This window comes from Heterodontus francisci, chromosome 33 (assembly GCF_036365525.1).
Source record: "Heterodontus francisci isolate sHetFra1 chromosome 33, sHetFra1.hap1, whole genome shotgun sequence".
In the NCBI taxonomy this organism is placed as follows: domain Eukaryota; kingdom Metazoa; phylum Chordata; class Chondrichthyes; order Heterodontiformes; family Heterodontidae; genus Heterodontus; species Heterodontus francisci.
In genome coordinates this window covers 18,602,844-18,747,022 of record NC_090403.1, presented here as the reverse complement: position 1 = coordinate 18,747,022, position 144,179 = coordinate 18,602,844, and the positions used below count along the sequence as shown (strand labels likewise).

The following is a 144,179-nucleotide window of genomic DNA, read 5'->3' as shown; positions in this document are numbered from 1 at the left end:
GAGACCAGTGGGACTATAAACAGTGTGAATCAGAGAGACCAGTGGGACGACAAACAGTGTGAATCAGAGAGACCAGTGGGACTATAAACAGAGTGAATCAGAGAGACCAGTGGGACGACAAACAGTGTGAATCAGAGAGACCAGTGGGACGACAAACAGTGTGAATCAGAGAGACCAGTGGGACTATAAACAGAGTGAATCAGAGAGACCAGTGGGACGACAAACAGTGTGAATCAGAGAGACCAGTGGGAGTATAAACAGAGTGAATCAGAGAGACCAGTGGGACTATAAACAGTGTGAATCAGAGAGACCAGTGGGACGACAAACAGTGTGAATCAGAGAGACCAGTGGGACTATAAACAGAGTGAATCAGAGAGACCAGTGGGACGACAAACAGTGTGAATCAGAGAGACCAGTGGGACGACAAACAGTGTGAATCAGAGAGACCAGTGGGACTATAAACAGAGTGAATCAGAGAGACCAGTGGGACGACAAACAGTGTGAATCAGAGAGACCAGTGGGAGTATAAACAGTGTGAATCAGAGAGACCAGTGGGACGATAAACAGAGTGAATCAGAGAGACCAGTGGGACGACAAACAGTGTGAATCAGAGAGACCAGTGGGACTATAAACAGTGTGAATCAGAGAGACCAGCGGGACGATAAACAGTGTGAATCAGAGAGACCAGTGGGACGATAAACAGAGTGAATCAGAGAGACCAGTGGGAGTATAAACAGAGTGAATCAGAGAGACCAGTGGGACGATAAACAGAGTGAATCAGAGAGACCAGTGGGACTATAAACAGTGTGAATCAGAGAGACCAGTGGGACGACAAACAGTGTGAATCAGAGAGACCAGTGGGACTATAAACAGAGTGAATCAGAGAGACCAGTGGGACGACAAACAGTGTGAATCAGAGAGACCAGTGGGACGACAAACAGTGTGAATCAGAGAGACCAGTGGGACTATAAACAGAGTGAATCAGAGAGACCAGTGGGACGACAAACAGTGTGAATCAGAGAGACCAGTGGGAGTATAAACAGAGTGAATCAGAGAGACCAGTGGGACGATAAACAGAGTGAATCAGAGAGACCAGTGGGACTATAAACAGAGTGAATCAGAGAGAAGAGTGGGACGATAAACAGTGTGAATCAGAGAGACCAGTGGGACGATAAACAGAGTGAATCAGAGAGACCAGTGGGACGATGAACAGAGTGAATCAGAGAGACCAGTGGGACGATAAACAGTGTGAATCAGAGAGAAGAGTGGGACGATAAACAGTGTGAATCAGAGAGACCAGTGGGACTATAAACAGTGTGAATCAGAGAGACCAGTGGGACTATAAACAGTGTGAATCAGAGAGACCAGTGGGACTATAAACAGAGTGAATCAGAGAGAAGAGTGGGACGATAAACAGAGTGAATCAGAGAGACCAGTGGGACTATAAACAGAGTGAATCAGAGAGAAGAGTGGGACGATAAACAGTGTGAATCAGAGAGACCAGTGGGACTATAAACAGTGTGAATCAGAGAGAAGAGTGGGACGATAAACAGTGTGAATCAGAGAGACCAGTGGGACTATAAACAGTGTGAATCAGAGAGTCCAGTGGGACTATAAACAGTGTGAATCAGAGAGACCAGTGGGACGATAAACAGAGTGAATCAGAGAGAAGAGTGGGACGATAAACAGTGTGAATCAGAGAGACCAGTGGGACGATAAACAGTGTGAATCAGAGAGAAGAGTGGGACGATAAACAGTGTGAATCAGAGAGACCAGTGGGACTATAAACAGAGTGAATCAGAGAGAAGAGTGGGACGATAAACAGTGTGAATCAGAGAGACCAGTGGGACTATAAACAGTGTGAATCAGAGAGACCAGTGGGACTATAAACAGAGTGAATCAGAGAGAAGAGTGGGACGATAAACAGTGTGAATCAGAGAGACCAGTGGGACGATAAACAGTGTGAATCAGAGAGACCAGTGGGACGATGAACAGAGTGAATCAGAGAGACCAGTGGGACGATAAACAGTGTGAATCAGAGAGACCAGTGGGACTATAAACAGTGTGAATCAGAGAGACCAGTGGGACTATAAACAGAGTGAATCAGAGAGACCAGCGGGACTATAAACAGTGTGAATCAGAGAGACCAGTGGGACTATAAACAGAGTGAATCAGAGAGACCAGCGGGACTATAAACAGTGTGAATCAGAGAGACCAGTGGGACGATAAACAGTGTGAATCAGAGAGACCAGTGGGACTATAAACAGAGTGAATCAGAGAGACCAGTGGGACTATAAACAGTGTGAATCAGAGAGACCGGTGGGACGATAAACAGTGTGAATCAGAGAGACCAGTGGGACTATAAACAGTGTGAATCAGAGAGACCAGTGGGACTATAAACAGAGTGAATCAGAGAGACCAGTGGGACGATAAACAGTGTGAATCAGAGAGACCAGTGGGACTATAAACAGAGTGAATCAGAGAGACCAGTGGGACGATAAACAGTGTGAATCAGAGAGACCAGTGGGACGATAAACAGTGTGAATCAGAGAGACCAGTGGGACTGTAAACAGTGTGAATCAGAGAGACCAGTGGGACTGTAAACAGTGTGAATCAGAGAGACCAGTGGGACGATAAACAGTGTGAATCAGAGAGACCAGTGGGACTATAAACAGTGTGAATCAGAGAGACCAGTGGGACGATAAACAGTGTGAATCAGAGAGACCAGTGGGACTATAAACAGTGTGAATCAGAGAGACCAGTGGGACGATAAACAGTGTGAATCAGAGAGACCAGTGGGACTGTAAACAGTGTGAATCAGAGAGACCAGTGGGACGATAAACAGTGTGAATCAGAGAGACCAGTGGGACGATAAACAGAGTGAATCAGAGAGACCAGTGGGACGATAAACAGTGTGAATCAGAGAGACCAGTGGGACTATAAACAGTGTGAATCAGAGAGACCAGTGGGACTATAAACAGAGTGAATCAGAGAGACCAGTGGGACGATAAACAGTGTGAATCAGAGAGACCAGTGGGACTATAAACAGAGTGAATCAGAGAGACCAGTGGGACGATAAACAGTGTGAATCAGAGAGACCAGTGGGACTGTAAACAGTGTGAATCAGAGAGACCAGTGGGACGATAAACAGTGTGAATCAGAGAGACCAGTGGGACGATAAACAGTGTGAATCAGAGAGACCAGTGGGACGATAAACAGTGTGAATCAGAGAGACCAGTGGGACTATAAACAGTGTGAATCAGAGAGACCAGCGGGACTGTAAACAGTGTGAATCAGAGAGACCAGTGGGACGATAAACAGAGTGAATCAGAGAGACCAGTGGGACTATAAACAGTGTGAATCAGAGAGACCAGCGGGACTGTAAACAGTGTGAATCAGAGAGACCAGTGGGACGATAAACAGTGTGAATCAGAGAGACCAGTGGGACGATAAACAGAGTGAATCAGAGAGACCAGTGGGACTATAAACAGTGTGAATCAGAGAGACCAGCGGGACTGTAAACAGTGTGAATCAGAGAGACCAGTGGGACGATAAACAGTGTGAATCAGAGAGACCAGTGGGACGATAAACAGAGTGAATCAGAGAGACCAGTGGGACGATAAACAGAGTGAATCAGAGAGACCAGTGGGACTATAAACAGTGTGAATCAGAGAGACCAGCGGGACTGTAAACAGTGTGAATCAGAGAGACCAGTGGGACGATAAACAGAGTGAATCAGAGAGACCAGTGGGACTATAAACAGAGTGAATCAGAGAGACCAGTGGGACGATAAACAGTGTGAATCAGAGAGACCAGTGGGACGATAAACAGAGTGAATCAGAGAGACCAGTGGGACGATAAACAGAGTGAATCAGAGAGACCAGTGGGACTATAAACAGAGTGAATCAGAGAGACCAGTGGGAATATAAACAGTGTGAATCAGAGAGACCAGTGGGACGATAAACAGAGTGAATCAGAGAGACCAGTGGGAATATAAACAGTGTGAATCAGAGAGACCAGTGGGACGATAAACAGTGTGAATCAGAGAGACCAGTGGGACGATAAACAGAGTGAATCAGAGAGACCAGTGGGACTATAAACAGTGTGAATCAGAGAGACCAGCGGGACTGTAAACAGTGTGAATCAGAGAGACCAGTGGGACTATAAACAGAGTGAATCAGAGAGACCAGTGGGACGATAAACAGAGTGAATCAGAGAGACCAGTGGGACTATAAACAGAGTGAATCAGAGAGACCAGTGGGAATATAAACAGTGTGAATCAGAGAGACCAGTGGGACGATAAACAGAGTGAATCAGAGAGACCAGTGGGAATATAAACAGTGTGAATCAGAGAGACCAGTGGGACGATAAACAGAGTGAATCAGAGAGACCAGTGGGAATATAAACAGTGTGAATCAGAGAGACCAGTGGGACTATAAACAGTGTGAATCAGAGAGACCAGCGGGACTGTAAACAGTGTGAATCAGAGAGACCAGTGGGACGATAAACAGAGTGAATCAGAGAGACCAGTGGGACGATAAACAGTGTGAATCAGAGAGACCAGTGGGACGATAAACAGAGTGAATCAGAGAGACCAGTGGGACGATAAACAGTGTGAATCAGAGAGACCAGTGGGACGATAAACAGAGTGAATCAGAGAGACCAGTGGGACTATAAACAGAGTGAATCAGAGAGACCAGTGGGACGATAAACAGTGTGAATCAGAGAGACCAGTGGGACGATAAACAGTGTGAATCAGAGAGACCAGTGGGACTATAAACAGAGTGAATCAGAGAGACCAGTGGGACGATAAACAGAGTGAATCAGAGAGACCAGTGGGACGATAAACAGTGTGAATCAGAGAGACCAGTGGGACGATGAACAGAGTGAATCAGAGAGACCAGTGGGACTATAAACAGAGTGAATCAGAGAGACCAGTGGGACGATAAACAGAGTGAATCAGAGAGACCAGTGGAACTATAAACAGTGTGAATCAGAGAGACCAGTGGGACGATAAACAGTGTGAATCAGAGAGACCAGTGGGACGATAAACAGAGTGAATCAGAGAGACCAGTGGAACTATAAACAGTGTGAATCAGAGAGACCAGTGGGACGATAAACAGAGTGAATCAGAGAGACCAGTGGGACTATAAACAGTGTGAATCAGAGAGACCAGTGGGACGATAAACAGTGTGAATCAGTGAGACAAGCGGGAGTATAAACAGTGTGAATCAGCGAGACCAGAAGGAATATAAACAGTGTGAATCAGCGAGACCAGAAGGAATATAAACAGTGTGAATCAGAGAGACCAGTGGGACGATAAACAGTGTGAATCAGCGAGACCAGAAGGAATATAAACAGGGTGAATCAGTGAGACAAGCGGGAGTATAAACAGTGTGAATCAGAGAGACCAGTGGGACGATAAACAGAGTGAATCAGAGAGACCAGTGGGACTATAAAAAGTGTGAATCAGAGAGACCAGCGGGACTATAAACAGTGTGAATCAGAGAGACCAGTGGGACAATAAACAGTGTGAATCAGCGAGACCAGAAGGAATATAAACAGGGTGAATCAGTGAGACCAGCGGGACTATAAACAGTGTGAATCAGAGAGACCAGTGGGACAATAAACAGTGTGAATCAGTGAGACAAGCGGGAGTATAAACAGTGTGAATCAGCGAGACCAGAAGGAATATAAACAGTGTGAATCAGCGAGACCAGAAGGAATATAAACAGTGTGAATCAGAGAGACCAGTGGGACGATAAACAGTGTGAATCAGTGAGACAAGCGGGAGTATAAACAGTGTGAATCAGCGAGACCAGAAGGAATATAAACAGTGTGAATCAGCGAGACCAGAAGGAATATAAACAGTGTGAATCAGAGAGACCAGTGGGACGATAAACAGAGTGAATCAGAGAGACCAGTGGGACTATAAACAGTGTGAATCAGAGAGACCAGCGGGACTATAAACAGTGTGAATCAGAGAGACCAGTGGGACAATAAACAGTGTGAATCAGCGAGACCAGAAGGAATATAAACAGGGTGAATCAGTGAGACCAGCGGGACTATAAACAGTGTGAATCAGAGAGACCAGTGGGGCGATAAACAGTGTGAATCAGAGAGACAAGCGGGAGTATAAACAGTGTGAATCAGAGAGACCAGTGGGACAATAAACAGTGTGAATCAGCGAGACAAGCGGGAGTATAAACAGTGTGAATCAGAGAGACCAGTGGGACAATAAACAGTGTGAATCAGCGAGACCAGAAGGAATATAAACAGGGTGAATCAGAGAGACCAGTGGGACAATAAACAGTGTGAATCAGCGAGACCAGTGGGACAATAAACAGTGTGAATCAGCGAGACCAGAAGGAATATAAACAGGGTGAATCAGTGAGACCAGCGGGACTATAAACAGTGTGAATCAGAGAGACCAGTGGGACAATAAACAGTGTGAATCAGAGAGACCAGTGGGACAATAAACAGTGTGAATCAGCGAGACCAGAAGGAATATAAACAGGGTGAATCAGTGAGACCAGCGGGACTATAAACAGTGTGAATCAGAGAGACCAGTGGGACAATAAACAGTGTGAATCAGCGAGACCAGAAGGAATATAAACAGGGTGAATCAGTGAGACCAGCGGGACTATAAACAGTGTGAATCAGAGAGACCAGCGGGACGATAAACAGTGTGAATCAGTGAGACAAGCGGGAGTATAAACAGGGTGAATCAGCGAGACCAGAAGGAATATAAACAGTGTGAATCATCGAGACCAGAAGGAATATAAACAGTGTGAATCAGAGAGACCAGTGGGACGATGAACAGTGTGAATCAGAGAGACCAGTGGGACGATAAACAGTGTGAATCAGAGAGACAAGCGGGAGTATAAACAGAGTGAATCAGAGAGACCAGTGGGACTATAAACAGTGTGAATCAGAGAGACCAGCGGGACGATGAACAGTGTGAATCAGAGAGACCAGTGGGACGACAAACAGTGTGAATCAGAGAGACCAGTGGGACGACAAACAGTGTGAATCAGAGAGACCAGTGGGACTATAAACAGAGTGAATCAGAGAGACCAGTGGGACGACAAACAGTGTGAATCAGAGAGACCAGTGGGACGACAAACAGTGTGAATCAGAGAGACCAGTGGGACTATAAACAGAGTGAATCAGAGAGACCAGTGGGACGATAAACAGTGTGAATCAGAGAGAAGAGTGGGACGATAAACAGTGTGAATCAGAGAGACCAGTGGGACTATAAACAGTGTGAATCAGAGAGACCAGTGGGACTATAAACAGTGTGAATCAGAGAGACCAGTGGGACTATAAACAGAGTGAATCAGAGAGAAGAGTGGGACGATAAACAGTGTGAATCAGAGAGACCAGTGGGACCAAAAACAGAGTGAATCAGAGAGAAGAGTGGGACGATAAACAGTGTGAATCAGAGAGACCAGTGGGACGATAAACAGTGTGAATCAGAGAGACCAGTGGGACGATGAACAGAGTGAATCAGAGAGACCAGTGGGACGACAAACAGTGTGAATCAGAGAGACCAGTGGGACGACAAACAGTGTGAATCAGAGAGACCAGTGGGACTATAAACAGAGTGAATCAGAGAGACCAGTGGGACGACAAACAGTGTGAATCAGAGAGACCAGTGGGACGACAAACAGTGTGAATCAGAGAGACCAGTGGGACTATAAACAGAGTGAATCAGAGAGACCAGTGGGACGACAAACAGTGTGAATCAGAGAGACCAGTGGGAGTATAAACAGAGTGAATCAGAGAGACCAGTGGGACGATAAACAGAGTGAATCAGAGAGACCAGTGGGACGATAAACAGTGTGAATCAGAGAGAAGAGTGGGACGATAAACAGTGTGAATCAGAGAGACCAGTGGGACTATAAACAGTGTGAATCAGAGAGACCAGTGGGACTATAAACAGTGTGAATCAGAGAGACCAGTGGGACTATAAACAGAGTGAATCAGAGAGAAGAGTGGGACGATAAACAGTGTGAATCAGAGAGACCAGTGGGACGATAAACAGTGTGAATCAGAGAGACCAGTGGGACGATAAACAGTGTGAATCAGAGAGACCAGTGGGACGATGAACAGAGTGAATCAGAGAGACCAGTGGGACGATAAACAGTGTGAATCAGAGAGACCAGTGGGACGATAAACAGTGTGAATCAGAGAGACCAGTGGGACTATAAACAGAGTGAATCAGAGAGACCAGTGGGACTATAAACAGAGTGAATCAGAGAGACCAGTGGGACGATAAACAGTGTGAATCAGAGAGACCAGTGGGACGATAAACAGAGTGAATCAGAGAGACCAGTGGGACTATAAACAGAGTGAATCAGAGAGACCAGTGGGACTATAAACAGTGTGAATCAGAGAGACCAGTGGGACGATGAACAGAGTGAATCAGAGAGACCAGTGGGACGATAAACAGTGTGAATCAGAGAGACCAGTGGGACGATAAACAGTGTGAATCAGAGAGACCAGTGGGACGATAAACAGTGTGAATCAGAGAGACCAGTGGGACGATAAACAGTGTGAATCAGAGAGACCAGTGGGACTATAAACAGTGTGAATCAGAGAGACCAGTGGGACTATAAACAGAGTGAATCAGAGAGACCAGTGGGACGATAAACAGTGTGAATCAGAGAGACCAGTGGGACGATAAACAGTGTGAATCAGAGAGACCAGTGGGACTATAAACAGTGTGAATCAGAGAGACCAGCGGGACTGTAAACAGTGTGAATCAGAGAGACCAGTGGGACGATAAACAGTGTGAATCAGAGAGACCAGTGGGACGATAAACAGAGTGAATCAGAGAGACCAGTGGGACGATAAACAGTGTGAATCAGAGAGACCAGTGGGACGATAAACAGTGTGAATCAGAGAGACCAGTGGGACTATAAACAGTGTGAATCAGAGAGACCAGCGGGACTGTAAACAGTGTGAATCAGAGAGACCAGTGGGACGATAAACAGTGTGAATCAGAGAGACCAGTGGGACTATAAACAGAGTGAATCAGAGAGACCAGTGGGACGATAAACAGAGTGAATCAGAGAGACCAGTGGGACGATAAACAGAGTGAATCAGAGAGACCAGTGGGACGATGAACAGTGTGAATCAGAGAGACCAGTGGGACGAAGACCAGTGGGACGATAAACAGAGTGAATCAGAGAGACCAGTGGGACTATAAACAGAGTGAATCAGAGAGACCAGTGGGACGATAAACAGTGTGAATCAGAGAGACCAGTGGGACGATAAACAGAGTGAATCAGAGAGACCAGTGGGACGATAAACAGTGTGAATCAGAGAGACCAGTGGGACGATAAACAGAGTGAATCAGAGAGACCAGTGGGACTATAAACAGAGTGAATCAGAGAGACCAGTGGGACGATAAACAGTGTGAATCAGAGAGACCAGTGGGACGATAAACAGAGTGAATCAGAGAGACCAGTGGGACGATAAACAGAGTGAATCAGAGAGACCAGTGGGACGATGAACAGTGTGAATCAGAGAGACCAGTGGGACGATGAACAGAGTGAATCAGAGAGACCAGTGGGACGATGAACAGAGTGAATCAGAGAGACCAGTGGGACGATAAACAGTGTGAATCAGAGAGACCAGTGGGACGATAAACAGAGTGAATCAGAGAGACCAGTGGGACGATAAACAGAGTGAATCAGAGAGACCAGTGGGACGATGAACAGTGTGAATCAGAGAGACCAGTGGGACGATGAACAGAGTGAATCAGAGAGACCAGTGGGACTATAAACAGAGTGAATCAGAGAGACCAGTGGGACGATAAACAGTGTGAATCAGAGAGACCAGTGGGACGATAAACAGTGTGAATCAGCGAGACCAGAAGGAATATAAACAGGGTGAATCAGTGAGACAAGCGGGAGTATAAACAGTGTGAATCAGTGAGACCAGTGGGACGATGAACAGTGTGAATCAGAGAGACCAGTGGGACGATAAACAGAGTGAATCAGAGAGACCAGTGGGACGATAAACAGAGTGAATCAGAGAGACCAGTGGGACGATAAACAGTGTGAATCAGAGAGACCAGTGGGACGATAAACAGAGTGAATCAGAGAGACCAGTGGGACGATGAACAGTGTGAATCAGAGAGACCAGTGGGACGATGAACAGAGTGAATCAGAGAGACCAGTGGGACGATGAACAGAGTGAATCAGAGAGACCAGTGGGACGATAAACAGTGTGAATCAGAGAGACCAGTGGGACGATAAACAGAGTGAATCAGAGAGACCAGTGGGACGATAAACAGTGTGAATCAGAGAGACCAGTGGGACGATGAACAGAGTGAATCAGAGAGACCAGTGGGACTATAAACAGAGTGAATCAGAGAGACCAGTGGGACGATAAACAGTGTGAATCAGAGAGACCAGTGGGACGATGAACAGTGTGAATCAGAGAGACCAGTGGGACGATAAACAGAGTGAATCAGAGAGACCAGTGGGACGATAAACAGTGTGAATCAGAGAGACCAGTGGGACGATGAACAGTGTGAATCAGAGAGACCAGTGGGACGATAAACAGTGTGAATCAGCGAGACCAGAAGGAATATAAACAGGGTGAATCAGTGAGACAAGCGGGAGTATAAACAGTGTGAATCAGTGAGACCAGTGGGACGATGAACAGTGTGAATCAGAGAGACCAGTGGGACGATAAACAGAGTGAATCAGAGAGACCAGTGGGACGATAAACAGTGTGAATCAGTGAGACCAGTGGGACGATAAACAGTGTGAATCAGAGAGACCAGTGGGACGATAAACAGTGTGAATCAGAGAGACCAGTGGGACGATGAACAGTGTGAATCAGAGAGACCAGTGGGACGATAAACAGAGTGAATCAGAGAGACCAGTGGGACGATAAACAGTGTGAATCAGTGAGACCAGTGGGACGATAAACAGTGTGAATCAGAGAGACCAGTGGGACGATAAACAGTGTGAATCAGAGAGACCAGTGGGACGATAAACAGTGTGAATCAGAGAGACCAGCGGGACTATAAACAGTGTGAATCAGTGAGACCAGTGGGACGATAAACAGTGTGAATCAGAGAGACCAGTGGGACGATAAACAGTGTGAATCAGAGAGACCAGTGGGACGATAAACAGTGTGAATCAGAGAGACCAGTGGGACGACAAACAGTGTGAATCAGAGAGACCAGTGGGACGATAAACAGAGTGAATCAGAGAGACCAGTGGGACGATAAACACTGTGAATCAGCGAGACCAGCGGGACTATAAACAGTGTGAATCAGAGAGACCAGTGGGACGATAAACACTGTGAATCAGCGAGACCAGCGGGACTATAAACAGTGTGAATCAGAGAGACCAGTGGGACGATAAACACTGTGAATCAGCGAGACCAGCGGGACTATAAACAGTGTGAATCAGAGAGACCAGTGGGACGATAAACAGAGTGAATCAGAGAGACCAGTGGGACGATAAACACTGTGAATCAGCGAGACCAGCGGGACTGTAAACAGTGTGAATCAGAGAGACCAGTGGGACGATAAACAGTGTGAATCAGAGAGACCAGTGGGACGATAAACAGTGTGAATCAGAGAGACCAGTGGGACGATAAACAGAGTGAATCAGAGAGACCAGTGGGACGATAAACAGAGTGAATCAGAGAGACCAGTGGGACGACAAACAGTGTGAATCAGAGAGACCAGTGGGACTATAAACAGTGTGAATCAGAGAGACCAGCGGGACGATAAACAGTGTGAATCAGAGAGACCAGTGGGACGATAAACAGAGTGAATCAGAGAGACCAGTGGGAGTATAAACAGAGTGAATCAGAGAGACCAGTGGGACGATAAACAGAGTGAATCAGAGAGACCAGTGGGACTATAAACAGTGTGAATCAGAGAGACCAGTGGGACGACAAACAGTGTGAATCAGAGAGACCAGTGGGACTATAAACAGAGTGAATCAGAGAGACCAGTGGGACGACAAACAGTGTGAATCAGAGAGACCAGTGGGACGACAAACAGTGTGAATCAGAGAGACCAGTGGGACTATAAACAGAGTGAATCAGAGAGACCAGTGGGACGACAAACAGTGTGAATCAGAGAGACCAGTGGGAGTATAAACAGAGTGAATCAGAGAGACCAGTGGGACTATAAACAGTGTGAATCAGAGAGACCAGTGGGACGACAAACAGTGTGAATCAGAGAGACCAGTGGGACTATAAACAGAGTGAATCAGAGAGACCAGTGGGACGACAAACAGTGTGAATCAGAGAGACCAGTGGGACGACAAACAGTGTGAATCAGAGAGACCAGTGGGACTATAAACAGAGTGAATCAGAGAGACCAGTGGGACGACAAACAGTGTGAATCAGAGAGACCAGTGGGAGTATAAACAGTGTGAATCAGAGAGACCAGTGGGACGATAAACAGAGTGAATCAGAGAGACCAGTGGGACGACAAACAGTGTGAATCAGAGAGACCAGTGGGACTATAAACAGTGTGAATCAGAGAGACCAGCGGGACGATAAACAGTGTGAATCAGAGAGACCAGTGGGACGATAAACAGAGTGAATCAGAGAGACCAGTGGGAGTATAAACAGAGTGAATCAGAGAGACCAGTGGGACGATAAACAGAGTGAATCAGAGAGACCAGTGGGACTATAAACAGTGTGAATCAGAGAGACCAGTGGGACGACAAACAGTGTGAATCAGAGAGACCAGTGGGACTATAAACAGAGTGAATCAGAGAGACCAGTGGGACGACAAACAGTGTGAATCAGAGAGACCAGTGGGACGACAAACAGTGTGAATCAGAGAGACCAGTGGGACTATAAACAGAGTGAATCAGAGAGACCAGTGGGACGACAAACAGTGTGAATCAGAGAGACCAGTGGGAGTATAAACAGAGTGAATCAGAGAGACCAGTGGGACGATAAACAGAGTGAATCAGAGAGACCAGTGGGACTATAAACAGAGTGAATCAGAGAGAAGAGTGGGACGATAAACAGTGTGAATCAGAGAGACCAGTGGGACGATAAACAGAGTGAATCAGAGAGACCAGTGGGACGATGAACAGAGTGAATCAGAGAGACCAGTGGGACGATAAACAGTGTGAATCAGAGAGAAGAGTGGGACGATAAACAGTGTGAATCAGAGAGACCAGTGGGACTATAAACAGTGTGAATCAGAGAGACCAGTGGGACTATAAACAGTGTGAATCAGAGAGACCAGTGGGACGATAAACAGAGTGAATCAGAGAGACCAGTGGGACTATAAACAGAGTGAATCAGAGAGAAGAGTGGGACGATAAACAGTGTGAATCAGAGAGACCAGTGGGACTATAAACAGTGTGAATCAGAGAGAAGAGTGGGACGATAAACAGTGTGAATCAGAGAGACCAGTGGGACTATAAACAGTGTGAATCAGAGAGACCAGTGGGACTATAAACAGTGTGAATCAGAGAGACCAGTGGGACGATAAACAGAGTGAATCAGAGAGAAGAGTGGGACGATAAACAGTGTGAATCAGAGAGACCAGTGGGACGATAAACAGTGTGAATCAGAGAGAAGAGTGGGACGATAAACAGTGTGAATCAGAGAGACCAGTGGGACTATAAACAGAGTGAATCAGAGAGAAGAGTGGGACGATAAACAGTGTGAATCAGAGAGACCAGTGGGACTATAAACAGTGTGAATCAGAGAGACCAGTGGGACTATAAACAGAGTGAATCAGAGAGAAGAGTGGGACGATAAACAGTGTGAATCAGAGAGACCAGTGGGACGATAAACAGTGTGAATCAGAGAGACCAGTGGGACGATGAACAGAGTGAATCAGAGAGACCAGTGGGACGATAAACAGTGTGAATCAGAGAGACCAGTGGGACTATAAACAGAGTGAATCAGAGAGACCAGTGGGACTATAAACAGAGTGAATCAGAGAGACCAGTGGGACTATAAACAGTGTGAATCAGAGAGACCAGTGGGACGATAAACAGTGTGAATCAGAGAGACCAGTGGGACGATAAACAGTGTGAATCAGAGAGACCAGTGGGACGATAAACAGTGTGAATCAGAGAGACCAGTGGGACGATAAACAGTGTGAATCAGAGAGACCAGCGGGACTATAAACAGTGTGAATCAGAGAGACCAGTGGGACGATAAACAGTGTGAATCAGAGAGACCAGTGGGACTATAAACAGAGTGAATCAGAGAGACCAGTGGGACTATAAACAGAGTGAATCAGAGAGACCAGTGGGACGATGAACAGTGTGAATCAGAGAGACCAGTGGGACGATAAACAGAGTGAATCAGAGAGACCGGTGGGACGATAAACAGTGTGAATCAGAGAGACCAGTGGGACGATAAACAGAGTGAATCAGAGAGACCAGTGGGACGATAAACAGTGTGAATCAGAGAGACCAGTGGGACGATAAACAGAGTGAATCAGAGAGACCAGTGGGACGATAAACAGTGTGAATCAGAGAGACCAGTGGGACTGTAAACAGTGTGAATCAGAGAGACCAGTGGGACGATAAACAGAGTGAATCAGAGAGACCAGTGGGACGATAAACAGTGTGAATCAGAGAGACCAGTGGGACGATAAACAGAGTGAATCAGAGAGACCAGTGGACGATAAACAGAGTGAATCAGAGAGACCAGTGGGACGATAAACAGTGTGAATCAGAGAGACCAGTGGGACGATAAACAGAGTGAATCAGAGAGACCAGTGGGACGATAAACAGTGTGAATCAGAGAGACCAGTGGGACGATAAACAGTGTGAATCAGAGAGACCAGTGGGACGATAAACAGAGTGAATCAGAGAGACCAGTGGGACGATAAACAGAGTGAATCAGAGAGACCAGTGGGACGATAAACAGTGTGAATCAGAGAGACCAGTGGGACTGTAAACAGTGTGAATCAGAGAGACCAGTGGGACGATAAACAGTGTGAATCAGAGAGACCAGTGGGACTATAAACAGAGTGAATCAGAGAGACCAGTGGGACGATAAACAGTGTGAATCAGAGAGACCAGTGGGACTATAAACAGAGTGAATCAGAGGGACCAGTGGGACGATAAACAGTGTGAATCAGAGAGACCAGTGGGACTGTAAACAGTGTGAATCAGAGAGACCAGTGGGACGATAAACAGTGTGAATCAGAGAGACCAGTGGGACGATAAACAGAGTGAATCAGAGAGACCAGTGGGACGATAAACAGAGTGAATCAGAGAGACCAGTGGGACGATAAACAGTGTGAATCAGAGAGACCAGTGGGACTATAAACAGTGTGAATCAGAGAGACCAGTGGGACTATAAACAGAGTGAATCAGAGAGACCAGTGGGACGATAAACAGTGTGAATCAGAGAGACCAGTGGGACTATAAACAGAGTGAATCAGAGAGACCAGTGGGACGATAAACAGTGTGAATCAGAGAGACCAGTGGGACTGTAAACAGTGTGAATCAGAGAGACCAGTGGGACGATAAACAGTGTGAATCAGAGAGACCAGTGGGACGATAAACAGTGTGAATCAGAGAGACCAGTGGGACGATAAACAGTGTGAATCAGAGAGACCAGTGGGACTATAAACAGTGTGAATCAGAGAGACCAGCGGGACTGTAAACAGTGTGAATCAGAGAGACCAGTGGGACGATAAACAGAGTGAATCAGAGAGACCAGTGGGACTATAAACAGTGTGAATCAGAGAGACCAGTGGGACGATAAACAGTGTGAATCAGAGAGACCAGTGGGACGATAAACAGAGTGAATCAGAGAGACCAGTGGGACTATAAACAGTGTGAATCAGAGAGACCAGCGGGACTGTAAACAGTGTGAATCAGAGAGACCAGTGGGACGATAAACAGTGTGAATCAGAGAGACCAGTGGGACGATAAACAGAGTGAATCAGAGAGACCAGTGGGACGATAAACAGAGTGAATCAGAGAGACCAGTGGGACTATAAACAGTGTGAATCAGAGAGACCAGCGGGACGATAAACAGTGTGAATCAGTGAGACCAGTGGGACGATAAACAGTGTGAATCAGAGAGACCAGTGGGACGATAAACAGAGTGAATCAGAGAGACCAGTGGGACGATAAACAGAGTGAATCAGAGAGACCAGTGGGACTATAAACAGAGTGAATCAGAGAGACCAGTGGGAATATAAACAGTGTGAATCAGAGAGACCAGTGGGACGATAAACAGAGTGAATCAGAGAGACCAGTGGGAATATAAACAGTGTGAATCAGAGAGACCAGTGGGACGATAAACAGTGTGAATCAGAGAGACCAGTGGGACGATAAACAGAGTGAATCAGAGAGACCAGTGGGACTATAAACAGTGTGAATCAGAGAGACCAGCGGGACTGTAAACAGTGTGAATCAGAGAGACCAGTGGGACGATAAACAGTGTGAATCAGAGAGACCAGTGGGACTATAAACAGAGTGAATCAGAGAGACCAGTGGGACGATAAACAGAGTGAATCAGAGAGACCAGTGGGACTATAAACAGAGTGAATCAGAGAGACCAGTGGGACTATAAACAGAGTGAATCAGAGAGACCAGTGGGAATATAAACAGTGTGAATCAGAGAGACCAGTGGGACGATAAACAGAGTGAATCAGAGAGACCAGTGGGAATATAAACAGTGTGAATCAGAGAGACCAGTGGGACGATAAACAGTGTGAATCAGAGAGACCAGTGGGACGATAAACAGAGTGAATCAGAGAGACCAGTGGGACTATAAACAGTGTGAATCAGAGAGACCAGCGGGACTGTAAACAGTGTGAATCAGAGAGACCAGTGGGACGATAAACAGAGTGAATCAGAGAGACCAGTGGGACGATAAACAGTGTGAATCAGAGAGACCAGTGGGACGATAAACAGAGTGAATCAGAGAGACCAGTGGGACGATAAACAGTGTGAATCAGAGAGACCAGTGGGACGATAAACAGAGTGAATCAGAGAGACCAGTGGGACTATAAACAGAGTGAATCAGAGAGACCAGTGGGACTATAAACAGTGTGAATCAGAGAGACCAGTGGGACGATAAACAGAGTGAATCAGAGAGACCAGTGGGACTATAAACAGAGTGAATCAGAGAGACCAGTGGAACTATAAACAGTGTGAATCAGAGAGACCAGTGGGACGATAAACAGAGTGAATCAGAGAGACCAGTGGGACGATAAACAGTGTGAATCAGAGAGACCAGTGGGACGATGAACAGAGTGAATCAGAGAGACCAGTGGGACTATAAACAGAGTGAATCAGAGAGACCAGTGGGACTATAAACAGAGTGAATCAGAGAGACCAGTGGAACTATAAACAGTGTGAATCAGAGAGACCAGTGGGACGATAAACAGAGTGAATCAGAGAGACCAGTGGGACGATAAACAGAGTGAATCAGAGAGACCAGTGGAACTATAAACAGTGTGAATCAGAGAGACCAGTGGGACGATAAACAGAGTGAATCAGAGAGACCAGTGGGACTATAAACAGTGTGAATCAGAGAGACCAGTGGGACGATAAACAGTGTGAATCAGTGAGACAAGCGGGAGTATAAACAGTGTGAATCAGCGAGACCAGAAGGAATATAAACAGTGTGAATCAGCGAGACCAGAAGGAATATAAACAGTGTGAATCAGAGAGACCAGTGGGACGATAAACAGTGTGAATCAGCGAGACCAGAAGGAATATAAACAGGGTGAATCAGTGAGACAAGCGGGAGTATAAACAGTGTGAATCAGAGAGACCAGTGGGACGATAAACAGAGTGAATCAGAGAGACCAGTGGGACTATAAACAGTGTGAATCAGAGAGACCAGCGGGACTATAAACAGTGTGAATCAGAGAGACCAGTGGGACAATAAACAGTGTGAATCAGCGAGACCAGAAGGAATATAAACAGGGTGAATCAGTGAGACCAGCGGGACTATAAACAGTGTGAATCAGAGAGACCAGTGGGACAATAAACAGTGTGAATCAGCGAGACCAGAAGGAATATAAACAGGGTGAATCAGTGAGACCAGTGGGACTATAAACAGAGTGAATCAGAGAGACCAGTGGGACTATAAACAGTGTGAATCAGAGAGACCAGTGGGACGATAAACAGAGTGAATCAGAGAGACCAGTGGGACTATAAACAGAGTGAATCAGAGAGACCAGTGGAACTATAAACAGTGTGAATCAGAGAGACCAGTGGGACGATAAACAGAGTGAATCAGAGAGACCAGTGGGACGATAAACAGTGTGAATCAGAGAGACCAGTGGGACGATGAACAGAGTGAATCAGAGAGACCAGTGGGACTATAAACAGAGTGAATCAGAGAGACCAGTGGGACTATAAACAGAGTGAATCAGAGAGACCAGTGGAACTATAAACAGTGTGAATCAGAGAGACCAGTGGGACGATAAACAGAGTGAATCAGAGAGACCAGTGGGACGATAAACAGAGTGAATCAGAGAGACCAGTGGAACTATAAACAGTGTGAATCAGAGAGACCAGTGGGACGATAAACAGAGTGAATCAGAGAGACCAGTGGGACTATAAACAGTGTGAATCAGAGAGACCAGTGGGACGATAAACAGTGTGAATCAGTGAGACAAGCGGGAGTATAAACAGTGTGAATCAGCGAGACCAGAAGGAATATAAACAGTGTGAATCAGCGAGACCAGAAGGAATATAAACAGTGTGAATCAGAGAGACCAGTGGGACGATAAACAGTGTGAATCAGCGAGACCAGAAGGAATATAAACAGGGTGAATCAGTGAGACAAGCGGGAGTATAAACAGTGTGAATCAGTGAGACCAGTGGGACTATAAACAGTGTGAATCAGAGAGACCAGCGGGACGATAAACAGAGTGAATCAGAGAGACCAGTGGGACTATAAACAGTGTGAATCAGAGAGACCAGCGGGACTATAAACAGTGTGAATCAGAGAGACCAGTGGGACAATAAACAGTGTGAATCAGCGAGACCAGAAGGAATATAAACAGGGTGAATCAGTGAGACCAGCGGGACTATAAACAGTGTGAATCAGAGAGACCAGTGGGACAATAAACAGTGTGAATCAGCGAGACCAGAAGGAATATAAACAGGGTGAATCAGTGAGACCAGCGGGACTATAAACAGTGTGAATCAGAGAGACCAGTGGGACAATAAACAGTGTGAATCAGCGAGACCAGAAGGAATATAAACAGGGTGAATCAGTGAGACCAGCGGGACTATAAACAGTGTGAATCAGAGAGACCAGTGGGACGATAAACAGAGTGAATCAGAGAGACCAGTGGGACTATAAACAGTGTGAATCAGAGAGACCAGCGGGACTATAAACAGTGTGAATCAGAGAGACCAGTGGGACAATAAACAGTGTGAATCAGCGAGACCAGAAGGAATATAAACAGGGTGAATCAGTGAGACCAGCGGGACTATAAACAGTGTGAATCAGAGAGACCAGTGGGACAATAAACAGTGTGAATCAGTGAGACAAGCGGGAGTCTAAACAGTGTGAATCAGCGAGACCAGAAGGAATATAAACAGTGTGAATCAGCGAGACCAGAAGGAATATAAACAGTGTGAATCAGAGAGACCAGTGGGACGATAAACAGTGTGAATCAGTGAGACAAGCGGGAGTATAAACAGTGTGAATCAGCGAGACCAGAAGGAATATAAACAGTGTGAATCAGCGAGACCAGAAGGAATATAAACAGTGTGAATCAGAGAGACCAGCGGGACTATAAACAGTGTGAATCAGAGAGACCAGTGGGACGATAAACAGAGTGAATCAGAGAGACCAGTGGGACTATAAACAGTGTGAATCAGAGAGACCAGCGGGACTATAAACAGTGTGAATCAGAGAGACCAGTGGGACAATAAACAGTGTGAATCAGCGAGACCAGAAGGAATATAAACAGGGTGAATCAGTGAGACCAGCGGGACTATAAACAGTGTGAATCAGAGAGACCAGTGGGGCGATAAACAGTGTGAATCAGAGAGACAAGCGGGAGTATAAACAGTGTGAATCAGAGAGACCAGTGGGACAATAAACAGTGTGAATCAGCGAGACAAGCGGGAGTATAAACAGTGTGAATCAGAGAGACCAGTGGGACAATAAACAGTGTGAATCAGCGAGACCAGAAGGAATATAAACAGGGTGAATCAGAGAGACCAGTGGGACAATAAACAGTGTGAATCAGCGAGACCAGTGGGACAATAAACAGTGTGAATCAGCGAGACCAGAAGGAATATAAACAGGGTGAATCAGTGAGACCAGCGGGACTATAAACAGTGTGAATCAGAGAGACCAGTGGGACAATAAACAGTGTGAATCAGAGAGACCAGTGGGACAATAAACAGTGTGAATCAGCGAGACCAGAAGGAATATAAACAGGGTGAATCAGTGAGACCAGCTGGACTATAAACAGTGTGAATCAGAGAGACCAGTGGGACAATAAACAGTGTGAATCAGCGAGACCAGAAGGAATATAAACAGGGTGAATCAGTGAGACCAGCGGGACTATAAACAGTGTGAATCAGAGAGACCAGCGGGACGATAAACAGTGTGAATCAGTGAGACAAGCGGGAGTATAAACAGGGTGAATCAGCGAGACCAGAAGGAATATAAACAGTGTGAATCATCGAGACCAGAAGGAATATAAACAGTGTGAATCAGAGAGACCAGTGGGACGATGAACAGTGTGAATCAGAGAGACCAGTGGGACGATAAACAGTGTGAATCAGAGAGACAAGCGGGAGTATAAACAGAGTGAATCAGAGAGACCAGTGGGACTATAAACAGTGTGAATCAGAGAGACCAGCGGGACGATGAACAGTGTGAATCAGAGAGACCAGTGGGACGACAAACAGTGTGAATCAGTGAGACAAGCGGGAGTATAAACAGTGTGAATCAGCGAGACCAGAAGGAATATAAACAGTGTGAATCAGAGAGACCAGTGGGACGATAAACAGTGTGAATCAGCGAGACCAGAAGGAATATAAACAGGGTGAATCAGTGAGACAAGCGGGAGTATAAACAGAGTGAATCAGAGAGACCAGTGGGACGATAAACAGTGTGAATCAGAGAGACCAGTGGGACGATAAACAGTGTGAATCAGCGAGACCAGAAGGAATATAAACAGAGTGAATCAGAGAGACCAGTGGGACTATAAACAGTGTGAATCAGAGAGACCAGTGGGACGATAAACAGTGTGAATCAGTGAGACAAGCGGGAGTATAAACAGTGTGAATCAGCGAGACCAGAAGGAATATAAACAGTGTGAATCAGCGAGACCAGAAGGAATATAACAGTGTGAATCAGCGAGACCAGAAGGAATATAAACAGTGTGAATCAGAGAGACCAGTGGGACGATAAACAGAGTGAATCAAAGAGACCAGTGGGACGATAAACAGTGTGAATCAGAGAGACCAGAAGGAATATAAACAGGGTGAATCAGTGAGACCAGAAGGAATATAAACAGTGTGAATCAGAGAGACCAGCGGGACGATAAACACTGTGAATCAAAGAGACCAGTGGGACGATAAACAGTGTGAATCAGAGAGACCAGAAGGAATATAAACAGGGTGAATCAGTGAGACCAGAAGGAATATAAACAGTGTGAATCAGCGAGACCAGAAGGAATATAAACAGGGTGAATCAGTGAGACCAGCGGGACTATAAACAGTGTGAATCAGAGAGACCAGCGGGACGATAAACAGTGTGAATCAGAGAGACCAGTGGGAACATAAACAGTGTGAATCAGAGAGACCAGCGGGACGATGAACAGTGTGAATCAGAGAGACCAGCGGGACGATAAACAGTGTGAATCAGAGAGACCAGCGGGACTATAAACAGGGTGAATCAGAGAGACCAGCGGGACGATGAACAGTGTGAATCAGAGAGACCAGTGGGACGATGAACAGTGTGAATCAGAGAGACCAGCGGGAACATAAACAGTGTGAATCAGAGAGACCAGCGGGACGATAAACAGTGTGAATCAGAGAGACCAGCGGGACGATGAACAGTGTGAATCAGAGAGACCAGCGGGAACATAAACAGTGTGAATCAGAGAGACCAGTGGGACGATGAACAGTGTGAATCAGAGAGACCAGTGGGACGATGAACAGTGTGAATCAGAGAGACCAGTGGGACGACAAACAGTGTTAATCAGCGAGGCCAGAAGGAATAGATACATGGTGAATCAGCGAGATCAGAAGGAATATAAACAGTGCGAATCAGTGAGACCAGCGTGACTGTAAACAGTATAAATCAGTGAGACCAGTGGGACTATAAACAGTGTGAATCAGTTTGACCAGCGGGACTATAAACAGTGTGAAACAGTGAGTCCAGCAGGACTGTAAACAGTGTGAATCAGTGAGACCAGCGGGATTTTAAACAGTGTCAATCAGTGAGACCAGCAGGACTATAAACAGTGTGAAAAACTGAGACCAGCAGGACGGTAATCAGTGTGAATCAGAGAGACCTGCGGGACGGTAAACAGCATGAATCAGTGAGACCAGCGGGATTTTAAACAGTGTGAATCACAGAGACCTGCGGGACGGTAAACAGTGTGAATCAGTGAGACCAGCGGGATTTTAAACAGTGTGAATCACTGAGTCCAGCGGGACTCCAAACAGTGTGAATCAGTGAGACCAGCGGGACTCCAAACAGTGTGAATTAGTGAGACCAGCGGTATTTTAAACAGTGTGAATCAGAGAGACCTGCGGGACTGTAAACAGTGTGAATCAGTGAGACCAGTGGAACTATAAATAGTGTCAGTCAGTGAGACCAGTTCGACGATAAACAGGGTGAATCAGTGAGACCATCGGGACTGCAAACAGTGTGAATCAGTGAGACAAGCGGGACTGTAAACAGCATGAATCAGTGAGACCAGAAGGAAAATAAACAGGGTGAATCAGTGAGACCAGAAGGAATCTAAACAGGGTGAATCAGTGAGACCAGAAGGAATCTAAACAGGGTGAATCAGTGAGACCAGAAGGAATATAAACAGTGTGAATCAGTGAGACCAGAAGGAAAATAAACAGGGTGAGTCAGTGAGACCAGAAGGAATATAAACAGGGTGAATCAGTGAGACTAGAAGGAATATAAACAGGGTGAATCAGTGAGACAAGAAGGAATATAAACAGGGTGAATCAGTGAGACCAGAAGGAATATAAACAGGGTGAATCAGTGAGACCAGAAGGAATATAAACAGGGTGAATCAGTGAGACCAGAAGGAAAATAAACAGGGTGAATCAGTGAGACCAGAAGGAAAATAAACAGGGTGAGTCAGTGAGACCAGAAGGAAAATAAACAGGGTGAATCAGTGAGACCAGAAGGAATATAAACAGGGTGAATCAGTGAGACCAGAAGGAAAATAAACAGGGTGAGTCAGTGAGACCAGAAGGAATATAAACAGGGTGAATCAGTGAGACCAGCGGGACGATAAACAGTGTGAATCAGTGAGACCAGAAGGAATATAAACAGGGTGAATTAGTGAGACCAGAAGGAATATAAACAGGGTGAATCAGTGAGACCAGCGGGACTATAAACAGTGTGAATCAGTGAGACCAGAAGGAATATAAACAGGGTGAATTAGTGAGACCAGAAGGAATATAAACAGGGTGAATCAGTGAGACCAGAAGGAATATAAACAGGGTGAATCAGTGAGACCAGAAGGAATATAAACAGGGTGAATCAGTGAGACCAGCGGGACGATAAACAGTGTGAATCAGTGAGACCAGAAGGAATATAAACAGGGTGAATCAGTGAGACCAGCGGGACTATAAACAGGGTGAATCAGTGAGACTAGAAGGAATATAAAAAGGGTGAATCAGTGAGACCAGCGGGACGATAAACAGTGTGAATCAGTGAGACCAGCGGGACTATAAACAGGGTGAATCAGTGAGACTAGAAGGAATATAAAAAGGGTGAATCAGTGAGACCAGCGGGACGATAAACAGTGTGAATCAGTGAGACCAGCGGGACTATAAACAGTGTGAATCAGTGAGACCAGCGGGACTATAAACAGTGTGAATCAGTGAGACCAGAAGGAATATAAACAGGGTGAATCAGTGAGACCAGAAGGAATATAAACAGGGTGAATCAGTGAGACCAGCAGGACTATAAACAGTGTGAATCAGTGAGACCTGAAGGAATAGAAACAGGGTGAATCAGTGAGACCAGAAGGAATATAAACAGGGTGAATCAGTGAGACCAGAAGGAATATAAACAGGGTGAATCAGTGAGACCAGAAGGAAAATAAACAGGGTGAATCAGTGAGACCAGAAGGAATATAAACAGTGTGAATCAGTGAGACCAGAAGGAATATAAACAGGGTGAATCAGTGAGACCAGAAGGAATATAAACAGGGTGAATCAGTGAGACCAGAAGGAAAATAAACAGGGTGAATCAGTGAGATCAGAAGGAATATAAACTGGGTGAATCAGTGAGACCAGAAGGAATATAAACAGGGTGAATCAGTGAGACCAGAAGGAATATAAACAGGGTGAATCAGTGAGACCAGAAGGAATATAAACAGGGTGAATCAGTGAGACCAGAAGGAATATAAACAGGGTGAATCAGTGAGAACAGAAGGAATATAAACAGGGTGAATCAGTGAGACCAGAAGGAATATAAACAGTGTGAATCAGTGAGACCAGAAGGAATATAAACAGGGTAAATCAGTGAGACCAGAAGGAATATAAACAGTGTGAATCAGTGAGACCAGAAGGAATATAAACAGGGTGAATCAGTGAGACCAGAAGGAATATAAACAGGGTGAATCAGTGAGACCAGAAGGAATATAAACAGGGTGAATCAGTGAGACCAGAAGGAATATAAACAGTGTGAATCAGTGAGACCAGAAGGAATATAAACAGGGTGAATCAGCGAGACCAGAAGGAATATAAACAGTGTGAATCAGAGAGACCAGTGGGACGATAAACAGTGTGAATCAGAGAGACCAGCGGGACGATGAACAGTGTGAATCAGAGAGACCAGTGGGACGATAAACACTGTGAATCAAAGAGACCAGTGGGACGATAAACAGTGTGAATCAGAGAGACAAGCGGGAGTATAAACAGTGTGAATCAGAGAGACCAGAAGGAATATAAACAGGGTGAATCAGTGAGACCAGAAGGAATATAAACAGTGTGAATCAGCGAGACCAGAAGGAATATAAACAGGGTGAATCAGTGAGACCAGCGGGACGATGAACAGTGTGAATCAGAGAGACCAGCGGGACGATAAACAGTGTGAATCAGAGAGACCAGCGGGACTATAAACAGGGTGAATCAGAGAGACCAGCGGGACGATGAACAGTGTGAATCACAGAGACCAGCGGGACTATAAACAGGGTGAATCAGAGAGACCAGCGGGACGATGAACAGTGTGAATCAGAGAGACCAGTGGGACGATGAACAGTGTGAATCAGAGAGACCAGCGGGAACATAAACAGTGTGAATCAGAGAGACCAGTGGGACGATGAACAGTGTGAATCAGAGAGACCAGCGGGAACATAAACAGTGTGAATCAGAGAGACCAGCGGGACGATAAACAGTGTGAATCAGAGAGACCAGCGGGACGATGAACAGTGTGAATCAGAGAGACCAGCGGGAACATAAACAGTGTGAATCAGAGAGACCAGTGGGACGATGAACAGTGTGAATCAGAGAGACCAGTGGGACGATGAACAGTGTGAATCAGAGAGACCAGTGGGACGACAAACAGTGTGAATCAGCGAGACCAGAAGGAATATAAACAGGGTGAATCAGAGAGACCCGCGGGACAATAAACAGTGTGAATCAGAGAGACCAGTGGGACGACAAACAGTGTTAATCAGCGAGGCCAGAAGGAATAGAAACATGGTGAATCAGCGAGATCAGAAGGAATATAAACAGTGTGAATCAGTGAGACCAGCGTGACTGTAAACAGTATAAATCAGTGAGACCAGCGGGACTGTAAACAGTGTGAATCTGTGAGACAAGCTGGACTATAAACAGTGTGATTCAACGAGACCAGTGGGACTATAAACAGTGTGAATCAGTTTGACCAGCGGGACTATAAACAGTGTGAAACAGTGAGTCCAGCAGGACTGTAAACAGTGTGAATCAGTGAGTCCAGCAGGACTATAAACAGTGTGAATCAGTGAGACCAGCGGGATTTTAAACAGTGTCAATCAGTGAGACCAGCAGGACTATAAACAGTGTGAAAAACTGAGACCAGCAGGACGGTAATCAGTGTGAATCAGTGAGACCAGCGGGACTCTAAACAGTGTGAATCAGAGAGACCTGCGGGACGGTAAACAGTGTGAATCAGTGAGACCAGCGGGATTTTAAACAGTGTGAATCAGTGAGACCAGCGGGATTTTAAACAGTGTGAATCAGTGAGACCAGTGGAACTATAAATAGTGTCAGTCAGTGAGACCAGTTCGACGATAAACAGGGTGAATCAGTGAGACCATCGGGACTGCAAACAGTGTGAATCACAGAGACCTGCGGGACGGTAAACAGTGAGAATCAGTGAGACCAGCGGGATTTTAAACAGTGTGAATCAGAGAGACCTGCGGGACTGTAAACAGTGTGAATCAGTGAGACCAGTGGAACTATAAATAGTGTCAGTCAGTGAGACCAGTTCGACGATAAACAGGGTGAATCAGTGAGACCATCGGGACTGCAAACAGTGTGAATCAGTGAGACAGGCGGGACTGTAAAGAGTGTGAATCAGTGAGACAAGCGGGACTGTAAACAGCATGAATCAGTGAGACCAGCGGGATTGTAAACACTGTGAATCAGTGAGACCAGAAGGAAAATAAACAGGGTGAATCAGTGAGACCAGAAGGAATCTAAACAGGGTGAATCAGTGAGACCAGAAGGAATATAAACAGTGTGAATCAGTGAGACCAGAAGGAAAATAAACAGGGTGAGTCAGTGAGACCAGAAGGAATATAAACAGGGTGAATCAGTGAGACTAGAAGGAATATAAACAGGGTGAATCAGTGAGACAAGAAGGAATATAAACAGGGTGAATCAGTGAGACCAGAAGGAATATAAACAGGGTGAATCAGTGAGACCAGAAGGAAAATAAACAGGGTGAATCAGTGAGACCAGAAGGAAAATAAACAGGGTGAATCAGTGAGACCAGAAGGAATATAAACAGGGTGCATCAGTGAGACCAGAAGGAATATAAACAGGGTGAATCAGTGAGACCAGAAGGAATATAAACAGGGTGAATCAGTGAGACCAGAAGGAATATAAACAGGGTGAATCAGTGAGACCAGAAGGAAAATAAACAGGGTGAATCAGTGAGACCAGAAGGAAAATAAACAGGGTGAGTCAGTGAGACAAGAAGGAATATAAACAGGGTGAATCAGTGAGACCAGAAGGAATATAAACAGGGGGAATCAGTGAGACCAGAAGGAATATAAACAGGGTGAATCAGTGAGACCAGAAGGAAAATAAACAGGGTGAATCAGTGAGACCAGAAGGAAAATAAACAGGGTGAGTCAGTGAGACCAGAAGGAATCTAAACAGGGTGAATCAGTGAGACCAGAAGGAAAATAAACAGGGTGAATCAGTGAGACCAGAAGGAAAATAAACAGGGTGAATCAGTGAGACCAGAAGGAATCGAAACAGGGTGAATCAGTGAGACCAGAAGGAATATAAACAGTGTGAATCAGTGAGACCAGAAGGAAAATAAACAGGGTGAGTCAGTGAGACCAGAAGGAATATAAACAGGGTGAATCAGTGAGACGAGAAGGAATATAAACAGGGTGAATCAGTGAGACAAGAAGGAATATAAACAGGGTGAATCAGTGAGACCAGAAGGAATATAAACAGGGTGAATCAGTGAGACTAGAAGGAATATAAACAGGGTGAATCAGTGAGACAAGAAGGAATATAAACAGGGTGAATCAGTGAGACCAGAAGGAATATAAACAGGGTGAATCAGTGAGACCAGAAGGAATATAAACAGGGTGAATCAGTGAGACCAGAAGGAAAATAAACAGGGTGAATCAGTGAGACCAGAAGGAAAATAAACAGGGTGAGTCAGTGAGACCAGAAGGAAAATAAACAGGGTGAATCAGTGAGACCAGAAGGAATATAAACAGGGTGAATCAGTGAGACCAGAAGGAAAATAAACAGGGTGAATCAGTGAGACCAGAAGGAAAATAAACAGGGTGAGTCAGTGAGACCAGAAGGAATATAAACAGGGTGAATCAGTGAGACCAGCGGGACGATAAACAGTGTGAATCAGTGAGACCAGAAGGAATATAAACAGGGTGAATTAGTGAGACCAGAAGGAATATAAACAGGGTGAATCAGTGAGACCAGCGGGACTATAAACAGTGTGAATCAGTGAGACCAGAAGGAATATAAACAGGGTGAATTAGTGAGACCAGAAGGAATATAAACAGGGTGAATCAGTGAGACCAGAAGGAATATAAACAGGGTGAATCAGTGAGACCAGAAGGAATATAAACAGGGTGAATCAGTGAGACCAGCGGGACGATAAACAGTGTGAATCAGTGAGACCAGAAGGAATATAAACAGGGTGAATCAGTGAGACCAGCGGGACTATAAACAGGGTGAATCAGTGAGACTAGAAGGAATATAAAAAGGGTGAATCAGTGAGACCAGCGGGACGATAAACAGTGTGAATCAGTGAGACCAGCGGGACTATAAACAGGGTGAATCAGTGAGACTAGAAGGAATATAAAAAGGGTGAATCAGTGAGACCAGCGGGACGATAAACAGTGTGAATCAGTGAGACCAGCGGGACTATAAACAGGGTGAATCAGTGAGACCAGAAGGAATATAAACAGGGTGAATCAGTGAGACCAGCGGGACTATAAACAGTGTGAATCAGTGAGACCAGAAGGAATATAAACAGGGTGAATCAGTGAGACCAGAAGGAATATAAACAGGGTGAATCAGTGAGACCAGCGGGACTATAAACAGTGTGAATCAGTGAGACCAGAAGGAATATAAACAGGGTGAATCAGTGAGACCAGAAGGAATATAAACAGGGTGAATCAGTGAGACCAGAAGGAATATAAACAGGGTGAATCAGTGAGACCAGAAGGAATATAAACAGGGTGAATCAGTGAGACCAGAAGGAATATAAACAGGGTGAATCAGTGAGACTAGAAGGAATATAAACAGGGTGAATCAGTGAGACCAGAAGGAATATAAACAGTGTGAATCAGTGAGACCAGAAGGAATATAAACAGGGTGAATCAGTGAGACCAGAAGGAATATAAACAGGGTGAATCAGTGAGACCAGAAGGAAAATAAACAGGGTGAATCAGTGAGATCAGAAGGAATATAAACTGGGTGAATCAGTGAGACCAGAAGGAATATAAACAGGGTGAATCAGTGAGACCAGAAGGAATATAAACAGGGTGAATCAGTGAGACCAGAAGGAATATAAACAGGGTGAATCAGTGAGACCAGAAGGAATATAAACAGGGTGAATCAGTGAGAACAGAAGGAATATAAACAGGGTGAATCAGTGAGACCAGAAGGAATATAAACAGTGTGAATCAGTGAGACCAGAAGGAATATAAACAGGGTGAATCAGTGAGACCAGAAGGAATATAAACAGGGTGAATCAGTGAGACCAGAAGGAATATAAACAGGGTGAATCAGTGAGACCAGAAGGAATATAAACAGGGTGAATCAGTGAGACCAGAAGGAATATAAACAGGGTGAATCAGTGAGACCAGAAGGAATATAAACAGTGTGAATCAGTGAGACCAGAAGGAATATAAACAGGGTGAATCAGTGAGACCAGAAGGAATATAAACAGGGTGAATCAGTGAGACCAGAAGGAATATAAACAGGGTGAATCAGTGAGACCAGCGGGAAAATAAACAGGGTGAATCAGTGAGACCAGAAGGAATATAAACAGGGTGAATCAGTGAGACCAGAAGGAATCTAAACAGGGTGAATCAGTGAGACCAGAAGGAATATAAACAAGGTGAATCAGTGAGACCAGCGGGACGATAAACAGTGTGAATCAGTGAGACCAGAGGGAAAATAAACAGGGTGAATCAGTGAGACCTGAAGGAATCTAAACAGGGTGAATCAGTGAGACCAGAAGGAATATAAACAGGGTGAATCAGTGAGACCAGAAGGAATATAAACAGGGTGAATCAGTGAGACCAGAGGGAAAATAAACAGGGTGAATCAGTGAGACCTGAAGGAATCTAAACAGGGTGAATCAATGAGACCAGAAGAAAAATAAACAGGGTGAATCAGTGAGAGCAGCGGGACTCCAAACACTGTAAATTTGTAAGACCAGCGGGACTGTAAACAGTGTGAATCAGTGAGACCAGCGGGACTGTAAACAGTGTGAATCAGCGAGACCAGAGGGACTGTAAACAGTGTGAATTAGTGAGACCAGCGGGACTGTAAACAGCGTGAATCAGTGAGACCAACGGGACTCCAAACACTGTAAATCAGTAAGACCAGCGGGACTATAAACAGTGTGAATCAGTGATGTGAGAAACGTAGCCCACTTGATAATAATTTACACCAAGTCAAACTCTGAAGAAGTAAGTTTATTTAACGTTCTTGCAAGATCGGGTGTCCTACAAGCAGGCACACCGATCAACATATTCAGTTCATGTTTATACAATACAAATTCTTTTGTCCACGCCTTTATTTTACATTATTGGTTATAACGTATTATGACACTAACCTATCCTATGGTTGCTACAGTCTCCTCCTCTGTTTACTTCTCCCCCTACTCTAACTTTCTAGCCCCTAACTCTTGTTTTTGTTTTACCTTATTTGGCTCTCCATTATGTGTTTTAACTTGCAGCTGTCAGCCTTTATCTTAGTGGGGCAGTTTCTTATTCACTACATCCGTTGTTCTAACTCTTGCTGTTTCTCTGTTATCTGCCTAAGCACAATTTTTAAGTGATGTACTGTCCCAAGGTCTCCACTTACATACCCTTATCAATTCTCTTTGTCAGTGATGTACTGTCTTAAGGTCTCCACTGACATATCCTTATCAGTTCTCTTTTTCAGTGATTTCATTATGTTGTGCACAAATGACTTCTTGGTAACTTTCCACAAGCTGTAGAAACAACATTTCAGTATTTCTTATTCTCACAGTGAGACCAGCGGGACTGTAAACAGTGTGAATCAGCGAGACCAGAGGGCCTGTAAACAGTGAGAATCAGTGAGACCAGCGGGACTCTAAACAGTGTAAATCAGTGAGACCATCGGGACTGTAAACACTGTGAATCAGTGAGACCATCGGGTCTGTAAACACTGTGAATCAGTGAGACCATCGGGTCTGTAAACACTGTGAATCAGTGAGACCAGCGGGACTGCAAACAATGTGAATCAGTGAGACCAGCGGGACTATAAACAGTGTGAATCAGCGAGACCAGCCGGACTATAAACAGTGTGAATCAAAGAGACCATCAGGACTATAAACAGTGTGATTCAGTGAGACCAGCGGGAGTATTAACAGTGTGAATCAGTGAGACCAGCGCAACTATAAACAGGGTGAATCAGTGTGACCAGCGGGACTATAAACAGTGTGAATCAGTGAGAACAGTGGGACTATAAGCAGGGTGAATTAGCGAGACCAGCGGGACTATAAACTGTATGAATCAGTTTGACCAGCGGGGCTATAAACAGTATGAATCAGTTTGACCAGCGGGACTATAAACTGTGTGAATCAGTGAGACCAGTGGGACGATAAACAGGGTGAATCAGTGAGACCAGCGGGACTATAAACAGTGTGAATCAGTGAGACCAGCGGGACTATAAACAGTGTGAATCAGTGAGACCAGCGGGACTATAAACAGTGTGAATCAGTGAGACCAGCGGGACTATAAACAGGGTGAATCAGTGAGACCAGCGGGACGATAAACAGTGTGAATCAGTGAGACCAGTGGGACGATAAACAGTGTGAATCAGTGAGACCAGCGGGACTATAAACAGGGTGAATCAGTGAGACCAGCGGGACTATAAACAGTGTGAATCAGTGAGACCAGCGGGACTATAAACAGTGTGAATCAGTGAGACCAGCGGGACTATAAACAGTGTGAATCAGTGAGACCAGCGGGACTATAAACAGGGTGAATCAGTGAGACCAGCGGGACTATAAACAGTGTGAATCAGAGAGACCAGCGGGACTATAAACAGTGTGAATCAGTGAGACCAGCGGGACGATAAACAGTGTGAATCAGTGAGACCAGCGGGACTATAAACAGTGTGAATCAGTGAGACCAGCGGGACTATAAACAGTGTGAATCAGTGAGACCAGCGGGACTATAAACAGGGTGAATCAGTGAGACCAGCGGGACTATAAACAGGGTGAATCAGTGAGACCAGCGGGACTATAAACAGTGTGAATCAGTGAGACCAGCGGGACTATAAACAGGGTGAATCAGTGAGACCAGCGGGACTATAAACAGTGTGAATCAGTGAGACCAGCGGGACGATAAACAGTGTGAATCAGTGAGACCAGCGGGACTATAAACAGTGTGAATCAGTGAGACCAGCGGGACTATAAACAGGGTGAATCAGTGAGACCAGCGGGACTATAAACAGTGTGAATCAGAGAGACCAGCGGGACTATAAACAGTGTGAATCAGTGAGACCAGCGGGACGATAAACAGTGTGAATCAGTGAGACCAGCGGGACTATAAACAGTGTGAATCAGTGAGACCAGCGGGACTATAAACAGTGTGAATCAGTGAGACCAGCGGGACTATAAACAGGGTGAATCAGTGAGACCAGCGGGACGATAAACAGTGTGAATCAGTGAGACCAGCGGGACTATAAACAGTGTGAATCAGTGAGACCAGCGGGACTATAAACAGGGTGAATCAGTGAGACCAGCGGGACTATAAACAGTGTGAATCAGAGAGACCAGCGGGACTATAAACAGTGTGAATCAGTGAGACCAGCGGGACTATAAACAGTGTGAATCAGTGAGACCAGTGGGACGATAAACACTGTGAATCAGCGAGACCAGCGGGACTATAAACAGTGTGAATCAGTGAGACCAGTGGGACGATAAACAGTGTGAATCAGTGAGACCAGCGGGACTATAAACAGTGTGAATCAGTGAGACCAGTGGGACGATAAACAGGGTGAATCAGTGAGACCAGTGGGACGATAAACAGGGTGAATCAGCGAGACCAGCGGGACTATAAACAGTGTGAATCAGTGAGACCAGTGGGACGATAAACAGTGTGAATCAGTGAGACCAGTGGGACGATAAACACTGTGAATCAGCGAGACCAGCGGGACTATAAACAGTGTGAATCAGTGAGACCAGTGGGACGATAAACAGTGTGAATCAGTGAGACCAGCGGGACTATAAACAGTGTGAATCAGTGAGACCAGTGGGACGATAAACAGGGTGAATCAGTGAGACCAGTGGGACGATAAACAGGGTGAATCAGCGAGACCAGCGGGACTATAAACAGTGTGAATCAGTGAGACCAGTGGGACGATAAACAGTGTGAATCAGTGAGACCAGTGGGACGATAAACAGTGTGAATCAGTGAGACCAGTGGGACGATAAACAGTGTGAATCAGTGAGACCAGCGGGACTATAAACAGTGTGAATCAGTGAGACCAGTGGGACGATAAACAGTGTGAATCAGTGAGACCAGCGGGACTATAAACAGTGTGAATCAGTGAGACCAGTGGGACGATAAACAGTGTGAATCAGTGAGACCAGTGGGACGATAAACAGGGTGAATCAGCGAGACCAGCGGGACTATAAACAGTGTGAATCAGTTTGACCAGCGGGACGATAAACAGTGTGAATCAGTGAGACCAGTGGGACGATAAACAGGGTGAATCAGCGAGACCAGTGGGACTATAAACAGTGTGAATCAGTTTGACCAGCGGGGCTATAAACAGTGTGAATCAGTTTGACCAGCGGGGCTATAAACAGTGTGAATCAGTGAGACCAGTGGGACGATAAACAGTGTGAATCAGTGAGACCAGTGGGACGATAAACAGGGTGAATCAGCGAGACCAGTGGGACTATAAACAGTGTGAATCAGTTTGACCAGCGGGGCTATAAACAGTGTGAATCAGTGAGACCAGCGGGACTATAAACAGTGTGAATCAGTGAGACCAGCGGGACTGTAAACAGTGTGAATCAGTTTGACCAGCGGGACTGTAAACAGTGTGAATCAGTTTGACCAGCGGGGCTATAAACAGTGTGAATCAGTGAGACCAGCGGGACTATAAACAGTGTGAATCAGAGAGACCAGCGGGACTATAAACAGTGTGAATCAGTGAGACCAGTGGGACTATAAACAGTGTGAATCAGTTTGACCAGCGGGGCTATAAACAGTGTGAATCAGTGAGACCAGTGGGACGATAAACAGGGTGAATCAGTGAGACCAGTGGGACGATAAACAGGGTGAATCAGCGAGACCAGCGGGACTATAAACAGTGTGAATCAGTGAGACCAGTGGGACGATAAACACTGTGAATCAGCGAGACCAGCGGGACTATAAACAGTGTGAATCAGTGAGACCAGTGGGACGATAAACAGTGTGAATCAGTGAGACCAGCGGGACTATAAACAGTGTGAATCAGTGAGACCAGTGGGACGATAAACAGGGTGAATCAGTGAGACCAGTGGGACGATAAACAGGGTGAATCAGCGAGACCAGCGGGACTATAAACAGTGTGAATCAGTGAGACCAGTGGGACGATAAACAGTGTGAATCAGTGAGACCAGTGGGACGATAAACAGTGTGAATCAGTGAGACCAGTGGGACGATAAACAGTGTGAATCAGTGAGACCAGCGGGACTATAAACAGTGTGAATCAGTGAGACCAGTGGGACGATAAACAGTGTGAATCAGTGAGACCAGCGGGACTATAAACAGTGTGAATCAGTGAGACCAGTGGGACGATAAACAGTGTGAATCAGTGAGACCAGTGGGACGATAAACAGTGTGAATCAGTGAGACCAGCGGGACTATAAACAGTGTGAATCAGTGAGACCAGTGGGACGATAAACAGTGTGAATCAGTGAGACCAGTGGGACGATAAACAGTGTGAATCAGTGAGACCAGTGGGACGATAAACAGGGTGAATCAGCGAGACCAGCGGGACTATAAACAGTGTGAATCAGTGAGACCAGTGGGACGATAAACAGTGTGAATCAGTGAGACCAGTGGGACGATAAACAGGGTGAATCAGCGAGACCAGTGGGACTATAAACAGTGTGAATCAGTTTGACCAGCGGGGCTATAAACAGTGTGAATCAATTTGACCAGCGGGGCTATAAACAGTGTGAATCAGTGAGACCAGTGGGACGATAAACAGTGTGAATCAGTGAGACCAGTGGGACGATAAACAGGGTGAATCAGCGAGACCAGTGGGACTATAAACAGTGTGAATCAGTTTGACCAGCGGGGCTATAAACAGTGTGAATCAGTGAGACCAGCGGGACTATAAACAGTGTGAATCAGAGAGACCAGCGGGACTATAAACAGTGTGAATCAGTGAGACCAGCGGGACTATAAACAGTGTGAATCAGTGAGACCAGCGGGACTGTAAACAGTGTGAATCAGTTTGACCAGCGGGACTGTAAACAGTGTGAATCAGTTTGACCAGCGGGGCTATAAACAGTGTGAATCAGTGAGACCAGCGGGACTATAAACAGTGTGAATCAGAGAGACCAGCGGGACTATAAACAGTGTGAATCAGTGAGACCAGTGGGACTATAAACAGTGTGAATCAGTTTGACCAGCGGGGCTATAAACAGTGTGAATCAGTGAGACCAGCGGGACTATAAACAGTGTGAATCAGAGAGACCAGCGGGACTATAAACAGTGTGAATCAGTGAGACCAGCGGGACTATAAACAGTGTGAATCAGTGAGACCAGCGGGACTATAAACAGTGTGAATCAGTTTGACCAGTGGGACGATAAACAGTGTGAATCAGTGAGACCAGCGGGACTATAAACAGTGTGAATCAGAGAGACCAGCGGGACTATAAACAGTGTGAATCAGTGAGACCAGCGGGACTATAAACACTGTGAATCAGCGAGACCAGCGGGACTATAAACAGTGTGAATCAGTGAGACCAGCGGGACTATAAACAGTGTGAATCAGAGAGTACAGTGGGACGATAAATAGTGTGAATCAGAGAGACCAGTGGGACGATAAACAGTGTGAATCAGTGAGACCAGCGGGACTATAAACAGTGTGAATCAGAGAGTACAGTGGGACGATAAATAGTGTGAATCAGAGAGACCAGTGGGACGATTAACAGTGTGAATCAGCGAGACCAGCGGGACTATAAACAGTGTGAATCAGTGAGACCAGCGGGACTATAAACACTGTGAATCAGCGAGACCAGCGGGACTATAAACAGTGTGAATCAGTGAGACCAGCGGGACTATAAACACTGTGAATCAGCGAGACCAGCGGGACTATAAACAGTGTGAATCAGTTTGACCAGTGGGACGATAAACAGTGTGAATCAGTGAGACCAGCGGGACTATAAACAGTGTGAATCAGAGAGTACAGTGGGACGATAAATAGTGTGAATCAGAGAGACCAGTGGGACGATAAACAGTGTGAATCAGTGAGACCAGCGGGACTATAAACAGTGTGAATCAGAGAGTACAGTGGGACGATAAACAGTGTGAATCAGCGAGACCAGTGGGACTATAAACAGTGTGAATCAGTGAGAGCAGTGGGACGATAAACAGTGTGAATCAGCGAGACCAGTGGGACTATAGACAGTGTGAATCAGTGAGAGCAGTGGGACGATAAACAGTGTGAATCAGCGAGACCAGTGGGACGATAAACAGTGTGAATCAGTGAGAGCAGTGGGACGATAAACAGTGTGAATCAGCGAGACCAGTGGGACGATAAACAGAGTGAATCAGAGAGACCAGTGGGACGATAAACAGTGTGAATCAGAGAGACCAGTGGGACTATAAACAGTGTGAATCAGAGAGACCAGTGGGACTATAAACAGTGTGAATCAGCGAGACCAGTGGGACGATAAACAGTGTGAATCAGTGAGAGCAGTGGGACGATAAACAGAGTGAATCAGAGAGACCAGTGGGACGATAAACAGTGTGAATCAGAGAGACCAGTGGGACTATAAACAGTGTGAATCAGCGAGACCAGTGGGACGATAAACAGTGTGAATCAGTGAGAGCAGTGGGACGATAAACAGTGTGAATCAGTGAGACCAGTGGGACGATAAACAGTGTGAATCAGCGAGACCAGTGGGACGATAAACAGTGTGAATCAGTGAGAGCAGTGGGACGATAAACAGTGTGAATCAGTGAGACCAGTGGGACGATTAACAGTGTGAATCAGTGAGAGCAGTGGGACGATAAACAGTGTGAATCAGTGAGACCAGTGGGACGATAAACAGTGTGAATCAGCGAGACCAGCGGGACTATAAACAGTGTGAATCAGTGAGACCAGTGGGACGATTAACAGTGTGAATCAGTTTGACCAGCGGGAATATATTCAGTATGAATCAGTGAGACCAGCGGGACTATAAACCGTGTGATTCAAGGATTCTCTGTGCTGGGATGAGGGAGCAGTACCACAGGACATGCGCGATACCAATATCATCACCCTCTTTCAGAGCAAGGGTGACCGCGGTGACTGCAACAACTACCGTGGAATCTCCCTGCTCAGCATGGTGGGGCAAGTCTTTGCTCGAGTTGCTTTAAACAGGCTCACCAAAGCCTTTGACCTCGTCAGCAGACGTGGTCTCTTCAGACTACTAGCAAAGATTAGATGTCAACCAAAGCTACTAAGTAACATCACCTCATTCCATGACAATATGTAAGGCACAATTCAGCATAGCGGTGCCTCAGCAGACCCCTTTCCCTTCCTGAGTGGCATGAAACAGGGCTGTATTCTCGCACCTACACTGTTTGGGATCTTCTCCCTGCTGCTCTCACATGCGCTCAAGTCTTCAGAAGAAGGAATTTTCCTCCACACAAGATAAGGTGGCAGGTTGTTCAACCTTGCCCGTCTAAGAGCGAAGACGTAAGTACGGAAAGTCTTCATCAGGGAACTCCTCTTTGATGATGATGCTGCATTAACATCCCACACGGAAGAATGTCTGCAGAGACTCACCGACAGGATTGCGGCTGCCTGCAACGAATTTGGCCTAACCATCAGCCTCAAGAAAACAAATATCATGGGACAGGACGTCAGAAATGCTCCATCCATCAATATCAGCGACAACGCTCTGGAAGTGGTTCAAGAGTTCACCTACCTAGGCTCAACTATCACCAGTAACCTGTCTCTCAATGCAGAAATCCACAAACGCATGGGAAAGGCTTCCACTGCTATGTCCAGAGTGGCCAAGAGAGTGTGGGAAAATGGCACACTGACACAGAACACAAAAGTCTGAGTAGTTCAAGCCTGTGTCCTCAGTACTTTGCTTTACGGCAGCGAGGCCTGGACAATGTATGTCAGCCAAGAGTGACGTCTCAATGCATTCCATCTTCGCTGTCTCCGGAGAATCCTTGGCATCAGATGGCAGGACCGTATCTCCAACGCAGAAGCCCTCGAGGTGGCCAACATATATGCCCTCCTGAGCCAGCGGCGCGTGTGATGGCTTGGCCATGAGAGCCGCATGGAAGATGCTGGATCCCCAAGGACGTATTGTACAGCGAGTCCATCACTGGTATCAGACCCACCGGCCGCTTTAAAGACGTCTGCAAATGCGACATGATGTCCTGTGATCGCCAGAGCTGGTGGACAGCTATAAAGGCAGGGCTAAAGCGTGGCAAGTCGAAGAGACTTAGCAGTTGGCAGGAAAAGAGACAGAAGCGCAAGGAGAGAGCCAACTGTGTAACACCCCCGACATCCAATTTTATCTGCAGCACCTGTGGAAGGGTCTGTCACTCTAGAATTGGCCTTTATAGCCACTCCCGACACTGCTCCACAAACCACTGACCACCTCTAGCACTTACCCATTGTCTCTCGAAACAAGGAGGCCAAAGAATAGAATTTAAGAGCAGGGAGGTTATGCTGGAACTGTATAACTCATTGGTTAGACCACAACTTGAATACTGCGTGCAGTTCTGGTCACCTCATTAGAGAAAGGACGTAATTGCACAAGAGAGGGTGCAGAGGACATTTACAAGGATGTTGCTGGGACTCAAAATGCAGCTTTGAGGAAAGATTAGATTGGCTGGGGTTGTTTTCCTTGGAACCAAGAAGGCTGAGTGGAGATCTGATTAAAATGTGTAAAATTTTGAGATGCCTGGATAGAATGGAGGTGAAGGTCCTATTTACCTTAGCAGAAAGGTCAGTGACTAGTGGGCGTAGTTTTAAAGTGATTCGTCGAAAGATTAGAGGGGAGATGAGGAAAAGGTTTTTCACCCAGAGTGTGGTGGGGGTCTGGAACTCACTGCCTGAAAGGGTAGTTGAGGCAAAAACTATCAACTCATTCAAAAGAATTCCGAATATGCACTTCAAGTGTTATAATCTGCAGGGTTACGGACCAAATACTGGAATGTTGCCAGGGCTTGAAAGTTGCAGCTAAGGAATGATTGGATAGGCTAGCATTGTTTTCCTTAGAACAGAGGAGGCTGAGGGGTGACTTAATTGAGATGTGAAAAATTATGAGGGGCCTAGATAGAGTAGACAGGAAGGATCTGTTTCCCCTAGCGGAGAGGTCAATTACCAGGGGGCACAGATTTAAGGTGATTAGTAGAAGGATTAGGGGGACATGAGGAAAAACCTCTTCACCCAGAGGGTGGTGGGTGTCTGGAATTCACTGCCAGGAATGGTGGTGGGGGCAGAAACCCTCAACTCATTTAAAAGGTACCTGGACATGCACCTGAAGAGCTGTAACCTGCAAGGCTATGGACCAGGTGCTGGAAGGTGGGATTAGATTCGGCGGCTAGGTTTTTCAGCCAGCACAAACACCATGGGCTGAATGGTCTCCTTCTGTGCCATAATTTTTCTATGGCTCTATGGTTCTAGGTGGGCTTGGAAAAGGTGGATCCTTTTTTGGCTGGCATAGACACAATGGACCAAGTGGCCTCTTTCTATGCCATAAACGTTCTATGATTCTATGACTCTAACCCTTTGTGTTCAGCAGGCTCTCTTTATATTGTCATGGAACCGTATCTTTTTTCTCCTCAGATTAAAACTATGTGCCTTTAAGACTCTGTTAAAACGGTGTGCCTTTAAGACAGGGAGCGACGTTTTGGATTTCTGGAGTATAGTTTGCCTTGGCTGCATTTTGTTACTCTAGGCCACAGCAGGAGAGAGTGTTCATATGGTATAATATTTTGATTTGACTGTGTGTAAAACTGGCAAAAAATGGTCTGACCCAGTTTGTCTTGAGACACGCTCCAGCGAGCCATGCTACTGAAGAGCTGTCTATTTTCTCTCAGCAAAAATTCTACATTCTATTGCTGAAGGTAGTAAAACTCCTTATCTTTACTTCCAAGCCAGGAAGTATTTGCTTCAAGATTTAATCTCTCTTGACTGATCGAGTTTGCTGAAATTTGAAGTAAAGTTTCAACTGAGATACTGTCAGTTTTAAAATTCAAGGTGACCTATTGCTCTGCTCATTGTTGAAGGAACTGTTGGTGCCTGCTGCAACCAAAGAGTTTGAATGTCTATTAAGAACAGACCATTTCATCAAATCCACGTGAAGACTTTGAGTAACATTTGATTATTTCCACATTAGAATACCTCACCCATCAGGAACATAACCCACAAAGCCTTATTTATTTATTCTTAAGAAACAGCTAATTTTTAAAAACACCACTTTTGAAACCGGTTAACCATGATTTTTGAGTGTATGTGTGTTGGAGAATTTTCTGAGCTTTGCTAATTATTACTTAACTTTGTAGAAATAGAAAAACAGGACGCAGCTTGTAGCTAACCTAACCAATGGTCAGGAAATGTAGACAGAGCAACTGACCACAATCATCTGGCTTAGGAAGGGACAGAGCTCATGATGGATTTTGGGGAAGTGAACGCAGACTGTTCATTACTGACTCTTCTGTTTTTATCATGTTTGTGCAACCTAGCCAGAAGTAACGGCCAAATATAATACCTGGAGTGTGTACGTTCAATAGGGAACAATAGCTTGTTATGCTCGAACTAACGCTCTACTGACCTCGGACTTTGCAAAGGGCACAGAGCTGTAGGCGGTCTTGTGGTTGTCCTGTGATTTATGCTTAATTGTGAAACTGCTAGCTCTGCTTCTTTTATACTATATAAGTCCACGGCGATTTGTAGCTCTTGGGGAGTAGCACTGGACCGCCTTTAGGAAAGGTGTGTTACCCCATGATATCATGCAATAAAGTGTTTGTTCTCAACGTCTGAGTCCGGAGAATTTGTTCAACAATTGGGCACAATCTGGATTTTCTCCAACAATGTGTGTGAATGGGGAAGTTAGGTTAAAATAAGAAGTTATAAATTCATTAGACACAGGTTTATCTTAATAGAGTTTAAGATTTAGTTTTAATAAATAGTTAATTTGTTGTTGTCTAAAGATAACTGGTTTGGTCTGTTTTATTCCGGGGATTACTAGAGTGTTTAATTTAGCTGTTTTCCAGTTGGATGGGGAAACTTTAATAATATGCTGAGAGCTGTGGAGTGACGGGACTGAATTGACAGTGCTTTGCTCCCAGCACAGTCGTAACATTATTCACTTCATACCCTTAACTGAACAATGCCCTTCAGCTGTTTACTTGTAACATAAAAACCAAATAGAGGAAGTGGCCCCTCTGAGGAACATTGGAATCTGTGGAATTCCTCCAGGTAATCTCACTCAGATTCACTCTGGTTTTAGATTAGACCCTGACTCCAGATTAAGGCTGCATTTTTGCTATTGTTGCAGTATTGGTGCCAAAAGAAACCAAGTTACACTGACAAAATATTGTAAATGAACTCTAACCTGCCACCGTTGTATGTAATTGTCTTTTGAATATCGCTAATGTTTTTGACTTTACTGCTTGGTTGGTTATTTCAACCATTCTTTGAATGAAAGGAATTTTTTGACATCTATTCTATATTTATTTTCACTAGTTTCCATTTATTAGCTGTCAATATTCTTGCATAATTTAAACTAATAATCTGGGTTTACCTTACATATACCATTTCATATTTTATATTTTTCGATGAGGTCCTACTTAACTGCTTTCCTTTCATTATGTTAAATTTTAAGCTTCGTGATTCTTTTGTCATAATGTATCCATTTTACACTTGGGATCAGTTGTGTTACTGTTTTCTGTAATTTTTAAATTATTTGTTCAAAACTTGGCTGAATGTACTGCCCATTCCTAAAGATGCAACTCATTCGAGTGTATTCTTTGTGGCATGGTAACCAAAACTGAGTACAATGTTTTCTAACAAGTAGCATGTGCTCTGCAAAATAAGGCTAAATTTGCAGAGACTCCACTATCAACACAAAGACACACTAGGAAGGAGTATCAAGCAGAAAATCTGATGGAGAGATCAACGTTTCCAATATGCAACCCTCGCAATTGTTCAGTTGCTGAAATTAATGACCTGAAATCAGACATGCTGTAAATTGGACATGCTTACCTGAATCCAATTTGCACTCACATTGGGTCAAACTCTGCACCTGGAATGGAGTCTCCACATCTTTAATCCCAATATGTAATAGTTTCTTCACATCATCTATTCATTGAAAAGAGTATTAGACTGCCTATATTGGGAAAAGGGCACTAGCCATTTGCAATGACCATGGGTACCAATTACAAAGGTATCCATTAAAACATATTAAGCATGCCAACTATTTTGTGCAGTTCAGTACTTACAGTCGTCAAGCAGCTTCAGTCAACTGTTCACACTGTTAACAACTAAGGGAGGTAATTGGAAAGCAGAGACTTTGGGCAGCTTCAATCAGATGGTTTTACCATTCACTGCTTGTCGTGGCAAATTGGGCTTGCACAAACGTAATGATGCTATTCAAATGAGAGCACTCGCTTTATCACAGCATTATTCTTCTAAACTATAATTGTACAAGTTTGAGAAAAAGTTTTAAAGCATTATTTTTGCCATCATCATCTTTTTCACCCCATATTCTCAATGATTTAACATAATTTCTAATACCCTGTACTCAAGTTAGTTTACATAATTTACTCTTTCCTTTGGTCCCATATTCCATTCTGGAGCTGGGAGCCACACAACCAAGTATTGGCCTATGATTGGTTATAAAGTGACTCCAGATTCCACCTTTTCAGCCAGTTGGGGGTCAGGATACTGTAGCTATTACATTTTAAGCTGGCAAAAAAAATCAAAACCCGCCCTCTTTGTGTACGTCTCTAACATAATATTAATAATGCTAACCTCCAAATTAACTTTAAAAAATCCTCTACATGTTTGAAAAAAAGCGGCAACCATTTTCTTAATCATTTCATATTAAAAGGGGTGATATTAAATGGAAAATAAGGTTTTAACAGGCAGCTCTGGAGCTTTATGTCAATGTGTCAAAAAAATTGATGTATGGAACCTGTGGAAGAAAATCAATGCAAACATATTTGCTCAGGAGTAATTCTTGTACTTATGTATTTTGTGTACATGTTTAAATTTAAAAAATTTTTTTTTCATTCATTCATGGGATGTGGGCGTCGCTGACAAGGCCAGCATTTATAGCCCATCCCTAAATGCCCTTGAGAAGGTGGTGGTGAGCTGCCGACTTGACCCGCTGCAGTCCATGTGGGGTAGGTACACCCACAGTGCTGTTAGGAAGGGAGTTCCAGGTTTGTAACCCAGTGACAGTGAAGGAACGGTGATATAGACCAGAATTCTATGCCCCCAACCCCTAGGAGTGGGCTATGAGGTAGGGGGTGTCGTAAAATTGTGTGGGTGGCAGGGGTCGCCAGGCTCATTGACTACCTGTCCCACTGCTATTTTACCAATGGTGGGGGAGGAGGCAAATGGCCCATCCGCCCCAGGCCAATTGAGGCCCTTAAGTGGTGAATTAGTTGCCACTAAGGGGCTCCTCCCCCGGCCGCTGGTGTTTTATCAGTGGCGAACGAGCACTTCACCACCTGAAGAGGCGGCCCAGTAATACCTGGTGGCCTCCTTGAAGGCTGGGTGGGGGGAGCCCTCCTGATCAGGCATCCTGTGTCCCCCCCAATAGTATGGACCACTCATTCTAAAGATATCTCCCCCAGCCCTGCTCCCTGACCCACCACCACCGCACCCCCCACCGCCCCGAACCCCACTTAGCTGTTTTAGGCTGGCGTCCATTGTGGCTCCTCTCACTGGGTGCAGTCCCAGCAGTGGCCACTGCAGCATGACAGCAGGGCACCTCCTCTTGCCTTGCTGAATTTTCTCCCGACAGTCAGCTGGACAGGTTTTTGTGATGTTTATCCTGTGTCTCTTTCTCTCTCTCCAAAGAGCTACTTTAAGGTCAAAATGTTTTCCCATCTTGCCTCATTGGGAAACATAGCCCCTCCTCCCTGTGGTGACTGACAATGGCCCAGGATGTGGCTACTTCACACCTTCTTTGTTTCAGAAGAACCCATGCAATTTAAAAATGTTTCTTGATGAGTTCAGAATGAGTGTATTTGACACCTCTTAGGTTAGAATATATCCTTTTGTCCTTGCCAGACTGCAAGACAGTTTGAATGTATATTTTTGAAGCACATTGTCCACTTTTTAAAAGAAAAGTCCATTTTTATAACTCTTCAGTTTGAGTTCTTATGAAGTGCAATGATTGAAAACATATGAGGGTAACACATCCCCCAGAAGTGAAAAAAAAAATTATTTTTTTCAATTTAAAAAGAAAGTAGCAATGTATAGGGGTCATGCCACTGCACACATGGCATATACACTTCAATCTCACAACTGCGCAGCTGGCAATGTCTGTAACAGCCATTTCCTGTTCAAGTTTGTGTTTTACATCATCCTCTTTTTAGATGAGGTACAATGATAACTGAATTTCCTTTTTTGGGCATTGGTGTTTTACATAAGAACTAGGAGCAGGAATAGGCAATTCAGCCCCTCGAGCCTGCTCCGCCATTCAATACGATCATGGCTGATCTCATCTTGGCCTGTTGTCCATAACCCTTCAACCCATTTCTAATTAAAAATCTGTCTATCTCCTCCTTAAATTTACTCAATGTCCCGGCATCCACTGCACTTTGGGGTAGTGAATTCCACAGATTCATGACCCTTTGAGAGAAGTAATTTCTCCTCATCTCTGGTTTAAATCTGCTACCCCTTATCCTAAAACTATGACCTCTCGTTCTAGATTGCCCCACAAGAGGAAATATCCTCTCTACGGCTAATTTGTCAATCACCTTAATCATCTTGTATACCTCAATTAGATCTCCTTTGATTCTTCTAAACCCGAGAGAGTAAAGGTCTAAACTGCTCAATCTCTCTTCATAAGACAAACCCCTCATCTCTAGAATCAATCGAGTGAACCTCCTCTGAACTACCTCCAATGCAACTACATCCCTCCTCAAGTAAGGGGACCAAAACTGTATGCAATACTCCAGGTGTGGTCTCACTAATGCCTTGTACAGTTGCAGCAATACTTCCCTACTTTTATACTCTATTCCTTTAGTAATAAATGGCAAAATTCCATTTGCCTTCTTTATTACCTGCTGTACCTGCATACTAGTTTTCTGCGATTCATGCACGAGGACACCCAATTCCCTCTGCACCGAAGCACTCTGATGTTTCTCTCCATTTAGATAATAATTTGCTTTTCTATTCTTCCGACCAAAATGGATAACCTCACACTTATCCACATTAAACTCCATCTGCCAAATTTTGGCCCATTCATCTAACCTATTCATATCCATTTGTAAATTTCTTATTTCTTTTGGGCCTCCTTATCTCGAGAGACAATGGATGGATACGCGCCTGGAGGTGGTCAGTGGTTTGTGAAGCAGCGCCTGGAGTGGCTATAAAGGCCAATTCTGGAGTGACAGGCTCTTCCACAGGTGCTGCAGAGAAATTTGTTTGTTGGGGCTGTTGCACAGTTGGCTCTCCCCTTGCGCCTGTCTTTTTTCCTGCCAACTACTAAGTCTCTTCGACTCGCCACAATTTAGCCCTGTCTTTATGGCTGCCCGCCAGCTCTGGCGAATGCTGGCAACTGACTCCCACGACTTGTGATCAATGTCACACGATTTCATGTCGCGTTTGCAGACGTCTTTATAACGGAGACATGGACGGCCGGTGGGTCTGATACCAGTGGCGAGCTCGCTGTACAATGTGTCTTTAGGGATCCTGCCATCTTCCATGCGGCTCACATGGCCAAGCCATCTCAAGCGCCGCTGACTCAGTAGTGTGTATAAGCTGGGGATGTTGGCCGCTTCAAGGACTTCTGTGTTGGAGATATAGTCCTGCCACCTGATGCCAAGTATTCTCCGAAGGCAGCGAAGATGGAATGAATTGAGACGTCGCTCTTGGCTGGCATACGTTGTCCAGGCCTCGCAGCCGTAGAGCAAGGTACTGAGGACACAGGCCTGATACACTCGGACTTTTGTGTTCCGTGTCAGTGCGCCATTTTCCCACACTCTCTTGGCCAGTCTGAACATAGCAGTGGAAGCCTTACCCATGCGCTTGTTGATTTCTGCATCTAGAGACAGGCTACTGGTGATAGTTGAGCCTAGGTAGGTGAACTCTTGAACCACTTCCAGAGCGTGGTCGCCAATATTGATGGATGGAGCATTTCTGACATCCTGCCCCATGATGTTCGTTTTCTTGAGGCTGATGGTTAGGCCAAATTCATTGCAGGCAGACGCAAACCTGTCGATGAGACTCTGCAGGCATTCTTCAGTGTGAGATGTTAAAGCAGCATCGTCAGCAAAGAGGAGTTCTCTGATGAGGACTTTCCGTACTTTGGACTTCGCTCTTAGACGGGCAAGGTTGAACAACCTGCCCCCTGATCTTGTGTGGAGGAAAATTCCTTCTTCAGAGGATTTGAACGCATGTGAAAGCAGCAGGGAGAAGAAAATCCCAAAAAGTGTGGGTGCGAGAACACAGCCCTGTTTCACACCACTCAGGATAGGAAAGGGCTCTGATGAGGAGCCACCATGTTGAATTGTGCCTTTCATATTGTCATGGAATGAGGTGATGATACTTAGTAGCTTTGGTGGACATCCGATCTTTTCTAGTAGTCTGAAGAGACCACGTCTGCTGACGAGGTCAAAGGCTTTGGTGAGATCAATGAAAGCAATGTAGAGGGGCATCTGTTGTTCACGGCATTTCTCCTGTATCTGACGAAGGGAGAACAGCATGTCAATAGTCGATCTCTCTGCACGAAAGCCACACTGTGCCTCAGGGTAGACGCGCTCGGCCAGCTTCTGGAGCCTGTTCAGAGCGACTCGAGCAAAGACTTTCCCCACTATGCTGAGCAGGGAGATTCCACGGTAGTTGTTGCAGTCACCGCGGTCACCTTTGTTTTTATAGAGGGTGATGATGTTGGCATCGCGCATGTCCTGGGGTACTGCTCCCTCGTCCCAGCACAGGCATAGCAGTTCATGTAGTGCTGAGAGTATAGCAGGCTTGGCACTCTTGATTATTTCAGGGGTAATGCTGTCCTTCCCAGGGGCTTTTCCGCTGGCTAGGGAATCAATGGCATCACTGAGTTCCGATTTGGTTGGCTGTATGTCCAGCTCATCCATGACTGGTAGAGGCTGGGCTGCATTGAGGGCAGTCTCAGTGACAGCATTCTCCCTGGAGTACAGTTCTAGGTAGTGCTCAACCCAGCGGTCCATCTGTTTGCGTTGGTCAGTGATTATGTCCCCCGATTTAGATTTGAGGGGGGTGATCTTCTTGATGGTTGGCCCAAGAGCTCTCTTCATGCCATCATACATTCCTCTGATGTTTCCGGTGTCTGAGGCCAGCTGAATATGACTGCATAGGTGTTGCCAGTAGTCGTTTGCGCAACGCCTAGCTGTTCTTTGTGCAGTACTTCTGGCTGCTTTAAGTGCTGCGGATGTTAAATCGCTGGGGGCTTTCTTGTAGTTCAAAAGTGCAATGCGCTTAGCGGCTATGACAGGTTCCAGCTCTTCATTATGAGATTGAAACCAGTCTGCATTTCTCTTCGCACTTTTGCCGTAGGTGGTCAAAGCTGACTCATAGATGGCGTCTCTGATGTGGGCCCACTTGGTCTCAGCATCCCCTGTGGGAGTGTTTTGAAGGGCTGTTACAAGTGAATTTAGAAATTTTTGTAACAGCTGTGGGTGAGAAATTCTGCTCGTGTTGATGCGCGGGTGGCCCTTCTGCTTGGAATGATGCAACTTCTTTGGTCTGAGTCTAACCTTGCTGCACACCAGGGAGTGGTCGGTGTCGCAGTCCGCACTGTGGAAGCTGCGTGTGATTTGAACACTGTTTAAGGCGGCTCGCCTTGTGACAATGAGGTCTAGCCTGTGCCAACGACGTGATCTTGGGTGCCTCCATGAAACCTGGTGACAGGGTTTAGTGTGAAAGAACGAGTTGGTGATGCAGAGGTTATGATAGGTACACAACTCAAGCAGTCTCTGCCCGTTCTCATTCATCCTTCCAACGCCATAGCGCCCAAGGCAGGAGGGCCATGAGTCATGGTCGGCCCCAACCCTGGCATTAAAGTCCCCCAGCAGGAATAGGTGTTCGGTGTTGGGGATGCTGCTAATGATGTTATGGAGTTCCTCGTAGAACTGGTCTTTAGCTTCAGGTGGGGAGCAGAGTGTTGGAGCATAGATGCTGAGTAGGTGTACTGGACCAGAGGTGGTGAGCATTCGGATGGACAGTATGCGTTCCGAGCCATTTGAGGGAGGCTCTATCATGCTGAGCAAGGAGTTTCTGATGGCGAAGCCCACTCCATGCTGTCTTGGTTCTTCAGGATCCCTGCCCTGCCAGAAGAAGTCCTGTGAAAAGGTGCCCCGAACACCCAAAACATCCACGAACGGCCCCCCCGGCCGCAACTTCAAAGCGCCCGCTCGGAGAGCATCTGCAGCGCACTGTCGGCAATGCTGCATGCCTTTATTTAAACCACTGCAAAAAAAAAAAACCCTTAGCAAATGTAATCACCTCTAAGTCTGCCAAATGATGCTTCACCTCCCGAAGGACGTGGATGAGCTTTCCGGACGTCGATGGTGGGCACTGAGGAAATGGCTTATTTCTTTATTGCTACTTATTATCCCACCTATTCTAGTGTCATCTGCAAATTTGGCTATAGTACCTTCTATCCCTGCATCCAAGTCACTAATATAGTTTGTAAATAGTTGGGGCCCAAGGACCAAACCCTGTGGCACCTCACTAGTTACATCTCGCCAACCAGAAAAGGACTCATTTATCCCGACTCTCTGTTTTCTGTTGGTTAGCCAATCCTCTATCCAAGCTAATAAATTGCCCCTAACCCCATGTGATCTTACCTTGTGTATTAACCTTTTGTGCGGCACCTTATCAAATGCCTTCTGGAAGTCCAGATATACTACATCTACAGGATCCCCACTATCCACTTTGCTTGTTACATCTTCAAAGAACTCTAGCAAATTAGTCAAACATGATTTACCCTTATATAAAAGCAAAATACTGCGGATGCTGGAAATCTGAAACAAAAACAAGAAATGCTGGATTCACTCAGCAGGTCTGGCAGCATCTGTGGAAAGAGAAGCAGAGTTAACGTTTCGGGTCAGTGACCCTTCTTCGGAACTGACAAATATTAGAAAAGTCACAGATTATAAACAAGTGAGGTGGGGGTTGGGCAAGAGATAACAAAGGAGAAGGTGCAGATTGGACCAGGCCACATAGCTGACCAAAAGGTCACGGAGCAAAGGCAAACAATATGTTAATGGTGTTTTGAAAGACAAAGCATTAGTACAGATTAGGTGTGAATATACTGAATATAGAACATCAGCAAGTGCAAACCTGAAGAAAAACAACCTGAAAAAAACAGTGGGTAAGCAAACTGAACAAACTAAGATGAAATGAAATAAATGCAAAAAATGTAAAAAGGAATGCAAAAAAAAAGGAAGAAAAAAAGGAAGAAAAAATAACTAAAAATGACTAAAAATGAAAGTAAAGTGGGGGGCTGTCATGCTCTGAAATTATTGAACTCAATGTTCAGTCCGGCAGGCTGTAGTGTGCCTAATCGGTAGATGAGATGCTGTTCCTCGAGCTTGCGTTGATGTTCACTGGAACACTGCAGCAATCCCAGGACAGAGATGTGAGCATGAGAGCAGGGGGGAGTGTTGAAATGGCAAGCAACCGGAAGCTCAGGGTCCTGCTTGCGGACTGAGCTGATTTACCCTTCATAAAACCATGCTGACTCTGGTGGATTGCATTTTGACTTTCTAAATGTTCCTCAATAATGGATTCTAACAAATTCCCAACAACAGATGTTAAACTAATTGGTCTATAGTTTCCTACTTTCTGCCTCCCTCCCTTTTTGAATAAGCGTGTTATATTAGCATTTTTCCAATCCACAGGAACCTTTCCCGCATTCAGGGAATTTTGGAATATTATAACCAATGGATCCATTATCTCCGCTGCCACGTCCTATAAGACCCTAGGATGTAGGCCATTAGACCCTGGGGACTTGTCTGCCTTCAATCCCAATAGTTTTCTCAGTACTTTCTCCCTAGTGATGATGATTTTTCTAAGTTCCTTCCTTTCTATAACCTCTGGATTACCTGTTACTATTGGGATGGTACTAGTGTCCTCCACAGTGAAAACTGAGGCAAAATACTGATTTAGTGCCTCCGCCAGTTCTGTGTTCCCATCTATTAACTCCCCAGTGTCTTCCTCCAAGGCACCAACATTCACTTTTTGCCCGAGGAAAGCTTCTATTTCAAAGATTTGGTGTTTTCTTTTATCCGGTTCCCACATCCGAGCTATTCGGTGTCAAAATGGGTTGGATTTCTTTTGCATCTATTTGCAGTACTTTGGGGAGTCACCTTGTCTGTTTCAAGGCTTGTAATATACAAATTTCCATTACTGCATTGTTCTTGGTTGTTTTCAAATTCTACTGTCTGTACAGGCTTTAACCCCTAAACTGCTGTTTCCACAACATATGGGTTTAATAGTTTAGGTTCTGACACAATGATAATTCTTCTCTCCAGGGTGATAGTGGGTGATAAATTGTTTTTTAGCCTCTGCGAGGTATCTGGGCTCTCCTCCTGCATTTTGTCCTTAATGAGTTTTAATCTGGGTTTGGTTACCTTTGGATTTAAAACCTGACGCTTTGATTCTTCAGTGGGCACATCCACACTAACCTCACTTTTAGTCTTCTTGTATTTCTCTGGTGTTATTTACCTTCGGGCACTTTATCTTCCCTTTTCCCTTTACTTCAGCAATGTTTTTTCCCCCTAATCTGACCCATGTCCTCTGGGGCACTACTGCTCACAGGTCGTTGTCCAGCTTCTGTTACACTCCCCTGTGCCACTTCAGCTAGGTGAGGCATCTCCCTCACACTTGGCTTGCCTGTTTGGGAACTTTCCTTGTCTGTATTTAAATAGTTAAAGAAGGTTTCGGTTAACTATATATCTGGTGCTTTTCCTTCAACCTTTGTTGTTTTCGTCTCAGCTCCTTTGAATTCCTCTGCCTCTATCTTGGACTATTTAAATTCCTCTGGCTGTATTTTGGCCTTTTAAAATTCTACTGGCTTTCCTTTAGCCTCTTTAATCTTTACTGACCCTATCGCACTCCCTCCTCTCCATGGGATTTTTGGGACTTCCTAAGCCTTCTACAGCTGCGCAGAGTTTTGTTTGTTCCCCTCAGTTTCCTCAGTTTCTGTAGACTGCTCTGGACCCTCTGGATACAATACTATGCTTCCTGCCAAGTCATTGACCAGCAATAGGTCAACATTCTGCATTGGTAAGCTCGGAATGAACCTGACTGTCACTGCCCCAGAGACCAAATTACTCCGTAGGAAAACTTTAACTAAAGGAGCCATCAAGCATTTGCCAGTAAGCCCTTTTACCAATACCATGTATTTATTCTGCTTTCAGGTGGCATTTCTGTAAGCTTGGCTGCCAGTATTATTTGAAAACAGCCAATATCCCTGAGGGTGGTCATCTCTTTGCCTGGTACTTGAGATATAAAAGGAGTCATTTTTCTTTTTTGTAAGAAATTCTAGTAGGTGTTCTGTTCTTGGGTTTTGTTGGAACACATGCGTATTACTTTCATTGCTACGGACACCAGCTTGATGGCAGCACCTCCTGTTGTTCTTTTGGAAAACCAACAATTTGCCTGGATGTGCCCAAGTTCCCACACTGGAAACATTTCGGGCATGCCCCTATTGGTTTATCACCAGGGTTCCTTCTTTTAAAAGTTGGAGACTGCTGTGATTTTCCTTCCCTACTCTCCTTTTCTTTCGAACCAATACCTGCTTCATCTGCATCCCTGTTATCTCTCCCTAGCCTGTAAGAGTTACTAGTCCCAAATTTATTCTGAGTTAGGGGTCTTTGTATTAGTTCATAGTCCTTGGCCATTTCTCCTGCTTCTGTTACCCTTGTAACTCTTTGTTCTTCAATCTAGGTTCTTATAATAATTGGGATACTGGCCAGAATTTTACTGCCCCGCAATGAGCGGGCTGTTGGTGGGTGGGGGGGGGCCGTACAATTTAGTGGGAGATGGGGGTGCCATTCCCGACACCTTCCCACCCCCACTGCAATTTTACGCAGGCCCGCAGCGGCAAGAAATGGCCCCATGATGGCCCCAAAAACCTACTTTAGTTCTGGGGCCATCCTTCCCCTTGCTTCTGTTAGATGAGTGTAGTTCCAGCAGTGGCCACGGCTCCCGATGTCACTGCTGGGACTAAGAGCTGCTGGCCCAGTGATTGGCTGGTAGCTCCATTAGGTGGGACTTCCTGCCTGAAGGAAGGAGCCAACTAAGGGCCTGGGCTGCAAAACTTCCAGTGTGGCTACCCAGGCCCAGAAGAGACAGACTCGCCCCTGACTTTTCAGCCACTGAGCAGGGCTTCCCACCCAACATAAAAATCCGGCCGCTATTTTTAAATTCTCCTAACGTCACTTCCCTCAAATTTTCACATGAGGGTTTTAGCTTGAGAGATGATATCCAAAGATCAAAAGCCATATGTTTAATTCTTTCATATTCAATGTAAGTCTGTGCGTGTCTTTTCCTGGTGTGTCTGAATTTCTGTCTATAGGCTTCAGGTACTAACTCACCTGCATTTAGAATTGCAGTTTTAATTTGATTATAGTCAGAGGAACTCTATCCTGATAACAGAAAAAGCTTCACAAGCCCTACCCACAAACTCGCTTTGTAAGAAGTGAGTCCAAAATTCCTTTGGCCATTTTAGCCTGGCAGCTATTTTCCCAAACGAGATGTAATATGACTCAACCTCCTCCTCATTAAATTTTGGCACTAACCGTGAGTGTCTCAATTCATCAAAGTTTTGCTCTGAATTGGGGATAAGGTTTGAATTTTTGGTGGCATTTTCATTTGGGTTTGCAGTCTTGCTAACTCAAACTGTTTTAGTCTCCTCTTTCTCCTTCTGAAAATCCTTTCCTTTTCTTTTGAAGCTGAAACTCTCTCTCTCCTCTTTTTCTTTCTGAAACTGCATCTCCTCTCTTTACAACTGCAACTGTGGCCGGAATTTTACAGTGGGTGGACGGGAGCCAGACTCCAAAGTAAATGTCGGTGCCGAACCCGCTTCTGCCCAGCCTGGGGATCCGTCCCGTATTTTATGGATCCCCAGGCTTTAATTGTCCTGAGGCGGGACTTCCACCCACTTGAGGGAAGAGGTCCCGCCTCAGTGAGCTGCCGGCCAATCAGTGGGCTGGCAGCTCTTAGTCTCAGCAGTGTCACCGGGAGTGGTGGCCACTGCTGGGACTGCAGCCCAGCCGACCGAGGAGGATACCAAGGAGCCAGGACTGAAGATAAGTTTGGGTTGCCTCACCAGAGGAATTGGTCATGCCCTGGTGAGGCTAGGGTGGTCGTTTGGGGGGAGGGGTGCATCTTGGATCCCGGGGTTGGGTTGGGAGGACAGCTATAGCTGGGCGGCCTTTCATGTCCCCGGTACACCCGCTTGCCACGGGTAAAATACCCATGGAGGCGGGCAAGGGCCCTTAAGTGGGCGTTAAGTGGCCACTTAAGGGTCTTGATTGGTCTCGGGCAGGCAGGCCGCTTCTCACCCCCCTATTGGTCGGAGGCGGAATCGGGGCGGTTAGGCCTGCCGCTCAATTATACGCCACCCCCACGCCACCATCCAACCCGCTGGAGCGGCGTAAAATTCCGGCCTGTATTTCTTCCCTTTTTATCTGCAACTGAATTCTAGCTGCACACTTTTCAGACTCAATTTCCATGCTTTCTTCTTCTGGTTCAGAGATAAGTTTAAAATAGTTAGCTAGACTTTTCACTAGTTTAGGATTCCTTGTTTTTGTTTGAAAGTAATTCCCACCTCTCTAGCTAAACTTTTTAAATCTTCAGTAATTTATTTAACCTATCATGGAATATGTCTCCCTGCTCTACAAACTCCTTAACATTAAATGTGCCCATCTCTTTTGTCTCTAGCACTGTAGAGAAAAATCAGAAGGATACAAGAAAACCTGTTTGTTAACTTTTCTACAATTTTAGTGGTCAACTTTTCCTTCTGTTTTCAAATCTCTTGCTTATCCAATGGTTCAGATGCTGGCTTTGAGTCTCCAATTTATTACAGCCATGTCATGAGGGGTATGGGTGGTCCCCACTGATAAACTCCCACTTGACTGCAGCAAGTGCTTTTGTTATTAGGGTTTTAACCCCTTTGTGTTTTATTTGTCAAATAAACAGATGGTAACAGGTTTCATTGTAGGTTTAAAGCAGAAGATTAATTATTTATTGAGCAACAAGCTCCCAAAATGGTCACAACCCCGCTCCCACAAACGCGCTCACTCATGTGCGTGTGCACACACACACAGACACACGAAAAAACAGATAGAGAGGAAATAGGTAAGAGGTTTGAAGTGGTGCAGTGGTTAGCACCGCAGCCTCACAGCTCCAGCGACCCGGGTTCAATTCTGGGTACTACCTGTGTGGAGTTTGCAAGTTCTCCCTGTATCTGCGTGGGTTTCCTCCGGGTGCTCCGGTTTCCTCCCACATGCCAAAGACTTGCAGGTTGATAGGTAAATTGGCCATTAGCAATTGCCCCTAGTATAGGTAGATGGTAGGGAAATATAGGGACAGGTGGGGATGTGGTAGGAATATGGAATTTAGTGTAGGATTAGTATAAATGGGTGGTTGATGGTCGGCACAGACTCGGTGGGCCGAAGGGCCTGTTTCAATGCTGTATAACTAAACTAAACTAAACTAAACTAAACCTGTTGAATTGCCTCGGAGATCAATTTTTCTTTTTAAAGTTGCAGGCCTGGGTTGTCCTTCGATTTCACTGTTAACTGAATGTTAGTTGAAGATAAGGGATCATTTTCAGTTCTCTGCTACACAAGTTGAAGTGTGGAACTCACAGCAGAACACCTCCTCTTGGTTTGCTGGATTTTCTCCCAACTGTCAGCTGAACAGACTTTTGCGATGTTTGTCTTGGGTCTCTTTCGCTCTCTCTCTCCAGAAAGCTTCTTTGAAGGTCAAAATGGTCTTACATCTTGCCTCTATTGGGGGACATTGATCTTCCTCCTTGTAGTGACTGACAATAGCTCAGGATGTGGCTACTTCACACCTTCTTTTTTCCGAAGAGCCCATTCAATTCAAAAATGTCTCTTGATGGATTCCAGATGAGTGTTATTGACATATCTTAGCAGAGAATGTATCATTTTGTCCTTGCCAGACAGTAAGACAGTTTCAACATACAGTTTGACCTTAGGTGGCCATTTTTAAAGCTTCTTGTCCACTTTTTAAAAGAAAAGTCCTTCTTTATATGTGACAGACAGAATTGAGAGAGAACTGAAACCCCAGTTTTCTTCCCTTTAGTGTCCATAATCAGTGTATTTTTGACAAGGAAGATGTGTGTGTTTCTTAATCCCGTGAGTGTATGGCCAATTTGAATAACCAGCAGCACTCTTTTCAGGGGTTTAATTAAACAGGATTATTTTCATTCACACGTTCAACACAAAAGTCTAACACTACGTCACTATTTCACTCACTCACCATACACATACACACACACAGATACATACACTCATGAAAGAAAGATGTTAAAAGGATAGTGAACTTTTACAAATTGCAAACAAAGGAATAGTTTATAAATCACATGATTTGGCTCACCTTGGGGAAAAGGCAAGTGTTGCGGGCTTGGTGAAGAAGGCGTTTTCACTCCTGAAGCGCAGCTCAGTGGATCCGATAGTCGGATGGCTGCCTTACCATGTGATTTCTCACAATTTCTTTGCCAAATACGGTGGAGGTCTAGGTTGATTAGTTCCATCCTAGTTTATTGTTGCAAGACATTCATCCTGGGGAGGGTTGAAACAATCACCTTTATTGTTTCAGGAGAAGTCCATTTAATTCAGGAATGCCTCCTGATGGTTTCAGGATGGGCATTGATAATACCTCTTGGTCTGGAAGGTATTCTTTTGTCCTTTCAAGACACAGTCAGTTTTTGAATACACAGATCAGGTCAGCTGACCTTTGGCAGCCACCTTTGCAGCACATGTCCATTGTGATTCATTTAAAACAAAAGGAAAATTCAGTTTCGGAAGATTCTATGCTGGATACAGCCCATGTCTGATCTAATGAATGGGATGTGCCTTGACTGGACATCTCCATTACCCACCAGGACAGTTTGAGGGCTCTCCGCTTCTTCCTCCTTCTGCCCAACCAGTCCCCATCCACCACTACCCTCCTCCACCTGGCTGAACCTGTTCTTACATTGAACAACTTCTCCCTCAACTCCACTTACTTACTTCAAGTAAATGGTGTTGCTATGGGTACCCACATGGGTCCTAGTTATTCCTGTCTTTTTGTGGGATATGTCAAACATTCCTTGTTCCAGTCCTACTCAGGCCCACTCCCCCAACTCTTTTTCCAGTACATTGATTACTGTATCGATGCCGTTTCCTGCTCCCGCCCGGAACTGGAAAACTTTATCAACTTTGCTTCCAATTTTCACCCTTCTCTCATCTTCTCCCACCAATTAGGCATGCTACAGCCTGCCAGACTGAACAATGAGTTCAATAATTTCAGAGTTTGACCACACCCACCCCCCTTTTATTTTTATTTTTAGTTTTTTTTTCTTTTTTATGTGTTTATTTTATTTTAGTTTGTTCAGTTTGTTTCTGCTGTGCCCACCCACAGTTTTTTTATGTTTGTGCTTGGGACCAGGCTGTTCAGGTTTCTGTCAATTAACACCCTCTCTGCACTAACTTGCTTTGTCTTTCACCAGACCATTAACATACCGTTTGCCTTTGCTCCATGACCTTCTGGTCAGTTATTCTCTGTGACCTTGTCCTATCAACACCTTCTCTTTTGTTATCTCTTGCCCCACCCCCACTTTACTTGCTTAAAACCTTTTACATTTCTAACCTTTGCCAGTTCTGAAGAAGGGTCACTGACCTGAAACATTAACTCTGCTTCTCTCTCCACAGATGCTGCCAGACCTGCTGAGTATTTCCAGCATTTCTTGCTTTTATTTCAGATTTCCAGCATCTGCAGTATTTTGCTTTTATATTATATATGATATATTACTCTTCAGTTTGAGTTCTTGAATTTACAATCGCTGCATTTCACGTGAGCATAACACCATCCTAATTACTTGCTGTACCTGCATACTAACATTTGTGATTCATGTACAAGGAGACCCAGATCTCTCTGTATCACAGCATTCTGCAGTGTCTCTCTATGTAAATAATATTTTGCTTTTCTAATCTTCCTTCCAACGTGGACAACCTCATTTTTTCCCACATTATGGGTTGAATTTTACCAGCCCCTCGACACTGTGAGTTGCAGTGTGGGGGTCAGTAAAATTCTGTGAGGAGAGACCCGCCTTGGCCCCCGATGTCGAGAAGGGCCTGCTGCATATTACCGGAAGCAGGGGGACCTTGTTCCGATCCCCTCACCGCCGGGCGGCGGGCATATTTAAATTAACATTAGTGATATTTAAATAAAGTTACCTGCAGGAGACGGACATCCCACACTGATTTTACAGCTGCAATTCATGCTTCACGCGCCTTTGGAACTGCATATGGTGTTCCGAGGCGAGAACCTCATGGGGAGGGGGGAGGAAAAAAATTCGGGGCAGGACGTGTGGGGGAGGGGGGGAACTCAATTTATAATGGATGCGGGAATGGTGGGAAGGGCAAAAGTTAGAAGGTTGAGGGGAGGGGAGTTCAGATAGGCAAAAAGGCAAGTGTTGGTGATATCAGGCAATGAAATGACCATTGTGGGGGGGGTTGGGGAAGGACCTCCACATCTTTATCATTTGTTAATAAAAAAATTCCGATTTATGTACCTTTAAAAATTAAGATTAATTGTAAGTGCTTAAAGCCCTTTAAAAATGGCGCCGGTGCCTGTGTAGTGGCGCCAGACGCCGTTGCCAGGGACGCGGCATCCGCCCCCTCTACGTCATCGGAGGCAGCCACTCTGCCCCTTCTATTTAAATCAGCCCCCGCGCGTAATATCACGGGGGCTCAGGGATGGTGCATCCGCGTGGGATACAGGCCACCATCAGTGCGCCACCGCGAACCGCAGCGCACTCGTAAAATTCAGCCCTATATTTCATCTGCCATGCTTTTGCCCACTCACTTAACCTATCTACATTCCTTTGTAGACTCTGTCCTCCTCACAACTTGCTTTCCTACCTATCTTTGTATTGTCCACAAATTTGGCTACAATACACTCGCTCTCTTAATCCAAATCATGAATATAAACCATAAATAGTTCCGGCCCCAGCACTAATCTCTGTGGCATTCCACTAGTTACAATTTGCCATCCTGTAAGTGGCCTATTTATACTGACTTTCGATTCCTGTTAGTTAGCCAGTCCTTTATCCATGCTAATATATTACCCCCAACACCATGAGCTCTCATCTTGTGTAGTAACCTTTTATGTGGAACCGTATCAAATGGCTTTTGGAAATCCAAATACACTATAACTACTGGTTCCCCTTTATCCACCAAGCTGATTCCATCCTCAAAGAACTCCCCAAAATTTGTCAAACACAATTTCCCTGTCATCAAACCATGTTGACACTGCTGATTGCATTATGATTTTCTAAATGTCCTTCTACTGCTTCCTTAATGGAGTCTAGCATTTTCCCAAGTAAGTTGTTAGGCTAATTAGCCTATAGATTCCTGCTTTCTATTGCTCCCCTGCCCCCCATCCCCTGCGTCTTGAATAGAGGTGCTAAATTTGCAGTTTTCCATTGTGCTAGAACCTTTCCAGCATCTAGGGAATTTGGGAAGATTACAATCAATCTCTCTGCAGCCACTCCTTTTAAGACTCTATGATGCAGGCCCTAGTTTAGACAGGCATCATGATCAGCACAGGCTTGGAGGGCCAAATGGCCTGTTGCTGTGCTGTTCTTTAAGCCATCAGGTCCAGGGAACTTATAAGTCTTTAATCCCATTTGTTTTGTCCTGGTGCATTTCCTCTAGTCATACAGCACTGAAACAGGCCCTTTGGCCCACTGAGTCTGTGCCAACCATCAACCACCCATTTATACTAATCCTACATTAATCCCATATTCCCTACCACGTCCCCTCCTACATTAATCCCATATTCCCTACCACTCTCCTACCACCTACCTACACTAGGGGCAATTTACAATGGCCAATTTACCGATCAACCTGCAAGTCTTTGGCTGTGGGAGGAAACTGGAGCACCTGGCAGAAACCCACATGGTCACAGGGAGAACTTGCAAACTCCATACAGGCAGTACCCAGAACCGAACCCGGGTCGCTGGAGCTGTGAGGTCACTGTGCCACCCCTGTGATTGTTTTAAGTTCCTCCCTCCCTTTTGCCTCTTGATTTTCGACTATTCTTCGGATGCTTTTTGTGTCTTCTACTGTGAAGACAGATACAAAATACTTGCTTAAAGTCACTGCTGTTTCCTTGTTTCCCATTATTAATTCCGCATTCTCATCATCTAAGGGACCAACATTTACTTTAGCTACTCTTTGTTTTTATATATTTGTAGATGCACTTAGTGTTTTATCTTTCTTGCTAGATTATTCATACTCTAATTTTTCCCCCTATTATTTTTTAGTCATCCTCTGCTGGTTTCTAAAATATTCCCAATCTTCTGGCCTACCAGCAATCTTTGCTGCAGTGTCTGCCTTTTCTTTCAATTTGATACCATCCTTAACTTCCTTAGTTCACCACGGATGGTGCATCCTTCTCAGAGAGTCCTACTCTCTCAACCTAATTTATCTTTGTTGAGAGTTATGAAATATCTGCTTAAATGTCTGTTGCTGCTTCTCTACTGTCTTACATTTTAACTTATTTTCCGAGTCCACTTTAGCCAACACTGTAATTGCCTTTATTTAAGTTTAAGACACTAATTTCAGACCCAAACTTCTCACCCTCAAACTTAATGTGAAATTCCTTGTGTTATGATCATGAGGATACTTTACTATGAGGTCATTTATTAATCCTGTCTCGTTACATATTACCAGGTCTAAATTGTCCTGCTCCTGGATTGGTTCCAGAGTGTATTATTCTACAAAACTGTCCCTAATACAATCTATGAACTCATCCTCCAGGCTAGCTTTGCCAATTTGATTTATCAAATCTATATGAAGATTAAAGTCACCCACGATTATTGCAGTACCTTTCCTACAAGCCCCCATTATTTCTTGATTTATATTCTGTCCTACAGTGTAACTGCTGTTCGAGGGCCTTCATGGCTCAGGTAGCAGTCCAGACATTATTACCTTTTGTGGCTCTGCTTTTTAATTTAGCCCCTAGCAGCTCATAACTTCCTCAGCAGACCTCTCAGCAGAACTTTGTTCTTAGTCCTACCTATGTTGTTGGGACACACATGGACCCCGACAACTGGATCCTTCCCCCCCACTTGAAGTTCCTCTCCAGTCCTGGGGACATACGAACATATGAATTAGGAGCAGAAGTAGGCCACTTAGCCCCTCAGGCCTGCTCCGCCATTCAATAAGATCATGGCTGATCTGACTGTAACCTCAACTCCACATCCCCCCCACCTCCGATAACCTTTCACCCCCTTGCTTATCAAGAATCTGTCTACCTCTGCCTTTAAAATATTCAAAGGCTCTGCCTCCACTGCCTTTTGAAGAAGAGAGTTCCAAAGACTCATGACCCTCCGAGAGAAAAAATTTCTCCTCATCTCTGTCTTAAATGGGTGACCTCTTATTTTTAAACAGTGACCCCTGGTTCTAGATTCTCCTAAAAGAGTAAACATCTTTTCCACATCCACCCTGTCAGGACCCCTCAGGATCTTACATGTTTCAGTCAAGTCGCCTCTTACTCTTCTAAACTCCAGTGGATACAAGCCTAGTTTGTCCAACCTTTCATCATAAGACAACCTGTCCATTCCAGGTACTAGTCTAGTAAACCTTCTCTGAATTGCTTCCAATGCATTTACTTAAATGCCTATTCCTAAATAAGGAGACCAATACTGTACACAGTACTCCAGATGTGGTCTCACCAACGTCCTGTGTAACTGAAGCATAAGCTCCAAACTTTTGTATTCAATTCCACTCGTAATAAACAATAACATTCTGTTAGCTTTCCTAATTACTCACTGTACCTGCATACTAACCTTTTATGATTCATGCACTAGGACACCCTATCTTTGTGTCATCAGCAAATTTAGCAACCATACCTTCAGTCCCTTCATACAAGTCATTTATGTAAATTGTAAAAAGTTGAGGCCCCAGCACAGATCCCTGTGACACACCACTTGTGACATCTTGCCAACCAGAAAATTACCCATTTATGCCTACTCTCCATTTCCTGTTGGCTTGCCAATCTTCTACCAATGCCAATATGTTACCCCCGACACCACGAGCTTTTACTTTCCGCAATAATGATGTGGTACCTTATCAAATGACTTATGGAAATCTAAGTACAATACATCCACCAGTTCCCTTTTAGGGCGGCACAGTGGCGCAGTGGTTAGCACCGCAGCCTCACAGCTCCAGCGACCCGGGTTCAATTCTGGGGACTGCCTGTGTGGAGTTTGCAAGTTCTCCCTGTGTCTGCGTGGGTTTCCTCCGGGTGCTCCGGTTTCCTCCCACATGCCAAAGACTTGCTGGTTGATAGGTTAATTGGCCTTTATAAATTGCCCCTAGTATAGGTAGGTGGTAGGGAAATATAGGGACTGGTGGGGATGTGGTAGTAATGTGGAATTAGTGTAGGATTAGTATAAAATGGGTGGTTGATGGTCGGCACAGACTCGGTGGGCCAAAGGGCCTGTTTCAGTGCTGTATCTCTCTAAAAATCTACAGCACATATAAGCTAACTAGCCTGTAGTTTTCTGATTTGTGTCTCCCTCCCTTTTTGAATCTCTTGGCATTTCTTCGTGGATGAAAGGTTTGGGAAGGTTGTAGTCATCGATTGCAGCCCTGCTGGTGGCTAGTCAGGCCTATCCGTGACCGGCAGATTCTTCCACAGAGGGTACAAGTGAAGGTGTCGTCGCTGCTGGGGGCAATTGGATCTAACCTTCTCCTTTTCTCTTTCATGCTGGATCTTCGCTCAGTCTCAAAGGTGTCTGGAGTCCTCCTGATGTAGCATCTCCAGGCATCACGATCTATGGCCTGTGTTTCCCACTGGCGATGGTCGATGTGGCACACAGAAAGGGACTTCTTCAGGGAGTCCTTGATCTGTTTGTGTGGGACCCCTCTATTCTTTTTACCAGTGGTCAGCTCTCCATACAACACGATCTTGGACAGGCAATTGTCGTCCATCAGTTTCCCAGACTCACTTTCTATAGGACCAACAATCACTTTGTTAACTTATTTTTAAATATGTATAGAAACTTACTATCTGTCTTTATATTTCTAGCCAGCTTTCTCTCTTGGTGTAATTTTTCCCCCCTTATTAATTTCGTAGTCAGTCTTTGTTGCTTTTTATATTCTGTCCAATCTTCTGACCTGCCACGCATCTTTGTGCAATTATATGCTTTTTCTTTAAGTTTGATACTATCTTTAACTTTTTTAGTTAACCACGGATGGTGGGTCCTCCCATAGGAATTTTTCTTTCTCGTTGGAATGTATCTATTCTGTGTATTCTGAAATATCACCTTAAATGTCTGCCACTGCATCTCTATTGACCTACCCCTGAACCGACTTTGCCAGTTCACTTTTGCAAGCTCTGCTTTCATGCTTTTTTTGAATAAAGGAGTAACACTGACTACTTTCCAATCTAATGTAACCTTCCCGGAATCTAGGGAAAGACCCTAGGATGAAGTCTATCAGGATCTGGGAACTTATCAACCTGCAGCTCCAACAATTTGTTCAGTACCACTTCCCTGGTGATTGTCATTTTCTTGCGTTCCTCCCTCCCTTCCATTTCCTGACTTACAGCTATTTCTGGGATGTTACTTGTATCCTCTATGGTGAAGACTGATGCAAAATACCTGTTCAGTTCATCTGCCATCTCCTTATTTTCCCTTATTAATTCCCCAGACTCACTTTCTATTGGATCAATGCTCACTTTGTTAATAAAAGCAAAATACTGCAGATGCTAGAAATCTGAAATTAAAAAAAAGTGCTGGAAATACTCAGCAGGTCAGGCAGCATCTGTGGAGAGAGAAACAGAGATAACGTTTCAGGTCAGTGACCTTTCATCAGAACTGGCAAAGGTTAGAAAATAATTCAGTTTTAAGCAAGTGAAAGGGATGTTGGTGGGGGGCGGTGTGGTGGTGGTGGTGGAAAAGAGAACAAAATGGGAGGTGTGTGATAGGGCAGAGCACAGGAGAGATTAAATAACAAAACTGTCCTGAGACAAAGGCAAAGCGTGAGTTAATGCTTGTGGTGAAAGACAAAGCATTAGTTCAGAGAGAGTGTTAATAGAGGAATAATGAGCAGCTCTGACTACATGAAAGACAGGAACATGGTTAAAAAATAAAAATAAAATAAAATAGAATAAAAAATGTAGAAATATTAAAAAGGCCAGTCATGCTCTGAATTTATCGAACTCGGTGTTCTGTCCGTAAGGCTCACCTAGTTAACTCTTAACTCCAAGGCTCACATAGTTAACTGTCAAAAGAAACTCTTACTATCTGTCTTTGTATTTCTAGCTAGCGTTCTCTCATACTCTAATTTTGCCCTCCTTATTTACCTTGTTCTTTGCTGCTTTTTATATTCTGTTCAATCTTCTGACCTGCCACCAACCTTTGCACAATTATATGCTTTTTCTTTAAGTTTGATACTATCTTTAACTTTTTTAGATAACTACGGATGGTGGGTCCTCCCCTTGGAATTTTTCTTTCTCGTTGGAATATATCTATTCTGTGTATTTTGAAGTATCCCCTTAAGTGTCTGCCACTGCATCACTATTGACCCATCCCTTAACCTACTTTGCTGGTTCACTTTTGCTAGCTTTGCTTTCATGCCCTAATAATTGCCCTGATTTAAGTTTAAAATACTAATCTTAGATCCACTCTTCACTCTCTCTCCAACTAAATGTAAGATTCAATCAAATTATGATCGCTACTGCCTAGAGGCACCTTCATTATGAGGTCATTAATTACTCCTATCTTGTTGCACAATACCAGGTCTGGTATACCCGGCTCTCTGGTTGGCTCCAGAACATGCTGTTCCAAGAAACTATCCTGAAAACATTCTATGAACTCCTCATCTAGGCTACCTTTGCCCATCAGATTTTTCCAGTCTATATGTAAATTAAAACTCCCCCATGATTATCACCATACCTTTTTGACAAGTACCCATTATTTCTTCCTTTATACCCTGTCCTATCATGAGGTTACTGTTAGGAGACCTGTACACCACTCCCACAAGTGACTTCTTGTCTTTATCATTTCTCATCTCTACCCAAACCGCTTCCACATCCTGGTTTCCTGAACATAGGTAATCCCTCTGTATTGTGGTAATACCATCATTAATTAACAGAGCCACCCCTCCACCTTTTTCTAGCTTCCTGTCCTTCCTAAATGTCATGTACCCTTCAATATTCAGATCCCAAACTATGTCATCCTGCAGCCATATCTTTGTAATGATTATCAGATCATACTTATTTATTTCTATTTGCACTATCAATTCATCTGTTTTGTTTGAAATGCTGCATACATTCAGATACAGAGCCTTTAGTTTTGTCCTTTTATTATTTTTGTAATCTCTAGCTTTGTCTGCTGATGGCTGTTAGATTTTTTACTCACTGTCCCTTCCTGTCACAGTCTGTTTATCATTTCTCTCTAGGCTTGTCTCTACTCTTTGATTACCCCATCTGCCCAAATTTGATCCCCTGCTCCCACTATTTAGTTTAAAACCCTCTCTACTTCCCTACTTACATGGCTTGCTCGAACACTGGTCCCAGCACAGTTCAGGTACAGCCCCACTTTCCCCAGTACTAGTGCCAGTGCCGCACGAACCGGAACCCACTTCTACAACACCATTCTTTGAGTCATGCATTCATTTCTCTAATCTTATTTGCCCTACCAGGTAATAATCCAGACAATATTACCTTCGAGGTTCTGCTTCTTAATTTGGTGCCTACTTCCTCATACTGACTATGCAGAACCTCTTTCCTTGCCCTGCCTATGTCGTTGGTACTTACATGGACCACGACAACTGGATTCTCCCTCTCCCACTATAAGTTTCTCTCCAGCCCTGAGCAGATGTCCCAAACCCTGGCACCAGCCAGGCAACACAGCCTTCTGGACTCTCGTCGTTTGCTGCAGAGAACAGTCGCAATTTCCCTACCAGTACTTTCCTTTTTGCTTCCCCCACTTGAACAGCTTCCTATACCATGGTGCTATTGTCAGTCTGCTCACCCACACTACAGCCCTCACTCTTGTCCATACAAGCTGCAAGAACCTCAAACTTGTTGCTCAATTGCAAGGGCTGAGGATCCTCCACTCCCACCTTCTCGATCCCCTAGCTGCCTGACCCACAGTCACACCCTCCTGACCCTGACCTAAGGTGTGTGGTTGCCTTCTGAAGCAAAGTATCCGGGTAAATTGCCCCCTCCCCAATGCATCGCAGTGTTTACAGCTCGGCCTCCAGCTCAATGACTCTGAGCTGAAACTCCTCAAGCCACAGACACTTACTATAGACGTGATTGCCATTACATCCAGGATCTCCCACATACTGCAGCTGCAACACATCACCTGCATCTTTATTGTGTTAATTTAATTAAATTTATTTTTTCTTAATTTATGGTTCCCCTCCTTATCAAGCTCCCTCACTTACCAAACTCCCTTCTTCACACTCTGTGCCCACCAGCAGCACTCAGTGCAGACAAGCAGCACTGAGTCCCCTGAATTTATACTGTCTGAAAACAATGATGTGTCAGCTTTGCTAGAGCTCAGAAACCAGTTTAAGATAGCTACCTAATTAACTAGCTACAGCTACTCTCAGAGAGCTTGTATATCCCTGTTTAGAACTGTAAGAAACGTAACTTGCCTCTTAACAATAATTTTAGTTACTTGCTAATTGTAAGCAAAACAAAAAATAGACTTCAGAAAGTTTAACCCTTAACCCTTTAAATTAACCCTTTAGAGAGATTAACGCTTAAGATCCTCTATATTGCATACAGTTCTGGATTCTACACTGTAAAAGGATATTGAGGCACTGGAGTGGGTGCAAAAAAGATTTACAAGGATGATCGCAGAATTGAGAAGTAGTTTCCATCAGAAAAGGATGAAGAGTCTGGGTCTCTGTTCTCTTGAAAACTGAAAGTTGAAGGGTGACCTAAAGGGGTCTTTAAAATTATGAAATGTTCTAATAGAGTCGACACAGCAAATGTTTCTAATTGTGGGGAAAAACCAAATTACAGACCATCATTATGAGATAGTCAGCAAGAAATCAAATAGGAATTCAGAAGAAACTTCTTTACTCAGGGAGGGGTGAGAATGTGTAACTTGCTGCCACAGCGAGTGGTTGAGGCAAATAGTATAGATGCATTTAAGGGGATGCTAAATCAGCATATGAGTGAGAAGGGAATAGAGGGTTATGCTGATAAAGTTAGATGAGGAAGCTCAAATGGAGCTTAAATGCCAACATGACCTGTTTCTGTTCTGTATATTCTGTATAAATGCTCATAAAATCTGAACCAACAACAGTGAAATCGGGAAACACCCAGCAGAATAGCCTGCTGTACAAAAGCCAGGATAACTCTGTCATAGGAGCCTGTAGGAAATGTTTACCGTTACCGTCACGTTCTGTTTTTTTGTTTCAGATTGCTCGCAGTCTTGGTTTTCCCGTTTAACAATCAATTGAATCGGATTGTTCAGCAGAGCACCATGTATGAACCTGTGATCATCAGACAACAGTAAAAGTCTCAAGACAAGTCCTGCCAAATGCACATTTATTGCAACATTTACAGAGTCTCATTCCATTAGCTGTGAGTGTCCAGGCTGTGAGGTCTCGGCAGTCAATGAGCCAGACGTGTGGTTTGAGAGAGGATCTCCACTGAGCAGATAGAGTTCGTCACATCTGACCATCAGCCATATCGTAATATTCTGCATAGTGAAGAACAGATCATCGGTTACTTTCAAAGCAAGTAACTTTTGGAAATCAGAAAGAGTTGGATAAGCCTGATTGGAAAATGCACTGCACTGTCGATCTTTCTTTTCATTGGAGATTTACAACAACTTGCAATTATACAGTGCCTTTAATATAGTAAAGCATTCCCATGACTACACAATAGCATTAACAGATAAAAAATGACACCGAGCCAAAGATGGAGACAGTAGAACAGGTAAAGAAAGAGAGAATTGCATTTATATAGCGTCTTTAATGACCACCAGACCTCTTAAAGCATCTTACAACCAATTAAGTACTTTTTGAAGTGTAGTCATTGTTGTAATCTCGGAAACGTGACAGCCAATTTGCGCACAGCAAACTCCCACAAAACAGCAAAATGCTAATGACCAGATACTCTGCTTTTATGACATTGATTGAGGGATAAATATCGGCCAATGGATAACTCCCCTACTCTTCGAAATAGTGCCATGAGATCTTTTACGTCCATCCGAGAGATGGCCAAACGCTGGCTGGACGAGGTGAGTTTTCAGGGTCTTAAAGGAGAAAGAGGTTTAGGGAGGGAATTTCAGAGCTTAGGGCCGAGGCAGCTGAAGACACGGCTGTCAATTTGTGGGATGAAGTGAGTAGGAAACACACAAGAGGCCAGAGTGGGAGGAGCACAGTTACTTCAGAGGGTTATAGATCTGTAAGCCCCTGTATATTGAACAGTAATATCTGTCTTAACATAACTTTAACATGGCTGTCCTGCATAATCAGTATAATAATAAGAATGAATACAGGGATTGATTGAGCCAGATCTCCCTGCACCCCTCTCCTCCCCCCCACCCCCCACCCCCGACCACCCCCACCCCACTCCAGAGAAAGTATTTCCTCTGATGGAGGAATCTAGAACAAGAGGGCACAATCTTAAAATTAGAGTTCGGCCGTGAGGACCAATGTCAGGAAGCACTTCAAATAAGGGAAATCTTAAATCTATTCCCCCAAAAAGCTGTGGATGTGGGAGGTCAATTGAAATTTTCAAGACTGTGATTTTTGTTGGGTAAGGGTATCAAGGAACTTTTTTTTATTCTTTCTTGGGATGTGGGTGTCGCTGGCTGGGCCAGCCTTTGTTGCCCATCCCTAATTGCCCTTGAGAAAGTGGTGGTGAGCTTCTGCCTTGAACTGCTGCAGTCCGTGTGATGTAGGTACACCCACACTGCTGTTAGGGAGGGTGTTCCAAGATTTCGACTCAGTGGCCATGACGGAATGGTGCTGTGGTTCCAAGTCGGCCTTGGTGTGTGATGTGGAGGGGAACTTGAAGCTGGTGGTGTTCCCATGCATCTTCTGCCCTTGTTCTTCTAGGTGGTAGAGGTCGTGGGTTAGAAGGTGCCGTTGAAGGAGACTTTGGTGTGTTGCTGCAGTGCATCTTGTATATAGTACACACTGCTGCTACTGTGCATCAGTGGAGGAGGGAGTGAATGTTTAAGGTGGTGGATGGTGTGCCAATTAAGCGGCTGCTTTGTCCTGGATGGTGTCGAGCTTCTTGAGTGTTGTTGGAGCTGCAGCCATCCAGGAAAGTGTACAGTATTCCATCACACTCCTGACTTGTGCCTTGTAGATGGTGGACAGGCTTTGGGCAGTCAGGAGGTAAGTTACTTGCTGCAGAATTCCCAGCCTCTGACCTGCTCTTGTAGCCACAATATTTATATGGCTGCTCCAATTAAGTTTCAGAGCAATGGTAATGGTAACCCCCAGGATGTTGATGATGGGGGATTCAACTATGGTCATGCCATTAAATATCAAGATGAAATGGTGTTGCTGGAGATGGTCATTGTTTGGCACTTATGTGGCCCAAATGTTACTTGGATCAAAGGCAAGTAAATGGAATTGTACAGATCAGCCATGAACCAATTGGATGGCAGAGCAGACTCAAGGGGCTAAATGGCCTCCTATTGTTCCTCTGTTCACTTCCCCCAGTTTCGGTAGTTAACAGGCCCCTATTCACATATTATAGGTCAGTGATACTCAATCTAACTCTGGGGCTGTTTGCAGGCAGTCTCTTCCTTTCATCTGACCCTCAGCTGCACAAGTCTTTGGGCCCTAATCCACAACTCATCACTGTGTGGGGGCAGGGCAAAATACCAAAATATGGGTGAGTGGAGGTCTGTGCCCAACAGCCTCGGTTATATGTCGGCACTAGGCATCGTGTGCAAATGTTTCGATTGTCATATGATTCATTTTATTATTGGCGTAGTATGAAACGTGTTTGTATTTTAATGGATTTTGGCATTGAAAGTACCAAGAATTCTGGCTCTGGTCTTTGGATGTTTGAAGAGGGATTTAGGGAACAGAGAAAATAGGAGGGAGGGAATTAAAAATAACAAGTTACTGCTAAGATATCTGGCCCTTGGAAAAACAAATGAGAAAGTATACTTTGGATTATCAAGGTGAAGGAACACCATCAAGAAAGAAAATAGGATAAATCAGGTAGTAGTGTTATACAATACCAAGCTTGGGTTTAAAAGGTGTTAAGATGTTTTCAAGGCCTGTGACCGGCATGGGGAAAGGAGGATTGATGGAAATAAGGGGGGCTGCCCAATTGTGAGGCACCTCAGGAAGTTGGGGTGGGGGGAGGAAAGTAAAGGGAGGAAGGAAGCAGTCTTTTAACAATGAGAGCAAGGAAGGTTACATTAAACAAGGAAGTTTAGGAGGAACTAGGCAGCAGCTCAAGATTATTTCTGCTGTTGCAGCTTACCTGAGGCTGGACGCACGTCAGCACCGACTGTCCCTGTGGCACTTGGCGGTGGGGGTGGAGGCACAGCTTTACTAGGAGAAAATCCAATGGCCCTGGTTAATTACAAGCCAGTTTTAGTGACTAAAGCAACTGACAGGAGTTTTCAGGCTGTAGCCTACTGGCCCTTTATTCATTGCCAGCTTTAGCAGCTCAATCCCACTAAGTCATTGCCAGGTTTACCAGCTCTATCTCAAAGGGCCGAGCATAAAGTGTATCTACTGCCGGGGGACTAGGAAAGACGGGTTGGATAGAATGTAAAATATAATGAGGAAGGATTTTTGGCGAGGGGTAGGTAAGTGTTGAACATTTGCTTTGAGTTGAGTGGGAAGCCCAAGATCCATTCACTCGTTTTGCCTGATATGTTATCATTGAATTGAAATTCTAACACTTTATACTTCAGGATCTAACTATTTTTTTTGCCACTGAGGTGGTTTAAAGTATGTCAATTAAGGTGTGGAAAAATGTACCATTGACAATAGGAGGAGGTTAAAACAATCTCTGTTTTCCAGTGTCAATGCTTCATAGACTGTTTCCATGGTTACAGAGAGATGTTTCTGCCACATCAGGGCTGATATTTTCCCATGGTGCTATTGAAAGAACAGGGAGTGCAGTGTGCTGAGAAATCAGATCGATTGGCCACTCATCCCATTTGTGGTTCGTGGGACTTTGCTGATGCAGGACAGCTGTCATATTTGACAGATCGGGCCCCGTGCGTCAGAGTAGATTCCAGTTTACACTCCCGGTGAAGGAGTGGTGGCTCTGGCTGCCTGCCTCTCTTCCCTGGCCTTGTCCATGCCTGGTGGCCCTGGAGATGGAGGAGGCAGTGTTCACCAATATGCCTGAGGCCTTCGACAACCATGGACACCGCAAGGAATAGAGTGTTGGCTAGACACTTGCATTAACATTGGGATTTAGTTGTGCAAGATTGCTTTGCTTTTTTTGAAATGGGACTTCATTACTTTATTTTAAGCCTCCTTCAGTTTAATTGGACCGTGCGTCAGATTGTACTGGTGCTTCCCTTCAAAAGGGGCATTTGTGAGGCTGACCTCTGTCAGGTGACACTGGGACAAATCAGTGGCACCTTTATTATGGGTCAGCTGTGGCTAAGTTGATAGCACTCTCATCTCTGAGTCACAAGGTTCTGGGGTCAAATCCCACTTCAGGATTTAAGCACAAAAGTCAAGGCTGACACTCCAGTATAGCACTGAGGGAGTGTTGCTCTGTTGGAGGCACTGTCTTTTGGATGAGATGTTAAATTGACTGTCCCCTCAGGTGGATGCAAAAGATTGCATGGTGCTATTTTGAAAAAGAGGAAGGGAGTTATCCTGGGTGACCTCATCAATATTTATCCCTCAATCAACATCACAAAAACTGATTCTCTAGTCATTATCACATTGTTATTTGTGGGAGCTTGCTGTGGGAACATTGGCTGTCACATTTCCTACATTACAACAGTGACTACACTTCCAAACAGCCAACTTCATTGGCTGTAAAGCGCTTTGAGATGTCTGGTCGTTGTGAAAAGTGCGATATAAATGCAAGTTCTTTTTCTTTGTTTTTATTAGTCCAAATAAAAAAGGTCCAACTGGGAGCATAAAGTTTGGAAACTGCCCCTACTCCAGTTAACAATAGGAGGACGTGATGAGATAAAGCATGGCAGGGTTGGGATTGAGTACTTTGGTTACTCAACATTGAATGGGTTGTTTCGTTGCACTGGCAATGACTGGTAGGCCAAACAGAATGTGATATTCCACTGGAAGTGGCTTCACTTGGACTTGTTATAGAGTCATAGACAGATACAGCACCGAAACAGGCCCTTCGGCCCACTGAGTCTGCGCCGACCATCAACCACCCATTTATACTAATCCTATATTAATTCCATTTTTTCCTCTCAGATCCCCACCTTCCCTCAACTCTCCTACCACCTACCTACACTAGGGGCAATTTACAATGGCCAATTTACCTATCAATCTGCATGTCTTTGGCATGTGGGAGGAAATCAGAGCACCCGGAGGAAACCCACATGGTCACAGGGAGAACTTGCAAACTCCACACAGGCAGTGCCCAGAACCGAACCCGGGTTGCTGGAGCTGTGAGGCTGCGGTGCTAACTGCTGTGCTACTGTTCCGCCCCCATTATGTTTTTAGAGAACAGCAGCTGGAATCCTCGGAAATAAACGGTGAACAGGTGTGTCCTATTTTACCTGTAGACACCTTGCCCATGTTGGGGGCATATCCGTGCGGGCTGTCGTTCTGAAGGGTGCAATGCTGCGTGCCCCAACCTGGAGTGACCCACCTGGTCACAGCCAGAAGAGAATAGTGAGCCTGGGGGCAGTGTCGTGAGGGCATTTATTTCCCTGAGCCCTGGCATTGCAGCCGGGAGACCAGCCCTGCTGGCAGACCCTGGGCTGAAGCTGAAGGAGAGTTTCCAGCAGTCAGCACCCATTCAAGGGGAGGAATCTGCACATGCAGGAAAAAGGGAAAAGAAAAATTTACTTGTATTTATGTAGCGCCTTTCATGACCACAGGATGTTGCAAAGTACTTCTGAAGTGTAGTCACAGTTGTAACGTAGGAATGCAGCAGCTAATTTGTGCACAGCAAGCTCCCACAAACAGCAATGTGATGGCCAGATAATCTGTTGTTGTGATGTTGATTAAGGGATAAATATAGGCAAGAACACAGAGGAGAACTCCCTGCTCTTCTTTGAAATAGTGCTATGGGTTCTTTTACAGCCACCTGAGAGGGCAGACAATGTCTCATCTGAAACATGACACCGTCAGCCTAGGTTTCTGTGTTCAAGTCCTGCAGTGGAACTTGAACCCACAGCGTTCCAGCTCAAAGGCAAGACTGCTACAAGCTAAGACATGGCAAACACTTATCATGTTGCGATGATCTGGCATGTAAACAAAGCAATACAGTGCAGGTTTCACACAGTGAAGTGTTTATAGACAAGCTGCATTATGTAAATGTCCGACTAACAGTTTAGCAAATATATAAACATTTTTAAAATTGTTCTTTTGTTTCCCTCTGTACTGTCTCCTTTTGTCCTTTGTGCCCTGTACTGGGGTATTTTCCACATTCCTGACAGTCCTAAGGTGCCTGGTCCAAGTGACTATTCTTATACATGTCTATCCGCTTGGAATTCTTTAGCAAAGAACTGACACAGGCGCAGTGGGCTGAATGGTCACCTTCAGTGCAATGAACAACAACATTTGTATTTATATAGCCCCTCAAACATAATAAATTGTCCCAAAATGGTTCATTGGAGCATGAAAAAGCAAAATTTGACACCAAGACACATAAGGACATATTAGGACAGATCACCAAAAGCTTGGCCAAAGGTTTTAAGGAGCATCTTCAAGGAGGAGACACAAGTAGACAGTCAGAGAGGTTTAAGGAGGGAATTCCAGAGACTAGGACCTTGGCAGCTGAAGGCACGGCCTCCAATGGTGGAGGAATTAAAATCGGGAATGCGCAAGAGGCCAGAATTAGAAGTGTGCAGATACCTCGGAATTGAGAGACTGGAGGAGATTAGAGATTGGGAGGGAAGAGGCTATGGAGGGAGTTGAAAATAATGATGTGAATTTTAAAGTCGAGGTGCTGGCTAACTGGGAGTCAATGTAGGTTATTGAGCACGGGGGTGATAAGTGAACGGGACTTGGTGAATGGCACCAGAGTTTTGGATGACCTCATGTTTATGGAGCGTAGAATGTGGGAGACCAGCCAGGAGCGCGTTGGAATAGTCAAGTCTAGAGGTAACAAAGGCATGGATGGATGAGAGTTTCAGCAGAAAATGAGCTGAGGCAGGGATGGAATTGGGCAATATTATGGAGATGGAGGGCGATGTTACAGAGATGGAAATGGACAGTCTTAGTGACGGCGCAGATATGTAGTTGGAAGCTCAACTAGGTGCCAAATATCACACCAAGGTTGTGAACAGACTGGGTTAGCTTCAGACACTTGCCAGGGAGAGGGCTGGAGTTAGTGGCTGGAGAATGGAATTTGTGGTGGGACCGAACACAATGACTTCGGTCTTCTCAGTATTTAATTGAAGGAAAATTCTGATCACCTGGTACTGGATGTCAGACAAATAGTCAGACAGTTTAGAGACAGTGGAGGTTTCGAGAGATGTGGTGGTGAGGTAGAGTTGAATATCTTCAGCATACATTTGGAAACTGACATTGTGTTTTCAGGTGATGATACCTAGGGGCAGCATGGAGATGAGAAATAGGACGTGGTCAGGGATGATCCATTGCTAGTGATTCTCTGGCTACAATTAGATAGATAAGAATGGAACCAGGTGAGAGCTCCACCAGCTGGATGACAGTGGAGAGACTGTGGAGGAAGATGGTGTGATCGGCCATGTCAAAGGCTGCAGACAGGTCACGAAGGATGAGGAGGGATAGTTTACCTTTCTCACAGTCACATGCGATGTCATGTGTGACTTTGATAAGAAGGTAAGAGGTGCACAGGGGGAATGGCCAGGGTGAGAGTGAGTAATGGGTTTAATGAGGACTAGGGAATCAAAGGTGGGGTGAGGCTGCTGAGCAGATTGATAGTTGCAGAATGGAACAGCAAAGGTTAGACAGCAGGGATTTTGAAAGTGCAGTTTTAAGTGAATTGGGGGATTTTGTTTTCCAGGGAAGTAGTGTTGGGAGGGGGATTTTTTTGTTATTTATTCATGGGATGTGGCCATCACTGGCAAAACCAACATTGATTGCCCATCACCAATGGCCCTTGAGAAGGTGGTGGTAAGCTTCTGCCTTGAACAGCTGCAGTCTTTGTGGTGTAGGTACACCCACAGTGCCATTAGAGAGGGAATTCCAGGCTTTTGACCCAGCGACAATAAAGGAACGGCGATATAGTTCCAAGTCAGGATGGTGTGTGACTTGGAGGGCAGCTTGCAGTTTGTGGTGTTCCTATGGGTCTGCTATCCTTGTCCTTCTAGGTGGTAGAGTCATGGATTTGGAAGGTGCTGTTGAAAATTCCTTGGCAAGCTACCGCAGTGCATCTTGTACATGGTACAAACTGCTGCCACTGGACCAAGTGAATGTTTAAGGTGCTGAATGGGGTGCCGATAAAGGTGGATGCTTTACCCTGGATGCTGTCGAGCTTCTTGAGTGTTGTTGGAGCTGCACCCTTCCAGGCAAGTGGAAAGTATTCCATCACATTCATGACTTGTGTCCTGTAGATGGTGGACAGGTTTTGGGCAGTCAGGAGGTTAATTAATCACTGCAGAATTCCCAGCCTCTGACCTGCTCTTGCAGCCACTGTATGTGGGTGGAGAACAATACAAAGACATGATCAGAGATGGCATTATCTGTGATCGTTACTATAAGAATAGTGAGACCTCGTGAGTTGGCAAGTTCAAGGAGATGGCTGTGAATATGGGTTGGAGAGTTTATATGGAGGGAGAGATTTAGGGAGGACAGGAGGGCAGTGAATTCAGGTGAGAGAATATGAGTTGAGATGGAGGTTGAGATCACCAAGGATAAGGAGTCGCTTGGTGCAGAGACTGGGAGGAAAGCTGTAGAGATAGTTCAATGAGAAAATTGGCATGGTATTTGGGCGGGCATTAGAGAATGAGGATTTCAAATGAGAAGGCCAGATCAAGTTGAGATAGTCTAAGGAGAAAGTGCCAGAGAAGTAAAGGAACTGACCAAAGTGTGATTTGCTGATAAGAGCCACACAATCACTGCGACAGTCTGGGCAAGACAAGTGGTTGAAGACATAACCAGGAGGGGAGCTGCAGTTAGGGGGAAGATGTCATCATCCCTCAGCCAGGTTTCTGTCAATGCCACGATGTTGAAGCAATCATCCACAATGAATGCATGGATTGCAAAGGCTTTGTTCACAAGTGAAATTTTGGAAGGAGATGGAGAAGGTTGGTGACAGCTGATTTCTGGCCGAGTCCACAGTGTCATCATTGGGAAGGGGTGAGTTGGACAGGGGGGAGATTGACAAGATCAATCCCGAGCCAGCGTGCTGAGTGGGAAGCTCAATGAGAGAGTAGGACAGGGCAGCTGGCGTTGCTGTTCGTAAGGAGGCAGCAGCGAGTGCCTTGATGGGTCCTCTGGAGAACGCCAAGAGAGGTACAGAGGAATGCTGTAGGCTTATCTAAAAGGGTCAAGCTTGGGAGGGTGACAGGAGCATAGGCAGGTCGAGGAGTACTGAAGGGTTGGGGGAGGGATTTGGGAGGGCAAATTAGACCAGAGGGAAGAAATGTAAGGAGGCATGACAACAGGACAGAGGGGTTGAGGAGGGGTAAAGAGAAAAGCAGGGAGAAAGTGGATATAAAGGTTGTATGGCCCAGACCTACAGCCAAAATGCACACACGAATGGACACAGAGAAAACAAGCTACATTAGGATACACAAAACCTGGTATTAAACGGGTAGACAAGAGACAATAGGAGGGGGTCAGTTACAGTCTGAGCTCCCGTGGTGAGATAAAGTTGATGTAGGTAGGGTGGAGTCAACATGGAGCATCGACAAACTGTTGTCCAAGTTCGGAGACAGGTGTTTCCATGGACTGGATACCTTTCCTCCTATCTCCCAATCTCATATGCACCCCTTTACCCCCAGATGCACTCCCACATCACATGGAAGTGCTGACACATTTTTCCTCCTTATCCCAGAGATGCACAGGACAATTGTAACACCCAAGCTGAGATCAGCCAATGTAGCATAGAGCAGCGATCCAATGTGGGCCTTTCTAGCATGGTGGCACGCTACCCATGCCAGGAAGGGCACTTAGCCATGGAGCTGCTGATGGACTGTCTTACTAAAGCCTCAGATCCGAACTCTAAATGTTATCTCTAGAACCCCGCGTCCACCACCCCCTCCAAGCCTCCAGTTTTGGGATATTCCATGATCTCCAATTTCTCCTAATAATAGTTGCAGCAAGTGAGGTGGCTATGCAGCCCCTTGTAGAGTCAAAGCGCTTACATCTCTCTCCGGGGACTTGGAGGTGCATCTCCATTGACGTGCCGTACCGTCGGCTGCAGATTCTCTTGCAGTAGTCTCACCATGTGATGTGCCTGAGGTTGGGTCTGAGGTTGGGCCTGAGGTGGCAGTGTAGGCCATGAAGGGTATGCAGGATATGGCCACGGCTGGTAGTGATGGTGATAAACAGTATCTGGCTCGCTCTCTTCCATTCTGATTGATACTGGGTTCTAAACACAATAAATGAAAGATGACACACTCTTAGACTGGTTTCTTCAACCTATGGCTTTTTGTCCAACACATGCAGGTCCCAAAGCTGTCGATTTAAAAATTAACAATTATAATGGTGGGAATTTTGAAATCACAGTGAATTTTGAAAAGAATGCTTTTGTTAGCCCTCATCAGCCTAATTCAACAACCAAGTAACAGCTTGCAATTATATAGCACCTTTAACATAGGAAAGCATCCCAAGGACAGTCACAGGAGCTTTGTCAGACAAACATTGACATCAAACTACGTAAGGAGATATTAGGACAGGTGACCAAATGCTCGGTCAAAACAGTAGGCATTAAAGATGGTCTTAAGGAGGAAAGAGAGATGCAGAGATTCAGGGAGGGAATTTCAGAGATTTGGGCCTAGGCAGCTGAAGGCTTGGCTGCCAATGATGAGGCAAATTTAGTGGGGGAAGTGCAAGAGGCCAGAATTGGAGGAATGCAGTGCTTTCAGAGGGTTGGAGGGCTGGAGGAGGTTTACAGAGATACAAGGGACTAAGGTCATGGATGGATTTGAACATGAGAATGAGATTTTTAAAATCCGGGTGTTGGTGGACTGGGATCAATGTTGGTCAGTGGGAATTCCAGAGATGACTGAAATCATTAATGAGGGAGACACAACTTCCGTCAACTCAAACATCAGTCGTCAGAGATTATAAGAGTAGATTCGAGGCACGAATTACAACTAAGCTCTGAGGGGTTAGTTACCTCACTGTGGACAAGGCCTTAATCAATCCTTTCTTGGGGTTCGAGTTATCAAGTTTGTTTCACTAACCCTTGTTAACTAACGCCATCTCACTGAGGCGCAGGCATGAACTAAAACTGGACCTTTTAAATTTTTTTCTGTTCAAACATACTTCTATATTCAGTTTGCACTTTAGAAAGTTCCAGAATCTCATTGCCAAATAACTGGGCGCATTGCAGTCGCGTTTTAATAATAATCCGTGAGTAACATTTCTTCTAATGTCCATTTCATTCTCCCAAGCTTTCACCATCCTGCACAGGTATGAGCACAGCTCTCCAGTCTGACTCTTGCTGCTTGAGGGTTAACCTCAGCCGACTAGACTTTACTCTGTACTAGGTTTCACTGCTGGCCGTGCACTGAACTGCTCTCCTTCTGCAGCGTGACAGACTGTGACCTCGCCCCACTTGCTGGGTCAACTTTATAAAAAAGATATTCTCCAGATGCAGTCATTGCTGGCAAGGCTGCCATTTATTGCTCATCCCTTGTTGTACTTAAATGGTGATGGATCATTGTCGTAGCGATTTGATACAACTGAGCGTCTTTCCAGGCCCTTTCAGAGGGCAGTTAAGAGTCAATTACTTTGGTGTGGGACTGGACTCACAGGGGGGTGTAAAAGATTGCTGATACAGATTGTCATATTGCTGTCAACGTTGTGTTGTAGGAAATGCAGCAATCATTGCACAGCAAGCTCCCACAAATAGCAATGTGATAATGACCAGAGAATCTGTGTTTTTAGTGATGCCGATTGAAGGATTAAAATTGACCAGGACGCTGGGGATAACCCCCCCGGGGTCTTCTTTGAAATAGTATCATGGGTTCTTTTACATCCACCTGACAGAGCAGTTGGGGCCACAGTTTAACAGCTTATCTGATAGACAGCACCTCCCACAGTACCGCACTCCCTCAGTACCGCACTGGAGTGTCAGCCTGGACTATGTGCTCAGGTCTCTCGAGTGGGAGTGAAGCTACAACGTTCTGACTCAGGTGAGAGAGTTCCCCACTGCGGCATGGCTGAAGTGTGGTTTATGACTAGGACTTGGGACACTTGACCTGTTTCAGACCATCTTACTCCACCAAAACCTCCTGACCGCTAGCACACACTGTGTTTTCAGTTTGAGGTGAAAGTGATTGACCTCTGACCTGCACGGCAGGCTGTGGCTGTGCACTGTATCCAAAGCTCATGAGTGCTGCCATGGTGATGTTATTCATGATCACTTGGTGCATCTGGGCGTTCTGTATCATCATCAGCTCCACCAGGTCTAGGGGGAAAACACATTAACTGTCAGAACTTTTACCCAGTTAATGGGAATGCCTGCGCTCGGGAATACAATGGGAAACAAACAGGAAGCTTGGGGTGAAGTTTCGTCACAACTATGACATTCTGCATGTTTCAATGGGTTTTTGTTTGCTGATCAAGTGGGCTGCTTTGTCCTGTTTTCATTTGCTTTTTTTTCCCAAAAATATACTTTATTCATAAAAATCTGTTAAAAAATGCATTACAAAACAGTTCCAAACAGCACCAAGTTGACATTCCAAAGAGTGCAAAGGAAATCAGTTTTCTTCGATACAGGAGTGAGTTGCCTCACAATCCTTCCATTCCATTTTACATGCCATGTACATTTTACAGCAAACCCATATTTGGTGTATACAGCCCGAGGGGTTTCCCATGGGTCCAACCTCTCAGTTCAGCTTGGTGGGGGAACCTTACACAGTGGTCTTTCCCCATTGAGCCTTTGCTGCGGCTGCCCCAAGCTTTAGTGCGTCCCTCAGCACGTAGTCCTGGACCTTGGAATGTGCCAGTCTGCAACACTCAGTCGTGGACAGCTCTTTGCGCTGGAAGACCAGCAAGTTTTGGGCAGACCAAAGAGCATCTTTCACTGAATTGATGGTCCTCCAGCAGCAGTTGATGTTTGTCTCGGTGTGCGTCCCTGGGAACAGCCCATAGAGCACAGACTCCTGTGTTACAGAGCTGCTTGGGATGAACCTCGACAAAAACCGCTGCATCTCTTTCCACACCTGCTTTGTAAAGACACATTCCAGAAGGAGATGGGCAACTGTCTGTTCCTCACCGCAGCCACCTCAAGGGCAGCGTGTGGAGGGGGCGAGACTCCGGGCGTGCAGGAAGGACCTGACGGAGAGGGCCCTTCTCACCACCAGCCAAGCTAGATCTTGGTGCTTGTTTGAAAGTTTTGGTGATGAGGCATTCTGCCAAGTGACTTCGGCAGTCTGCTTGGGGAACCATCCAACCGGATCCACCATCTCCTTTTCCTGTAGGGCCTTGAGGACATTCCATGCAGATCATTGCCTGATGGATTGGTGGTCAAAGGTGTTTTCCTGCAGAAACTTTCCCACAAAGGACAGGTGGTACGGCACAGTCCAACTGGATGGAGCATTCCGCGGCAATGTGACCAGACCCATCCTTCGTAACACCGGGGACAGATAAAACCTCAGCACATAATGACACTTGGTGTTTGCGTACTGGGGCTGTACGCACAGCTTGATGCAGCTGTACACGAAAGTGGTCATCAGGATGAGGGCGACGCTGGGTACATTCTTCCCGCCCTTATCCAGAGGTTTGAACATCGTGTCGCTCTAGACCCGGTCCATTTTAGATCTCCAGATAAAGACTGCCATGGTGCAGGAGTGGGGTATGGGCCAAATGGTTTCATTTGCCTTGTAATCACTTTACTAAATCCCCTCCCTACATTCACACCACTTCATCTAATAATCCTTGTCCTCCATTTCACTTCTTGCCCATTTTACTCAACCTGATCATTTTTAAAAACTTTTTCTCTGTGCTCATCAAGGTGGCTGAACTCATTGCTGAATAGCATCCCCATCAATCACTCCTGGAACAGGTATGGCACGGGATTGGCTGGAGAGCTTGGAGCACTTCCTGTGTGTGATCAGCTGAAGCAGCTGCACCTGTGGGAGTTGGAACTGGAGAGGAGAGAACTGAGAACGAACAACTACAAATTACAACACAAGTGTGAGACTGATTCTATCCATTGGAGTAAAGAACCTATGAGTTATTTTGGAGAGGTGGGTGTTGGAGCACTGGTGAACTATTTTGCTTGGACTGAAGACAGGTCTTTGTATTCTCTGCAGCAAACTTCTCCACCACCGATTTAAGAGAAACATCCTTGCAGCCTTTCTCTCCCTTCCACCACTCAGCCACCTAATCTCTCCTCTCCTCTACTTTTCCTTTTCACCCCTATCCTCCTCTACCCCCACCCCCCCCCCCCCCCCATTATGTTGCTATAGTTTCAAAATAAAACTGTTGTTTGCTTTATTTCTTAGGGGTAGGCGTGGCTCTTTGACCCCATGGCAAGCCCCTCTTCGCCGGTGGCGGGGCCTTCACGCACGTATGCTGCTGCAGATGTTACATGTTGCCCCATCACCGTTTGCGCTGCTAACATCGAAGCATGGGGGTCAAGAGCTATGTCCACCTGAACATGACGATAGAGGCATGTGTGAAGGCAATGGCCGAGGTTGTTGCCCCTTCTGCCATTTTTGCTCACTTAAAATGTATGGGAAGGCTGTGTTATTCCAGAAGACTGAGTGGGTGGTGTCCCTGGCCCTGAACAAGGGGCTCACCTTTCTGCCAGTGGACCCCCTGGAGGCCACTGTGCAACGAATCATTTTGTCAAACGTCCTGCCCTTCATTCCTTGTGAGCTCCTCCTTCCCCACCTGCACCATCTGGGAGAGGTAAAGACAGGGCTCACCCCAGTCCTGCTCGGTCTTCGGGTCCGCGTTGCCATCTGGCGGTGAGGGGAAACCCCAATGGAGGTCTCTCTACGCGGGAGTCCTCCCGCTTTACATCGGGGACAAGGGGTGGAGGGTGCTGCACAGAGCAGTCCCGTGCAATTGGCTTTTTAGTAGGTTCACGGACTCCCATGCGTACTCCTTCCGCCGCCAGTTATTTATGCAGCTGGCACGGGAGGAGGTCACAGCTGGCCATTTCAATGTGGAATTCCAGGGGACGGCCTACCGCATCTTCTGGACCTTGGATGGGGCATGGTGCCATGTCTGCAAGGGGGTGGGGCATGTTCGTAAGAACTGCCCCAACCTCCCGGCTGCCAACTCCACCTCGACGGCCCAGGGCGGCGCCGCTGCACCTCCTCCCACTCCCCCTACACCTCCTAAAGACAACGCTCAGTCATGGTTTTTATGGCCTCCAGTGGGGAGGGGGGTGCCCGTCCAAGTGGAAGGAAGGCGCAGAGGAAAATTAAACGCCAAGAAGCGAGTCCCCTGGACACCATGGCACAACCTGAGCCTGAGCTCAGCCCAAGGCCCGCTCCCGGGGAATCCACCTGCCCCAGGGCTGGACTCAGGCCCAGAGTCACCAGGCAAAAGTAGGGTGCGGAGGCCACTAATGACATGGAGGTCTCTGAGCCTCTGCGCCCCAGTGGGAACTGGCTGGAACTGCTCATCGGAGTCAGGCCCCAAAACCCTCCTTGGGTGCCGGTCCTGTACAACCCAAGCCGCCTCTCGGAAATGCCCTCCATGCCATTCCAAACGGTGCGGTGGGGTTTCCTGTACGCTCTGCTCCTGCATACTCTCCACTTGCTCGCCCTCGTCAGCTGGCCGGACACACTCTGGCGGTCCGCGTTGCCATCTGGTGGTGAGGGAAATCCCCGACGGAGGTCTCTCTACGCGGGAGTCCTCCCGCTTTACATCGGGGACCTGGGGTGGAGGGTGCTGCACAGAGCAGTCCCGTGCAATTGGCTTTTTAGCAGGTTCACGGACTCCCAGGCCGCCTGTAATTTCTGTGGCTGGACGAGTCTGTGTTCCATGTATATACGGAGTGTGCGAGGTTGCAGCATCCCTTTGCATATTTAAGGGGGCTGCTCCTCAAGTTTTGGCTGCACTTCAGCCCCACGCTCCTGATTTTTGGGTACCCGGTGCGGGGGGGCGTGGGCTGGGAGGAGGATCTCCTAGTCGGTCTGCTCCTGGGCCTGGCCAAGGTGGCAATTCACAGGTCCAGGCTGTGGGCCATCGGTGCGGGGGGGGGGGGTGGGTTCCGTCCTCCCTGATTGCCTGCCCCTCTTCCGCGGTTACGTTCGTGCCCGGGTGTCCCTGGAGAGGGAGCATGTGGTGTCCACCGGCACGCTTGGGGCCTTCCGCAACCGCTGGGCACCGCAGGGGCTGAAGTGTATCATTGATGCTGAAAATGGAATTTTAATTTAAGTTTTGCTTTATTTATCTGTTTTTAATAGTGACTTTTAAAATGTATATAAAGGGGGCCTGAAGAATAAAGGCCCCCTCAACAAAAATATATAAAGTAAATGAAATGGGTTACGTACAGAGTAAAAAAAAAGGGGTTGGCTGCTATGTAGTTGGAACTCCTGAATGGATAATGAGGTTCAGCTGACTGCGGCTGTGTGCTGGAGACTGGAAGCTGTGTGACTGCTGCAAGAGGAAAACTGAGACTGAAAGGAAGGTTTTTCCATCCGTCCCTGTCTACAAAACAGGAAAACAGGAAGCCAAAATAACTGACAGTTCTTGTGAGTTTAGCTTTTTGAAGCCCTTTCATTGACTGTTGTGGGGAGGGGGAAAGAAGAGACCTGAAGACCTTAGGTGCAGCTGTTGTATTTCAACAGGGAGCTCCTGTGTTTAACAGCATTGAATAGGAGCTCCCTCCCCACCCCAATGACCTAGCCTGCGATAGCTGGAGATGCCCAGTTGAAGAGACTTGCTCTTTTCTGTTTCCCCTCAAGATCGGAAGCAAAGTGTGCCTGGCAGCTGACGGCTGTCCCAGGTGAAGACATCAGACCCCCACCCCACCACCAACTGGAAGACCAGCGAAAGGACTGCCTTAAAGTAACATCTGCAAAGAGACTAATTCCTCCTGACCTTCCTGTCCTTCAGCCTCTCTCCCTCGCCATTAACCTCCAGCAGATTATTTGTGGGACAATCTGTTACTATTATTTATTTATTTATTGTCCTTTCTCTCAAACTCTATTTTATTCAATGGTGGGTGTGACTGTTCTACCCTATGGCTTCACAGTCCTCTCGGGTAAAGGCTGGCTCGGGTCTGCAAATGAAACCAGGCCCGAGCCCAACCAGGCCCGAGTCCTTTCACTTTTTCCCGCGTCCGATCCGACCCGACCCGACCCGAGCGTCGGAATGTTCTGTTAACCTGGCTTCTGTTTTTCACTTTTTAAGCTTGTGCAGATAAGCAACAAAAACTGTAGGTGCTGATAGAGTGTGTCCGACCCGACCAACCCGACCCGAGCCCGAATGCTGGATCCAGAAGAGCGACCCGACCCATGCCGAACCCAACACGTTGTTGGGTCCCGTTGGGTTCGGGTCAGGTAGCCAGGCTCTACTCTCTGGTTGCGGAGCCTTCCTATGCTGCAGCCACTCCTGTATCCCCATCACCGTTCTTGACATCAAAGCATGGGGTGAAGAGTTACACCCAACCAACTATGACTATTGAAGCTTGCGTTAAGGCAATGGCAGAGGTTGTTGGCCCTTGGCCATTGTCACAGCCTCGAAGATGTACGGGAAGGTAGTGTTTTTCCTGAAGACCGAGCAGGCCCTGGTTCTGAGCAGGGGGCTCACCCTGGGTGGAACTTTCCTGCCAGTGGACCCCCTGGAGGCCACTGCACAGCGTGTGATTCTATCGAACGTCCTGCCCTTTATTCCCGATGAGTTCCTTCTCCCCCAGCTGTACCGTCTGGGGAAGGTGACATCGGGGATCGCCCCAATTCTGCTCGGTCTTCAGAAGAACAGCCTCCGGCATGTCTACTACTTCCGCCGCCAGCTATTTATGCGGCTGGTGCGGGAGGACGTCTTGGAGGGCCAATGTAATGTTGAGTTCCAGGCGCGGCCTATTGCATCTTCTGGACCTTGGACGGGGTACGGTGCCATGCCTGCATGGGGGTGGGACACGTTCATAAGAACTGCCCCAACCTCCCGGCTGCCAACTCCACCTCAGCAGCTCAAGGAGGCACCACTGCACCTCCTCCCACTCACCCTCCAACAGACACCGCTCAGGCGTTCCGGAGGCCATTGTTTTCACAGCCTCCAGCGGGGAGGGGGGGTGCCCATCTAAGTGGAAGGAAGACGCGGAGAAAGAATAAACACTGAGAGGTGCGTCCCCTGGACACGGTGGCACAACCCGAGCCTGAGCTCAGCCCAAAGCCAGATCCTGGGGAACCCACCTGCCCCAGGGCTGGGCTCAGGCCCAGGGTAACCAAGCAAAAGGAGGGTACAGAGGTGGAGGCCCCTGATGACATAGCAGTCTCGGAGCCTCCACACCCCAGTGGGAAAAAGAGGAGAAGGCACCCCTCCACAGAGGTAACACTGGGCCCTGAGGTGCACGGCCCATCTGCTGGAGGGGAGCTATCTCCTGCTTCGGGTCCCCAGGTTCCCTCTGCCACCACCACCATCAAGGCTGTAAAGCCTGGGCAGGAGCTCCCTACCCCTCAGGATGGAGGGGAGGGGGAGACCCCTGTACATGTGGCCCCTCCTGAAGGAGCAAGTCGAGCTTGTGATGGGGGAGCTTGGGGATGCTCCTGGAGAGGCCTTCCCATCTGCCACTGGGGCGGGTGCCCTGAGTGAAGGGTCGGCCATCCCAGCCAAAATCCACTCCCCACCAGCATGTACCCAACCCGGTTTTGGGTGAAAATGCTGCCCCGTCTGCTGGGCCTGTGGGTGCTGCCAGGGTGGGAGATGGCCTCTTCTCTCCGCCTCCGGTCCCATTTGGTGCTGGATTTGCAGAGTAGGGAATTACTGTCTCCCCTGGGCCGCTTACCGGCCTAGGGACGGAGGTGGAGGGGGGTCCTGGACCGCTGGCACCCATAGGCTCTAGTTCCATAGACAAACCGAGAGAGGACTCCTCCGCCATCAATCCTGGGGACGGAATTGTGATGGACGTAGGACCAGCGGATGCGGTCGGGACGTCCGCCCCACAGTGTGTGGTGGGTGTATCGGCCGCTGGCATCGACAACCCAGAGGAGGATGGGGACTCGATGTGGGGCACGAAGGATGACCTTGAATCCATTGCTCGTGAGGCGGTGAACTCCCTCGTGCCTCCCAACGAATCCCCTCTCATCCCCAGGGCGGAACTCCGGGACATCCGGGGGTTGCCGCAATAAAGTTCAAGCTAGCCCTCGGCCGGTGGTCAAGTTTGGCGCTGATCATTCCGTCCGTCTGTGCCGCTTCAATGACGCGGGGAAGGGGGCGGGCGTGAAACTGGTTGAGAGGCGCAGGTTTAAAGCGTTCCTCAATGGGTTGATCGGCGAATGGAAAGTCAACTGCACTTCCGCTCCCTCCTCACAGTGAAGTGTTGGTAACGGGTTTCTAAGTACTTTTGACATGAAGATAACCATAGCCAGCTTCAACATCAATGGCAGCAGGGGGGTCTCACCGCAGATTTCACAATCTCTCAGTCCTCAGGGAAGGGAGATATGCAGTGAGCTTTCTGCAGGAAGCCCACATCGTTCCGGGAGACGAAGCCACCTGGCTCCTGGAGTGACAGGGTGGGGTCTACATGAGTCACCTGACCCCTATTTCTAGTGGGGTGGCTATCTTGTTGGCCCCGACTTTTCAGCTGGAGATCTTGGGGTAAAGGAGCTTGTGCTGGGCCACTTGCTCCACCTCTCCGTTCGCCTGGGTAGAGTGCTACTTCACTTTGTGAACGTGTACGCGCCCAGGCCTGGCGCATTGCAAGCAAGCTTCTTTGAAGAAGTGTCCTCTCTTTTGAGCTCAATCGATAGCGACAAGTGCATCTTCCTCGGGGGTTGGAATTTTAACTGTACCCTCGAGGTGGGGGATCGCTCCGGTTTCCAGCACGGCCAAGCATCGGTAGAGAAGTTGAGGGGACTGATCAGCTCCCTTAACTTGGTGGACGTCTGGCGGAATCTCCATCCGAATTCCAGTGCCTTCACATGGAGGTCTGGAGGAGGACGGTCCCGAATCGACCGCCTCTACTTTTCATAGGCGTACGTCCCCTTCGCCTTTGCGGCCTCCATGTGGCTGGTGCCATGCACTGACCACCACCTGGTGTGGGTAGAGTTCACTCTGCTCCGCATGCAGGCGGGGTCCACGTACTGACACTTTAACAACTGGCTGCTGGAGGACAAGCGACTCTGGGACTCGTTCCTTCGATTCTGGGCCATCTGGAGAAGGAACCAGGGGGGCTTCCCCTCCTTGAGGCTATGATGGGACATGGGCAAGACTCACATTTGTGTCTTCTGTCAGGAGTATGCGAAGGGGTCAACCAAGAGGCGGGAATCTAGAGAGGGAGGTGCTAGACTTGGAGTCCCATCTCGGTCGGGCCGTCGCGGACCCAGCCCTGTGGCAGGTGTACAAAGAGAAGAAGGGCATGCTGAGGGACCTGCGGCTCATAGGGTCCCGAGGCATTTATGTGAGATCACGGATCAAGATTTGGACCCTTCTTCTACTCGCTGGCAACATGGAAAGGCGTCCGTAAGCAGCTCATTTAGCTGCTGGCCGACGATGGATCCTCCATCACGGATCCGGAGGGAATGGGCCTTTTGGTCCATAACTATTACAGCACGTTGTTCTCTCCGGATCCATTCAGCGAGAACGGACCGACAGGATGAGTAGCTGAAGCCCCCAGGACGCCCCTCACTGCGGCTGACAAGGGGGCTCGGGTGTGCTCTGTGCTCCCGGCTGAGCTGAGCCCCGCTCGGCCGGAACTGCTCATTGGCCCCAGGTCCCGAAACCCACCTCGGGAGCCGGTCGCGTGCAACCTGAGCCGCCTCTCGGAAATGCCCTCCGTGCCATTCCACAGGGCGCAGAGGGGTTTCCTGTACGGGCTGCTCCTGCACACTCTCCACTTCCTCGCCCTCGTCTGCCGCCCAGACGTGCCATGGCAGTCCATGTTGCCATCTGGTGGCAAGGGGAAAGCCCGGTGGAGGTCTCCCTATGCGGGAGTCCTCCCCCTTTACGTCAAGGACCTGGGATGGAGGGTGCTGCATAGGGCAGTCCCGCGCAATAGGCTTTTAAGTCAGTTCACGGACTCCCAGGCCACCTGTAATTTCTGCGGCCTCCATGTATATATGGAATGTGCGAGGTTGCAGCCCCTGTTCGAGTATTTGAAGGGGCTGCTGCTCAAGTTTTGGTTGCACTTCAGCCCCACGCTCCTGATCTTTGGGCACCTGGTGTGGAGGGGCATGAGCTGGGAGGAGGATCTCCTCATCAGTCTGCTCCTGGGTCTGGCCAGGTTGGCAATTCACAGGTCCAGGCTGCAGGCCATCGGGGGGTCTGGTGCCCTGATTGCCTGCCCCTCTTCCAAGGTTACATTCATACCCAGGTCTCCCTGGAGAAGGAGCATGCGGTGTCCGCCGGTTCACTTGAGGCCTTCCGCAACCGGTGGGCACCGCAGGGGCTGGAGTGCATCATCGATGCAGACAATGTTATTTTAATTTGAGTGTTTGTTTTATTTATCTGTTTTTAATAATGTTATTTTGAATTTATATAAAGGGGGCTTGGGGAATAAAGGCCCCCTCAACAAAAATATATAAAAGGGACCTGGGGTACAAAGGCCACCTTAAAAAAAGAAAGAAAAAGAAAAAAAAATGGGGTTCGATACAGAGTAAAGCTCCCTCTACATTGTCCCAGCAAATACTCCCAGGACAGGTACAGTAATTGTTCAATCTCGGAGTGCCCCTGTTCTGCATCAGTGACATTTCATTTTCCCTCACCAGCCAACCAGTGTTTTCTTTGAAAGGGAGTCAAATTCAATGCCATTTCATGTGTTGTGCACCCAATAGGGAGAGGGTTGAGATTTCCTTAAATGCATTTCACACTGTTAGAGTTGAAAGAGAGGACATTCACTCATGGTTGGATCAAAAACAGAGTATTATCTGTGAAAAGACAAAGTGCCAACTTGCAGAACCGTCTATAAATTAACTCTTTAAATCCTGGCCGCTGTTCCCCAATGACTCCCCATTTAATCTAGTAGTGAGCCATCCTGACCACCAGGGTCCAGGTTCCACCCACAGTCTCTGCTGATTAACTTCATCTCTATCAGGGTACCACACACATTAAGAATGGGGACGAAATTGCCCGCACTTTTTTTTTAATTTCCAAAATATACTTTATTCATAAAAATCTATAAAAATTACATTCCCAAACAGTTTAAAACAGCATCAAGTCAAAAAATACAAACAGTGCAAAGGTGATCAGTTTCCTTCTATACAATCATGAGTTGCCTCACAACTCTTCCATTTCATTGTCCTGCCAGATACATTTTTACATTTTACAGCACACAAAATGTTCCCGATACAGTTCGAGGGGTTTCCCATGGATCCAGCCCCCCCAGTTCAGCTTGGTGGGGGGACCTTACACAGTGATCTTTCCCCATTGAGCCTTTGCTGCGGCTGCCCCAAGCTTTAGTGCGTCCCTCAGCACGTAGTCCTGGACCTTGGAATGTGCCAGTCTGCAACATTCGGTCGTGGACAACTCTTTGCGCTGGAAGACCAGCAGGTTTTGGGCAGACCAAAGGGCGTCTTACACTGAATTGATAGTCCTCCAGCAGCAGTTGATGTTTGTCTCGGTGTGCGACCCTGGGAACAGCCCATAGAGCACAGACTCCTGTGTTACAGAGCTGCTTGGGATGAACCTCGACAAAAACCACTGCATCTCTTTCCACAGCTGCTTTGCAAAGACACATTCCAGGAGGAGGTGGGCAACCGTCTCTTCCCCACCACAGCCACTGTGGGGGCATTGCGCGGAGGGGGCGAGACTTCGGGCGTGCATGAAGGATCTGACGGGGAGGGCCCTTCTCACCACCAGCCAAGCTACATCTTGGTGCTTGTTTGAAAGTTCTGGTGATGAGGCATTACGCCAAATGACTTTGGCGGTCTGCTCAGGGAACCATCCGACAGGATCCCCCGTCTCCTTTTCCCGTAGGGCCTTGAGGACGTTCCGTGCAGACCACTGCCTGCTGTTTCCACGCACAACTACAATCCAGTAAACCCCTACTAGAAAGTGTGTGCATTTGCACAGCAGGTGAGGCCAGGGGCAAACTCAGGGTGAGGCCCAGTACAGTTGAGTAGCCTACTAACACCCACTATCTACAGTCACATAACAGTAGATCAATTGTGGGTTGGGACTTGGAGTGTGTCAGTGCCCATGGAGCTTTGCCCCAGTGGGGCTTGCTGTGATAGTGTATTTGGTAGTATGTTAAATATAATCATTTAAATATATGTTTATGCTAATATGCATGCCATCACAGGTAGTGATGCAATATCATATGATTCAGTTCTCTTGCATCGTTAGCACGTGTAAACTGAAGCGACAAGAAGTCTCTATTGAAGCTTCGTGTTCAACCCCCATGCCTGCGCTTGAGCTTTGTTTGTATTAATCGAGAAGGAGTTAATACAATATGGTGGCAGTGATAGTGAGTCGACAGCATTGATCAGCAGCTGAAGATGACAACTCAAGTCGGAAGCCCTACCTGAAGCACTGCGACTGGATCACAGCGCTCACATCAGAAGAGCAATGGTGTATGTAGAGGTTGAAGGCGATTGGACGCACTGCTGACCCTGACACCATGGCCCCTCCTCCCTATACGCTCACAAGCCCGCGCTGCGACAACACAGCTCAGGCTGTGACTCCTACTCAGCTCTGCAGACATCGCAGCTTGCTGCAACTTTTAAAGCAAGCTTTGTGCCTTTGAGAGAAAAGAGTAGAAGGCTTAGGCTATGGAAGCCAGATTTCCATAGATGGACTGGAAAGCACCTGATGTCCCAGGAGCGATCAAACTGTTTAAGCAGAGGATTAAACCTATGTTTCCTAGACCACGAGGTTGTGGATGCAGAGAAGCAGGCTATAAAAATTAGGATCGCCGTAGGAAACGAAGGTCTGTGCAGAATCAATACGTTTGGTTTATCTGCTGCTGACCAGAAGAATCCATCAAAGCTATGGGCAACATTAGAAAGTCAGCGTAAGATTAAAGTTAATTCAGAGTACACCGCCTCCAACTCATGCAGTATAGATAGAAAGCCATCAAGAGCTGGGACGACTTTGTAAACCATGCACAGAGAAAGCAAAAGAATGTGAATTCTCTGATGCTGAACTCTCACAAGGAATTATGGAGTTAGTTATTGCCTCCACTCCCATTGAGGCATTCCAGAAAGACCTCCCGGAAAAGCTGAAGGGACATCGTATGGAGAGCATACTACAGCACAGACGCAGATAGGAGGTAAATATTGCAGGAAGGAAGTGTTTTCAAGCCTTAGGGTCTGAATTGCCTCTCGGTACAATATCCAAGGTACGCAGGCAGAACAAGTTGTGCAGTAGCTGCGGACTCTCCCACCAACCAGGTAGATGCCTGCCATATGCAGACACGTTCAAGGCATGTGGGAATAGAGGGCACTGGGTCAAACATTGCAGAAGGTCCAGCAGCAGGAACATGGGGAGAAGCCAGAGCGGGCAGTGCACAAACTGTCACCCAGAGGCAAAGGGAGGTGAGGCACTTTCAGACATCACCAAAAGCAAAGACCCATCTAGAGCATGGAAAACCCGACCCAAGCCCGACGACATGTGTCGGGTTCGGGTTGTGTCGAGTCGGGTCGGACACAGTGACAGCCAGGACGTCAAGGTGGGAAACATGCATCCGGACTCCGTACTAGTCTGCAGTGAGCGATTCCATCCAAGGTAGAGCACAACCTCTTTAATATAATCTACTTCATTCCGGAGTTCGGGTCGGGTCGGGTGTGGGAAAAAATCAAAGGACTCGGGCCGGGACGGGCTTGGGTCAGATGTGGTTCTGTCGGGCTCGGGTTGGGTCGGGTTTCAATTGCAGACTCAAGCAGGCCTTTAGACACATCCACGAAATGAGGGAGTGCCCAACTAAAATGGATGAGGTGGATAGAGGTGAAGACGCTACAGCTGAACAGCTATTTCACAGAATCACCTTAGCTGAACAGGTCCATTCGGTTAACCAAACAGAAGCTTTTCTTTATTCTTTCATGGGATCTGAGTGTTGCTGGCAAGGCCAGCATTTGTTGTCCATCCCTAATTGCCTTTGGTAACTGAGTGGCTTGCTAGGCCATTTCAGAGGGCAGTTAAGAGTCAACCACATTGCTGTGGATCTGGAGTCACATGTAGGCCAGACCAGGTAAGGACAGCAGATTTCCTTCCCTAAAGGACATTAGTGAACCAGATGAGTTTTTACAACAATCGATGATAGTTTCCTGGCACCATTACTGACAGTAGCTTCCAATTCCGGATTGTTATTAATTAATTGAATTTAAATTTCACCAATTGGCATGGTGGGATTTGAACTGTTATCCCCAGGGTATTAACCTGGGCCTCTGCATTAGCAGACCAGTGACATTACCACTACACCACCATTTACCCTCCAAACAACTCCATCTAAGGCTAAATGCTGGCATGAGACTGATAGTCAATAAGTATCGTAAGGGAAAATTGAAAAGAACTTCAAAGAAAGAGTTCAAGAGGGCATGAAACTGTTATGAGGTAAATGGGTGGGGTCCACGCCTGAGGACGGTATGAGGCCAGTAGCAGCCCCCGGTTCATTGAATCGAGTCTTCTCTGTGTCGGGTTGCTTGTGAATGCAGCACAAATAGAGAGGGAGAGAGTGTGTGTGTATGTGAGAGAGGGAGAGAGAGAGAGACTGATGTATGTGTGAGAGAGAGACACTGGTGTTTTTAAATTAGAAAGAGACTGGTGTGTGTCTGAGTGAGAGAGAAACAGTTTGCGACATTCCAGATTGTCTGCCCCAGTAAAGCTGGACGGCATTGACCGAGAGTGAAGATTGACACAGGTGCAAGTGCCAACACTCTACCCTTCTGCATTCTCAAGGACATGTACCACGAGGCATGGAAGTCTGTGGTCTAACCCACAAGAATGAAGCTTCTGGCATACAATGGCTTGATGATAATGTGCCTAGGTTCCCTAGACCTGGGATGCAGGTACAAAGAGTAAACATGGTCTATTAGATATTCTACACAGTGGATGTGTCAGACCAGCAGTAGCAGGGCTGTGAGTGTGAAAACTTAACATGGTCACCATCCATGAGCTGACCCAGTCAGTAGACCACAGCAGTCAAAACAGGTGCACAGCCACTGGATCGGTACAAGACTTCCAGAGGTTGTACCCAGACTGGTTTGACATGGTTGGGAATTTCCATGGGGATGCAATCCTACGCCTTAAAGAAGGTGCAACACCATCAATCAATCGACCCTGAAATTGCAGCTTGCACATTCGAGAAAAGTTTAAGGTGGAACTGGATGGAATGGAAAAATGAGACATCATTCGATGAATGCAGCATCACACGGACTGGTGCAGTTCCATCATGACTGCAATCAAGAAGGACGGTTCAATTTGACTATGTTTAGACCCAAGGAGACTAAAAAAACCTTAAAGAGACGTCCTCATTCGATACCAATGCTTGAAAAGTTAAAGTCAACGTTTACTGGAGCAAAACTCTTTTCCGAATTAGACGCAAAAAAACGGATATTGGTTTGTACACTTGTCAAAAGAGTCACAAGAGTTAACAACGTTCAGAACTCCTTTTGGCAGGTTCTGTTTCCTCTGTTTACCATTTGGGCTGTTGGTCAGCCAGGATATATTTCAAACAGCACATGGATCAGATAATGGAACGAGTACCGGGCTGTGTGTGTATTGCGGACGATATCACCATAGTAGGATGCACGGAAGACGAGCGGAAGACAGAAACCTACACTTGGTAATGGAGACAGCCAGACGTGAAGGTTTTTGTTCACAGCAATTTTCACAGCAAGATCACATAAATTTTTTCGGTGCCATTTCCTCAGGCTCAGGTATCCGCCCGGATTCTGGGAAGATCGAAGACATCCAGTCAATGCCAACACCTCAGGACCTCCGAAGGTGTCTAGGTCTATTTCTAACTTTCTTGCGGGTTACATACTGAGCTTCTGGGAGAAGGCATCTCCACTAAGAGAATTTCTGAAGAAAGACATGCCATTCCTATGGCAGGACCATCACCAACATGCATTCAATGTGTTGAAACAAGCATTGTCAGCCGAATCATGTCTTCAATACTATGACCCACGGAATGTAACAATATTAGCAGTGGACACATCACAGAAAGGTCTCAGTGCATGTTTTCTTCAAGATGGCAAGCTTGTCGCATTTCATTCAAAAAATCTGTTGCCAGCGCAAAGAAATTACTCCAATAATGAATAAGAAACTCTCACTTTTGTCTTCGGGATCACCAGGTTCCACACTTTCTTATTCGGAAAAGAGTTCACGGTCAAGACAGATCATAAACTACTGGAGATGATCTGGAGAAAACCGCTCACGAGTGCACCGCCTCGACTCCAGAGGTTACTCATCAGGATTCAGGGTTATAATTGTGATGTCAAATACAAACCCAGTAGTCAGATGGTCCAATCAAACACAGAGTAGAACTGCCCAACCCTGGGAAGGTGTGAGACATACCACTCGACTTCCAGGTGGATGAAGCTTGGAGGATGTCTGCAACATGGATCACATGTGCTTCAGTCATAACAAGAGAGAGGAACTCCAGAGGGAGACCTCTCAAGACCCCATACTCTGAGCTCTGTGGCAGATTGTTGTAGAGAGTTGGCTCGAGACCATTCAGGAGATCCCAATGGATCTGAGAACGCATTGCCATATCGAGACAAAATCTGTATATCCAATGGAATACTATTCAAAGGACACCAAGTATTCATTCCGGCAACACTTCAGTCTGATATACTTGGACAGTTCCACCAAGGACACGTGGGAATAGAGAGGACGAGATGACTTGCTCGTGCATCCGTGTTCTGGCCCAGCATCAGCAAGGACATTGACCAGGTGGTGAGATCTTGTGATGCGTTTCAAGAACACCAAGCTAGTCAACAGAAAGAGCTTCTCCAACTGCATGACATACAGTCATCACCATGGACTAAGATAGCAACCGATCTGTACTCTGTGGGCAGAGAAGACTATCTGCTAGTGACTGACTATCACTCCAAATTTCATAAAAGCAACATACTGCAGATGCTGGAAATCTGAAATAAAAACAAGAAATGCTGGAAATACTCAGTATGTCTGGCAGCATCTGTGGAGAGAGAAGCAGAGTTAACGTTTCAGGTCAGTGACCCTCTGATGAACCATGTTCGTATGAGGTGGCAACACCAAATACTGCGAAGGAATTGATTTCACCTCGGGACTCTCTGCTAGCCATGCACAACCAACATTGCCTACCCGTACCCGCGTATATTTTGCAGACGAAGAGACAACAAGCAACACAACGACAACTGAGGACAATCCTCCCAAACACAATCTTCAGGAAAAGAGGACGGACAGTTTGAGAACACACCCACATGTCATTGTCACAAGATCTGGGTGAGTCAGCTGACAGCCAGTACAGTTCCAAATATAGACAAACAGTGATATAGTTGTCCAATTTCTTATATCTCATAATGGTTGCTTATTCATAAACATATTAATGTTATACTGTATTGGGTTATCATTTAAGAGAAGGGGGCTGTTGTGATGGTCTATTTGTCAGCATGTTAAATATAATCATTAAATTATATGGTTATTCTAATATATATGTCATCACAGGAAGTGATGCAATATCACAAAATTCAGTTCTCTTGCACAGTTAGAACTTGTGAACTGAAGCAACAAGTCTCCATTAAAGCTTTGCATTCAACCTTTATACCTGCCCTTCAGCTTTGTTTGTATTAATCTAGAAAGAGACAATAAAATAGGACTGTTATCTGTTTGACAACAATCCCTATACTTCCTTGTCAATCTGACAGAGTGCTCCCAACACAGAGCGTTAACCATGGAGAGTGCAAATTCTCAATGCCCCCCACTGTGAGCCATGTTGAAACACTTCAAGTGCAAAGATTTAATTTATTACTGCCAGTTAGTCTTTGATCATCTTACCTTCCTTCACATGCCCATTCCTGATTGGTGGAATTTGAAGATGCTGCAGACCGGAGAGATTCTGGAATATAGTCGTTGGCTGTTGCGGAACCTGCGGGACAGGAGACTGATTACAATCACATTGAGGAGGAGATAAATTAAGGCAGGGATTGTGGGAAAGAAGAGTGTGGGGAGCACTGTCTCAGATTGACCATGAACTACAGTGACTGTTGTCAAACAGGTACCAGCCCCACTGGGACACAGCTCCATGGACACTGGCAGATCCCTGGTATTGAGGAGGATATAAATGAATAATGGTGGGAAAGTTACCTTCCTAATTGAGACTTGATATGGTGATCCAGCACAGCCAGGCAGTGTGGCCTAGGGACCGCAATGAAACTATGTTGCATCCCCATCAGAAGTTTGTTGATCCGGAAATGTTTATTGAATGGGAAAAGATCACTTAGCCCAAGCACTTAACTGACCATTCCCCCTCCTCAATCCCTTCTCCCTTCAGCAACTTTCCTGACATCCGAGCCCCATTTTTCTGTCCATGGCAATGACAATTCACATCTCTTACTCCTTTGGGTCAATGGGTAATGCAATTGGATAAAGAATCCAATGTTTGCCGTTTGATAAGAGAAGTGTTATGGTCAAGTGAGGAGGAGTCAAAGGGCTTCCCTCGTTTCCCTCTCCTTGTTTGAACACAACAGGTTTAATTATTTTTTAAAGTGGATATACTGGCCAGTTCAGTCCACTTCGCTGCCTTCGGAGAATACTTGGCATCAGGTGGCAGGACTATATCTCCAACACAGAAGTCCTTGAAGCGGCCAACATCCCCAGCTTATACACACTACTGAATCAGCGGCGCTTGAGATGGCTTGGCCACGTGAGCCGCATGGAAGATGGCAGGATCCCCAAAGACACATCGTACAGCGAGCTCGCCACTGGTATCAGACCCACCGGCCGTCCATGTCTCCGTTATAAAGACGTCTGCAAACGCGACATGAAATCGTGTGACATTGATCACAAGTCGTGGGAGTCAGTTGCCAACATTCGCCAGAGCTGGCGGGCAGCCATAAAGACAGGGCTAAATTGTGGCGAGTCGAAGAGACTTAGTAGTTGGCAGGAAAAAAGACAGAGGCGCAAGGGGAGAGCCAACTGTGCAACAGCCCCAACAAACAAATTTCTCTGCAGCACCTGTGGAAGAGCCTGTCACTCCAGAATTGGCCTTTATAGCCACTCCAGGCGCTGCTTCACAAACCACTGACCACCTCCAGGCGCGTATCCATTGTCTCTCGAGATAAGGAGGCCCAAAAGGTAAAAGGTACTGGCCAGTTCAGTAGATATTTGATTGGTCCTTGTTATGATCATAGCAAGTAAGTAATCAGGCAGATTTTCTTGAGTTTAACAAAGAAAATGGTTAACTTTATTGTACTTAAACCAAGCTAAGTCAAAATAATAAACTACACGCCAACTTTCGCACGCACACTCACTAAAGGTTCACACACAGACAAATAGGTTACAGAGTGGGGAAGGGTAGATTGGTTGAGTTAGAGTCCATAGAAAAAAGGGTATACAGTCTGTAGAGTTTGGTGATTCGGCTGGCTTCCAGCTGATTCAGTGGTCCTAAGGCTTTTAGTTCGAAGAGGTAGATGACTGATTCAGTGGGTCTCTTGGAGACAACAATGTGAATGATTTCCTCCAAAGGTGTTTCTGATTGTAGCTGGAGTATGCAGAGGTGATCAGTCAGCAGGCAGGGTTTGCAACTTGCAAGCTGGAATGGAGAGATAGAGAGGAGGGACCCCCTACTTGGGTCTGCACATGTCAGGGTCCGGATGCTTCTCAACCTGCTGCAGAGAAACACCAGCTTAAAACCACAGATGGGGGGGGGGGGGGGGTTTGTTACATGACAGTCACCCAGTGACTCAAGCATGGTAATTAGCAATGTATTTCTTCTTGCTAAAGAGAACAGGCAGCTCCCTTAAACTTCCTGGGTCTTGGTTCTTGCTGGGATGCGCAAATATTTCATCTCCACCTCACTGGCCTTGCAATGTAGGATCTTTCTTTTGGGCCTCCTTATCTCGAGAGACAATGGATACGCGCCTGGAGGTGGTCAGTGGTTTGTGAAGCAGCGCCTGGAGTGGCTATAAAGGCCAATTCTGGAGTGACAGGCTCTTCCACAGGTGCTGCAGAGAAATTTGTTTGTTGGGGCTGTTGCACAGTTGGCTCTCCCCTTGCGCCTCTGTCTTTTTTCCTGCCAACTACTAAGTCTCTTCGACTCGCCACAATTTAGCCCTGTCTTTATGGCTGCCCGCCAGCTCTGGCGAATGCTGGCAACTGACTCCCACGACTTGTGATCAATGTCACACGATTTCATGTCGCGTTTGCAGACGTCTTTATAACGGAGACATGGACGGCCGGTGGGTCTGATACCAGTGGCGAGCTCGCTGTACAATGTGTCTTTGGGGATCCTGCCATCTTCCATGTGGCTCACATGGCCAAGCCATCTCAAGCGCCGCTGACTCAGTAGTGTGTATAAGCTGGGGATGTTGGCCGCTTCAAGGACTTCTGTGTTGGAGATATAGTCCTGCCACCTGATGCCAATGTAGGATACAGTGTTGCAAATTAGGTGGCCATCTTAAGCTGCTAGCAAAGTTATCTTTTATCTGTTACTTTTTAAAATGTATTCAAAAAAATATAAATTCAGGTCTCCAGTCAGTGGATTAAAGAAAATTATCATTCAATAGAGCACGTTGGTGTGACACAAGTTTCTCTCGCTGAACCACTTAAAACTGTGGCTTCGTTGGTAGTATTCTCACCTCTGTGGTGGAAGGTCTTAGGTTCAACTCCAACTTGAGCATATTATTTAGGCTGACATTTCAATGTCATACTGAGGGGATGCTGCACTGTCGGAAGTAATATATTCTGGATAAGACCTTAAACAAAGGTCCTCTTTGCAAGGGAGTTCTCCCTGGAGTCTCAGCCAGTATTTATCCCTCAAACAACATCACTAAAAACAGATGATCTACATTTATGCCATTTGTAGACCTTGTGTGTTAATTGGCTGCCATGTTCACTCAGCAAGCGGGACACAGCGAGAGCGGAACTGGAGCATAAAGAGACCGGGAGACAGAGCGAGAGTTCACTCAGCAAGTGGGACTAACCTTCCAGGAGCAGTCCAGGAGCGCCGGAGTTTTAAAAAAAAAATCAACAGTGACATCACAGGAAAGCTGCAAGATGATTGGTTGGTGAGTAACAGCTGTCAGGGAATAACTCTAAATAGCTCAGTAAGTAACTAAAGTAAAGAGAAAGGTCTAAAGTTCTTAATATAGGAGGTAGTGTTATTTTAGGGAATCAAGGTTCTAGTGTAAATCTAATTTTTGGGTAATTTAAGGGAGTAAAAACAGAGTAAAAAAGTGACAGCACAGGAAAACCGTAAGTTCATTGGTTGGTAAGTAACTGCTAATTTGAATTACCTATTCTAAGTTGATTTCAGATTAAAGGTGAATAGGAGAAATATTTTACAGGTTAAAAACTAAAGACCAGTCAGAAATTTTAAAAAACAAATTAAAATCTAATGATATAAAATAGAGATACAGGGCCAGGTGATGTGTTGTACCTGCATGATGTGGGAGCTGGTGGACCCCATTGTGGTTCCTAGTGACCGCATCTGTAGCAAGTGTTGGCTGCTGGAGGAGCTCCGGCTCAGAGTTGATGAGCTGGAGTCTGAGCTTCGGACACTGCGATACATCAGGGAGGGGGAGAGTTCCCTGGACACTGTTTCAGGAGACAGTCATACACCTTAGATTAACTAGCTTGAATTTGGCCAGTGGTCAGGGACAGGAGGGTGTGACTATGAGTGAGGCAGGTAGAGGGATCCAGGAGGTAGTGTTGCAGGAGCCTCAGCCCTTGTCCTTGTCCAACAGGTTTGAGATTCTTGCTCCCTGTGTGGACAAGAGCAGGGACTGTAGGGAGGATGAGCAAACTGACCACAGCACCGTGGTACAGGGAGCCATTCAAGTGGGGGGAGAAAAGAGAAATGTAGTCGTAATCGGGGATAGTATAGTTAGGGACATAGACACTGTTCTCTGTGGCCAGGATCGAAAGTCCCGAAGGCTGTGTTGCCTACCTGGTGCCAGGGTTCGGGATATCTCATCTGGGCTGCAGAGGAACTTGGAGTGGGTGGGGAAAGATCCAGTTGTTGTGGTCTATGTAGGTACCAATGATATAAGTAGAAAGAGGATAGAGGTTCTGCTGAGGGAATATGAGCAGCTAGGGGCTAAATTAAAACGCAGAACCAAAAAGGTAGTAATCTCTAGATTACTACCTAAGCCACAAGCTAATTAGCAAAGGGTCAATAAGATTAAAGAGGTAAATGTGTGGCTCAAAGATTGGTGTGGGAAAAATGAGTTTGAATTCATGGGACATTGGCACCAGTACTGGGGCAGGAGGGAGCTGTTCCGATGGGACGGGCTCCACTTGAATCATGCTGGGACCAGAGTCCTGGCGAATCACATAACTAGGGCTGTAGATAGGGCTTTAAATAAATAGTGGGGGGAAGGGTTCAGTTGCATGGAAAATTAGGAAGTCAAAGTTAAAGGAGAAGGTAGGAGTGCAGGTTAGTGATGAGGCTGCTTGTTACCAGAAAATAAAAGGTAGGGACAGAACGTGTGAACGTCATATTGCACCAAGGAGTAGAGAAATTTGATAATCGAACAAACTTAGAGGCTTTGTATCTGAATGCACAAAGCATTCAGAATAAAATTAATGAATTAACAGTGCAAAGAGAGATGAGTGGGTATAATTTAGTGGCAATTACTGAGATGTGGTTGCAGGGAAACCAGGTTTGGGACTTGAATATCCAAGGGTACTCAGTATTTCGGAAGGATAGGCAGGAAGGAAAAGGAAGTGGTGTAGCTTTATTAGTAAAGGAAGAGATCAGTGCTGTAGTGAGGAATGATGTAGGCACTGGAGATCAAGATGTAGAATCAGTCTGGGTAGAAATAAAAAATAGCCAGGGAAAGAAGACCCTGGTGGAAGTAATCTATAGGTCTCCAAACAGTAGTTCCGCAGTGGGGCACAGTATAAACCAGGAAATACTGGGGGCTTGTAAGAAAGGTATGGCAATAATCATTGGTGATTTTAATATGCATATAGACTAGATTAATCATATGGGCAAGGGTAGCCTCGAGGGAGAGTTCATTGAATCTATTAGAGATTGTTTTTTGGAGCAATATGTTGTGGAACCAACCAGGGAGCAGGCTATTCTAGATTTGGTATTGTGTAATGAGGTGGGATTAATAAATGATCTCATAGTTAAGGATCCTCGAGGGAAGAGTGATCATAGCATGCTAGAATTTCAAATTGAGTTTGAGAGTGAGAAACTGGAGTCCCACATTAGCGTTCTGGAGTTAAACAAAGGTAATTATATAGGCATGAGGACAGATGTGGCCCTAGTGGACTGGGCAGGAAGCCGAAAAGGTAGGACAGTTGATGAGCAGTGGCAGATGTTTAAGGGGATATTCAATTCCTCCCAACTAAAATATATTCCAGAGAGGAAGAAAGATTGTAAGAGGGGGAAAAAACATCCATGGCTAAACAAGGAAGTTAAGGATAACATAAAGACAAAAACTAAGGCATACCCCATATTGCAAAAGCCAGTGGCAAGCTGGAAGATTGGGAAACTTTTAAAGATCAACAAAGGGTAACTAAAAAAGTAATAAAAATAGCAAAGGTAAATTATGAAAGAAAACTAGCGCAAAATATAAAAACGGATAGCAAAAGCTTCTATAAGTATATAAAAGGAAGAGAGTAGCTAAAGTGAATGTTGGTCCTTGGAGGATGCGACTAGGGAGTTAATAGTGAGGAACACAGAAATGGCAGAGACATTAAATCAGTATTTTGCCTCCGTTTTCACGGTGGAGGACATTAGTACCATCCCAACAGTAACAGGTAATGCAGAAGGTAATGCAAAATGGAAAATGGCACACTGACACGGAACACAAAAGTCCGAGTGTATCGAGTCTGTGTCCTCAGTACCTTGCTCTACGGCAGCGAGGCCTGGACAACGTATGTCAGCCAAGAGCAATATCTCAATTCTTTCCATCTTCGCTGCCTCCGGAGAATCCTTGGCATCAGGTGGCAGGACTGTATCTCCAACACAGAATTCCTCGAGGCGACCAACATCCCCAGCATACACACCCTACTAAGCCAGCGGCGCTTGAGATGGCTTGGCCATGTGAGCCGCATGGAAAATGGCGGGATCCCCAAGGACACATTGTACAGTGAGCTTGTCACTGGTATCAGACCCACCGGCCGTCCATGTCTCCGCTTTAAAGACGTCTGCAAACATGAAGTCCTGTGACATTGATCACAAGTCGTGGGAGTCAGTTGCCAGTGATCACCAGAGCTGGCGGACAGCCATAAAGGCGGGGCTAAAGTGTGGCGAATGGAAGAGACTGAGCAGTTGGCAGGAAAAAAGACAGAAGTGCAAGGCGAGAGCCAACTGTGTAACAGCCCCGGCAACCAATTTTATCTGCAGCGCCTGTGGAAGAGTCTGACACTCTAGAATTGGACTTTATAGCGACTCCAGGCGCTGCTTCACAAACCACTGACCACCTCCAGGCGCTTACCCATTGTCTCTCGAGACAAGGAGGCCAAAGAAGAAGAATGCAGAAGTTATAGAAAGGGAGGAACTTAGAACAATCATCACTAGGAAAAAAGTACTGAGCAAACTATTGGGATTGAAGGCAGACAAGTCCCCAGGGTCTAATGGCCTACATCCTAGGGTCTTAAAGGAAATGGCAACAGATAGTGGATCCGTTGGTTATAATATTCCAAAATTCCCTGGATGCGGGAAAGGTTCCAGTGGATTGGAAAAATGCTAATATAACACGCTTATTCAAAAAGGGAGAGAGGCAGAAAATAGGAAACTATAGACCAGTTAGTTTAACATCTGTCGTTGGGAAATTGTTAAAATCCATTATTAAGGAAGTAATAACAGGACATTTAGAAAGTCAAAACGCAATCCACCAGAGTCAGCATGGTTTTATGAAGGGTAAATATTGTTTGACTGATTTACTAGAGTTTTTCGAAGATGTAACAAGTAAAGTGGATAATGGGGATCCTGTAGATGTAGTTTATCTGGACTTCTAGAAGACATTTGATAAGGTGCCGCACAAAAGGATCACACAAGGTAAGTTCACATGGGGTATGGGGCAATTTATTAGCTACGATAGAGGATTGGCTAACCAACAGAAAACAGAGAGTCGGGATAAATGGGTCCTTTTCTGGTTGGCAATGTGTAACTAGTGGGGTGCCACAGGGTTCGGTCCTCGGGCCCCAACTATTTACAATCTATATTAATAACTTGGATGCAGGGATAGAAAGTACTATAGCCAAATTTGCAGATGACACTAAAATAAGTGGGATAGTAAGTTGCAATAAAGAAATAAGAAATTTACAAATGGATATGGATAGGTTAGGTGAATGGGCCAAAATTTGGCAGATGGACTTTAATGTGGATAAGTGTGAGGTTATCCATTTTGGTCGGAAGAATAAAAAGGCAAATTATTATCTAAATGGAGAGAAACCTCAGAGTGCTTTGGTGCAGAGGCATCTAGGTGTCCTTGTGCATGAATCGCAGAAAACTAGTATGCAGGTACAGCAGGTAATAAGGAAGGCAAATGGAATTTTGTCATTTATTGCTAAAGTATAAAAGTAGGGAAGTATTGCTGCAACTGTACAAGGCATTAGTGAGACTGCACCTGGAGTATCGCATACAGTTTTGGTCCCCTTACTTGAGGAGGGATGTAGTTGCATTGGAGGCAGTTCAGAGGAGGTTCACTGGATGAGGGGTTTGTCTTATGAAGAGAGATTGAGCAGTTTAGGCCTTTACTCTCTAGAGTTCAGAAGAATGAGAGGAGATCTAATTGAGGTATATAAGATGATTAAGGGGATTGACAAATTAGACGTAGAGAGGATGTTTCCACTTGTGGGGCAATCTGGAACAAGAGGTCATAGTTTTAGGATAAGGGGTAGCAGATTTAAAACAGAGATGAAGAGAAATTACTTCTCCAAAAAGGTCGTGAGTTTGTGGAATTCACTACCCCAAAGTGCGGTGGATGCTGGGACATTGAGTAAATTTGAGGAGATAGACAGATTTTTAATTAGTAATGGGTTGAAGGGTTATGGAGAACGGGCAGGAAAGTGACTTGAGGCCAAGATGAGATCAGCCATGATCGTATTAAATGGTGGAGCAGGCTCGAGGGGCTGAATTGCCTACTCCTGCTCCTAGTTCTTATGTTCTTATGTTGTCCTGCATTACAACAGTGACTACACTTTAATATTAATTCATTGACCATAAAGTACTTTGGGGTGTCCTGAGCTCATGAAAGATGCTATATAAATGCAGGGCTACAGATGTGACTAACCTTGGCATGGAAAAGCAGCAGCAGAAGTGAGAGTGAAAGAAGGACCACAGTGAGACGAGCGGGGATATAAAGAGCGCACCCAAGGACTTAGAGCGGAAGCAGAGCGAGACCTGTGGAGATTATAGCGTTTGGAGTTGGGAACAGAATCACAGAATAATACACTGCTGAAGAGGCTCTTCGGCCCATCGAGTTTGCACAGATGCATTAAAGACACCTGATCTGTCTACCTAATCCCATTTGCCAGCATTTGGTCCATAGCGTTGAATGTAATGATGTGCCAAGTGCTCATCCAGGTACTTTTTAAAGGATGTGAGGCAACCCGCCTCTACCACCCTCCCAGGCAGTGCAGTCCAGACCGTCACCACCCTCTGGGTTAAAAAAAGTTCTTCCTCAAATCCCCCTTAAACCTCCTTCCCCTCACCTTAAACTTGTGTCCCCTCGTAACTGACCCTTCAACTAAGGGGAACAGCTGCTCCCTATCCACCCTGTCCACGTCCCTCATAATCTTGTACACCTCGATCAGGTCACCCCTCAGTCTTCTCTGCTCCAGCGAAAACAACCCAAGCCTATCCAACCTCTCTTCATAGCTTAAATGTTCCATCCCAGGCACCATCCTAGTGAATCGTCTCTGCACCCCCTCCAGTGCAATCACATCCTTCCTATAATGTAGCGACCAGAATTGCACACAATACTCCAGCTGTGGCCTTACCAAAGTTCTGTACAACTCCAACATGACCTCCCTGCTTTTGTAATCTATGCCTCGATTGATAAAGGCAAGTGTCCCATATGCCTTTTTCACCACCCTATTAACCTGCCCTTCTGCCTTCAGAGATCTATGGACAAACACACCAAGGTCCCTTTGTTCCTCGGAACTTCCAAGTGTCAGGTCATTCATTGAATACTTCCGTGTCACATTACTCCTTCCAAAGTGTATCACTTTTCAGGGTTAAATTCCATCTGCCACTTTTCTGCCCATTTGACCATCCCGTCTATATCTTCCTGTAACCGAAGACACTCAACCTCACTGATAACCACTCGGCCAATTTTTGTGTCATCCGCGAACTTACTGATCCTACCCCCCACATAGTCATCTATGTCGTTTATATAAATGACAAATAATAGGGGACCCAGCACAGATCCCTGTGGTACGTCACTGGACACTGGCTTCCAGTCACTAAAACAGCCGTCTATCATCATTCTCTGTCTCCTACAGCTAAGCCAATTTTGAATCCACCTTATCAAGTTACCCTGTATCCCATGTGCATTTGCTTTCTTGATAAGTCTCCCATGTGGGACCTTGTCAAAGGCTTTGCTGAAATTAATGCAAACTACATCAACTGCACTACCCTCATCTACGCACCTGGTCACATGCTCAAAAAATTCAATCAAATTTGTTAGACATGACCTCCCTCTGACTAAGACATGCTGACTATTCCTAATCAAATTTTGCCTCTCCAAGTGGAAACAGATTCTCTCCTTCAGAATTTTCTCCAATAGTGTCCCTACCACTGACGTAAGACTCACTGGTCTATCGTTCCCTGGCTTATCTCTACAACCTTTCTTAAATTGTGGAACCACATTAGCTGTTCTCTAGTCCTCTGGCAACTCCCTGGTGGCCAGAGAGGAATTAAAAATTAGGGTCAGAGCCCCTGCAATCTCCACCCTCGCCTCCCACAGCATCCTGGGACACAAATCGTCCAGACCTGGAGATTTGTCCACTTTTAAGCCTGCCAAAACCTCCAATACCTTGTCACTCCTTATGACAATTTGCTCAAGAACCTCACAGTCTCTCTCTCTGAGTTCCATACCTACTTCCTCATTCTCGAGGGTGAAGACAGATGTGAAGTATTCATTCAACACCCTACCAATGTCTTTTGGCTCCACCCACAGATTTCCCCCTTGGTCCCTAATGGTTCATACTCTTTCCCTGGTTATCCTCTTCCCATTGATATACTTATAGAATAGCTTGGGATTTTCCCTACTTTTACCAGCCAGAGCTTTCTCATATCCCCTCTTTGCTCTCCTAATTGCTTTCTTCAGCTCCATCCTACACTTTCTGTACTCCACTAATGCTTCCATTGATTTGCTTTCTTTGTATTTGCTAAAAGCCTCTCTTTTTCTTCTCATCGTACCCTGAATGTTTCTGGTCATCCATGGTTCTCTGGGCTTGTTGCTCCTACCTATTACCCTAGAGGGAACATGTTGGGCCTGTACCCTCTCCATTTCCTTTTTGAATGCCTCCCCACTGCTCTTCTGTAGATTTCCCGACAAGTAACTCTTTCCAGTCTACCTTGGCCAGATCATGCCTTATTTTACTAAAATTTGTCTATTTCTTTCTCCATAACAAGCTTAAATTGTACCATGTTATGGTCGCTATCACCAAAATGCTCCCCCACCAACACATCAACCACCTGTCCGGCTTCATTCCCCAGAATTAGGTCCAGCATTGCACTCTCCCTTGTTGGATCCTCTACATATTGAGCTAAAAAGTTCTCCTGTATACATTTTAAGAACTCCACTCCATCTAAGCCCTTAACACGATGACTATCCCAATTAATATTGGGAAAGTTGAAATCACCTAATATAATTACCTTATTATTATTTTTACACACCTCTGCGAATTGCGTACATATTTGCTCCTCAGTTTCCTGCTGACTATCTGGGGGTCTATAATAAACACCTAGCAATGTGGCTGTCCCTTTTTTATTCCTAAACTCTACCCATAAAGCTTCATTTGATGCCCCCTCCAAGATATCATCTCTCCTTACTGCAGTAACTGATTCCTTAACTAATATTGCAGTGCCCTCTCCTCTTTTACCCCCTCCTCTGTCTCGCCTGAAGATTCTATATCTCGGGATATTGAGCTGCCAATCCTGCCCCTCCCTCAACCATGTCTCCGTGATGGCTACTATATCACAATTCCACGTGTCAATTCTTGCCCTTAACTCATCCGTTTTACCTGTAATACTCCTGGCATTGAAGTAGAGGCCATCCATCCTGGTCTTACTCCCTTGAAACTTACTTCCACTGTATTCCCTCTGACTTGTTTGCTTTCCTGTGTTTAGCTGTGTCCCTATTCTGCTAGGAGTCTGCGTCCCCTCCCCCTGCCAAATTAGTTTAAACTCCTTCCAACAGCACTAGCAAACCCGCCAGCAAGGATGTTAGTCCCCCTCTGGTTCAGATGTAGACCGTCCCACTTGTACAGGTTCCACATTCACCAGAAACAGTCCCAGTGGTCCAGGAATCTAAAACCCTCCCTCCTGCACCAAATTTTAAGCCACGCATTCATCTGTGCAATTCTCCTATTTCTATACTCGCTAGCACATGGCACTGGGAGTAATCCAGAGATTACAGCCCGAGAGACAGATGGCTTTCAGGAAAAAAAACAAAATCAGTGTGACATCACAGAAAAGCAGGTAAGTGATTGGTTGATGAGCATTTCTCTTTTTCTCTCTCTAAACGAGGGCATTTGTTCAAACTCAGAGCCAGGAAATTAAAATTTTCAATTGGAGTGAGTATGACAGTAAGTGAATGATTATGAATTTGCAGATGACAGGAAAATTGGTGGTGTCGTAAATAGTGAGGAGGAAAGCCTTAGATTACAGGACGATATAGATGGGCTGGTATGATGGGCGGAACAGTGGCAAATGGAATTTAATCCTGAGAAGTGTGAGGTGATGCAGTTTGGGAGGACTAACAAGGCAAGGGAATATACAATGGATGGTAGGACCCTAGGAAGTACAGAAGGTCAGAGGGACCTTGGTGTACTTGTCCATAGATCACTGAAGGCAGCAGCACTGTTAGTTAGGTGGTTAGGAAGGCATATGGGATACCTGCCTTTATTAGCCGAGGCATAGAATATAAGAGCAGGGAGGTTATAATGGAGCTGTATAAAACACTTGTTAGGCCACAGTTGGAGTTCTGTGTACAGTCTGGGCACCACACTATAGGAAGGATGTGATTGCACTGGAGAGGGTGCAGAGGAGATTCACCAGGATGTTGTCTGGGCTGGAGCATTTCAGCTATGAAGAGAGACTGAAAAGGCTAGGGTTGTTTTCCTTAGAGCAGAGAAGGCCGAGGGGGGACATGATTGAGGTATACAAAATTATGAGGGGCATAGATAGGTTAGATAGGAAGAAACTTTTTACCTTAGCAGAGGGGTCAATAACCATGGGGTGTAAATTTAAGGTAAGGTACAGGAGGTTTAGAGGGGATTTGAAGAAAAAAATTTTCACCCAGATGTTGTTGGAATCTGGAACACATTGCCTGAAGGGGTGGTAGAGGCAGGAACCCTCATAACATTTAAGAAATATTTAGATGAGCACTTGAAATGACATAGCATACAAGGCTACGGGCCAAGTGCTGGAAAATGTATAGAATAGTTAGTTGCCTGATGGCCAACATTGACACGATGGGCCGAAGGGCCTGTTACTATGCTGTATAATTCTATGGCTCTATGAATTATTAAGAGTATTAACACAAAGCAGGTGCAGAGGTATCAATTAAAGTTAATAGTTTAAAGAAGGTTCTAACTTGATTCCAACAGAGGGAATAGAGATTCTTTAGATCATGGATGGGCAACTGCGACCTGTTGCTTGCAATTCCTGCATCATGTAGGAACTTCAGGGCACTTCCTGTTTCTTGGGGGACACATGTGTAGGAAGTGTCTTCAGCTGCTTGAGTCTGAGCTCAGGAACTCCAAGCTTGCGAGGCAATTGGAGTCACTGTGGAGCATCAGGGAAGCTGAGAGTTTCCTGGATCGTACATCCCAGGAGGTGGCCACCCCATAGGCAGTGAGAGTTCTGGATAGTAGATGGTTGGCCACCCAAAAGAGTAGCAAGAGGCAGGAGGTACAGGAGTCTTCAGGATGTCTTAGGAGTCTGAGGGGTGTGTGTTACTCTCAAACCGATACTCAGCAATGGAGACTGCTGGGAATGACGATACCTTGAAAGAATGCAGTTCAGACCAATGGGCAAAGGACTGCACAGGGGGACTAGCAAAGAGTAGAAATGCAGTCGATATAGGAGATTCTATAGTTAGGGGGAACAGACAGGCATTTCTGTAAGCATCATCGTGAGTCCACATGGTGTGTTGCCTCCCTGGTTCCAGGATCAAGGACATCGCAGAGAGGATTCAGAATATTCTGCAGGGGCGATGAGAGTGAGCCAGCAGTTGTGGAACAAGTCGGTACCTGTTGTGTTATTGTCGTCTTCACTAATAAGGTACCAAACAACATTGAGTTGAAAGGTAATCAAAGAATGGGTTCTTTATTACTAAGTAACAGACCATTTAAGGGCCTGGGGAGCGAAAAATCCTGGCATAGCTCCACAGGCCCAGCTGAGACGGACTCGCTCCCAACTTTTTGGCTGTTGGAAGGGGCCTCCCGCCCAATGAAAAATTCCGGCTATAGAGGGAAAAGGTATTGAGGTCCGACTGACAGATTTTCAGGATCTAGGAAGGAATTTGAAAAGTATTATCCAATACTCTCACTTTATGCACATTATTCCTCTTTTTTACTTCTATATGCTGGTGCCCATCCCTATGCCAATTTAATTGAAACCCTCCCCAACCACACTAGTGAACCTCCCCAGGAGGTAATAATCTCTGGATTGTTCCCAATGCCACACACAGCGACAGAAGAAATAGGAAGATAGAGTGTATCAATGTGTGGCTTGAGTCATGGTGCAGGAGGGAGGCCTTCAGATTCTTGGGGCATTGGGACCAATTCTGGGGCAGGAGGAACCTATTCAAAAGGGATGGGTTGCACCTCAACAAGATTGGGACCAATGTCCTCGCGGGAGGTTCACTACTGTGGTTGGAGAGGAATTCAATTAAATTGGCAGAGGGATGGGCACCAGCATATAGAAGTAGAAAAGAGGAATAATGTGCGTAAAGTGAGAGTATTAGATAATACTAGAGAAGCAAATACTACTACATTGGATAGGGGCAGACTAGGAAGGACTATGAGGGATACAAAGACAGATTTACAATGCATGTATGTAAACACATCTAGTGTGGTGAATAATGTTGGTGAGCTACAAGCAGAAATAACCATGTGGAAATCTGATGTAGTGACAATAGTGGAAACGTGGCTTAAAAATGGTGAGGACTGGGCGATTATTAGTCAAGGATACAAAGTGTTCAGAAACGATAGGGAAGGAGAAAGGGCGGTGGGGTGGCAGTACTGATTAGGGAAGACATTGTAGTGTTGGAAAGAGAGAATGTCCCTGAGGGCACAAGGACAGATTCCATTTGGCTAGAGTTGAGAAGCAAGCAAGGTATGATCACACTACTGTGGATATTCTGTAGGTCTCCAAATAGTGAGAGAGGGATGGAGGAGCAACTCTGCAAGGAAATATCAGAATTGTGCAACAACTGTAAAGTGGTGATACTGGGTGACCTTAGTTACCCTTACATCAACTGGGATAATGTTAGCGTAAAGGGAAAGGAAGAGGAGGAATTTCTGAAATGTGGTCAGGAAAATTTCCTTAACCAGTATGTTCTCGGTCCAACTAGGAAGGAGGCATTAAAATAAAAGCAAAATACTGCGGATGCTGGAAATCTGAAACAAAAACAAGAAATGCTGGAATCACTCAGCAGGTCTGGCAGCATCTGTGGAAAGAGAAGCAGAGTTAACGTTTCGGGTCAGTGACCCTTCTTCGGAACTGACAAATATTAGAAAAGTCACAGATTATAAGCAAGTGAGGTGGGGGTGGGGAAAGAGATAACAAAGGAGAAGGTGCAGATTGGACCAGGCCACATAGCTGACCAAAAGGTCACGGAGCAAAGGCAAACAATATGTTAATGGTGTGTTGAAAGACAAAGCATTAGTACAGATTAGGTGTGAATACACTGAATATTGAACAGCAGCAAGTGCAAACCTGAAAAAAAACCTGAAAAAAACAGTGGGTAAGCAAACTGAACAAACTAAGATGAAATGGAATAAATGCAAAAAAAGATAGTAAAAAATGTAAAAAAGAATGTAAAAAAAAGGAAGAAAAAATAACTAAAAATGAAAGTAAAATGGGGGGCTGTCATGCTCTGAAATTATTGAACTCAATGTTCAGTCCGGCAGGCTGTAGTGTGCCTAATCGGTAGATGAGATGCTATTCCTCGAGCTTGCGTTGATGTTCACTGGAACACTGCAGCAATCCCAGGACAGAGATGTGAGCATGAGAGCAGGGGAGAGTGTTGAAATGGCAAGCAACCAGAAGCTCAGGGTCCTGCTTGCGGACTGAGCGGAGATGTTCCGCAAAGCGGTCACCCAGTCTGCGCTTGGTCTCCCCAATGTAGAGGAGACCACACTGTGAGCAGCGAATACAGCATACTACATTGAAAGAAGTACAAGTAAATCGCTGCTTCACCTGAAAGGAGTGTTTGGGGCCTGGGATAGTGAGGAGAGGGGAGGTAAATGGGCAGGTATTACACCTCCTGCGATTGCAGGGGAAGGTGCCCTGGGACGGGGACGAGGTGGTGGGGGTAATGGAGGAGTGGACCAGGGTGTCGCGGAGGGAACGATCCCTTCGGAATGCTGAGAGGGGAAGGGAGGGGAAGATGCTACTGGTAGTGTCATCACGCTGGAGGTGGCGAAAATGGCGGAGGATGATCCTTTGGATATGGAGGCTGGTGGGATGAAAAGTGAGGACAAGGGGAACCCTGTCACGGTTCTGGGAGGGAGGGGAAGGGGTGAGGGTAGAGGTGCGGGGAATGGGTCGGACACGGTTGAGGGCCCTGTCAACCACAGTGGGGGGAAATCCTCGGTTGAGGAAAAAGGAGGTCATATCAGAAGCACCGTCATGGAAGGTAGCATCATCAGAGCAGATGCGTCGGAGACGGAGAAACCGGGAGAATGGAATGGAGTCCTTACAGGAGGTAGGGTGTGAAGAAGTGTAGTCGAGGTAGCTGTGGGAGTCGGTGGGCTTATAATGGATATTGGTAGACAACCTATCCCCAGAGATGGAGACAGAGAAGTCGAGGAAGGGAAGTGTCAGAGATGGACCATGTGTTAAGGAACGCAAGCTCCAGCAGCTGATGGGGACTAATGACCCTCCAGATCCGCCTTCCGCTTCACTTCCCTCTGACCCCACCCCTTCTGATCTGACCCCTTGCCGTGTATTCACTATACCCTCTGACCTCCCCCTCTCTGATGCTGAGCGTTCTGTACTCAGCAAAGGTCTCAGTTTTATCCCCTTACGCCCCCACCTCAATGAATTTCGCGCTCGGCATGACATTGAGCTCTTCTTCCGTCGCCTCCGCCTCCGGGCTCACTTCTTCGACCAGAAGTCCTCCCCCCGACCAGCAGACCCATTCACCCGCCTCCAGCATTCTCCCTCTACCTGGACCCCTCCCCCTGGCCTCTTACCCGCTCTTGATCTCTTCATTGAAAACTGTCGGCGAGACATTGGTCGTCTCAATTTCTCTGCCCCCCTCACTCACTCTAACCTGTCCCCCTCTGAACTTGAGGCACTCCGTTCTCTCATGTCTAACCCCGACATGGTCATCAAACCTGCAGATAAGGGTGGTGCTGTTGTTGTCTGGCGTACCGACCTCTACCTTGCAGAAGCTCAACGCCAACTCACAGACACCTCTTCCTACCTCCCTCTGGACCATGACCCCACCACCGAACATCAAGCCACCGTCCAAAGGACTGTCACTGACCTCATCTCCTCTGGAGATCTTCCCTCTACGGCTTCCAACCTCATAGTCCCACAACCCCGGACAGCCCGCTTCTACCTCCTTCCCAAAATCCACAAACGGGACTGTCCCGGCAGACCCATTGTGTCAGCCTGCTCCTGCCCCACTGAACTTATTTCTTCCTATCTAGACTCTATCTTTTCTCCGCTGGTCCAGTCTCTTCCCACCTACATCCGTGACTCTTCTGATGCCCTACGTCATTTTGACAATTTCCAGTTTCCTGGTCCCAACCGCCTCCTCTTCACTATGGATGTCCAATCGCTCTACACCTTCAACCCCACCAGGATGGTTTGAGGGCTCTCCGCTTCTTCCTGGAACAGAGGCCCAACCAGTCCCCATCCACCACCACCCTCCTCCGCCTGGCTGAACTTGTTCTCACATTGAACAACCTCTCCTTCAACTCCACGCACTTCCTTCAAGTAAAAGGTGTCGCTATGGGTACCCGCATGGGTCCTAGTTATGCCTGTCTTTTTGTGGGATATGTCGAGCATTCTTTGTTCCAGTCCTACTCAGGCCCCCTCCCCCAACTCTTTTTCCGGTACATTGATGACTGTATCGGTGCCGTTTCCTGCTCCCGCCCCGAACTAGAAAACTTTATCAACTTTGCTTCCAATTTCCACCCTTCTCTCACCTTTACATGGTCCATCTCTGACACTTCCCTTCCCTTCCTCGACTTCTCTGTCTCCATCTCTGGGGATAGGTTGTCTACCAATATCCATTATAAGCCCACCGACTCCCACAGCTACCTCGACTACACTTCTTCACACCCTACCTCCTGTAAGGACTCCATTCCATTCTCCCAGTTTCTCCGTCTCCGACGCATCTGCTCTGATGATGCTACCTTCCATGACGGTGCTTCTGATATGACCTCCTTTTTCCTCAACCGAGGATTTCCCCCCACTGTGGTTGACAGGGCCCTCAACCGTGTCCGACCCATTCCCCGCACCTCTACCCTCACCCCTTCCCCTCCCTCCCAGAACCGTGACAGGATTCCCCTTGTCATCACTTTTCATCCCACCAGCCTCCATATCCAAAGGATCATCCTCCGCCATTTTCGCCACCTCCAGCGTGATGCCACTACCAGTCGCATCTTCCCCTCCCTTCCCCTCTCAGCATTCCGAAGGGATCGTTCCCTCCGCGACACCCTGGTCCACTCCTCCATTACCCCCACCACCTCGTCCCCGTCCCAGGGCACCTTCCCCTGCAATCGCAGGAGGTGTAATACCTGCCCATTTACCTCCCCTCTCCTCACTATCCCAGGCCCCAAACACTCCTTTCAGGTGAAGCAGCGATTTACTTGTACTTCTTTCAATGTAGTATACTGTATTCGCTGCTCACAGTGTGGTCTCCTCTACATTGGGGAGACCAAGCGCAGACTGGGTGACCGCTTTGCGGAACATCTCCGCTCAGTCCGCAAGCAGGACCCTGAGCTTCCGGTTGCTTGCCATTTCAACACTCCCCCCTGCTCTCATGCTCACATCTCTGTCCTGGGATTGCTGCAGTGTTCCAGTGAACATCAACGCAAGCTCGAGGAACAGCATCTCATCTACCGATTAGGCACACTACAGCCTGCCGGACTGAACATTGAGTTCAATAATTTCAGAGCATGACAGCCCCCCATTTTACTTTCATTTTTAGTTATTTTTTCTTCCTTTTTTTTACATTCTTTTTTACATTTTTTACTATCTTTTTTTGCATTTATTCCATTTCATCTTAGTTTGTTCAGTTTGCTTACCCACTGTTTTTTTCAGGTTTTTTTTCAGGTTTGCACTTGCTGCTGTTCAATAATCAGTGTATTCACACCTAATCTGTACTAATGCTTTGTCTCTCAACACACCATTAACATATTGTTTGCCTTTGCTCCGTGACCTTTTGGTCAGCTATGTGGCCTGGTCCAATCTGCACCTTCTCCTTTGTTATCTCTTGCCCCACCCCCACCTCACTTGCTTATAATCTGTGACTTTTCTAATATTTGTCAGTTCCGAAGAAGGGTCACTGACCCGAAACGTTAACTCTGCTTCTCGTTCCACAGATGCTGCCAGACCTGCTGAGTGATTCCAGCATTTCTTGTTTTTGTAGGAAGGAGGCATTGCTGGATCTAATGCTGTGAAATGAAGTGGACCAAGTGTCTGTGGGGCAGCATTTGGCTAAGAGTGATCATTGTATCATAAGGTTTAGATTAGCAATGGAGAAGAGCATGGAACAATCTAAAGTGAAACTTCTAAATTGGAATAGGGCTAACTTCAGTGGGATGAAAGGAGATCCAGCCAGGGTAAAATGGAACCAAAGATTGACAGGCAAAACTGTAACTGAACAATGGGTGATCTTTGAGGAGGAGATGTTTCAGGTACAGGCTAGGTATGTTCCAACAAGGACGAAAGGTAAGGGAACAAAAGCCAGGGCTCCTTGGATGACAAGAGAGAGAAAGAATATGATGAAACAAAAAGAGAGTGTATGATGCATGGCAGGTGTAGGCCAGAGCCTAGAATGTTAGCATACTTTTTCATATTTTTGCAATTATCGGGCCGTTACTATTTTACAATTATTCATGGAAAAAGTTAATTGCCTGATCGTAATTGATTGGATTTTAGAATTACTGCAATTTTACAAGTGTTGCTGGACTAATCGGGAGGGGTTGAATGTTGAATTGATTTGATTTTTGAGTTGTTAATGTGTAACTGGAATAACGTGGTCACAGAAACCCTGTCTTGTTTATTTACAACAATACAACTACAAGTCCAGCCTAATGGGCCAGCCTGAGCTAGGAGTGAACCATCACAAACCATAGACTAGAACAATGGAGACCAAGATAAAGAACGCTCTGCTAGACATTCAGGCATTTCAGAACTGATTATTCCAACGACCTGTACCTACAGGAACAAAGGCAAAGGGGTTATCCTGCGAATCTGAACCTCAGTGCTCAGTGAGGACAATGGATAAACCTCATCAAGTGAGAAAAGAGCAATTGTCTCATCAGACAAGCAGGTGCCAGAAGGGGCCTGTGAAAGGTGGGAATATCAACATAAGAGGAGGATACCCCGGAGTTCGGCACTGCAGTCAGGAATGGGTGGTCTAGTCAACCATTGGAAGACTCGGAGAGATGGGATGATGGCGGAGGGACTAACCGATGGAGTCCACTCCCATGCAAAGGCAAACTCCAAATGATTGTGTGAGAACATTGTTGTATTGCTAATATACTTGGTGATCAATAAAAAAGTTACTGTGTTTCACTAGAATATTTCATCTCACCTGATTCATTGTCGCCTGGATTAAGGGTCTGAATCCAGACTTGTTAAGGCCTCTAAGGTCCCTTTAGATTCTTAGAAGCATGGAATCATAGAAAGTTTAAGACACAGAAGGAGGCCACTTGGCCCATCGTGTCTGTGCCAGCTGAAAAACGATCCAGCTATTCTAATCCCACCTTCCAGGATTTGGTCCATAGCCCTGTAGTTTACGGCACTTGAGGTGCATATCCAGACTCCTTTTGAATGAGTTGAGGGTCTCTGCCTCAACTACCCTTTCAGGCAGTGAGCGCCAGACCATCACCACCCTCTGGGTGAAAAAGTTTTTCCTCATCACCCCTCTACTTTTTCTACCAATCACTTTAAATCTATGCCCCCTCGTCACTGACCTCTCTGCTCAGGTGAAAAGACCTTTTGCCTCCACTCCTCAAAATTTTGTACATTTCAATCAAATCTCCCTTCAATCTTCTTTGTTTGAAGGAGAACAACTCAGCCTATCCAATCTTTCCTCATAGCTGCACTTTTCCAGTCCTGGCAACATCCTGATAAATCTCGTCTGCACCCTCTCTAGTGCAATTACATACGAACATAAGAAATAGGAGCAGGAGTAGGCCATTCGGCCCCTCAAGCCTGCCCCACCATTCAATAAGATCATGGCTGATCTGCCCCAGACCTCAACTCCTCTTTCGTGCCAGCTCCTCATAGCCCTCAACTCCCCGATATTTCAAAAATCTATCTACCTCCTCTTTAAATACTTTCAGTGATCTAGCCTCCACAACTCTCTGGGGTAGAGAATTCCAGACATTCACTACCCTCTGAGAGAAGAAATTCCTTCGCATCTCAGTTTTAAATGAGTGTCCCCTTATTCTGTAACTATGTCCCCTAGTTCAAGAATCCCCCACTCATGGAAACATATTCTCAATATCTACCCTGTCAAACCCCCTCAGAATCTTGTATGTTTCAATAAGATCACCCCTCATTCTTCTAAACTCTAATGAATAAAGGCCTAACCTGTTTAGCCGTTCTTGATAAGTCAACCCCCTCATCCCAGGAATCAGCCTAGTGAGTCTCTATTGAACTGCCTCCAATGCCAGTATATCCTTTCTTAAATACAGGGACCAAAACTGTACACAGTACTCCAGGTGGGGCCTCACTAACACCCTGTACAGTTGAACAAGACTTCCCTATTTTTAAACTCCAACCCCCTAGCAATAAAGGCCAAAATTCCATTTGCTTTCTTAATTACTTGCTAACTTTTTGTGTTTCATGCACAAGAACACCCAGATCCCTCTGTGCTGCACTTTTTTGGAGTCTCTTTCCATTTTTGATTCTTCCTACCAAAGTGCATGACCTCACACTTTCCTACATTAAACTCCATCTGCCAAGTTTTTGCCCACTCACTCAACCTATCTATATCACCTTGCAAATTCCTTATGTCCTCATCACAACGTGCCCTCCCACCTATTTTTATATCATCGGCAAATTTGGATATATTACACTCTGTCCCTTCCTCCAAGTCATTAAAGAAATAGTAAATATCGAGGCCCTAGGACTGATCCTTGTGGCACTCCACTAGTTATGTCTTTCCAGCCTGAAAAAGACCCATTAATCCCGACTCTCTGTCTTCTGTGTGTTAACCAATCCTCAATCCATGCTAATACATTACCCCCAATACTGTGAGTTCCTATCTTGTGCAATAATCTTTTATGTGGCACCTTATCGAATGCCTTCTGGAAATCTAAATACACTATATCTACCGGTTCCCCTTTATCAACTCTGCTTGTTATATCCTCAAAGAACTCTAGCAAATTTGCCAAACATGATTTCCCTTTCACAAAACCATGTTGACTCTGTTTGATTGTGTTAAGCTTTTCTAAATCTTTCTGTAATGAGGTGACTGGAACTACACACAGAACTCAAGTTGTGGCCTAACCAATGAGTTATACAGTTCCAGCATAACCTCCCTACTCTTGTATTCTATACCTTGGCTAATAAAGGGAAAGGATTTCAAATGCCTTCTTAACCACTTTATCGACCTGTCCTGTTACCTTCAGTGGACTGTGGACATTCACTCCAAGGTCCCTTACTTCCTCCACACTTAGTTAGTTACAGTTACAGAGATACAGCACTGAAACAGGCCCTTCGGCCCATCGAGTCTGTGCCGACCATCAACCACCCATTGATACTAATCCTACACTAATTCCATATTCCTACCACATCCCCACCTTTCCCTATATTTCCCTACCTATACTAGGGGCAATTTATAATGGCCAATTAACCTATCAACCAGCAAGTCTTTGGCTTGTGGGAGGAAACCGGAGCACCCGGAGGAAACCCACGCAGACACAGGGAGAACTTGCAAACTCCACACAGGCAGTACCCGGAATCGAACCCGGGTCGCTGGAGCTGTGAGGCTGCAGTGCTAACCACTGTGCCACTGTGCCGCCAGACTTCTCAGTATTACAGACTTCTCAGTATTTTCCCATTAATCATGTATTCCTTTGACTTGTTTGACCTCCCCAAATGCATCACTTCACACTTCTCCAAGTTGAATTCCATTTGCCACTTTTCTGCCCATCAATATCTTCCTGCCGCCTACAGCTATCCTCCTTGCTATCTACCACACGGCCAATCTTTGTGTCATCCACAAACGTCTTGATCATGCCCCTTACATTTATGTCCAAATCGTTAACATGCACCACAAAAAGCAAGGGACCCAGTACTTAGCCCTCCGGAACGCCACTGGAAACAGCCCTCCAGTTGCTAAAACAGCCGTCAACAATTACCCTTTGTTCCCTGCCACTGAGCCAATTTTGTATCCACCTTGCTAAAGGCCTGCTTGTGTCTGCAAATGAAACCCGACATGAGCCCGGCAGAACCCCATCTGAGCCTGAGCCCGATCCAGCCCGAGTCCTTCCATTTTTTCCCGCACCCGACCCGACCCGACCCAACCCAACCATCAGTTGACTGACCTTCCATTTTTCACTTTGCCCCTTACCTGCATAATCTTAAAATAACTGCAGCAAAACCACCTTTAAAGTCCAAAAAGTAAATTAACATTAAAGACATTTACCTGAGGTCGTGATAGAGCGTGTCCGATCCGGCTCGACCTGACCCGAGCCCGAATGCCAGACCCAGAAGAGCGACCCGACCCGAACCCAACACATGTTGTCGGGTACCGTCGGGTTCGGGTCGGGTAACAGGCCTTTACACCTTGCTGCATTTCCCTGGATCCCGTGGATTTTATTTTTTTAACCAGTCTTCCATGTGGGACCTTGTCAAAAACCTTTCTAAAATCCATGCAGACCACATCAACTGCACTACCCTCATCAGTCTTCCTTGTTCCTTCTTCAAAAAGTTTGATCAAGTTGGTCAAACAAGAGACAAAACAAATCCATGCTGACTATCCTTGATTAACCTCTGCCTTTCTAAGTGACAGTTTATCCTGTCTCTCAGAATAGATTCCAATAATTTGCCCACTGCTGACTGGCCCATAATTATTCGGTCTATCCTTAGCTCACAGAGGTAAAATGTTAACAATTCTTCAATCCTCCGGCACCACACCTGCATCCAGTGAGGACTGGAAAATGATGGTCAGACCCTCTGCTATTTCCTTTCTTGCTTCTTTTAACAACCTAGGATACATTTCATCTGGCCCTGGTTATTTATCAACTTTCAAGGATGCTAATCCCATTAATACTTCCTCTCTCCCTATGTTTATCACCTCCAATACTTCACCTCCTTAACTATAATATCTTCATTGTCCCACTCTTTTGTGAAGACAGATGCAAAGTATTCATTAAGAACCATACCAATATCTTCGACTCCTACACATAGGTTACCTTTTTGGTCTTTTATGGGCCCTGCTCTCTCCTTTGTTATCCTCTTACTCTTAATGTATTAATAAAACATCTTTGGGTTCACCTTGATTTTGCTCACCAATATTCTTTCATGCCCTCTCTTTGCTTTCCTAATTTCCTTTTTTTATTTCATCCCTCCACTTTCTATACTCCTCTCGGCTTTCTGTAGTATTGAGTTCTCGGTGTCAAATATAAGCTTTTCTTTTCTGCCTTATCTTACCTTGTCTGCTCCTTGACATCCATGGGACTCTATATTTGGCTGCCTCACCCTTTTTCTTTGTGGGAACTTGTTTACCCTGAACCCTTTGAATCTCCCCTTTGAATACCTCCCACTGTTCTGACACTGATTTACCTTCAAGTAGCTGTTTCCAGTCCACTTTTGCTAAATCGCTCCTCAGTTTAGTAAAATTGGCCTTGCCCCAGTTGAGAACTCTAACACCTGTTCCATCTCTGTCCTTTTCCATAATTATTTTAAAACTGACTAAATTATGATCACTATCACCAAAATGCTCTCCCACAGCCACCCCTTCCACCTGCCCATCTTCATTTCCTAAAACTAAGTCTAAAACTGCACCCTCTCTTGTTGGACTGGCTACATACTGGGCAAAAATGTTCTCCTGAATGCACCTCAAGAATTCTGCTCCCTCAATTCATTTCACTAAAACTACCCCAGTTAATATTGGAGTAATTAAATCCCCTACTATTACTGCCCTATTGTTCTTGCACTTCTCAGAGATTTGCCTACATACCTGCTCTTCTAGCTCCCTCTGACTGTCTGGGGGTCTATAGTACATTCCCAGCAGTGTGATTGCCCCTTTTCTGTTCCTTAGCTCAATCCATATGGCCTCATTTGATGAACCTTCCAACATATCATTCCTCCTCACAGCTGTAATAGTTTCCTTGAGCAAAATTGCCACTCTCCCTCCTTTCCTATCCCCCTCCCTATCACGTCTGAAAACCCTGTAACCAGGAACATTAAGCTGCCATTCCTGTCTCTCCTTAAGCCATGTTCCTGTAATAGCTATGATATCATACTGCCACATGTCTATCTGTACCCTCAGCTCATCTGCTTTATTTGCTATAATCCTTGCATTGAAATAGATGCCCTTAAGCACTGCCAAACTCTTTTTTTAAATTTTCTAACCCTTGTTTCCTCTATCTTCCAGACTGATCCATTAATTTTTCGCCTTCCATTTTAATTTCTGATTTTGTCCGAACTGAGTCTACCCTCAGGTCCCCATCCCCCTGCCAAACTAGTTTAAACCTTCCCCAACAGCACTAGCAAAACGTCCCGCAAGGAACTCAGTCCCGGCTCTGTTCAGATGCAACCCATCCGGCCTGTATAGGTCCCATCTCCCCCAGAGCCAGTCCCAATGTCCCAGGAATCTGAAGCCCTCCCTCCTGCTCCATGGAAGGGCCCTGAAGGCTGATAATGGATGCAGCAATAATGAAATATGTTAGCAGTAAAAAACAGGAAGAGTGGGTGCGGTTGATCTCGGGCTCGGACAACCCAGTCTTTGAGGTGGAACAGTGGATGAAGGGATCCACGTGTAAAGCTGGCCTATGAAAGTCTCTGTGGTTATTAGCCTGACAAAAGAAATGTAAAGATGAGGAAGACAAACTAATAAAACTTAGAAAGGAGAAGGAAGAAAGATGTGTGGTTGTTGATCAGACTATGGGTCAATTACAGGAAGAGAAGCAGGGGTGAAGTGAAGATACAAGGAACCACGGTAAAAGGTTTGAGCATTGGGCAGGGAATGTAGAATTTCTAGAAGCCCAGTTTGGAGAAAAGTCTAGAAAATGAGAGGAAGAGGGGAGAGAAAAACAGTCCCTCAAACAGAAGTGTCAGAAATTAGAAAGAGAGAGGGAGATGATGTAAGGGCGACATTTTGGGTTCTGCAGAGGGAAAAGGAGGGACAGGCCGACCATTCTGTGTGTCAGCGGAAGCTGAAAGCAGTCAGGGCCCAGTTACAGCGGCAGATGGGTATGGTCTGCAACTTCAGGGGGTTCATGAGAAGGATGCAGGTATGTCCGAGGACAAAGTAGGGAGTGAGAATGATGATGGGTCAACAGACAGGGAGACACGGAAAAATGGCTCCGATGCACCAGAAGAGGTGTCATGCCCCAGGCCAGGGACAGCCGGGCTTGGAGGCTTTAGATTGGGAGTTTATAGTTCCCTATACTTCCAAGGAATTGAAAAATTCTCAAGGGGAGGAACCCTATGGCCACTTATAAAAATCCAGCAAAAGGCCCGACTCCACAGACTTGTTGATGGGGAAAAGTGTAAGCTTTTGCTCTTTACCAGAGTGTATTCAATGTTGCAGCCCAAAGCAAAGATGCCCCAGGGAACTTGGGAGGAGATGAAAATCCAGGTAACTACGGCCAAGGGTCTAAATAGGGGTAACCCTTTTAAGATGTTAGTGGAAACTCTCAACACCCACCCTGATGAGACCCCCAACATTTTCGCTGATAGATTGTGGTTGGTCTATGATCGGACACATGGGGGACTGCCCAGGGACCACCCTCACCTCCAACGGGTGGCCCTGAGTCACTGGCTCTGGACCCTGGTGAACCACTCACTGCCACATCTGCAGGTGGCATTTGAGGATTATGATCCTGATAACGAGGCCACCACTGAAGCCATGCCATTGCAGATGATAACCCTCTGTTTCAAGGGGTGTCAGGGGGAAAAAGCCACCAAGGGCACGTTTGTGAAAGGGAAGGTGAATGAGATGAAGGGAGAGGAGACAGTGGAGTCAGGAAATGCCACATCAGTTTAATAATGTTCCTGAGTGTTTTAACTGCAGGGGCCAAGACCATCTAAAAAGGGAGAAAGCCACAAGGAAGGGAAGCATCGGCCTCCATAAAGGACAGGGAGGATTCTGCAATGAGCAAAACAAGGGTCGGTCACTCAGAGTGGAGAGCCACCTTGGAAAAAGGGGAACTGGTCTTGGCCACGGCCGGAGAATCCCTACGGTCCGCACCCCCACTTCACTTACCTATGTCCACTGATGTATGATGCATACGGGTGATCTTGTGTAAACGTCAGGGTAAAGGGACGGGGCCGAGATTATTTAGTGGACTTGGGAGCATCTCATATGGTGATCTATAGCAAGGCTCCCCTCAGAAGTCAATGGTCAAGGGAACCCTACAACTTGGAAGGATTCACTGGTGATGCCTCAGTGGGGTTGGTGTCAGCCCACTTGAGGTTTGAGGTAGGGTCGTTAAAAACCCAGTGGGTATGCATCCTAATCCAATGGTCAGATAGCGGTCTGGGGATCCTGGGATCAGATTGAATGGTAGCACACGGTATTCTTGTTGATTTGTGCAATCTTGCCCATGGCAAGGTGCAGAGGGTGAGGAAGTGACTGTGTGATACCTCAAGAGTGGGACAAGCAGATGGTTCGGATGGCGAGATCATGGGACAAGAAAGTGAGGAAATACCATTGCCCCTCGACACAAAATCCAGATGCGATCCTAAGAATAGCTGCTGAGACACTCAGGAAGAGAGAATCCATAGAGGGACCCTTGGGAAGCCTGGAAATTAACTTAAAACAGGCGGATGTTACTTAAAGGGGCGGGTGGATAGTCCTGGAGGCATGTCGCCAGGAGATGATTGAACCAGTCCATGGGGGCCCGGGAGCAGGTGCTGGGTCGATGATGTGGTGGCCATTGAATTGCAGAATTGTGGGAATGGTAAACAGTTCTGAAGGACATGACAAAGCATATTGTTGAGATTGGTTTCTAAGCAAGGGGTATGCATCTACATATGCAAAGACAACCATCAAGAGCTTGCATGTTCAGTCAGCACCATGTGTAGGGTAAAAGGGTTGTGGGTGCCATTGCCTGAGTAGCTCCCACCCACTTCTTTTTCTTTTGGGCCTCCTTATCTCGAGAGACAATGGGTAAGCGCCTGGAGGTGGTCAGTGGTTTGTGAAGCAGCGCCTGGAGTGGCTATAAAGGCCAATTCTAGAGTGACAGGCTCTTCCACAGGTGCTGCAGAAAAATTTGTTTGTCGGGGCTGTTGCACAGTTGGCTCTCCCCTTGCGCCTCTGTCTTATTTCCTGCCAACTACTAAGTCTCTTCGACTCGCCACATTTTAGCCCTGTCCCACCCACTAATCTCACGGAAAGTGATGTTAAATGCTCCAGACAGACCCCTGGTCCCAAGAAAGCCTGTCTGCAAGAAGAAGCCAATGGGAAATTTCTGATCTCCAGTCACAGACCCCTGACGAAGATGAGGAACAGCCCTGGTACAGTCTACACCCGCAGGCCGGGTGGAAACCTTTGGCGGGCCACATCCTGGCCCACGGGCTATATGTTAGACAATCCTGGTATAAGGCCAAGACACGGATGTTATATCAGAAATTGTTACACCAAGTCATTGAGACAAGAGTAAAGGCAAATGGCGGGTTTACTTGCTGGAGGCAGACATATCGCCTCTCTGAACCAAAATCTAGAAGGAGAGAATTAATCAATGATGTGGTCACAGATTTTAATACCGGATCATCGGTGGTGAACAGTTTGGACTTGGTCAGGTTAGATGGGGAGATCAAAAATTTAAAGGCAAAATTGAAAGATATTCATTGGGGAAGTAACACCAACCAGGACACCCAATGAAAGGAGGACCAAATGGTGATGGTTCACCTTAAAGCGATAGTGGAGAAATTGGAGGTCCACACCAGAGCCGTAGATTAGGGAAGATTGCAACTCATCTAATGAGGCTGCCCTAAATGATGTATGTATCCTGGTGTATGTGTCCTGGCTGATGGAACAGACCTGAGAGAATATGAGGCAAATGCATGAGGGCGAAGTTCCCTCATGGGTAACCAACAACCGGATATCAGCTCTATCGAAATACGAGAACAGCATCACAGTGTGCCAGCTCAGGTGATTGGCACGGGTTTATCCTGTCCGGGTGAGATGTGAGGAGACTAAGTGGACTATTATTGGTATGATTGTGCATCTCCCAGTGTTGCCCCATAGAGTCAGCCCACTCCCTGTGTATCAGATAGAGAATATAGGTCTACTAAGGGGAAAGAGACAGGTGAAATATCATGGCGTGAACCCATAAACAGTCAACTTGGGGGACTATAGGGTGGATACTTGGCTGGAAAGATGTAACGCCCAAAGGGACACGATCGTGTGCCCGTATGAGTTGGAACAACAACCCGAAGCCACATGTGGGTTCAATCTGATACGGGTGAATTGCACGATGGAGGAGATAGCGGTGGGTTTAAAGCTGCATATGTAGAGGAGGGGGAGTATTGCATTAACAACTGGAAAAAGGGTACTGATATGGGAAGAGGCAGTTGTGGGAGTACATGGATGGGTTTGGTTATGATGTACTGCAGCTCCCTGAACAGCTGAAGAAATTCAGAGAAAACAGACAAATCTCAGAAAGTGTATTTTCACCTGCAGCAGGATAACGAGCATATTCAGGAACACATCAATGACATCAAAATCACCATATGGTGGGAGGACAAATGGAATTGGGGAGTGAATGTAGACATTCACCAATGGATCAGGACTATCTCTCATGTATTGGTCATTACTCAATTACTTAGAATATCATATCTGTCTGTTAATTGTTGTATTCAGCAATGGGTTAATAGAAGGTAGCGAGAACACCCCGCATGGATAGATGAGCTAGAATTGAGACCATTACAAAAAGCTTGATAACATCTGTATGTAAGTAATATAACATACAAATGGTTATGGGGGGGTGGCTGTAAGCCAGAGCCTAGAATGTTACCATATTTTTTCAAATTTTTGCAATTGTCATGGCATAGGTTAATGGTCTGACGTAATTGATTGGATTTTAGAATGACTGCAATTTTATAACTGTTGTTGGGCTAATCGGGAGGGGGCGAATGTTGAATTGATTAGCCACGGCCAATCTGTTCCAGTATAGCTACAACACTGGCATTTACCCTGCAATGTGGAAAATTGCCCAGGTATGTCCTGTACACAAAAATCAGGACAAGTCCAACCCGGCCAAATACCGCCCCATCAGTCTACTCTCAATCATCAGTAAAGTGATGGAAGGTTTCGTCGACAGTGCTATCAAGCAACACTTGCTTAGCAATAACCTGCTCAGTGACGCGCAGTTTGGGTTCAAATATGGACAAAACAGCTGAATTAAAGAGATGAGGTGAGAGTGACTGCCCTTGACATCAAGGCAGCATTTGACCGAGGATGGCATCAGGGAACCCTAGCAAAACTGGAGTCAATGGGAATCAGCAGGAAAACTCTCTGCTGGTTGGAGTCATACCTAGTGCAAAGGAAGATGGTTGTGCTTGTTGGAGGTCATTCATCTCAGCTCCAGGATATCACTGCAGGAGTTCCTCAGGGTAGTGTCCTGGGCCCAACCATCTTCAGCTGCTTCATCAATGACCTTCTTTCAATCATAAGGTCAGAATTGAGGATGTTCGCTGATGATTGCACAATGTTCAGCACCATTCACAACTCCTCAGATACTGAAGCAGTCCTTGTAGAAATGCAGCAAGACCTGGACAATATCCAGGCTTGGGCTGATAAGTGGCAAGTAATATTCAAACCACACAAGTGCCAGGCAATGACCATCTCCAACAAGTGAGAATCTAACCATATCCCCTTGACATTCAATGGCATTACCATTGCTGAATCCCCCACTATCAACATCCTAGGGGCTACCATTGTCTGGAAACTGAACTGAAGTAGCCATATAAATACCGTGGCTACAAGAGCTGGTCAGAGGCTAGGAATCCTGCAGTGAGTAACACACCTCCTGACTCCCCAAAGCCTGTCCACCATCTACAAGGCACAAGTCAGGAATGTGACGGAATACTCTTCACTTGCCTGGAAGGGTGCAGCTCCAACAACACTCAAGAAGCTCGACACCATCCAGGACAAAGCAGCCCGCTTGATTGGCACCCCATCCACCACCAACGCACAGTGGCAGTAGTGTGTACCATCTACAAGATGCACTGCAGCAACGCACCAAGGCTCCTTAGACAGCACCTTCCAAACCCGCGACCTCTCCCACCGAGAAGGACAAGGGCAGCAGATGCATGGGAACACCACCACCTGCAAGTTCTCCTCCAAGCCGTACACCATCATGACTTGGAACTATATCACTGTTCCTTGACTGTCGCTGGATCAAAATCCTGGAACTCTCTTCCTAACAGCACTGTAGGTGTACCTACCCAACATTGACTGCAGCAGTTGAAGAAGGCAGCTCACCACCACCTTCTCAAGGGCAATTAGGGGTGGGCAATAAATGCTGGCATAGCCAGCAACGGCCATATCCCAGGAATGAATTTTAAAACATTTCAGTTGTTAATGAGTAACCGGAATAACGTGGTCACAGAAACCCTGTCTTGTTTATTTACAGCAATACAACGACAAGCCCAGCCTAATGGGCCAACCTGAGCTAGGAGTGGTCCGTCACAAACCATAGACGAGGACAATGGAGACCAAGATAAAGAGCGCTCTGCTAGACATTCAGGCATTTCAGAACTGATTATTCCAACGACCTGTACCTACAGGAACAAAGGCAAAGGGGTTATCCTGCGAATCTGAACCTCAGTGCTCAGTGAGGACAATGGATAAACCTCATCAAGTGAGAAAAGAGCAATTGTCTCATCAGACAAGCAGGTGCCAGAAGGGGACTGCGAAAGGTGGGAATATCAACATAAAAGGAGGATACCCCAGAGATCGGCACTGCAGTCAGGAACTAGTCAACCATTGGAAGATGCTGAGAGATGGGTCGAAGGCGGAGGGACTAACTGACGGAGTTCGCTCCCAGGCAAAGACAAACTCAAAAAGCCTGTATGAGAACATTGTTGTATCATTAATATAGTTGGTGATCAATAAAAAGGTTCCTGTGTTTCACTAGAATATTTGTCTCGCCTGATTCATGTCGCCTAGAGTAAGGAACCGAATCCAGACTTATTAAGACCTCTAAGGTCCCTTCACAGGTGAATGCTTCAAGCAAAAACCAGGCCAAATGCAATAAGTTGAAAGGGGAGGTGAAAAGGAAAATAAGACCAGCAGAGAGAGAATATGAGAATAGAATGGCAGTTAACATAAAAAGAAACCGAAAAATCTTCTACCGGCGTATAAATAGTAAACGGATAGTAAGAGGTAGAGTGCGGCCTATTAGGGACAAAGAGGATGAAATATGCTTAGAGGCACAGGGCAAGGCTGGAATACTTAATGAGTACTGTGTATCAGTGTTTACTCAGGAAGAAGATGCTGACAAAATATCGGTGGAAGTGGAGATGTTAGAGGTAATGGATGGGGTGAAAATTGATAGGAAAGATGCACTGGAAAGGCTCGCAATGCTTGGAGTGGATAAGTCATCTGGTCCGGATGGATTGCATCAACTTGCTAAAGGAAGTTGGACTGAAGATAGCGGAAGGGCTTTCCACAATCTTCCAATCTTCCTGAGGGAGATGTCTGAAGATTGGAGAGTGGCAAATGTGACACCCTAATTCAAGAAAGGGTGTAAGGACAATCCCAGTAACTACAGGCCGGTCAGTTTAACATCAGTGGTGGGTAAAGTTTTAGAAACAATAGTCAGGGGGAAAAAATTCAACAGGCACTTGGAGAGGTTTGAGTTAATTAAGGGGAACCAGCATGGATTTGTAAAAGGCTGTTCGTGTTTGACTAATCTAATTGAATTTTTTGATGAGTAACAGAGAAGGTTGATGAAAAGAATGCAGTGGATGTTGTCTATTTCGATTTTAAGAAAATGTTTGACAGGTACCGCATAAAAGGTTATTTAACAAAACTGATGCTCATGGAACAGGAAGGTCAGTATCTGATATATATAAATGACTTGGCTATTGGAATACAGAGTAAAATTTGCCGATGATACCAAACTTGAAGGAGTTGTAAACAGTGAGGATTAAACCAATCAACTGCAACATGATATAACCAGGCTAGAAGAATGAGCAACAAGTGGCAAATGTAATTTAATACAAAGAAGAATGAGGTGATGCATTTCAGCAGAAGGAATAGGGAGAGGCCAATATAGTTTGACGGAAATCACACCTGCCAAATGGAAACATTAATTTCGACATATGGGACACCACTTCAACCTTTTTTACTGGACATTGCACACAACTTGTTTGAAAAGACTTCTAGAGCTGAACAGCTGAAAACATGGTTGCACATTTGCATTCTGAAAGACAGTTGAATAGGGAGACAATGGGAGTGCTCACTGATTAAATGAACAAGATTGGTCTGGACAATCATAATAATCAACCTTCTTTGTCTGTGTCAGACCCAGAACTCTCCACCCCCACTGAGTGCGTCTGGAAAGCTTTGAATCCAGCAACCCCCCTGCACCCTCCCCCCCTCACCCCCCCCCCCCCACCATGAGAAGCTGCTGTTTCAAACAGAGATGGTCACATGACCTACCTGCTGACCAGACTGAGGTCTTTTTTGAAGTCAGAAACTGAATTCCATTTATTGCCAACCCTAATTCCACCCCCACTACCAATCCCCCCCGCACCCCACAATTCGTTCTTCCCCTCTGTATCCATTTGTGTGTGTGTGTTTCTCTCGTGTGCATGTGAGCATGGTTGTATTGCATATTTTAGTAGTTTTAACCGAGTTAGAGTGCTAAGGCTAATAAACTTGCATCTTTCTTGTTCAAGCCTAAGAAACCTGTCTGATTGGTTCATTTGCAATTACAGTTAAAGAACAGTGAGTAAAGACTCACTGAGGGGGTGAGCTAAAATCACTATTTTTTAAATGATAAACCCTGTTACGGCCAAACCAGGAAAGAGGTAAGAGGGGAGCCGGACACCCCTTCCTCACCTGGTCGTAACATTAGAATTAATAGCACAGTTCTAAAGAGTGTGCAGGCAGTGTGTCATTGTGCACAGATCCTTGAAGGTGGCAGGACATATTGAGAGAGTAGTTGGCAAAGCATATGGGCTCTTGGGCTTCATAAGTCGAGGCATTGAGTACAAAGTAGGGAAGTTGTGCTGAAACTTAATAAAACTCTGGTTAGGCCACAACTAGAGTATTGTGTCCAGTTCTGGTCACCACAATTTCGGAAGGATGTGAGGATCCTTGAGAGAGAGTAGAGGAGATTTATCAGAATGGGTCCAGGGATGAGGGATTTTAGCTATATGGTTAGTTTGGAGAAGCTGGGATTGTTCTCTTTGGAGCAAAGGAGATTGAGGGGAGATTTGATAAAGGTGCACAAGATTATGACATGTTTAGATAAGGTAGACAAAGAAAAGCTGTTCTCATTATCTGATGGTACAAGGACTAGGGGACACAGATTTAAGGTTTTGGGCAAGAGATGCAATAGGAATGTGAGGAAGAACTTTTTTATGCGGTGAGGGCCTGGAACTCACTGCCTATGAGATGGTGGAATTGAAGACCATTAATGATTTGAAAAGGAAATTGGATGGGCACCTCAGGAAAATAAACTTGCAGGGCTGCAGGGATTGCGAGGGGAATAGAATGACTGGATTGCTCTACAGAGAGCCAGCATGGACTCGATGGGTCGAATGACCTCCTTCTGTGCTGTAATGACTTTATGATGCCAAGAACAGTTACAAAATGGCCTGGTGCTGAAAATCATTTTGTTTGTGCAGACCATGGATACACAACATGGTATCATTGACCAGCCTGTTTCACATTCAGCCAATCGATCGCCTTTTTACACTCAATCAATCGGCAGCCTGTTTTACCCTCAGCCAATGGACAGCCTATTTTACACTCAGCCAATGGACGGCCTGTTCTACACTCAGCCAATCAACAGCCTGTTTCACACTCCGCCAATGAACAGCTTGTTTTACACTCAACCAATCGGCAGCCTGTTTTACACTCAGCCAATGGACAGCCTGTTTCACACTCAGCTAATCTATAGCCTGTTTTGCACTCAGGCAATCGACAGCCTGTTTTACACTCAGCCAATCAACAGCCTGTTTTACACTCAGCCAATGGACAGCCTGCTTTACACTCAGCCAATCAACAGCCTGTTTCACACTCCGCCAATGAACAGCTTGTTTTACACTCAACCAATCGGCAGCCTGTTTTACACTCAGCCAATGGACAGCCTGTTTCACACTCAGCTAATCTATAGCCTGTTTTGCACTCAGGCAATCGACAGCCTGTTTTACACTCAGCCAATCGACAGCCTGTTTTACACTCAGCCAATGGACAGACTGTGTTATACTCAGCCAACGGACTGGCTGTTTTACACTCAGCAAATGGCCAGCCTGTTCGACACTCAGCCAATGGACAGACTGTGTTATACTCAGCCAACGGACTGGCTGTTTTACACTCAGCAAATGGCCAGCCTGTTCTACACTCAGCCAATTGACAGGCTGTTTTTTTATTTATAGTTACAACACAGAAACAGACCCTTCGGCCCACCGACTCTGTGCCGACCAACAACCACCTATTTATACTAATCCTACATTAATCCCATATTCCCCACCTCTCTTTCTTTGGCATCCTTGTCTCGAGAGACAATGGGTAAGCGCCTGGAGGTGGTCAGTGGTTTGTGAAGCAGCGCCTGGAGTGGCTACAAAGGCCAATTCTAGAGTGACAGACTCTTCCACAGGTGCTGCAGATAAAATTTGTTTGTCGGGGCTGTTACACAGTTGGCTCTCTCCTTGCGCCTCTGTCTTTTTTCCTGCCAACTGCTAAGTCTCTTCGACTCGCCACGCTTTAGCCCCGCCTTTATGGCTGCCCGCCAGCTCTGGCGATCGCTGGCAACTGACTCCCACGACTTGTGATCAATGTCACAGGACTTCATGTCGCGTTTGCAGACGTCTTTAAAGCGGAGACATGGACGGCCGGTGGGTCTGATACCAGTGACGAGCTCGCTGTACAATGTGTCCTTGGGGATCCTGCCATGTTCCATGCGGCTCACATGGCAAAGCCATCTCAGGCGCTGCTGGCTTAGTAGGGTCTATATGCTGGGGATGTTGGCTGCTTCGAGGACTTCTGTGTTGGAGATACGGTCCTGCCACCTGATGCCAAGGATTCTCCGGAGGCAGCGAAGATGGAATGAATTGAGACGTCGCTCTTGGCTGACGTACGTTGTCTAGGCCTCGCTACTGTAGAGCAAGGTACTGAGGACACAGGCTTGATAAACTTGGACTTTTGTGTTCCGTGCCATTTTCCCACACTCTCTTGGCTAGTCTGGACATAGCAGTGGAAGCCTTTCCGATGCGCTTGTCGATTTCTGCATCGAGAGACAGGTTACTGGTGATAGTTGAGCCTAAGTAGGTGAACTCTTGAACCACTTCCAGAGTGTGGTTGCCGATATTGATGGATGGAGCATTTCTGACGTCCTGTCCCATGATGTTCGTTTTCTTGAGGCTGATGGTTAGGCCAAATTTGGTGCAGGCAGCCGCAATCCTGTCGATGAGTCTCTGCAGACACTCTTCAGTGTGAGATGTTAATGTAGCATCGTCAGCAAAGAGGAGTTCCCTGATGAGGACTTTCCATACTTACGTCTTAGACGGGCAAGGTTGAACAACCTGCCACCTAATCTTGTGTGGAGGAAAATTCCTTCTTCTGAAGACTTGAACGCATGTGAGAGCAGCAGGGAGAAGAAGATCCCAAACAGTGTAGGTGCGAGAACACAGCCCTGTTTCACACCGCACAGGATAGGAAAGGGGTCTGATGAGGCGCCGCTATGCTGAATTGTGCCTTTCATATTGTCATGGAATGAGGTGATGATATTTAGTAGCTTTGGTGGACATCCGATCTTTTCTAGTAGTCTGAAGAGACCACGTCTGCTGACGAGGTCAAAGGCTTTGGTGAGATCAATGAAAGCAACGTAGAGGGGCATCTGTTGTTCGTGGCATTTCTTCTGTATCTGACGAAGGAAGAACAGCATGTCAATGGTAGATCTCTCTGCTCGAAAGCCACACTGTGCCTCAGGGTAGACGCGCTCGGCCAACTTCTGGAGCCTGTTTAAAGCGAAGACTTTCCCCACTCCACTGAGCAGGGAGATTCCACGGTAGTTGTTGCAGTCACCGCGGTCACCCTTGTTCTTATAGAGGGTGATGATATTGGCATCGCGCATGTCCTGTGGTACTGCTCCCTCGTCCCAACACAGGCAAAGTAGTTCATACAGTGCTGAAAGTATAGCAGGCTTGGCACTCTTGATGATTTCAGGGGTAATGCCGTACTTCCCATTTATACTAATCCTACATTAATCCCATATTCCCGACCACATCCCCACCTTTCTCCTACCACCTACCTACACTAGGGGCAATTTACAATGGCCAATTTACCTATCAACCTGCAAGTCTTTGGCTGTGGGAGCAAACCGGAGCACCCGGCGGAAACCCACACGGTCACAGGGAGAACTTGCAAACTCCGCACAGGCAGTACCCAGAATCGAACCCGGGTCGCTGGAGCTGTGAGGCTGCGGTGCTAACCACTGCGCCGCCCAATTGTGATTTTACAATTTTCCATTCAGCAAAAGGAGCGTATATCAAGCTGCCAAATTGTTATTGCCTGTTATTCATTAATGCTTACCATGAATTGTGGATCCCTTTGTGTGAACAATTTGATAATTGTGCTGCACAGCAACACACAATGCATCCACATGATGGGGGTATTGAGTCAGCAATGGCACAATGATTTGGTGCCTGTGATTTGACTGATTTATATCCCCATTTATGAAAAGGAAAAAACAGTTTTTTTTAATACTCCAAGATTAAGCAATCAAAAGCACCAATTTCAATAATTATTGAAAGTGAGGAAAAACCTATTTTAAGTTCTAAATAGTATAAGACAGCATTGGAGCAGCGATCCATCCCCATCATATTTCAGATTGTAAACAATGAGCAAAGGAACACGTGCTGGCAGTCAGTTAAAAATGCTTCTAGTTAATTATTTTTTGTAAATTACTCACTGTGTCTTCGGTCACTATTTTATAGTCTCCTGTAAATTTAGAGTTTTGTTTTAGCCTCCAAGTATGACAGAAAAAGGGATGAGTAAAAGAGAGGGGCTGGACGAGATGGTCGAAGTAGGTGGGCCATCATGGATGGAGGGAAAATTGATCTGATTATCTCCTTGGGCAGTCTAACAATCAAAAGCTAAGTGGAGAACTATATTTGCAAATAGGCAGGTTTTATGATTGAGTGTCAGCACTGGCGAGATTGAAGTGACTCTGAGCAGAATGGTTGAGTGCTCCACCTATGGGTAAAGGCCTGCCCAGGTCTGCAAATGAAACCCAACCCGGGCCCGACAGAACCACATCCGACCCCAGCCCGACCCGGGCCCAAGTCCTTTCATTTTTTCCCGCGCCCGAACTGACCATCGGAATGTTCAGTTAACCTAGCTTCCGTTTTTCACTTTTTAAGCTTGTGCAGATAAGCAACAAAAACTGTAACTGGACTTGAAAGGTTGTTTAAAAATACATTAAGATTGGGGCCACCTACCGGAGGTGGTGTTAGAGTGTGTCCGACCCGGCCTGTCCCGAGCCCGGACGCCGGACCCAGAAGAGCGACCTGACCCGACCCGAACTCGACACAGGTCATTGGGTCCCGTCGGGTTCTGGTCGGGTAGCCATGCTCTACCTGTGGGCAATGTGTAGTTAGAAAATGGGTCCCTGGGGGCAGAAGTAGGAAAACTGGAATTAGCTAACTTCTGAAGCGACAGAAACATTACATTTTTTGTGAGGCACAAGGAGGGTTGTTAAGGACTTTCCTGGCTGGGAACTGGCTGCAGGAAGTGGTGCAAGACACCGTCAGGGCAAATGCACATTCCACCTGCACAGGAACCAGAAGATATGGATGACCTTGATCAGCAAACTCCCGAGCAGAGAAGCTGCATTTAGAGGAAAGAAAGTAAAAGATAGAAAGAAGGTGTAAACTACAACCTATAAAAGAAACAGAGTCCTTATTCAAGCTGTGACGTGATCTTTTATTCTTTTATAGGCAAATCGAGGTAGAATGGGTAAGGCAGAAAAAAATTGAGGAGAAAAATGTGGACAAAATAAATGAGTTAATTCTGTCCTGAAGCTCCACCTTGTCTTTAAACTGGGAAAAGGAGTTGATCCCTAGTGATCCCATCTTCAGTTCCACTTTAGGCCGTGACTCACTGTCCCAGAGGCTTTTGGAGCCTTCCTGCCTTTTGGTTTGGGTAGTGTGGTCATCTGAGACCTCAGGGGGTGGTCGTCCCTGCCCTTTGCCAGTCGCCCCAGGCCCAGGTAAGGGTCCCATACTCAGGGTTATGAGCCCTGGGCAATGACGGAACCAGCGAGTTTTCAGTGGTGATGGCGGAAGAGCGAAAGCATCGAGGGACAACAGCTGCTTCCAGGCGGAGGATCCTTTGGGAAGAGGACCTGTGTTTCCTTTAAAGCCCAGATGAGGAAGGCAACGGGAACCCACCTCATGTACTTTTTCCCTCGTCATATTGCTCATTTCTCATGGAAGTTAAAAAATGGGAGGCTCTTCCAAGCCGAAGGGGAAAGTGCAGAACGGTGAGGCGTGGAGAAATGAGTAAAGGACCTGCCCTTGGGGAGAAGGTCAGGTAGACAAGATGAGAGTTTTGCTGGGGAGAGGACAAATAATTAATTTTATGGTTACTTGGGGGGGGGGGGTGGGAGAGGGGCAAAATAAATGTATTTAATTTTTTAATTAACTGTAGCTTTAAATCATTAAATTGCCCTTTAAAAAATGACATCAGCGCCTGTGCACACACAGCTGACACCATTGCAGGAGACGGACAGCGGCCCCCCCTCCACATCATCGGAAGGGAGCGGCCCACCCCGGCTATGTAAATGAGCCGCCGGGCACATAGGATCAGAGCGGCTCAGCGGCGTGCAGCCTGCCTTATCGGCTGAGGTACAGAATATGGCACTGCCTCAATGAGCCATGGCAGGCAAAATAGAGACTCGTGATGGGTGGCACAGGGGTGGAGCTGCAACTGATGACATCATGGAGAGGCAGGTCATGGGCAATTTCCCTACCTCACTGCCGGGTTCCAACCCACAGGAGCAACACAAAACAATCCATCACATTGCTGTTTGTGGGATCTTGCTGTGCTCAATTTTGCTGCCACATTTCCTACATTACAACAGTGACTACACTTCAAAAATATTTCATTGGCTGTAAAGTGTTTTGGGATGTCCTGAGGTCAAGAAAGGTGCTATAGAAATGCAAGTTGTTCTTTTGATTTAATACATCATATTCTTTATAGTTATTAACAAGTCTAAAATATTACTCCCTTCCAATTTCCCAGCCCTTCTCTCCTGCTGGCACTGACTCCCACTGGGATACAATCCCTCCAGATACCAGCAGAACCTCTGCTGCCTCTTCAAAATGGCCATTCATCATGTGTAAGGCCAGTCAGCGACCTCTTCTGCAATGGGGAGGGAGGGAAGACAAGAGTCGAGCACAATCCTGTCACTACCGAATCCCCATATATGTATAATCTGTTTTTGTGATGTTGTTTGAGGGATAAAAAGATAAATATGGGTCAGGACATCAGGAAGAACTACCCCGGTCTTCTTTCAAATAGTGCCGTGGGCTCTTTTGCATCCACATGAGAGGGCAGATGGAGCCTTGGTTTAATGTCTCATCTGAAAGACAGCACCTACGCACTCCCTCAGTACTGCATTGGAGTGTCAGTCTGCATTTAGTGCCTAAACCCCTGGAGTAGGACTTGAACCCACACATTCTGACCCAGAGGTGTGCTGTCACTGTTTGTTATTGTGAGGAATTATTATCTAGCAATCAGCAAGGTAACCAGCTTAAGAGAGTCAGTTTCAAATGGCTTGTAAGAAAGTTCAGGTACTCCTCACCCCACAGCCCGGGCCTCTCGGCCTCCCTTACCTGCTGTTGAATTATCTGCACTCTCTGAGGGTCCTGCTTCCACACTTGAGGAGAAAAGACATTGTTCTCTGCAAAGTACATGTTCCTCACCTGCAGCCTCTACACTCTGAACTGGGGAATGCTGCTGTAGGTTAGTGAGCTAGTAAACAGCAAGAAAAACTATACAACTGGTCGCCTTGGGAACCAGCCATAAACACTGCAGTGCTTGAGAGGAACATGGCACACACTGTAAATAACCATTAACATCGGCCTCTGATTGTATCAAGAGAGGCACAATGCTTCGCATTCGGAACACGCGCAGTTAATGTAAATAGCCTGATACGACAGCATAAAAATGCTAGGATCAAAGTAACAAATAACTTTTCTGTGATTTAGTGTCCTATGTTCCTATAGATAGACTTTTGATAGACAAAGGAGTCAAGGGTTATGGGGGGCAGACAGGAAAGTGGAGTTGAGACCACAACCAAATCAGCAATGATCTTATCAAATGGCGAAGCAGACTCGAAGGGCCGAATGGCCTACTCCTACTTCTAAATCCTATGTTCCTAATGTCCAGGGCTTTGTTCCTAGCATTAACAATTCAAGCCCCACTCAGAGAATTAACCTATCTGACACTCCAGAGTAGTACTGAGGGAGTGCTGCACTGTCAGAGGTGCTGCCTTTTTGAGACGTTAAACCGAGGCCCCAGTGCCCTCTTGGGTGGATGAAAAAGATTCCATGGCATTATGTTGACGAGCATGAGAGTTCTTCTTTATATTCTGGCCAAAGTTTATACATTAACCAACATGACTAAAGTAGTTTATCTGGTCTTTATTTCGCTGCTGTCTGTGGGTTGCCACATTCCCTTAAATTACTACAGTGAATACATTTCAGTATTTATTGACTATAAAGTGTTTTGGGGTGTCTAGGCGTCATGAAAGGTGTTACATAAATGCAAGTCATTCTTTCATCAGATGAATGGGTAGAATTTCGTGGGACTTTCTACCAAATTTTGTCAGGTGATCAGAAGATTACCCCACCCCCGACCCACGTGGACATTCCAGGTGTGTTCACTCGTCACAGCTGTCTACCAATTGGTGGGCCCAGTTTCCAAAATGAATGTTTAATGGCAGGAAACTATGTCACCTCTGAAGGCTAGAGGAAAGCATGTTACTAACCCAAAGTTCACAGATTAAACAACTGAGTCTCCTCAGCAGTTCACAGTTGGATTTGGGCCCAAGTTCCAGAGGTGAAAAGTCAGTGTCCAGTGAACTGCATCACTTGGTTTTCTTGTGATGGCCATTTTTTCAATCAGGCGACAAACCAATTTATACGCAACAGACAGGACAACTGTTTATACTACACAACAACTGAAATCTCCTCTTATCAGTGTCAAATATGGCAGTGACTCTGAGATGTGTCTACTTGTAATGTTGGCAGCTCATGCATTGACTTTAATGGCAGATTGGTCTTTGATGTGTGGATGGGGTTGTTCTTCTGGTTGAAAGCAGCCACTTCAAGGGGAACAGCATCAGCTTTATTGGAAGAATCTCCAGTTTATCCACTCTTGGTGTGGACCCTTCAGGAAGGATTTGACCGGGGGCTTTGGGACCTTGATGAGGACTCTGAGCCTGCAGTTGCCAGGAGCCAGACCAGCACAGCGATATCCAGGAGGCGGCCTTTTAGTTGTCCGCCTCCAAGCTCTCCATATTATTAGGGACGGCAAACAGGATGTGGATGCTGCAAGCCCAATCAGAGGACCAGCAGCTCTGAAGCTGCAGCAGCCCCGCCGACCGGGATGGGTGCTGCTGAAGCAGCTCAGAATGTGAGAATGCCTCAATATGGAAGCATCCTCAGCCGGGGCAATATCATTTAAAATTATTGGATGGCTGAGGGCAGAATGAATGCAGAATGGAGGGGAGTTTTTGGGCTGCGGGGGTGGCCTTTCCTTCATGTGTCCCTTTTGGCTCCAATGGCTCCTTCGCTCTGCCGCTGGGGAGCTGTCTTAGGGAAAATGTTAGAAGCTATTATTAAAGATGTTTTAGCAGGGCATTTAGAAAAATTCAAGGTAATTAGGTAGAGTCAACATGGTTTTGTGAAAGGGAAATCATGTTTAACCAATTTATTGGAGTTCTTTGAGGGAGTTACATGTGCTGTGGATAAAGGGGAACCGGTGGATGTATTGTACTTAGATTACCAGAAGGCACTTGATAAGGTGCCACATCAAAGGTTATTGCAGAAAATAAAAGCTCATGGCATAGGGGGTAACATATTGGCATGGATAGAAGATTGGTTAGCTAACAGGAAACAGAGAGCAGGTATAAATCAGTCATTTTCTAGTTGGCAAGATGTAACGAGTGGTGTGCCACAGGGATCTGTGCTGGGGTCTCAACTTTTTACAATTTATATAAATGATTTAGATGAAGGGACCGAAGGTATGGTTGCTAAATTTGCTGATGACACAAAGATAGGTAGGTAAGTAACTTGTGAAGAGGACATAAGGAGGCTACAAAGGGATATAGATAGGTTAAGTGAGCGGGCAAAGACCTGGCAAATGGAGTATAATGTGGGAAAGTGGGAAATTGTCCACTTTGGCAGGAAGAGTAAAAACGAAGCATATTATCTAAATGGTGAGAGATTGCAGAGCTCTGAGATGCAGAGGGATCTGGGTGTCCTAGTGCATGAATCGCAAAAGGTTAGTATGTAGGTACAGCACGTAATTAGGAAATCTAATAGAATGTTATTGTTTATCGTGAGGGGAATTGACTACAAAAGTAGGGAGGTTATGCTTCAGCTTTACAGGGAATTGGTGAGACCACATCTGGAGTACTGTGTACAGTACTGGTCTCCTTATTTAAGGAAGGATGTAAATGCTTTGGAGGCAGTACAGAGCAGGTTTACTAGACTAATACCTGGAATGGGTGGGCTGTCTTATGAGGAAATGTTAGACAGGCTAGGCTTGGATCTGCTGTAATTTAGAAGAGTAAGAGGCGACTTGATTGAAACATATAAGATCCTGTGGGGCCATGACAGGGTGGATGTGGAAATGATGTTTCCTCTTGTGGGAGAATCTAGAACCAGGGGGTCACTGTTTAAAAATAAGGGGTCGCCCATTTAAGGCAGAGATGAGGAGAAATTTTTTCTCTCAGAGGGTTGTGAGTCTTTGGAACTCTCTTCCTCAAAAGGCGATGGAAACAGAGTCTTTGAATATTTTTAAGGCAATGGTAGATAGATTCTTGATAAGCAAGGGGGTGGAAGGTTATCGGGGGTAGGGGGAAATGTGGAGTAATCAGTTCAGCCATGAACTTATAGAATGGTGGAGCAGGCTCTAAGGGCTGAGTGGCCTACTCCTGCTCCTAATTCGTATGCTCGTATGTATGTTCCTTCAGTTTAGTATACCGTATTCACTGCACATAATGTTGTCTCCTCTACATTGGGAAGAGCAAATGCAGATTGTGTAATCATGTTGCTGAACATCTCCATTCAATCTGCAAGTGTGGCCCCAAGATTCCGGTCGCCTGTCATTTTAATTCTCCACTCCACTACTGCTCAGATCTCTCTGTCCTCGGCCTGCTATACTGTTCCAATGAAGCTCAATCTAAGCTTGAGGAACAGCACCTCACCTTTTGATTAGGCATGTCATAGCCTTCCGGACACAACATTGCTGCCATGTTTTTCAGGCAGTAGCTGATGCTAATGATTCTGCTGTTGCCATTCACACCTCCTCTAGACCCATCTTTTGTTTCTTTACTTGTCCCATCACTACCCCCTTTTGCCTTGCCCCATCATCCCTTTTGTCATTTAATCTCTCCTGCCTTCCACCCTAGGAGACTGGGTAGTTCAGTTGGCTAAATGACTAGTGTGTGGTTCAAAACAGCATCAATGTGGGTTGAATTCCTGTTCCAGTCTAAGTAAGGCAATGGGAAAGCACCTTGTAGACCCTCTTCCCTCATCATGCTTATCTCTCCTACATGGAGAAAAAGAGCAGAGGATCTACTCTTGGGCAGAACACTGACACAGCATGGCACCTTCCATCCTATCACAGGTGTTCCCTTTCATTCTTTCTTCCTTTCTCAGGCCCCTCCTCATTTCTCTACCTCTGTATTTACTTTAAACCTGTTAAATCTCAAATTTCTCCCAGTTCTGATGAAAGGTCAATGAATTGGAAGTTTAACTGTTTTTCTCTCCATAGATGCTGCTGAGTGTTTAGACCATCATCTGTTTATATTTCAGATTTCCAATGTTAAAATATTTTAAGAATACTTTTAAGCTGAAGAGAATGGTCAAAGATTTCCATCTCGCTTTGCTCCAGCCATTTTAGCGAAAGGGCAAATGTCTGTGAGAGCAGAGTCTTGTCTGTGTGTGTGAATGAAGGCACTTTGCAAAGCTAAAAGACAGAGATGCTGATATAACAGAATTATAATGCCCAAAGTAAAGAGATGACCCTTTACCTAGATACAAGCAGTGGTTGCTAAGAGATCCACTTACCTAAAGACACAATAATATTGGAAACTGCTTGAATAGTAGACTTAGGAGCATCATGCAAGGTCTTGTGGGTTGGCTCTTAGATAACAGGGTCTTGTGTATTCCTACGGGAGCTCCTGAGAGACAAGGGAGTCACAAGTATGTAGTACAGATAAACTAAAGTGTTCAATGCAGAGCAAACAGGGTAGAATGTTTAATGACTAAGAGATAAGGACAGAGATGCATACATGCAACTGAATAGTATAAAGATAGAGCCTGTTCCCTCCCAAAATTAGAGCTGTTGGGACAGTCAGAGGTCCTTCTCCTAGAACACAGTCCATGGAGGTCAAGCCTGAACATATTGAAATTAATGGTTGTATTAACTGCTTGTCATCTCATGTAATACTGTAGCAATTCTGTGAACGTCAAACAGTTGTGCAAGATCTGGACAATATCCAGGCTTGGGCTGATAAGCGCCAAGTAACATTTACGCCACACAAGTGCCAGGCAATGACCATCTCCAACAAGAACGAATCTAACCATCTCCCCTTGACATTCACAATGTTACCATCAATGAGTCCCCTGCCATCAACATCCTGGGGGTTACCATTGACCAGAAACTTAACTGGACCAGCCATATAAATACTGTGGCTACAAACTCAGGTCAGAGGCTGGGAGTAACTCACTTCCTATCTTCCACTATCTACAAGGCACAAGTCAGGAACATTCTCCACTGTTACCAGACAGGTCACAGACCTGAAACGTTAACTCTATTTCTCTCTCCACAGATACTGCCAGACCTGCTGAGTATTTCCAGCACTTTCTGTCTTTATTTCAGATTTCCAGCATCCGCACTATTTTGTTTTTGTTTCCACAGCATCTGGTATTCATACTTACTGCCTTAGACCGACAAACTAAATTAAATTCTAAAGATTGAGCCTCCTCTTAACAGTCACCATTTGTTTTTTTGTTCAAGGATTAAAGTACAACAAATGTTGGAAATCTGAAAGGAGGCACAAGGGGTGTCTGGAATTCTCTCCCCCAAATATTTGCAGACTCTGGGGTACAATTGGAGCTCTCAACACTGAGATTGATAGCTTTTTATTTGATAAGAGTATCAAAGGATATAGTGCTAAAATGTGTAATTTTGATATAGATCAGCTATAACCTAATTGAATAGCAGGGCAAGCTCAAGCCGCTAAATGGACCTTCTCTTGTTCCTAATGTCTAAGGTCAATGCTCAACACAGAGAATGCAACTGGTCTCACAAAATGGGTGATAGTGACTTGGCAGCACCATTTATCCCTTCCACCTGCATTTACTCCATCAGTCAGTGTGGGTAGGGGGATGGTGGGTGGAAAGGTGAGCAGATGGATAAGTAGGATACAGCCAGAAAGGGAACCACAGAAAACTGGCAAAGCAGAGCAGGTTGCAGTGGCCTGGGAGTCTGGTGGAAGCAAAAGCTAGGTTGACACCAACGGATAGACCCCCCACCGCCCGTGCCCCGACCCCACCACATACACTTCTAAACAGTGTTCCAATGGGGAGAGCCCTCTCCAAGCCCACCTATCCCAGTCTGCCTGCACCTCCTGCCAGAGAGCAAGTGGGAAATAGGGTTAAGGCCTGAAGTTGTTAAAATCAATTTTAAAGATTAAGAGCTGCAAAGTGCTGTTTGAGTGGAAAGCTAAGACACTGTTTCAGATGTTGGGATCATCAGAGAAGATGGGATGGAGATAGAGAAACTGGGAAAAGGGAATGGAGTGCTTGCAGGAAATGGTTGGCAAGAAGCATATAGCTGTGGGAGTGGAGGCCTTGTGTTGGGTGAGCATAGAGAACCCATCCTTAAAGAAATGGAGTCCAGGTAAGGAAGAATGAGAAATGGACAAGAATGCAACTTGTTTTTCTCACCATTTGACTGCACAGTGTACTGACTGATGTAACCCTCAACGTCCTTCAAACCCTGTCTCAGCATTGAGTAGAACTGTATTGGCAAAGCAGAGCAGGGTGCAGAATGAAGGACAGTAACATGCTAAGATGTACAAGATCTGCTTTCTCCTGTTTTAATTAGTGTAGAGGAACTAATGCCCATCAGAAGATGATCTAAATGTAATCTGTCCCTGGGTGACAAGACTCAGGTAGTGTGACCTCAGCCAATTGTGTATAGAGGTCTGGTAGGACACACAATAGGAAAACTGGAAGCTGAGGACTGGATCTGTTAGCATGTGTGTCGGAGTTGAATACCAGATGATAGAAGTAGCAACTCCATCCAGCTATTCCTGAAGGTGGAGTCTGTGCCAGGTTGTGATTTTTCCAGCGCAATTCACCTGATATAGACTAAACCAGTGCAAAAGAGCGAGGAATTTCAAACGCAAGTTATGTTCAGCATAAATCGTGGTTCTGTGATCTTCTGTGCTAGTTTTAAAAAATCATACTGAAAGCTGGTCCTGCCCACAAAACTGGTCACAGCCCCAAATCAAATTAATCACCATCTGGAGTTTCTGCTAATTAAGCTAGATTACAGGACTTTGAGGAGGCTCTGAAAATTAAACTTTTTAA

General features: G+C 45.9%; 1 protein-coding gene across 6 annotated transcripts; it reads right to left on the bottom strand.

Annotated features, from left to right (window-relative positions):
* Nucleotides 1-67,335: 67,335 nt before the first annotated feature.
* On the bottom strand, nucleotides 67,336-137,377 carry LOC137347889 (proline-rich protein 29-like). Of its 6 annotated transcripts, none has more exons than XM_068012930.1 (6): nucleotides 137,181-137,377; nucleotides 96,158-96,248; nucleotides 79,405-79,523; nucleotides 77,251-77,477; nucleotides 70,266-70,357; nucleotides 67,336-67,506 (listed from the first exon to the last, which is right to left on the bottom strand). In XM_068012930.1, the coding sequence occupies exons 1-6, from the start codon at nucleotides 137,259-137,261 to the stop codon at nucleotides 67,475-67,477; spliced, it is 642 nt and encodes a 213-aa protein (XP_067869031.1). In that variant the 5' UTR covers nucleotides 137,262-137,377; the 3' UTR covers nucleotides 67,336-67,474. The 6 variants fall into 6 exon arrangements, with proteins under 6 accessions (XP_067869031.1, XP_067869033.1, XP_067869030.1 ...); XM_068012932.1 differs by having other exon boundaries at nucleotides 70,266-70,336; nucleotides 137,181-137,371; XM_068012929.1 differs by lacking the exon at nucleotides 137,181-137,377 and adding an exon at nucleotides 134,784-134,890.
* Between the last annotated feature and the right edge of the window lie 6,802 nt (nucleotides 137,378-144,179).

Coding starts and splice junctions, on each gene's coding strand:
- LOC137347889 (XM_068012929.1), bottom strand. CDS start 134,882: ATGACCTGTGTCGAGTTCGGGTCGGGTCAGGTCGCTCTTCTGGGTCCG. Junction 96,249..134,783: donor ACACTCTAACACCACCTCCG/GTAGGTGGCCCC, acceptor CCTGTCCCGCAG/GTTCCGCAACAGCCAACGAC. Junction 70,358..77,250: donor CCAAGTCCCCGGAGAGAGAT/GTAAGCGCTTTG, acceptor GTAATTAACCAG/GGCCATTGGATTTTCTCCTA.